General features: G+C 50.4%; 4 protein-coding genes across 6 annotated transcripts in view; 1 reads left to right on the top strand and 3 right to left on the bottom strand.

The window, feature by feature from the left end:
- Window positions 1-4,860, bottom strand: part of LOC134007613 (actin-related protein 3-like) — a 5,621-nt gene extending 761 nt beyond the window's left edge. The window contains exons 1-12 of the mRNA XM_062447196.1: window positions 4,639-4,860; window positions 4,097-4,152; window positions 3,767-3,891; window positions 3,541-3,651; window positions 2,625-2,720; window positions 2,370-2,477; window positions 2,022-2,165; window positions 1,751-1,924; window positions 1,501-1,593; window positions 1,279-1,404; window positions 1,013-1,096; window positions 1-864 (exon numbers count right to left, since the gene is read on the bottom strand). The exon at window positions 1-864 is cut by the window's left edge and continues 761 nt beyond it. Of these exons, the coding sequence (XP_062303180.1) occupies window positions 769-864; window positions 1,013-1,096; window positions 1,279-1,404; window positions 1,501-1,593; window positions 1,751-1,924; window positions 2,022-2,165; window positions 2,370-2,477; window positions 2,625-2,720; window positions 3,541-3,651; window positions 3,767-3,891; window positions 4,097-4,152; window positions 4,639-4,682 (1,257 nt within the window). The 5' untranslated portion in view covers window positions 4,683-4,860 and the 3' untranslated portion in view covers window positions 1-768. The remainder of the gene's footprint in view (window positions 865-1,012; window positions 1,097-1,278; window positions 1,405-1,500; window positions 1,594-1,750; window positions 1,925-2,021; window positions 2,166-2,369; window positions 2,478-2,624; window positions 2,721-3,540; window positions 3,652-3,766; window positions 3,892-4,096; window positions 4,153-4,638) is intronic.
- Window positions 4,861-13,995: 9,135 nt separating this feature from the next.
- LOC134007504 (ly6/PLAUR domain-containing protein 1-like) lies at window positions 13,996-21,588 on the bottom strand. 3 transcript variants are annotated; one of them, XM_062446992.1, is made up of 3 exons: window positions 21,327-21,588; window positions 15,932-16,075; window positions 13,996-14,534 (listed from the first exon to the last, which is right to left on the bottom strand). In XM_062446992.1, the coding sequence occupies exons 1-3, from the start codon at window positions 21,373-21,375 to the stop codon at window positions 14,305-14,307; spliced, it is 423 nt and encodes a 140-aa protein (XP_062302976.1). In that variant the 5' UTR covers window positions 21,376-21,588; the 3' UTR covers window positions 13,996-14,304. The 3 variants fall into 3 exon arrangements, with proteins under 3 accessions (XP_062302976.1, XP_062302977.1, XP_062302978.1); XM_062446993.1 differs by having other exon boundaries at window positions 15,941-16,075; window positions 21,327-21,583; XM_062446994.1 differs by lacking the exon at window positions 21,327-21,588 and adding an exon at window positions 21,118-21,299.
- Window positions 21,589-23,669: 2,081 nt separating this feature from the next.
- LOC134007357 (nck-associated protein 5-like) lies at window positions 23,670-116,563 on the bottom strand. The gene is made up of 21 exons (XM_062446772.1): window positions 115,923-116,563; window positions 115,658-115,787; window positions 101,196-101,263; window positions 80,662-80,725; window positions 73,849-73,982; window positions 71,154-71,231; window positions 62,061-62,151; window positions 58,501-58,647; window positions 55,441-55,509; window positions 52,520-52,558; window positions 52,228-52,347; window positions 46,437-46,535; window positions 45,440-45,616; window positions 41,360-44,493; window positions 40,634-40,742; window positions 37,684-37,771; window positions 33,278-33,559; window positions 29,967-30,070; window positions 29,532-29,637; window positions 29,283-29,419; window positions 23,670-23,767 (listed from the first exon to the last, which is right to left on the bottom strand). Coding segments are annotated over exons 1-20 (5,175 nt in total). The 5' UTR covers window positions 115,925-116,563; the 3' UTR covers window positions 23,670-23,767; window positions 29,283-29,285.
- A 15,376-nt stretch (window positions 116,564-131,939) lies between these two features.
- The window catches only part of ahctf1 (AT hook containing transcription factor 1), a 19,060-nt gene continuing 7,994 nt past the window's right edge, over window positions 131,940-143,005 (top strand). The window contains exons 1-26 of the mRNA XM_062446552.1: window positions 131,940-132,141; window positions 133,613-133,735; window positions 134,137-134,390; window positions 134,688-134,868; window positions 134,971-135,175; window positions 136,040-136,156; window positions 136,248-136,332; window positions 136,456-136,603; window positions 136,682-136,814; window positions 137,192-137,373; window positions 137,612-137,673; window positions 137,782-137,910; window positions 138,023-138,113; window positions 138,651-138,740; window positions 138,992-139,132; window positions 139,254-139,358; window positions 139,859-139,955; window positions 140,157-140,277; window positions 140,405-140,461; window positions 140,599-140,745; window positions 140,826-141,016; window positions 141,092-141,236; window positions 141,339-141,470; window positions 141,628-141,775; window positions 142,638-142,788; window positions 142,867-142,956. Coding sequence (XP_062302536.1) covers window positions 133,615-133,735; window positions 134,137-134,390; window positions 134,688-134,868; window positions 134,971-135,175; window positions 136,040-136,156; window positions 136,248-136,332; window positions 136,456-136,603; window positions 136,682-136,814; window positions 137,192-137,373; window positions 137,612-137,673; window positions 137,782-137,910; window positions 138,023-138,113; window positions 138,651-138,740; window positions 138,992-139,132; window positions 139,254-139,358; window positions 139,859-139,955; window positions 140,157-140,277; window positions 140,405-140,461; window positions 140,599-140,745; window positions 140,826-141,016; window positions 141,092-141,236; window positions 141,339-141,470; window positions 141,628-141,775; window positions 142,638-142,788; window positions 142,867-142,956 — 3,323 coding nt within the window. The 5' untranslated portion in view covers window positions 131,940-132,141; window positions 133,613-133,614. The remainder of the gene's footprint in view (window positions 132,142-133,612; window positions 133,736-134,136; window positions 134,391-134,687; window positions 134,869-134,970; window positions 135,176-136,039; window positions 136,157-136,247; window positions 136,333-136,455; window positions 136,604-136,681; window positions 136,815-137,191; window positions 137,374-137,611; window positions 137,674-137,781; window positions 137,911-138,022; window positions 138,114-138,650; window positions 138,741-138,991; window positions 139,133-139,253; window positions 139,359-139,858; window positions 139,956-140,156; window positions 140,278-140,404; window positions 140,462-140,598; window positions 140,746-140,825; window positions 141,017-141,091; window positions 141,237-141,338; window positions 141,471-141,627; window positions 141,776-142,637; window positions 142,789-142,866; window positions 142,957-143,005) is intronic.

The following is a 143,005-nucleotide window of genomic DNA, read 5'->3' as shown; positions in this document are numbered from 1 at the left end:
CGAGACACAACACTAACCAGCCAGCTACTAGACCTCATGAGCAAGCAAGCAACCGTTTCACAAATCATAGAAATGTCTGTCTGCCTTTAAGGCAATCAAGAGCACCGATTCAGTCCAGTCACTCCAGACAGCAGGCCAGGCATCCAAGATGAGGCATTTCACTTTCAAATATATTAATATTCCTGTTCAGGAAGATAGGAACAGGCGGTTTATGATTTCACTTTGACAAGTTTCAAGTTTAAACTGAGAACAGCTCGTCTGGTCCTGATGTTTGAGTCTGACAGGAGTGCAGCCTTGTGTCAGAAGAACCTCCCCAGTACTATGTCCTTCAATATGTATAAAAATGATAAGAAATAAAAGCTAGATCTATCCTTACGCACAGAGAAGTGCATCGGAACATGGTACGATTTCACCCGACATTCTAACCCTGTAATTGATACCACATATCATAATAATTGACAATCGTTATTGTTCAAGATAATTAATTAAAGTCCACAAGTGTTAATGTGAGGAAGTTTGTCAGAGCAGCTGGCCTGACGGCTGGTCCCAGCAGGCCTGGTCCAGTCAGGGGGCAGACCAGCAGGCCTGGTCCAATCAGGGGGCAGACCAGCAGGCCTGGTCCAGTCAGGGCGCAGAGTCTGGTCCAGTCCCACAGTGTAGGTCTGTTGGCCTCCAGGCAGGCCTTTGGTCTCCTCCACTGTTTCGTGTGTGTGCACGTGTGTGTGTGTGTGTGTGTGCGTGTGTGTGTGTGTGTGAGAGAGCACAGCCTCAGGACATGACCCCGAACACAGGGTTGTGACGACAGATGCTGGGCCCAACCTCCTCGTAGTCCTTCTTGGTGTGACACACCTGGTAGAACTCCGGCTGAGGACCAGAGAGGAGAGAGGTTAGGGTTAGTGAGAGAGGTTAGGGTTAGTGAGAGAGGAGGAGAGAGGTTAGTGTTAGTGTGTGTGTGTGTGAGAGTGAGTGAGTGAGAGAGACGGTCAGCTGTGTTAAGGGTGGGGATACGCACTGTGGAGGCCAGCATGGATCCTCCGAACCAGACAGCGTATCTCTGCATGTGGTGAGTGATGACCTGCACATCTATGGGCTTGGGCTGCCATGACAACACAGGAAACACAGTTAGTACATACCAGGGCTCCCTCCCTTCCCTCCTCTTCAGGTTGCAAGCCTTTCCTCCCTCTCCCCTCTCCTCCTCCCCCCCTCACCTTCAGCGTGCCCCCCCTCTCCTCCTCCCCCCCTCACCTTCAGCATGCCTCTCCTCCTCCCCCCCCTCACCTTCAGCGAGCCTCCGCTCAGCTCCTCACTGATCTTCAGTCTTCCGTCAACGCTCCTCTTCAGGTCCCTCTGCAAACGCCGGCCGAAGTCTCGAAACATGGTGGATCCTCCCGACAGGACCACGTTCTGAACACACAGCCCAACATGACCTGAGTGACCTCACTAAGACCTGCAGTCACATCCTCCAACCACTGAGCTCCCTCAGGTGCACAGGTGCGTTACCTTGTACAGGGGGCGCCGCACATCGATGGGGCAGTTCTGGATGACCTCGTCCACCACCTCAGAGATGGGCTGGGTGAAGTCGGGGTTGGCGAACTGTGGACAGGTTAAAGGTCACTGTAACAAACACACAGGCCAGGACATTGAGGATTAACCCTAACCACTACTTTAGGGAGGAGCGAGCACACACACCAGAGCAGTGTGATGTCTGGGAGGTGTGTGTGTGTGAGGTGTGTGGAGTGACTGATGGTACCTCAGGGTGGAAGAAGATCTCCGGTCCCAGGAAGCGCTCGTATCCCACGTCGATGGTGAACTCCTTCTTGCTGATGGCGTTGATGCCGGTGTACTGCTTGATCCACTTGGAGCCGTCCGTGTCGTACTTGCTGAACTCCTTCACCAGGTCCGGACACACGTAGCTGTACCGCTCCTGGAGACGACCACAACCACATCAAAACCTGTACCGACCCTAACACAACCACAATCTGTACTGGCCCTAACCCAAGTACACACCAGGCTCTCTCTACCTTGACAGCCTTGGCGGTCTCCAGGGACTGCTCCGGGGGGATTCCCACCTCACGCTCCCTCAGCAGCTGCTGGGTGAAGTAGGTGATGTCACGCCCGGCGATTGGGATGTGCTTTATACAGCTGCCAATCACGTAGCCCTCCGCCTAGCAACCAGACATGTGTTACATTCTCAATATCCACAAACACACGTCTGTGATGCAGTGTGCTAGCTAGGGAACGTGCTTCAAACACGTCTTGACTGCGTGACTCAGCCTAGCACAGGGATAACGTGTTTGTGTGTGTCTGTATGCATGTATATATGTGTGAGTATGTGAATGAGTGTGTTTGTGGGGGGGGATCCAGCCTACCACAGGGATGACGTGAGTGACTCCGTCCCCGCTGTCGATGACGGTGCCTGTCAGGGTCCTCTCCCCCACCTGTCTGGAGGTCCAGGAGGCAGCCAGCGCCAGCACTGCCTGCGGGGGGGGGGTTAGAGACCTCACAGAGAATACATACACACACACACACAACCTCACAGAGCTGGGACACACAGCCTTCAGATGCTAGTGTGTGAACAGCAGAGCATCCAGTGATGTAAGAAGCTCCTGTGTGTGCAGACTCACCTGCACAGCGATGTACAGCCCCGGCACGTTGAACGACTCAAACATGATCTCTGCTGTGTACTCTCGGTTCTCAGGGGTGTTTAACGGAGGCTCCGTCTGGGGAGGGAAACACACATCACCACCTAGTACACCCTGCCTTCCACATCACCACCTAGTACACCCTGCCTTCCACATCACCACCTAGTACACCCTGCCTTCCACATCACCACCTAGTACACCCTGCCTTCCACATCACCACCTAGTACACCCTGCCTTCCACATCACCACCTAGTACACCCTGCCTTCCACATCACCACCTAGTACACCCTGCCTTCCACATCACCACCTGGTACACCCTGCCTTCCACACACATCACCACCTAGTACACCCTGCCTTCCACATCACCACCTAGTACACCCTGCCTTCCACATCACCACCTAGTACACCCTGCCTTCCACATCACCACCTAGTACACCCTGCCTTCCACATCACCACCTAGTACACCCTGCCTTCCACATCACCACCTAGTACACCCTGCCTTCCACATCACCACCTAGTACACCCTGCCTTCCACATCACCACCTAGTACACCCTGCCTTCCACATCACCACCTAGTACACCCTGCCTTCCACATCACCACCTAGTACACCCTGCCTTCCACATCACCACCTAGTACACCCTGCCTTCCACATCACCACCTAGTACACCCTGCCTTCCACATCACCACCTAGTACACCCTGCCTTCCACATCACCACCTAGTACACCCTGCCTTCCACATCACCACCTAGTACACCCTGCCTTCCACATCACCCTTCCATCCATCTATTCTGCCATCCATCCATATTAACCATCCATCCACTACTCTTCCTGCAAGAACAAGCCTCATGCTTGTGTATTCAGCACATGCATGTGTGTGGTGGTTGTGCAGAGCCTCACCAGCAGGAAGTAGTGGTCTTCTGGCTCCGCCCTCAGGTACTTGAAGATGACTTGCTCCATGAACCTCTCCATCAGGTCCCAGTCCTCCACCATGCCGTGACGGATGGGCCACTGGTACACACACACACACAAGGTCCCAGGTTCAAATTCCCCCCTCTACGTCACAGGATAAAAGCTAAGTGAACATGAGTATTATGATGCTGATACCAGGTTACATCCTGAGCACCTTGGTGGCGTATGAAGGTTTGTCAACGGCCTCGTCTCCAATGAAGAAGTCGAGATCATCGACTCCCTTCATCATCCTGCGCTGTGCCTGGTCTCCCACCTTCGCTGACTCCTTGATGGCGATACCTGACATTCAGGAGCAAAGACAAGACATGGTCATATATGCTTACAGCCTGGTTCTCACTAACAAGAGACTGGTCCTACACTTCTACAATCAACTACTGCAGTAAACGCACCAGCAGCTCAGAGATCACTTTGATCAGGGTTATTGACAGTAGGTGTTTTTTGTGTTTGTGTTGCACATGGAGGGATCTAGACCAGGTTCACTTACATGAAGGCACAATGAACTGGGGCTCCGAGTTTCCTGCATAGCCAAGCTTCGTGTACCTACAGGAAACAAAAACATTTAGTGATTGTAATGATACCATCCCTCGTATATTGAATTAGCTAGGACTAGACAAATCCTCAAAGATTAAGTAGGACTTAAAAGATGAAATACTGTCCAAATGCTGAATAACTAGGATTATAACCATATTTTGCCTAAAAGCAAGTTACGATTTCCTGTCTTGTCGAGTTAGCTAGCCGTGTTCGTCTAATATTTTGTGCTACTGTGCTTCCTATAACTTGGTGACTGGATACATCAGCACACATTCCAACAGCTACCGTCTGAAAGCACCCAGATGAGTAGAGCTAGCTATGGAACGTAGATTAATGATGCTCAAGTTATAAGTAGCTAGCTAGTTAGCTAGAGGAGGAAGGGTGGCTAACGTAAGGTTAGCTACAGTAGCTTGCTCGCCACTTCTGCTGCCGAGCGGGCTGGACTACTGAAGTCTAAACGAGGAACACTGACGAAACGAGAAAATAGCTACTTACCCTGTACCGCAGTCAACCACACATGCCGGTAACCGCCCAGCCATGTTTAGTTTCCTTCACGGCAAAATAAACTGAAATTGTGTATTTATATATGGATATATATTGTATAAAATAGTTCCGTTTGTTTAAGGGTAAGGGCTTCCAGACTGTAACTCGCTAGATGCTGAAGGAATCCTGTCAGACAAGAGTTTCGCAATCATGGTTCAGGTTGCCAGGTTTGTGAACGCCCATCCCCCATTCGGGTGGCTTTTACAATAGGTGTTTGAATGACGTCACGTCATTGCAATTCTGTGGCGCAAAATAAGAAGGGCAGAAGGGATTTTCTACATAAGAAACACTATCACAAACTCAAAATGTCTATGTTATGCGTCGTTTATGGTTGCTCATGTCGATAAAACCGAGCAACCACAATGAGTTTTATCGTATACCAAAAGGTGTTCATAAACATGAAAATGCAAGAAATTGCCGATACGCCCAGAGAAAAGTGTTTGAATCTGATGCTATGTGTATGGCTTACCGACTTTCACAGCGGAGACACAAACCGATGATTGCAATAATAAAGAAAACCTTGAACGAAATGTCTCCTCGAATTCAGCGCCTGTACCACACTACCCTACTGTTCAAAGGATAAGCAGAATAAAGAGCTGAAGCAAAAGCAATAGTTGTTGAAGTGGAAACAGAAACGAAATTAGGATAAAGCAACAAAAAGCTTGAAACCACTGTCAAGATATGATGTGGTGCAGGGGCGTTTCTACACGGGGGCATACAGGGGCCAGTGCCCCTGTAAAAATGTCCCTGCCCCCCCTGTGGCCCCCCCTGAGCTGGCTGAATAATTATAAAAAACACTGTTTTTTTTACACGTTTTTCTTCTTCTAGTAGTCATCATGAAACGAGGAAGGGACATTGCAGCCTTTTTTGCCCCAGCAAATAAAAAACTTAGAGAAACATATCAAGGTATTGAGAGAGCTGAAGAGCTGGAAGAGGGAGAGCCAGAGGTGTTTGTATGATTTTAATGTAAAGCTAAATTAAAGTATTTAATGTTTAAATATCATTTGTTTCCGTTTTTTAATGTGCCCCTCTGATTAAACACTGGCCCCCCCTTGGCCCCCCCAGTAAAATCTGTCTACAACCGCCACTGATGTGGTGAGAATTGAAGATCCAAATGCATGGAACAGAAAAGCAACAGTCATACACAGTAAGGACTGAAGATGGACAAATCCTCAGAAGAAACCGCCACAGCCTTCTGAGAACTCAAGAAACATTGCAAGAAGATGAACATGAACAACCCGACGACAACCCGACCCTACAGCAGAATCTTCACCTCACAGAAGATTCTTCGTCATCAAACAAACAGACAGACTTACCTGTTTTAACAAGATCCTCACATACAATTAAAAAAACTTTAATTTAAAAGAATTTGGCAAAAATGTCATGCAAGTAAAATGTTACTTTGAGTTAAAAGTATTGAACATAAATGTAATTGATTTAACATGAATGCATTAAGTTGTGTTACTATTAGTCTCATTGTTAATTTAATAAGTTGTTTATACCTCAAAGAAAAAGGATAATGATATGCACGATTTTCTCCAACTCGTCCTCTGCTTTTCACCTGCCATCCATCTTAAATTTCGCGCCTCATCAGAATCACGTGACTGCAAACAAGCTACTAACAGAGAATGTCTAATATAAACAGGTTTGAACAGGCTCTGCTACTAACATAAATTCTCTGCATTAATGCGTCCAGAGAATGTCTGGTGCGTCTCTGAATATGTGTTTCCGGTCAGGTGGGCATTGGACCGTGCCGTGCTAGTGTGGCCATGACGACACGTGCAGCGCCTCAGTTTCTGCATTTTCCTGAACACATCAACAGAGGGCGGTGTTGGACTGAATATGCTTAATGATCGGGACAGGAAAAAACGGGTTTAATCGTCGTTGCTAGAGGTAACCAACGACATACACAGTTTAACATAGCCTACATTTTAGTCTCCACCGTTTAAATATAAACCACCATTTGTATTTATTTTTATTCGTTCATTTCTATCAGGGACTACATACAACTCTGAGACGAAGCTCACAGCTCAGACTTCATAATGACCTCAGAGTTTGTCATGAGAGGTATTTTGGCCATCCTATGATTCCTATTTAGCTAACATCCTTCCCTCAGGCCTGGTGCTTCACTGCACCCACTTGATTTGAGAGTCCCTGCCCGGAAGTGTCCATCAGTCAAGCCGAATGTGTCGTCCCTGTGGGGTGTTCCTGTCTCTGCAGGCATGCTCTGCCCAGAGATGATATCGTTGATTTAGCCGCGGTCAGGGGCTGGAGAGGCCAGGCCCGTGAGCGCATGGAGACCCCTGATAAAGAAGACGTATGATGCAGGGAGGTCTCCAATCACACAGCTTTATAGAACATTGCCTTTTTTCTCTCCAGGCAGCGCTATCACTCACGGTAGTGTTCCCTCCTTCTCTACTCCCCCCCCCCCCAGTCCCCTCCTACCCCCCAGTCCTCTCCCCCCCCCCCCCCCCAGTCCCCCCCCATACTATATTCAGTTTGTTGTCCTGGAGGGGAGTTCTGACTATGCTTTAGCCCACCAGATGTCAAGCTAACTTTTGGTGATTCACAAATATAATCTAGAAAAAAATACTTACTGATGAAACAAAAACTGTGAACCATGTGGTCCATGAGGAACACGTGAGGTCAAAGGCCATGGCATATTATTAAATTCCAGATATGATTTCTCGCTCTTATTTCTGTTTACAGCTGAGTCACTATCTGAGTCATTTTCCTGTGGATGAAAATAGAATATTATGGATTTATTTGGGGGAGTTGACAAGCAAGTTAGTTTCAACACAGTTAGACAAAACAACAGCAATACCCAAAGTCCAGTACATCACAAATCTAATGTGATCTTGTCTTTCTTTCTCAAATTCCACAGTATTTTAGACTCATGGCAGTTTGGGCTTACTGGACTGAGAGGGTAATGTAGCTCCTGGGAGCCCCAGCCCCCCAAACCCTTGTTTAGGGGCTCCACTCCATCCTTCAAAGACAAGACAGCAATAGACTGGAGCAGTAATTATGTTTCAGGACCTCAGTGTTGAGGTCCACGCCTGTGCCTAGGTGCAGGGTATTGTGTGTGACAGAGTCCTTGTGTGGACTAGTCTTTAGTACAGTTAGAACATGCTGTTTTGACAATGCCAGCACAGCTCTAGAGAGCCCCCAGGGGCTAGTTTACTCTCTGCTCTCTGCCTGGTCGCATCATTAGTCACTCTTTATCCAGCCACTCACTTTCATTCTAATTAGAACAATGTTGTAAAGAGCTTTCAGTGCCGTGCATCTCTCGCCAGGAGATAAACGACCAGGCAGGATATGAGGTTCACCACGAAGCCTACTGCTGCACTAACTCCTCCAACAAACCCTGTTATTGGTCGCTCTGTTTGGGTTTCTGTTTTAATCAGTATAAACCGACTGGACAGTGAGACATGCTCTCCTGCATCATTGTGATTAATATACCTCCTGCTTCTCCAGGGGGCTGGGGAGCTGGTGTGCGACGCACCCTCGTTAACGTCCTCGGCTCTCCGTCTTAATGCCACCATGTAAATCCCCTCCAGTCCAGCCCTCTTTATAGCAAGGTGAAGTCAATCAAAACTATCTTTTATTGATCTTCTCTTCCATATAAGCTTCCTGACCTTGGAAATAAACCAGAGACGCTTTTTAAAATGTCACAGGGCTAATCTAAGCATTTGTTCCTGCATTATGCCACCCAGTTTGTGTTCATGTTTCTAACTTGTCATCAAAATATACGTTTACCACAGCCTAGCGTCCAAATCTAAAATATTTCTGTTTCTTTTGTCTGTGGGGGATTTGAGGATTGTGCGTGTTGGTCAGGATTTTGGCAGTGTTCCTTATCGTAGGCTACTCACATGTTGACAAATGTGAATTAATCAGACATTCTACTTAATAAACATGTCAATTGAATGTGTTAGTGTTAGCAACTGCAACACTAACCCCTCCACACAGCAGACAGCCAGAAGGGTTGGTGTCTGGAAAGTAATTGACTCTTCATGCGTTCCAGACCCTCCTCTCGTCTCACAGTCCCTTAAGCCGCACCTGAAACTGTTTCCTTCAACAAATATTAATAATTTTGCCCTCACACACTTAGAAAGCAAACAAGATGTGTTGAGCTCCCTCGTCAGCTAGAGTGCATCTGCCAGCAAGTCCTGATATGACTTTGCTTGCAGACACACATCATTAGATGAGCAAGGGAGTTCTTATTATTTTTAATAATCTGCTCCTTTTTGCTGCTTCTTAAGCCCAGGAGATCTGCAGTCCGCATTTCCTCCCTGTGTTCCATCCCCTGCTTCTCCACCCAGACCCTCTGTGATGGTAGTTAATGTAGCTGTCGCCAGCACACTTTCTGCTGCCCCAGCCTCAGTTCTGTGATAATGATCCCTTGTTTTAAGGTGCAGCAGCACCCACCCACATGGTTGGCCTGTGTTGATCGCAGCTTCTCTAATCATCTCTGTTTACAGCACCTTCCACCCACTACCTCAGCACACAGCAGCCTGCTCCCTGGGTGATGGGATCTGCCCTGGCCGGAGAGGTTCAAGACTCTCGTCTGTGTACAATGTTTTCACAAGGTTGAGAGGGATTGTTATTTTTGAAGAATAGGGAAATCAAATGGTTAGAATGTAGTGCATTACTGAATCTATCTTGCAGCTTGTCCAGTCTAAAATAAAAAAACGAACATCAAAATACATGTTGGATAAACAGTTAAACCTTTTAGAAGAGCTCTGATCATTATTGCTCAACTGATGTTTCTTCTTCTTGTACTGTTAGTTAAGGCTTTGGCTTCTGACATGAGGGAAACCATAACGATCTACCACGTGTTGTTGGCATGTTGTGTTGACTTGGGGCTCATGTTGTTTATGTAGCAGTAGAAGAAGCTTTTACATGCTGGCTGTAACACCAGACATTCGCTCTGCGTTCTTGTAAAGATTGTAAGTCATCCCGCAGTGCTTCATGGGCTATTAACTCAGTGAATTTGCATTCAGTGAGAGACTTGAGCACTATGTCACTCTGACGTTTATTCCTGAGCAGTTTTCTGCTGCAGGATCATGTAGCGCGAACACGTTATTACAGACTCACTTATTCAGACTGTACGACAGACACAGACATTTACAGTGACATCACTCATGTCTGCAACAATTCTCTTCTGCACTTTCTCAGAGTGGGATGAAAGAAGGCTGTTGACAAACACAAAAACTAAAGGTTTGTAATAAATAAAATCTCATCTCTGTGGGTATCAAACTTTGTCTGTTTCAGCTCAGTAACAATCATCAATGATCCAAAACCTTTTTGTGAAACTTTTATCAAGAAAATAAATAAATCTACCTTTCAAAACGTTTGTTAATACTTTTTTTCCCAAAATATTATTTCAACCGTGCCAATTTCTTCACACACAATTGTTTTTTTTTTTACAAACATGTTAAATATGTTTTGGACACGTTTGGACAGTATGGTAGAACATACAGACCAGTATTACAGACCAGTATAGTAGAACAGTACAGACCAGTATTACAGACCAGTATGGTAGAACAGTACAGACCAGTATTACAGACCAGTATGGTAGAACAGTACACAGGGACTAATGGCTCCTGTTCTCCTTCAGCTGTGGTCCGGCCCTGACAAGCACACATTTCAAACCACATTTCACCATCTGTCATTCACATCAGTCATGGTTTGAAACTGAATTCCCAAGCTTAACAAAATGGTTACTGTTGTGTCTGGTGAATGCGACACGGTGGAGCCAAGCTAACCAGGAGGAGACTGTTGTAGGACGCTATTCACCTGGTGCTGACCACAGGGTCTCCTTCAGAGAGCTGCGAGATCTGAACCTGTACGGCTGACTGGCTGACTGGTTGGCTGTCTGGCTGACTGGTTGGCTGACTGGCTGACTAACAGGAACCCTCATTCAGCTGATTCATTCACAGTCAGAGCAGATCCAGGACCTGGTGTTTCTGATCTGCTCGCTTATTAAACACTGGGCCGCAGTTTTGGTGGTCACATCTCCAGATCTGGGTGTGTCCTGACCCCATCCTAATTGATCCCTGACTCCATCCTCTCTAATAGAGCAGCTGTTTGCCCTTCAGACTCTCCAAGGTCACAGGGCTACTTATCAGAGTAGGGAATTCAACCTGCCCAGAGTGAGGCTTGTCTATGCTCAGTGGTTTTGCTCAGAGGTGGAGGAGGAGAGGGAGGAGAGGATGTGTATAGCTCAGAGGTGGAGGAGGAGAGGGAGGAGAGGATGTGTATAGCTCAGAGGTGGAGGAGGAGAGGGAGGAGAGGATGTGTATAGCTCAGAGGTGGAGGAGGAGAGGGAGGAGAGGATGTGTATAGCTCAGAGGTGGAGGAGGAGAGGGAGGAGAGGATGTGTATAGCTCAGAGGTGGAGGAGGAGAGGGAGGAGAGGATGTGTATAGCTCAGAGGTGGAGGAGGAGAGGGAGGAGAGGATGTGTATAGCTCAGAGGTGGAGGAGGAGAGGGAGGAGAGGATGTGTATAGCTCAGAGGTGGAGGAGGAGAGGGGGTGGGGATGGTAGTTAGTGTTGGACTGCAGATAGGTTGTATAAAATACATTGTATAAAAACTGTATTCAAAATGAAAATCTTGAGAGGCCTATGTTCCTTTTTTTGCCACTTGTCTTTATTCAATATTCACATAAGCAGAAAACAAGCAATACTCTTCACGGAAGACCCATCTATGCAGCACCTCACGTGGCCTACTGCATCCATCTTCCTCCATCCAGTGTTTTATGTCACTCGTAAAAATTATAATAATCAGAAAAAATTATAATAATCAGAAAAAACATCCACTGAAATTAGACAAATAATTACCCCTGGTACCGTCAGTTGAACATTCAAGATGAAGCTTTTCAAGTTAACACCTGCATGTGATTAGTGTGTTCGCTCTGGCTGTGGCTGCATGTGATTGGTGTGTTCGCTCTGGCTGTGGCTGCATGTGATTAGTGTGTTCGCTCTGGCTGTGGCTGCATGTGATTGGTGTGTTCGCTCTGGCTGTGGCTGCATGTGATTGGTGTGTTCGCTCTGGCTGTGGCTGCATGTGATTGGTGTGTTCGCTCTGGCTGTGGCTGCATGTGATTGGTGTGTTCGCTCTGGCTGTGGCTGCATGTGATTGGTGTGTTCGCTCTGGCTGTGGCTGCATGTGATTGGTGTGTTCGCTCTGGCTGTGGCTGCATGTGATTGGTGTGTTCGCTCTGGCTGTGGCTGCATGTGATTGGTGTGTTCGCTCTGGCTGTGGCTGCATGTGATTGGTGTGTTCGCTCTGGCTGTGGCTGGATGGAGCGAGCTGCAAGAATTGTGGCTTGCAGTCGGAGGAGTTGAAAACAGAGCCGTCGAGTCGGACGTGGGTTAGGGTTAGCGCTTACCCTAACCCGGACGTGACCTGGTTCTCCAGGTGTGCTGCGTTGGCGTCAGTCATCATGGCCAATCAAGTACATGATGTCATCAGTGTGAATCATGAATCACCTTCTTTCTACCAATAGAGTATTTAGTTCACACCTTTAAAGTAAAATACTGAACGTAAAAAACGAAATCAATTGATATGCATTTTACACCTTGAAACAAGAATAGAGATGATACTAAACTCCAAACACACTGAAGAAAGAAACCACTATAAAATAAAGATCTATTTAGTCTTCTATATACATGTGTGTCCGGTCCTCTGCAGAGGGTGTGATGCAGTCCAGTCTTGGTGGCAGGTGTTACGTTGATGATCCAGGCTTGTGTTGATGGATATCTTCTGCACAATTTGCCAAATGTAGAATCCTAGAAGGATTACATTTTTATATATTTATCTAAACGAGTATTTGTAGTACGCAAGAGGCCCTATTATGTAAATATGTCCTTCTAAGATGCCCTAGCGTCCATATTTCTCAGTCTGTGCAAGGAGTCTCTCCCTAATAGATAGTAGTTTGACAGGTACTAGATAGTTGCTGTTTGAATGTCCAGGTGCTACAGCTCCTGTGGTGACAGTACATGCTGTTCTCAAACATCCCCCTGGAGATAACCAGTATTTATGACCCTAGAGGCGGTGCTGCCTCAGCTCCTACACAGCCCTGACCCTAGAGGCAGTGCTGCCTCAGCTCCTACACAGCCCTGACCCTAGAGGCAGTGCTGCCTCAGCTCCTACACAGCCCTGACCCTAGAGGCAGTGCTGCCTCAGCTCCTACACAGCCCTGACCCTAGAGGCAGTGCTGCCTCAGCTCCTACACAGCCCTGACCCTAGAGGCAGTGCTGCCTCAGCTCCTACACAGCCCTGACCCTAGAGGCAGTGCTGCCTCAGCTCCTACACAGCCCTGACCCTAGAGGCAGTGCTGCCTCAGCTCCTACACAGCCATGGCGCCCTCAGATCCACCGACCTACCAGGGTTCAATACCGGTCCGATAAAGAGGAACTGTTCTGAGTTCAACACCCATGGTTCCTAACTGCTAATCTATCTGTTCGGTCCTGATGACCGATCTGTGCAAAAGGCTCATTTTGTAATTATTTGTTGTTAAATCCCAGATATGGTGGATCCAATTGAATTACGTTTGAGATAGTATAGATAGTCCACATATTTAAATTTTAGGTATATGTTTATTGTATGCACCTTCCTGCCAAAGCAAATTCCTTGTCTGTGCAAACTTTCATGGCGAATAAATCCCATTCTGATTCTGATTCTGATTCTTTTTGAAGTAATCTGATGTATCACACAGGGAGGTTGTGTTTGAGGAAATCCCAAAAGGAATTTTCACGATAAATCTTCCACACACAACTTTTCGCCACAGTGTTTAGAATATGTGAAAGGGTGATTGGTTACTCTTTAAAACAGTCTCTTTTGGTTCCACGTGTATCACCAGGTTCCTCATCTGCTAAATAAATACATTAAAATGATATAATACATTAAAATGCCTAAAAATGGCACAGGTTAACAACTACATTCACTTCTAGCATTTCTCTGTTTCTATGACAACACAAACTATAATCTGTGAATGGCTAAGGTTCTATTCCTGTGTATCGTCTGGTTGGACCATCACATGTAAGGAAAAGTATTTATCAGTGACCATCAAAATGGCTGCAGTATTACCCAGAAACCCTAACCCTAACCCAGAAACCCTAACCCTAAAGCAAGAACAGATTGTTCACAGCTTTGTCAACTGAGATTATAAGAAAAAACATTGAATAAAGTTAATGCAAGATACATCAAAACAAGGAATACCATTTATGTCCCTAACAACCCTGTTTTATATGGAAACGTGTGTGATCGCTGTCTCACACGTCCGTGCGGGGTACCACAGAGCTAGTCCCCGTGCGGGGTACCACAGGGCTAGTCCCCCAGACAGATCTATACACGACCCAGCAGCATTACCCTGCTCACCTGCATGAACCCATCACACTGCTAATCATCATAGATCCCTGGAGCTGGGATCATTGATTTGAGTAAGCGGGTTCAGTGAGTGTGTGTAGGTGTGTGTGTGTTTAAGTGTGTGTGTGTGGGAGGGGGGGTTGACTGAAGAAGGCAACGTAAGCACTCATCCTTCAAAAACAATCTGTGCTGTAATGAGACCTTGTAATGTCCGCCACTTCAGTTGTGTGGGCGGGTGTGCGTAGGGTCTATGTCAGAGCGAGGAGGGGGGGCAGCAGCAGGGCCAGGAGGGGGGCCAGGAGGGGGGCGGGGGCGGCTGAGGGGTAGGGCCTCTTCTTCAGCCGGGGCCCGTTGCAGAGCGGGGTGCTGCAGCAGGTGATGCAGACCGAGTGAAGCTTCCCGGTGCAGAACTGCTGGTACCCCGATGACGAGATGAGGCAGGCAGCTGACGATGCACAAGATTGCCGGTAGTGGATACCTGGCATCATGGAGGACACACCGTCAACACAGCAACACGGCTGATCTACAGGTGTTCTAGAGTGTGGGTGTTCTACTGTGTTGTGTTCTAGAGAGTTGTGTTCTAGAGAGTTGTGTTCTACTGTGTTGTGTTCTAGAGAGTTGTGTTCTACAGTATTGTATTGTAGAGAGTTGGGTTCTACAGTATTGTATTGTAGAGAGTTGTGTTCTACAGTATTGTGTTGTAGAGAGTTGTGTTCTACAGTATTGTGTTCTAGAGAGTTGTGTTCTACAGTATTGTGTTCTAGAGAGTTGTGTTCTACAGTATTGTGTTCTAGAGAGTTGTGTTCTACAGTATTGTGTTCTAGAGAGTTGTGTTCTACAGTGTCGCACACAGTCAAGGACATCATCACTGTCCTTCTAGACAAAAGGCCTGTTTCCAGACCTCCTGCCTGCCTCTGATCATGTGTCTAGATGCAGGGCCGTGACTACATGAATTACCAGAGGTTCAGACCACGGTTAAAATATACTCAAAAACATTTATTTAAAATATTTCCCTGCTTCGAATATTAAAACCTTCCAGAGCTGTGAAAATGTGATTAGTCACACAGAGGAACACACTGGACACAAACACCATGAAGGTGATCTTGTACATATGTGTTGTTGGGGAGTCAGGTGGCTGAACGGTTAGGGAATCGGGCTAGTAATCAAGGGTTTCCAGTTCGATTCCCGGCTGTGCCAAATGACATTGTGTCCTTGGGCAAGGCACTTCACCTTACTTGCCTCGGGGGAATGTCCCTGTACTTACTGTAAGTCGCTCTGGATAAGTCTGCTAAATGACTAAATGTAAATGTAAATATGGCTAAGAAATGTTTGAGGCAAAAACAAAGTTAGATGCAGAGAAGAAAGAAATAGTAAACAGTTTGAAGACCTGCAGGTGCGAGTTTGAAGTTTAGAATATTTTAAACCCTAAATAAAGTCTTTATTTTGTTGCTGTCAGACAGGCAATTGGTAGGTGCGAATGTCTTGTCAAGTCGAGACAAGCCATCACATTGAGAGTATGGAGGCAATTACTCTGCTTGATTACCGCTATTACATTTGACAGAACTAACAATACATTTACTGATTAATCTATGCTCCTTTCTTGCCCGTCAAACACAGCAGTGCAGCTGTCCAATAACCAAACTGTCTCCAGAAGAAAAAACAAAATCAGTTAAAGGGAAACTTAATCACAGGAGCAAGTCTCGTTTGGTGCACATGCATGCACACACACACACACACTCACAGACACACACACACACACACAGTGTGGTTGTGGGAAGTTTAGGACATCTGGAGCCGAGTGCACCAGCTGGGCGTACGCCTGGGCATAACGCTACGTCCCACGTAGAATTGAATGAATGAATCCCTCTACTCAACATTGCCTACCATCCTCCCGGACCAGGATCTCCTTCTGGCAGGTGTCCTGGACGTTGACGGTGCAGTTGACGATGTATTCGGGCGTGGAGCAGTCGCTGAGCCTCACCTCCTCACACTGGTAGCACTGGATCTGCAGAGCTGAGCCTACCAGGAACAACACAGGGTCACACACACAGGCCTGACAACACACATCACACACACAGGCCTGACAACACACATCACACCACACAGGCCTGACAACACACATCACACCACACAGGCCTGACAACACACATCACACACACAGGCCTGACAACACACATCACACCACACAGGCCTGACAACACACATCACACCACACAGGCCTGACAACACACATCACACCACACAGGCCTGACAACACACATCACACCACACAGGCCTGACAACACACATCACACCACACAGGCCTGACAACACACATCACACCACACAGGCCTGACAACACACATCACACCACACAGGCCTGACAACACACATCACACCACACAGGCCTGACAACACACATCCCACCACACAGGCCTGACAACACACATCACACCACACAGGCCTGACAACACACATCACACCACACAGGCCTGACAACACACATCACACCACACAGGCCTGACAACACACATCCCACCACACAGGCCTGACAACACACATCACACCACACAGGCCTGACAACACACATCACACCACACAATCCAACACTGGAGAACACAGCACTCCAGGAACGGTCTGTATTACAGACACATTGAACAGTTTTGACATCTCAGCTACCAGGCAAGGTGCAACAATAATCATATCTAACAGCTCAACTACAATATTACAGCAAAGTACAGTGCAGCAAAAATAACATACAGAATCCTAAGTGCAACATCAAACAATGTTGTGGGTGCAGTCTGTTAAAAAGACAGTGGCAGAAAACATAAACTAGACTATCACCGGTCTCTTATCTATAGCAACCGACAAACAGGGTGTATTATAAAGAGTCTAACATCTTTCTGTAAAGGGTGAGGGTTGTTAGGGTACATCATCTTGGTAATCACAGGCACCACAATCAGAACCATCTTACCACAGTGATTTAAACAGATTACAGCAATCAAATCAATCTGTTCAAAGTCAGTTTCATAACTGTTCAGTGAGCAGCTCACGTAGAAGGAAAAGTATTGTTGTGACGGTGACCTGCGGTACGTTACTGGAACGTACCTGGAAGTCAAGAACACGTGTACATACACACATTGCCCTCCACAGCACACACACACCGCACACACACCGCACTCCACAGCACACACACACCACACACAAAACCACACACCACACACAGACGTACTTTCACAAATTTTAAATGTTTTAATCCAGGCTTGTTACTTAAGTTTTTATCTGTTCTATTTGGTGGCATGATCAATATTATTTCTTGTCATGTGCCTTTTTTCATTTCCTGGCAATCACCCTCTAAAAAACGTAATCTAGTCTACTAAACTACTGAGCAAGGCAGAAGGCAACAAGAAAAATTGCTAACGTTATGGATGTCGACATGACTGAGAATAGGTATCAACCCATGGCCATATATGAGGGAGATGTTCGAAATTGTCGGCTTCAAAAAGGATTCCTGGCGAATGTGCTGCGTGTCTATAGTGCCTTTTTGTATTAATGTATGAATATGATGTGAGGTCCAGTCACCAGCGTGACTGGACATTTTTATCTATATTGTCTGAGCCCATACTTCCATAGACTACTTTAAATTGAGTGAAAAATAGTAGTCAGTACTTCAACTTAAAACTTCTTTTAAGCCTATCTGTACTTCTACTTGAGTAAAGAATATGTGTACTTTTGCCCTCTCTGCTGTGGGCAACATATGGCCAGAGGGAATTAAATGCATTTTCTTAGATGTCCATGCTCCAAACAAAATTCTAATATTGGCATCAAAACTTTGCCCACAATGTCCATGCCGTCTCAGCCTTTTTATCATTGGTTCCCAATGGGGGTGATGGTGGCGACGTAGCGACGTAGTACGTGTGGGAACTTTGATAGCAGCGACGTTACCTTTGTAAACATTGCATTAGCGCATGTGACGTGTGACCCGTCTGCAAAGCTAACAATCACTGCCACCGCTACGCCATACATCTGCCATTATGTGGCATATGTGTATGTTAGCTATAACCGGTCTCAAGTTGGCAACCATAGCCTAAGCTAAGTGGTTGGCTAGCTATCAATGGGGGAAATAATGAAAGTTCAACAGTGTGGCTATTTCAGCTAGCTAGTGGGCTGTATTGGTAGAGACCTGAACAGCCAAACTTGTTTAGTCACTGACTGGTCATTGAAACAAGTCAGGAGTGGTTTCATTTAATATTGAAGAATTAAATTAATTATAATATCTGGGTTTGGGTATTGTGTTCCGAATGGGTCTTGATCTTGAAACTTATTGGTTAGTTGCAACTTTTAATTGACAATAGCCTATAACACGTGTTAAGAAACTTGACTTTAATCCAAGGATCGACCTCACTTTTCAATTTGAAGCGTTAAATTTTAACGCTATGGGTAGCCTAGCCTCCAGGGGCGTAGCCAGGACATTATTTCTGGGGGGGCCAGCTCTGGCCAGTCTTTTATTTGGGGTGGCACTTGATTGTCAAAAACTACTATTTTAAAACTCACACACTGCATCACTCAGAGCAGCAGTTTTCCAACGGTATCCAGTGGTTAGCTGCTAGTCTCCATTGAAGCGCTGTCAGAATGCAGGTACGTTGGTTTGCGTCTTGTGCTGTTGATGGGGGCGTGGCCCAACATGTTGCGAATATGGGGCTGGTAGCTTAAGTGACAAATGACAATATAAGACGACTTTATAAAAAAAATACTAATGCATTTTTTCAGCTTTATACCATTTCTGTTCAGGAGCGTAGCCACCACGTGGCTACGCCCCTGCTAGCCTCACTAGATGATAATACCGGCATGGCATAATGAGCTAGCTGCCTTATCTACCTAGCTATCCACATAATCAAATCTTCCCATTTCATGCTATGCTAGAATAATCACCATTCGCCAATCACCAGCTTCATGTTCTTAACTTTTCACCTATAGTCGGAGCATCTGATTGGTAGAGCGAAGTTAACATAACACTACTGTAAGAACATAGAAATACGTTACTGGTGCGCACCAGCTTTGAAGTTCAATAAGACCTTGGTATGAGGTAAATTAGTCTCAGTCAAGCGGTTGAAATTAGCAAGATTTTTAGGATAGGAGGCTTACGGATAAATGAACAATGGAATTTTGAATGGCACGTGTGTTATGCTTTGCGAGAGGTGCTAACTAAAGTTACGTTAGATAGCCTCATATCTATAGATAGATAGCTGCAATCGATTTCTCTGTGTAGGCCTACCAGAGGCATTGTTAGACATAAAACTGTACTGGGGCACAGGCCCCTATTCATATCCCTTTTTTTCTTTCAAGCTTGCTGCGCACAATGCACTACTAGGCTATAGAAACTCCCCTTGCTTAACCCAGTAACAGTTCAGGGACGCAAGTTTGATATCAGATTTGGCAGGGACATTAGAGCCCAAATACAGTTTTTTTGAGCTTCATGTAATATTGTTTTTATGTTTTAATCAAAATAAGATTATTGGTAGGCCTATCATTCAGAAACTATCTTTAATTTTGTAATGTTTTCTTAGCCTACCTCAATTCTGAGATGCGTGCCGATTCCGACATCTGGACTTCTGGTGTGCGTGTTGCAGTGGCTATTTAGCAAGCTCAGAAGAGTGTGCTGACATGGAATTCTGCGGGCATCGGTTTGTGTTTTCGGTTAATTGGGATATGGCGTTAATTTTTTTACGGGATTATCAATCTAAATGAATGCACTGACAAATAAAGTAAATTGTTAAAACTCAAACTTTAGATTTTACTGGGGCACAGCAGATTTATACTGGGGCACATGCCCCAGTAAAAAGAGTCTAACGACGCCCCTGCTGTGTAGGCTACCTTAGCAAAAGTAAAATGTTCTGTCATCTCATTTCAGCATAATGCCACCCCACAAACCATTTTAACCAGCCAATATGTCCCCCCAATGTCAAAGTCAATCCTACGCCCTTGTCACCCCCCAAAACCGTTCAGCCGTGACTGCCGGCGATCAAACCCGTGTCTGAGACAGTCCTGCCGTCACCCAGCACCCCATGGCTCACATCCACCTTACCAGCAGACCAAGAGGACAGAATCAACTAGAAGTAATAACAAGGGCAACTTTTTCACAGAAACAAGCTCGCAAACCACCACGCCTACCGAAACCCCAATATTTATTTGTTCGCAACTACCGGTTTCAGGTCATTTATTCACCGAGACAGGTATTACTGCTTTAATTATTGAAACGGCAGCAGTCATGAATCACGACCTCTGATAGCTCCATCGAGCACAAATTCAATTGAAATGGATCCTAGACAAAATCATGCTCTTATTAGGCTACTTAAAAGCGAGCGAATGATTTATCAAATCTCCTCAGCAGCGTGATCTCACATAATGTATACTGTCTAGTGAGCGGTGCGCTGGGAAATGCCTCAATAAGGACATCTGCTTTATAAAGAGAAGGTTCCGATAAGGTTATTGTTCGCATGCAGTTAAGACCCGTGTTTCGGTGCTAAACAAATCGTTTTATGCAGGCCTGGAGTTAGATATTTCACAAGGTTCAACTTTAATTTAATTATTCTATTAATTATCTGTAAATGGTTTATACATCTTTTATTGAATCTTTCCTAAAGAATAAAGCCACGTTAACCTATAGGCTATACTGTAGGTAACATTATTTAGGCAAGAAGCCCCCCCACCTGCGTGCGGCAGCTTCCCACGCTGTCAGCTGTTGATTCATCCTGTCCTCGACTAAAAAGATAATGTCTCATTTGGTAGACTATAGCACGAAATAAATCAGGTAGAGTAAATCGTTTAGTTTGTATGTGTATAGCCTACATCTGGCCATGAATAGCCTACAAGTAAAAAAAAAACAGGGGTGAAGTCCGAGTATGAAATCGTTCTTGATATAGTGGGCTACAGTTTGCGATGCACTAGGAAACACGTTCGTTAAATCGTTAAGATTTAGGCTACGTTAAAAGAAGAAATTTAGGAAATTGTTAACATAGTTAAAGCCTATATAACACGTTCACGTTAAATAATCCCACGAGAACCCCACGAATAAGACTTACGGCAGCAACTGTAAAGCGTTCCTTCTTCACCAACCATCACTTTTTTGTCGCTACCGGTCAAGCAGTTTAATGTCCAATTTGTTCAAATTAATTAATTGGTAAACAGCCTTCAGTTAATCTGGGATGCGCGCTCGAGCTCACATCCTCGGCAGAGCAGTTCGGCTAAGTGTACCTGTCTCAGGAAGCGCTGCCAAGGAAGTTTTTCATACCTGTCTGGAGATGAATTCCAAATAGAGTTGCGAAAATGAGAAGCCGCATCCTCTCCCAATTGATCCGTTGGAAAACATTAGACCAGGTGAACTTCAGTCGAGAGCGGGACCCGTGGAGGCATCGGTGGATGAGGTGCGGCGGTGAGCGTGGGTCCTGCAGAGGTACGACTTCTTCGTGCAGTTTGAGAAACTGAACGGGCACAAATGAAACGGCAGACACGTGACGACAAAATACTGGTCCCCACCGTCTAATCGCAACGCATTAACTCACAATATTACAATGATCGACGCTTAAGAGCGACGCTGACCCTACTATTAGCCTACCCTACAAAAAAAACGACAATAGGCCCACTCACAAATTCTCTCAGATTTGTGATTTGTTAAAATGTAGAATGAAAGGGATGGATAATGAGGACGTCAGTCTTAAGTGGTTTAATTAATTACTTCTAGTTATTACTCATTAAAGGACACATTTATATAAATCCAAAATGAAACCCCATTACCAACTCTGACCCACCGTTTCATAAATAGGAACAACATCCAAGAAAAGTCTATTTTTAATGGAAATACTTTCTCAAATTTATTTAAGAAATTATAACAGAATATAGCATTAAAGTCTAGAGTAACAGTAACAACCAACATTGCACATAATTACCAAAGTAACACCGCTGGAACAATTTCTCCTTATGAAGGAACAAAAACGAAACGAAAGACAGAGGTGAAACATGACATTACTATCCTGCGGGAGGTAGGCTACAAAGGCAAGGCATGAATACTCTACATTTAGAAAAATACACCAGGAGACTCTCTTCATACATATTAACAGTTTCATAGAAAAGTTTGAACTACCAAGCGAGCTCGTCAGCACCAGGGTTCAGATGAGAGGATTTCAGCTCAAACACGAAGATCAAGTGATGGAGGTGTTAGTATTTAGCTCTTAATAAACACCAAACAGAATTCCATGAGCATGAACATTTTCATAAACAAACACATTTAGCCGTTTTTAAACAGTAGACTCACAGACTTGATGGCAAATACATTATTTGTTTAGTAATATTTGCAGAAACCCATCAATAATGCCCCATCTGATATTAAATTAAACCATTTGTTTAAACACAACAAAATATACAAACTACTATAAAGGATAACCCAGAAGACTTCAGAACATCGGGTACATTTGCTACAAGATGATAAATATAAAAAATAAAATAAAAAAAATAATCATTAAGAAATACTACCGTTTACAAACTGCAGTTATGAAGAGACAGCTTTGTATTTGCATTTGTCAATATGCCCATTATGATTACTGACTATAAATATTACTGTTGTTTTTCCCTGAGTTGCTATTATGCACATTATTGATTTGTAAGTCTTGGGATCTTCATACGTGTCCTTTAGAGAAAAACCATTAAAACATGACTGAGTTACCATAACAACCACAGGAATTCAACAAAGATTTCCTGTCAGGTACCTACACTGGCACTGCCAGGCAGCAGTTATCATTCTGTTGTTAATTACCATCATCCCAAGTGTCATTGCTGTATGAAGTAATTTGACAGACTCTTAACAAAATAACATGGTACAATCGATCAGTTCATAATGTATATTTAGGTCATTTATACAAGAAGTAAAACTGTAAGAAGCAACATACGTAGCGTTCAAAGCAGTTTGAGCAGACGGTTTGAGATCATATGACAACATAAGAACGTGTTCCCATTTTGATTGAGGTAAATACAGTTGGGATAATCAGTACCATCATATTTCTATATATCGTATTGCTTCACAAACTAAAAGCAAAAGTAGTCAACTGCACCCGGTTCATCAAAAACATGATTAGATTTGGTAGTTCACTCTCTGCGTCTTCAGTCCCTTTGAGACATTGACCAGAGGATGAGTGTGTTCCCGGGATGCAGCCCCACGAGGCTGGAGGCTGGAGCCTGGAGGCTGGGGGCTCGACGTTGGAGGCTGTGGGCTGAGGGCTCGAGGTTGGAGGCTGAGGGCTCGAGGTTGGAGGCTGGGGGCTGGAGCCTGGGGGCTGGGGGCTCGACGTTGGAGGCTGGGGGCTGAGGGCTCGAGGTTGGAGGCTGAGGGCTCGAGGTTGGAGGCTGGAGGTTGGAGGCTGGAGGCTGAAGGCAGTCTACCCTGGTGGTTGTCTGTGACCTCACCAGGTCTGTAAGTGCTTAGAGAGAGCAGAGGAGGATACCTTGGTTCTGTTGTGTGTGTGTGTGTGTGTGTGTGTGTGTGTGTGTGTAGGTGTGTGTGTAGGTGTGTGTGTGTGTAGTTTCCACACAGTGTTCTCTCTGCGTCCTCTCTACACGCTGATGGAGGCCTGACTGCTGCTGCAGCCCCTCCTCTGACCCCCGCCCCACCAGAGCAGCCCCTCCCCTCCTCTGTTGCTCAGGCCTGGTTCAGCGAAATGTCCAGCAGCCTGGAGATCAGCACTGCTATGGAGGAGAGGTGGAGGAGGAGAGGTGGAGAGGAGAGGTGGAGGAGGAGAGGTGGAGAGGAGGTGGAGGAGGAGAGGTGGAGGAGGAGAGGTGGAGAGGAGAGGTGGAGGAGGAGAGGTGGAGAGGAGAGGTGGAGAGGAGAGGTGGAGGAGGAGAGGTGGAGAGGAGAGGTGGAGAGGAGAGGTGGAGAGGTGGAGGAGGAGAGGTGGAGAGGAGAGGTGGAGAGGAGGAGACTGTTTTACTTTTTTGGACCATATCTTATGAATGTAGCAAAAAGGAGGAGTAAAGCTCAGAGAGGATCTGAGGGTTCAGGCTCTAAGGATCTGAGGGTTCAGGCTCTAAGGATCTGAGGGTTCAGGCTCTAAGGATCTGAGGGTTCAGGCTCTAATCCCCCGGGGCGAAGCTTTGGATAAAACATCCATGAAACAAACAGTCCTGTCTTGCTGTGAGACTTTTATAGATATATTTCTACGAGAACAGACACTGATAAGCTGACTACATATTTGATTCCTCTCAGTATCACAAAATGATTTTCCTGGCTCTTGGGTACCAACTATTTCCAGAGCGATAATCGCTACACTAAGTGATTGGGCTACCCTTGTGCTTATGAACCAACAGAGAGCAGAACATCTCTACTGGAGCCATGAAAAACATACTGTACCAACACACACATACACACACATGCACACACCTCATACACATACATACACACACACACAAACACACGCACACACCTCCTGAGGAGCGGACTTGTCAGGAACATGGTGAGGTGTGATACACCCACGCCACCATGATGCACTGGCAGAGTCACTAGATCTCACGCCTCCACCCGCCTCCACCCGCCAAAGAGGAGAGCAGAGTTGAGGTGTGATGACTGATAAAGAGCTAAGCCACCTCCAGACTCCCCCAGGACTGACTTCCAGCTCCCCACATCCATGTGTGGCTGTCCAGCAAGGCCAGCACCAAGAGGCCAGCACCAAGAGGCCAGCACCAGGGAGGCCAGCACCAGGGAGGCCAGCACCAGGGAGGCCAGCACCAGGGAGGCCAGCACCAGGTAGGCCAGCACCAGGGAGGCCAGCACCAGGGAGGCCAGCACCAGGTAGGCCAGCACCAGGGAGGCCAGCACCAGGGAGGCCAGCACCAGGTAGGCCAGCACCAGGTAGGCCAGCACCAGGGAGGCCAGCACCAGGGAGGCCAGCACCAGGGAGGCCAGCACCAGGGAGGCCAGCACCAGGGAGGCCAGGGGCAGTAGCTGGTGTCAGGGCAGCATCATGTGTCAGTGTCCGGGGTGATAGTGATTACAGAGCAGCCCTCCACTCTGACAGTGAGCTGGAACAATCAGCACCTTCCTCACTCCTGCTGTCTCCCCCAACACTGCAGGAGACCATCTAATCTGGGATTAGCTCTGATTGGGTGAAACACAATTACCTGCGGCTGAATGACCCTGAGCCCACAGACGTGCTCCAGAAGCAGGCTGGTGCAGATGTTGGGCTGCGCTGGGGGCAGAAGAACCAGGAACACACTGAAACCACTCACTGACTCCACCCACCAGGACGCTGTTACAACTACGATTCTTGATTCTCTGCTGTCATTTCAATAACATCCCTCTGTATGTAGTATCCTCTGTATGTAGTATCCTCTGTATGTAGTATCCTCTGTGTGTAGTATCCTCTGTATGTAGTATCCTCTGTGTGTAGTATCCTCTGTGTGTAGTATCCTCTGTATGTAGTATCCTCTGTATGTAGTATCCTCTGTATGTAGTATCCTCTGTGTGTAGTATCCTCTGTGTGTAGTATCCTCTGTGTGTAGTATCCTCTGTATGTAGTATCCTCTGTATGTAGTATCCTCTGTATGTAGTATCCTCTGTATGTAGTATCCTCTGTATGTAGTATCCTCTGTGTGTAGTATCCTCTGTGTGTAGTATCCTCTGTATGTAGTATCCTCTGTATGTAGTATCCTCTGTGTGTAGTATCCTCTGTGTGTAGTATCCTCTGTGTGTAGTATCCTCTGTGTGTAGTATCCTCTGTGTGTAGTATCCTCTGTGTGTAGTATCCTCTGTGTGTAGTATCCTCTGTGTGTAGTATCCTCTGTGTGTAGTATCCTCTGTGTGTAGTATCCTCTGTATGTAGTATCCTCTGTATGTAGTATCCTCTGTATGTAGTATCCTCTGTGTGTAGTATCCTCTGTGTGTAGTATCCTCTGTGTGTAGTATCCTCTGTATGTAGTATCCTCTGTGTGTAGTATCCTCTGTATGTAGTATCCTCTGTGTGTAGTATCCTCTGTATGTAGTATCCTCTGTGTGTAGTATTGATATGATTTTATGTATTTAAATAAAGGTATTTGATAAGCTGGAATTCATGATTTAGGTCATGTGCTCGGCCAGTAATCAGATCGGTTGATTGAGATGTAATTTAGAATTTGTGGAAACCCAGATGGCACTAGTTACAGCCCATAACAACATGTCTAGATGTAGCAGAGTTGTAGCTGTGGAATACAACATATAGACAGCTCACTGTGTGACATAAACTACAGACCAGGATCACAACAGTCCACCTGGAGGTGTTTATTATTATATATATATATATATATATATATATATATGGGGAGTCAGGTGGCTGAGTGGTGAGGGAATCGGGCTAGTAATCCGAAGGTTGCCAGTTCAATTCCCGGTCATGCCAACTGACGTTGTGTCCTTGGGCAAGGCACTTCACCCTACTTGCCTCGGGGAGAATGTCTCTGTACTTACTGTAAGTCGCTCTGGATAAGAGCGTCTGCTAAATGACTAAATGTAATGTATATATATTTTATTTTATATTTAAATTGTTTTATTCTTAGATTGTTTAGTTCTCAGGAATAGTTAAACTTCTGTACCTTTACCTAATTTAAGATTCGTATATGTTTAGTGTTTGCACCTCCCTGCCACAGTAAATTCCGTGTTTGTATAACATACATGGCGAATAAACCGAATTCTGATTCTGATTCTGAGAAACCCATCATTTTCTGGGTAATTGAAACTGTATTTGATAGAGGGTGGCAGTAATGTCAGTGGCCCTATTTGAAGCAGCATGTCTACAAACATCTCTCCTAGCCGTGACATCACAGCTGCAGGTCACCAGGTCTACTAAGCAGTGCTGGGGAGAGCAGAGTGCTCGGATATCAGGAAGTTGTGGAACCAGGTTGGTGTGTCTTACCTCCCCTCCCCCTCCCCTCCCCCAGCCTCAGGTCTCAACACAGCGTGCAATGTTATTTTCTCCTGTCGGAAAGACCTACAGCAATCTCTTTTAACCATCAGAGAGGCCCCAGCAGTGTGGGAGGAGGGGAGAGAGGGAGGAAGGAAGGACAGATAGAGAGAATGAAAAATGGTTGGAGAGAGAATGTCAGAGAATGGAGGGTTTGACGTAAAGAAACAGAAGAGTGAAGAAAGAGAGAGAGGGAGAGAGACAGACAGAGAGAGGGAGAGAGACAGACAGACAGAGAGAGACAGAGAGAGAGACAGAGAGAGAGAAAGAGAGAGAGAAGAGACAGACAGAGAGAGAGGGAGAGAGACAGAGAGAGAGAGAGACAGACAGACAGACAGACAGACAGACAGAGAGAGAGAGACAGACAGAGAGAGACAGAGAGAGAGAGAGAGAGAGAGAGAGAGAGAGAGAGAGAGAGAGAGAGAGAGAGAGAGAGAGAGAGAGAGAGAGAGAGAGAGAGATATGAATAGAGGTACAGAATGAAAGCATGAGAGAGAGAAGTACAGAGTGAGGGACAGAGGGGGGGAGAGAGAGGGATGGAGGGGAGAGAGAGAGAGAGAGGGATGGAGGGGAGAGAGAGAGAGAGGTATGGAGAGAAAGCGAGGGTGTCAGAGGCATGCGGGCTGTCGAGCCGTGTCAGGATGATGAATGAGGGAGCCGGCCGGGCCAGAGGACTCTGATGGAAGCTGCTGAGGTTTACATCACTCTCCTGAGTGTTTGTGAAAGGTTATTAAAGCCACTTAAATCACCAGCGGCCCCCCGCCCCTCCCCGCCAGGTGATCAGAGCCTGGGGCTGGCGGCAGGGCCAGGGGCCAGGGGCCCGGGTCACCTACTGATGTGGGCTTCCTCAGGCTGGTATGAACAGGTGGATGGGTGGAGGTTGTAAAAGAAAAAACATCTGAACCAGTAACTGGGCTGTGTAGGTTAGGGTTAGTCATTCATCATGGGTTAGGGTTAGTCATTCATCATGGCAGTTGGTTCTTGTGTTTTAAACCAGACTCGGTGATGTGGGGTTGACAGGGACTCAGGTGACAGCCAGGCTGCTGCAGGACGTCCTCACACAGTTGGTGCTCATAACCTGTTTATAGCTCTTCTAGACCAGGGACACAAAAATGTGTGACCCGGTTGTCTTCGGATTGTATTTATGGATGTTATTTACTGAGTTTGTGGAGGTGTTTAACATCCCTGGCTCAGGTAAAGTGGATTCAATTTAACAGATTGCTCTAACCTCCCTGAAGAAGGAAATATTGTTAAACTACCTTGAAGAAATCTTTGTGACACAATACTTCTCTCTAGGCGTTTTTTAAGTACATTTATACTTCATACATGGGTAGACCTTTCAACATTTTCATAAAGTAGCAACGGTCAAGTTTTTTCAGACTATATTTTCTTTCTTCTCTCTTTCCTTCCCTCCTACTACCACCCCTCTCTTTCTTCTCTCTTTTCTCACTGTGGGGGTGTAGAGAGAGTTTTTCTACAGTGAGTGTGCACATGTGTATGTGTGTGCATGAGTGTGTGTCCTTGTGTGCATGCGTCTGAGTGTGTGTGTGTGCATGCGTGTGTGTGTGTGTATGTGTGCATGCATGCGTGCGTGCGTGTGTGTGTGTGTGGGGCACCGGGGAAAAGTGGGGGCTGGAGGTCGTTTCATGGTCTCTGATTCTCATTTGTCACCAAGCTCAGTTAAATACTAGTTTGCAAATCCCCTGAGACTGGACAGAGAGAGAGAGACAGGGCAGGACGATGGAAAGGCGTCTTTCTCTGAGGAAACACCAGCTGGGTGTGTGGAGCCCCCAGATGCCCAGAGAGGAGAGGCTGCACTTCCTCTGCAGTACACACAGGAGGACAACATATTCTGGGCCTAATTATTAATAACAATAATAATAATTAAAACAATTTTTTTTACCCACTTACATTTAGTCGACGCTCTTATCCAGAGCGACTTACAGTAAGTACAGGGACATTCCCCCCGAAGCAAGTAGGGTGAAGTGCCTTGCCCAAGGACACAACTTCATTTGGCACGGCTGGGAATCGAACTGGCAACCTTCAGATTACTAGCCCGACTCCCTCACCGCTCAGCCATCTGACTCCCACTTAGCAGATGATTTGATTCAAAGTGCCGTACAGAGGAGCATTAGAACCTACATCCTCTTGATCTGCAGTCTAACCACTGAGCTGAGCCTACTCAAATGCTCCATTGCTGAGCCGTCCACTCTTATAAAGGCAGATGTGACTGGGTGGATGTAGGGGCGGGGCTACTCCTGAACACTCACGTCTCACAGCAGGGGGGGGCTGGCCTCCTGGAGAGCCCGGCTGTACGGGGACACCCTGGCAGGGGTCTCCTCCAGGTGAGACAACAGCTCCAGGAGGGACAGACGCCTGCTCTCCCTGGCTGTCCCCTCGCTCCGCTCTGAGGATGACAAGGTGCTTTAGCTAGTTCTGGAGCTCAGGGCTGGACGCTGATTCATTAGATCATCAAAACTATTCAGAATTCAGCTGTGGAATTCTCAAAAGTTTTTTACCTGAGTTGCTGGTGTCTGATTGGCTGAGGAGGGTGTTGTGGGAGGAGTCCAGTGTGTCGTGGTCCTCGTTGCTGCTGCAGGACATACGCCCCCTCAGATCCCTGTCCTGCTCACCAGGAACACAACATCACCATCCTGCTGCCCCGCCCACACACACACCTGTCTAATCACATCACTTCTCTTCTCTGGCTGTTTGGAGACTTGATCCAATGTAGCCTCCTCAGACATACATTCATTTAGTTATTGATAAAAAAAAAAAATTGTGTGAGTGCCATTTTGCATTGCGATTAGTAATATATTTTTGGATGACGCAAAATGCAGTATTGTGTTAGAGATCCTTTGTTTAATTAGTCAGCCAGAAGAGGACTCATGGCCCAGCCTGCCATCAGCGAGGCTCAGTTCTGTTCTGCAGTCACACACCCCCTGTAGTCTCACCGTGGGCGAGGCTGGCCCCGCAGGGCCTTTGTTGGTGTGTGTGGCATGGGGGGGCAGAGACACGGCCGAGGCTGGATCTGTCTGACTCAGGGGATTCAGCACGTCTGTGATGAACACAAAATAAACAAGTTAAAGATGAGAGGAGAACAAGACAGTTGTGATTCATTCCGCCACACACACCTCACAAACCAGGCCACGCTGGGGCGACGTAGAGAGGGGGTGGACTGCCTCAGCACTAATCATCCTGAGAGAATACAACCACATTTATGACTAAGAGTTTAATGAACACTAATAACACATCTGTACTAGCCAACAGGTTGTGCTGTCATGCTTCTCCATGTGACCACCTGGTAGTTACAACTATTAATAGTCAAAAAGCATCATCCCCATGGACATTTCTGCAAAACAACTTGAGACAGCCCATAATAAACAGCTTGGAGCTGTCATCCGCCATGACTAAGTACCGGGTGATAGGCACAGCCTCTCGTGAATATTAAAAAGTATACATTCTGTTCCTGTTCTTTAAAAGCTTTCAACCCTAACGACAGTGTCATTACCAGAGACGAGCCAGCAGAGACAACATAACCTGTAAATCTACCTGTCTGTGGGCCTCTAATCTACCTGTCTGTGGGCCTCTAATCTATCTGTCTGTGGGCCTCTAATCTACCTGTCTGTGGGCCTCTAATCTACCTGTCTGTGGGCCTCTAATCTACCTGTTTGTGGGCCTCTAATCTATCTGTCTGTGGGCCTCTAATCTACCTGTCTGTGGGCCTCTAATATACATGTCTGTGGGCCTCTAATATACATGTCTGTGGGCCTCTAATCTACCTGTCTGTGGGCCTCTAATCTACCTGTCTGTGGGCCTCTAATCTACCTGTCTGTGGGCCTCTAATCTACCTGTCTGTGGGCCTCTAATATACCTGTCTGTGGGCCTCTAATATACATGTCTGTGGGCCTCTAATCTATCTGTCTGTGGGCCTCTAATATACCTGTCTGTGGGCCTTTAATATACCTGTCTGTGGGCCTCTAATCTAACTGTCTGTGGGCCTCTAATCTACTTGTCTGTGGGACTCTAATATACCTGTCTGTGGGCCTCTAATATACCTGTCTGTGGGCCTCTAATCTATCTGTCTGTGGGCCTCTAATATACCTGTCTGTGGGCCTTTAATATACCTGTCTGTGGGCCTCTAATCTAACTGTCTGTGGGCCTCTAATCTACTTGTCTGTGGGCCTCTAATCTACTTGTCTGTGGGACTCTAATCTACCTGTCTGTGGGCCTCCAATCTACCTGTCTGTTAGGCCTCTAATCTACCTGTCTACCACCAATAATCTATGTACCAGCAATTGATTTTTGCATTGTGCCTAGACAGGCCATTCCTTGACTACTGAAATACTGTAGAATTATACACGTATATTATGCACTATATATTGTTATATCTGAACGTCATTTTGCATAAAAGCATCTTCTAAAGTAATAAGTGAAACGCTAACCAGCTGCTAGCCTGACCCCTGACCCCTGACCCTGTGGTGTTCACACAGCAGCAGGCTGCTGACGGAAGTCATCTGTGACTCCCTGTGACTCTCTGTGACTCCCTGTGACTCTCTGTGACTCCCTGTGACTCTCTGTGACTCCCTGTGACTCTCTGTGACTCCCTGTGACTCCCTGTGACTCTCTGTGACTCCCTGTGACTCTCTGTGACTGCCTGTGACTCCCTGTGACTCCCTGTGACTCCCTGTGACTCCCTGTGACTCTCTGTGACTCTCTGTGACTCTCTGTGACTCTCTGTGACTCCCTGTGACTCCCTGTGACTCTATGTGACTCCCTGTGACTCCCTGTGACTCCCTGTGACTCTCTGTGACTCTCTGTGACTCCCTGTGACTCCCTGTGACTCTCTGTGACTCCCTGTGACTCTCTGTGACTCCCTGTGACTCCCTGTGACTGCCTGTGACTCCCTGTGACTCTCTGTGACTCTCTGTGACTCTCTGTGACTGCCTGTGACTCTCTGTGACTCTGGTCTAGCTATGTCAGCGTCTGGTGGGGCAGAGCTGATGAGCAGGTGTTCTGGAGACACCAGACGACTTGTGAATCAGAAACACGATTATCAATCAAGCTGCTTCCAGGCTGGTTTCCAGCCGGCCCTGACACTGCTGGGGAGCGGAGCAAATCTTCTCTAGATCTATAACACATGTACAATACACAATCTATATAATACAATCTATATAAACTATGGATTCTAATGTATACTAATATATATTCTGTACAGTTTATATAATCTATACATAACCTGAACCAGAGCAGCAATGACAGCATACAGCATGCTGTCAGCATTTATGTTTATCTATATTATATACAGCTCCGATAGCTCTAAAGCCTAGAGCAGGGGTACTCAATTAGAACCCAAAAGGTCCACTCACCAAATTTCCCTTCAGTCCAGGGTCTGGAACAGTGATGGTTTATTTTTCTGGCCCTTACCTCAGAGTTCTAGCGGTAATTTAGTTTAAAGTTTCTATGTTTTGTGTCGTTTCACATTACCACTTTTGACAAGGGCAACCGTCTCATTGCAGATTAAACACATCAGTTTTGTGCTCCCCACCGGCAACACAAATGCATACTTGTCAGCCCACTGAAATTTGCGATTTACGGAATCAACTTTTCGCTTTTTGTTGGGTTTTGTCACGCCATGATTTTCGCTAAGGAAGAAACAGGTACCAAATCGATTAGCCTGCGTTGTTGCGAATGAGACACACAACCTGCATGACCGACAGAGGTTGCAGCACAAACGTTGAGTGAGTGAGTGAGTGAGTGAGTTGTCATGGTGATTACAGTTATTACAGCTCCTGATTGGACCTTTGGATTGGACACGGAAGATAGAAACCACATCTAGTAGGAAAATAATATAGGCTATAGCACGAAATCACGCACCAATGAAAACTGATCATGACTAAATTAGTATGTTGATTTTGGCTTCGGTTCAAATTCTATTGAGTCTGGGTCCGCCCACAGGGGCCGCCCACAGGGGCCGCCCACAGGGGCCGCAGACAGGGTCCGCCCACAGGGGCCGCCCACAGGGTCCGCCCACAGGGGCCGCCCACAGGGGCCGCCCACAGGGGCCGCCCACAGGGTCCGCCCACAGGGGCCGTCCACAGGGTCCGCCCACAGGGGCCGTCCACAGGGGCCGTCCACAGGGTCCGCCCACAGGGGCCGCCCACAGGGTCCGCCCACAGGGTCCGCCGACAGGGTCCGCCCACAGGGGCCGCCCACAGGGGCCGCCCACAGGGGCCGCAGACAGGTTTTGTGCTGACAGACTTACCGGAGGAGGCCGGTTTGGGGAGGCGGCTCTGGGTGTCCATGGGGGGGCGGGGGGCCACCATGGGGGCAGACTGGAAGGGGCCCAGGGACACAGGGATTAGCGCAGGGTCAGGGAGGTCCTGGTCGGAGGCAGGGGCCGGGAGGGCCTGGTTAGGAGGGCCTGCCACCCTGCCTGGGCTGGATTCAGACCGGGGGATGTGGCGCCCGTTCAGGCGTGAGGCGGAGTCTGGCGGCGGGAAGGTTCCAATCCCACTGTCCAGAGTCCTCATCTGAGAGCTGGAGCCTGGGAGGAGGAGGAGAGGAGGAGGAGGAGGAGAGGTGGATAAGGAGAGGAGGAGGAGGAGGGGAGGAGGGGAGGAGGAGGAGAGGAGGAAAGGAGGAGGAGGAGAGGTGGATAAGGAGAGGAGGAGGGGAGGAGGAGGAGGGAAGAAGAGATGCGCGTGAGGAAGAGGAGAGGAACAGTGGAGGAACACTGGGAACAGAGGCCGTATCAGGACTCACATGCAGCGGAAGGGGTTGTGGGTAAAGAGGGCATCTGGGAGGATCAACACCAGGGGAGAGCAGAAAGATCATTCAGCATGTTGAGCACTTGGGGATTGTTTTGGGATTCTAGGAGCACTCAAGTACAAATGCAGGCTTAGAAGTCTGGTATTTTTTCCTCAAGAGTTCTGATGTCTTCTATTGTGTCATTCACACAATTTACACAAGTGGTTGACATGTCTTTGTTATCAGAGCTTTCAGACTTGACTACTCTAATAAAGGTGCTTTGGATGGCTTGAATAGGACCTAATGAGATGAATGGTTAAATATCACTGTCCTTACTTCCTTTGTATACCTAATCTAATTTGATCTAAATATCGATGTATTCACACAATGCCTATGCAACCTAGATCAACAGTTTGTTGCATTAAAGGGACAGTTAATAAATACATGTACTTTAGTGATATTTATCTATCTAGAGTGTTTTGGTGTCAGTGTTCGAGGTTTGGAGATATTGGCTGTAGAGATGTCTGCCTTCTCTCAAATATAATGGCTCTCAACTTGTGGTGCTCAAAGCCTAACCCTCCTCTCATCCTCCTCCTCCCCTCTCCTCTCCTCCCCTCTCCTCTCCTCTCGTCCTCCTCTCCCCTCTCCTCTCCTCCCCTCCCCTCTCCTCTCATCCTCCTCTCCCCTCTCCTCTCCTCTCATCCTCCTCCTCCCCTCTCCTCTCCTCTCATCCTCCTCCTCCCCTCTCCTCTCCTCTCATCCTCCTCCTCCCCTCTCCTCTCCTCCCCTCTCCTCTCCTCTCCTCTCATCCTCCTCCTCCCCTCTCCTCTCCTCTCCTCTCCTCTCATCCTCCTCCTCCCCTCTCCTCTCCTCTCCTCCCCTCTCCTCTCATCCTCCTCTCCCCTCATGGGCAGCATGTGAGGCTGCCAGTCTGAGCAGGGAGAGAAACAGATGGAGAGTTGGGTTAGGGTTAGTGAGAGTTGCTCACACACAACCGTGAACGTTGTTTGCCAAATACTCTGTGCTACTTACGTAATTACACAATTAAAAAACAAAACAAGTGTTATATTGATGTGGATTAAAAGCTCAATTTATAACCTAAACTAAGAATGTGTGTACACCATCTCAAACTGCTACAGGTCATCTTAAAAGTTAATATCCATTAACATTAATATCCAGTATCTTGTTGCAACTACACTGCAGGAATGTAGCCTTTAGGAGGCAGGAGTTAGAGACAGCTAGTCTGGACACAGTTACCCTTGGAAATGATGGATCCTTTTCAGCCTCTAGATATTCTGGAAGACCATTGTTCTCCTCCCGTAACAACATGTGGTAGTTATGATCTCCCTTCACTTTCATGGACAACACAGGGACCATCTTTCGTTAGAGATGCTTCCATTTCAACAAACACCGGCCTTCACATCTTCAACCTCCAGTCCAGCCTCCTAACAAATCATGGATAACAGACTATCTCCTGGCATTAGCCTCCAGAAATCTCTCCACTTCAAACCTCAGCAGATATCAGCAGGAGCGCTAATAACGCTACATTTGCGAATGTACGTACATGAGGCCAACAGTGTCAGAGAGGTCAGTCTCCACATGGAGACACACAGTGTCAGAGAGGTCAGTCTCCACATGGAGACACAGTGTCAGAGAGGTCAGTCTCCACATGGAGACACACAGTGTCAGAGAGGTCAGTCTCCACATGGAGACGCAGTGTCAGAGAGGTCAGTCTCCACATGGAGACACACAGTGTCAGAGAGGTCAGTCTCCACATGGAGACGCAGTGTCAGAGAGGTCAGTCTCCACATGGAGACACACAGTGTCAGAGAGGTCAGTCTCCACATGGAGACACACAGTGTCAGAGAGGTCAGTCTCCACATGGAGACACACAGTGTCAGAGAGGTCAGTCTCCACATGCAGTGGTAGTGATCTGACACACTGCAGTGGTAGTGATCTGACACACAGCAGTGGTAGTGATCTGACACACAGCAGTGGTAGTGATCTGACACACAGCAGTGGTAGTGATCTGACACACAGCAGTGGTAGTGATCTGACACACAGCAGTGGTAGTGATCTGACACACAGCAGTGGTAGTGATCTGACACACTGCAGTGGTAGTGATCTGACACACAGCAGTGGTAGTGATCTGACACACTGCAGTGGTAGTGATCTGACACACAGCAGTGGTAGTGATCTGACACACAGCAGTGGTAGTGATCTGACACACAGCAGTGGTAGTGATCTGACACACAGCAGTGGTAGTGATCTGTCACACTGCAGTGGTAGTGATCTGACACACAGCAGTGGTAGTGATCTGACACACAGCAGTGGTAGTGATCTGACACACAGCAGTGGTAGTGATCTGACACACAGCAGTGGTAGTGATCTGACACACAGCAGTGGTAGTGATCTGACACACTGCAGTGGTAGTGATCTGACACACAGCAGTGGTAGTGATCTGACACACTGCAGTGGTAGTGATCTGACACACAGCAGTGGTAGTGATCTGACACACAGCAGTGGTAGTGATCTGACACACTGCAGTGGTAGTGATCTGACACACAGCAGTGGTAGTGATCTGACACACTGCAGTGGTAGTGATCTGACACACAGCAGTGGTAGTGATCTGACACACAGCAGTGGTAGTGATCTGACACACAGCAGTGGTAGTGATCTGACACACAGCAGTGGTAGTGATCTGTCACACTGCAGTGGTAGTGATCTGACACACAGCAGTGGTAGTGATCTGACACACAGCAGTGGTAGTGATCTGACACACAGCAGTGGTAGTGATCTGACACACAGCAGTGGTAGTGATCTGACACACTGCAGTGGTAGTGATCTGACACACAGCAGTGGTAGTGATCTGACACACAGCAGTGGTAGTGATCTGACACACTGCAGTGGTAGTGATCTGACACACAGCAGTGGTAGTGATCTGACACACAGCAGTGGTAGTGATCTGACACACTGCAGTGGTAGTGATCTGACACACAGCAGTGGTAGTGATCTGACACACAGCAGTGGTAATGATCTGACACACAGCAGTGGTAGTGATCTGACACACAGCAGTGGTAGTGATCTGACACACAGCAGTGGTAGTGATCTGACGCACTGCAGTGGTAGTGATCTGACACACAGCAGTGGTAGTGATCTGACACACAGCAGTGGTAGTGATCTGACACACAGCAGTGGTAGTGATCTGACACACAGCAGTGGTAGTGATCTGACACACAGCAGTGGTAGTGATCTGACACACTGCAGTGGTAGTGATCTGACACACAGCAGTGGTAGTGATCTGACACACTGCAGTGGTAGTGATCTGTCACACTGCAGTGGTAGTGATCTGACACACAGCAGTGGTAGTGATCTGACACACAGCAGTGGTAGTGATCTGACACACAGCAGTGGTAGTGATCTGACACACAGCAGTGGTAGTGATCTGACACACAGCAGTGGTAGTGATCTGACACACAGCAGTGGTAGTGATCTGACACACAGCAGTGGTAGTGATCTGACACACTGCAGTGGTAGTGATCTCCAGGTGGTATCTGCAGCTGAATGCTCATTTAGTATTCCGAGGGTCTTCCACACCCTCATCTCTGTGTTCTGGAGTTTTGGAGATTTGTTCATGTCCCAGACAGATACACTGTTGTTTGTTACAGGAAACACATTTGTGAGGCTTGGGGGGTATTCCAGAAAGCAGGTTATGTGACAAACCCGGGTAAGTTAACTCCTCATATGACAGCCAGCGTTGTAGCAACATTGCCAGTAAATTGCTGCAACATTGTGTGTCAGCTGGAGAGTTAACTTACCCGGTTATGTCGCAAACCAGCTTTCTGGAATACCCCCTTGGTCTCTTAAAGTAGAGCGCAACATTACAGCACAATAACAACACATTCAATCAGAGGAACCTACCGATCATGTGATCTTGACAAGTGGCTTCTGGGATAGAATCCTCCTGGTTGTTCCCTCTTAGATTAATCTTCTGTTTCACTATGATCGCCTGTAATACAACATACACTGTCACCATGGTAACCTTTAACACAACATACACTGTCACCTTGGTAACCTGTAACACAACATACACTGTCACCATGGTAACCTGTAACACAACATACACTGTCACCATGGTAACCTGTAACATAACATACACCGTCACCATGGTAATCTGTAACATAACATACACTGTCACCATGGTAACCTGTAACACAACATACAGTGTCACCATGGTAACCTGTAACATAACATACACTGTCACCATGGTAACCTGTAACACAACATACACTGTCACCATGGTAACCTGTAACGTAACATACACCGTCACCATGGTAATCTGTAACATAACATACACTGTCACCATGGTAACCTGTAACACAACATACACTGTCATTAGGAAAAGAAAGGAGTAGTTTAGGCTCGATGAACAAGTCTATTCCTTACATAAGTAAAGACTAAGCTGCAATAAGTAAACCGTGTGTGAGAAACACAATTAACCTTCAACTGAGAACTGAAGTGGCTGGCACACACACCACCCCGGCCCTGCCACACACACCACCCCGGCCCTGCCACACACACCATCCCGGCCCTGCCGCACACACCACCCCGACCCTGCCGCACACACTACCCCGACCCTGCCGCACACACTACCCCGGCCCTGCCGCACACACCACCCCGGCCCTGCCGCACACACCACCCCGACCCTGCCACACACACTACCCCGGCCCTGCCGCACACACCACCCCGGCCCTGCCGCACACACCACCCCGACCCTGCCACACACACTACCCCGGCCCTGCCGCACACACCACCCCGACCCTGCCACACACACTACCCCGGCCCTGCCGCACACACCACCCCGGCCCTGCCACACACACCACCCCGGCCCTGCCACACACACCACCCCGGCCCTTCCGCACACACCACCCCGGCCCTGCCACACACACCACCCCGGCCCTGCCACACACACCACCCCGGCCCTGCCACACACACACCCCTTTCCCAGCATTCCCTTCACAGCACAAAACACAACTGAGTATTTAGTTCATCCACAGGCTTTTTTCCCAAGCCGCTGTGTGGAGGTGTTGTGGGCAGGAGTTAGCGGGGGTCAGAAACCCACTCCTCTCTCCCAGTGTTTCTGTGTTGGCAGGAAGCAGAGAGAGGCTTCAGAGAGAGTATTAAATGAGCCTTTGTTCAATTGAGTGTCTCTGATAAGAAGTTCCTCCACGTTATCAATAGTCCCCATCAGATGGATTGAATTTCCTGCATACTGCAGTCAGACTATCTCTCCCTCTCCCTCTCCCTCTCCCTCTCCCTCTCCCTCTCCCCCTCTCTCTCTCCCTCTCCCTCTCCCTCTCCCTCTCTCTCTCTCTCTCTCTCTCTCTGGGCCCGATCTTGCACCCAGCGCAATTGACTTTGTCAACGACGCAAGTATCATTCCTAGTTTACACTCGACGCAAAGCAGACTTTTCCCTCCACAGACGCACGTCGAAATGACCTTGCGCTCCCGTGGGCGGTTCAGCGAAAAAGGAGGCGTGTTCCGGCGCAAACGTTCCCTGGTGCTATTTTGCAGTTTCCGAAAAACAATTCCGCCACTGACCAGGAAAAACGTGGTCTAAAGTCAATGGCGCATTATTCAGATGCTATTTTAAGGGCGCAAGCTTGGTCCTTGCACACTGCTGGCGAGGCCAGGGTCTTCTTTCTGCAAAGCTACGTTACATTGTTTTGATTTATGGCGTGTTACATTTCTTCAAAGATTATAAAAAGATTTTCATGAGAAATCTCTATGTATGTGAACATGATTTGTAACAATTGTGGCAATTTTCTCCCACGCCTGTTTAACCGAAGCTAATTTGGGTGGGTTTCTTCTCCCATCTCCATCAGAATCAGAATTTGGTTTATTCGCCATGTAGCCATGTTACACAAACACGGAATTTACTGTGGCAGGAAGGTGCAAACAATAAACATATACGGGTCTTAAATTAAGTAAAAAAGTACAATAGTTAAACTAATTCCAAGAACTAAACAATTTAAAAAATAAAATATAGGGTAGGCTATATAAAAATAAGAATAAGAATTTGAATGAGCAGCATGAGCGGGCAATTTCGTGCAATGAGAAAACTGCTCTGCCTTTCCCATACAATGTCACTTATCTATCTGTTACGGCCCTGACTAGAACGTCGGTCTCCTTGGCTGTGAACCGGACCTACCCATTTTAGATTTGCGCCAGGCGCAAAGTCATTTATCCCGCCGGCAAAATAGCAACCGAGCCGGAGTCCCGCCCACAAAGTTACTTGCGCTTTGCGTTTTGATACTTGCGTTTCAGATCGTCAAAATAGGGGGGTCTGTCTCTCTCTCTGTCTCTCTCTCTCTGTCTCACTCTCTCTCTCTCTGTCTCTCTGTCTCTCTCTCTCTGTCTCTCTCTCTCTGTCTCACACTCTCCTCTCTCCTTTCTCCCTCTCTACCCTTCACCTCCACCCTCCTCTAACTCTGTTAGAGGAGGGTGGAGGTGACACAGCATGACACAGCACACCTCTTCAACACCCAGCATTTACAGTACGTTCTACAGAACAGTCACACTATGCTTCATTGATTCAAAATACATGTTTGGGCAACTTCATGATTGGGGGGTGGGATACGACAGAGTGACAGAGGTATAAGGTCTGAGAGAAAGTGCAAAAGAAAGCGAGCGATTGAAAGAGACAGAGGTAGAGACAGAGGTAGAGAGGAAATAATGCAGAGAGAGTCAGATAGAGAAAGAGATTTAGCAAGGAAGAGCAAGCGAGCGAGAGATAGATGTAATATCCTGGAACATAACAAATGGATCCTGAAGGGTGCATCGTTTTATTAAAGGGGCGATCTCACTCACGGTGCTATCTGTGCAGATCTCCACATCTCTCATTTCCCTGCAGTGTTTCTTGGGAATGGAGATGCCAGGCGGAGATATGGTCTGAGAGTCGCCCTTCACCCCCACACTCCTGCAAGAAAGAAACCCCATGTGATTGGTGCTCTCGCTCATCTGAACTCCTCCACCAGAGAGGCCGTTGTGCAGGTGGATTGTGATCCAACAGATAAATTGCACCGGCCTCCATCAACACCTCCATCACCACCAACACCCACATCCCCTGCACCGCTCTGGAGGCACCTCAGACTCTCTCTCTTTCTGTCTGACTGCAGACTCACTGAGTGATAAATGTTTGCAGCCGCTCTTGATAAAATCTGTCAGTTGCGATTTGAGCAAGTGTATCATATTAGTGGTAGATGTGGAGCGTGACTGTTGTTTTCCAGATGACAGCTCCAGGGTGACGGAGGGTCTGGCTTCTGGGACTGGAGTGGGGAACGCTCTCAGGGTGAAACATTACGCAGACAGACTGGATTCTGTTTATTGTGCTTTTCTCAGAACACGCATCTCTGTGTACTTTCCACTTGTGGGGTTTAAACTTGAGCGTTCGAATCCAGACTAATTTTATTTGAAGAGCTACTTTAAGTAGTTTATTATTACTCAAATATAATATAACATAATAGTTTAATGATGAAACCACACATCAATAATTTAATTGATGAATCGATAAAATGAGATTGTTGTCATACCAACCTTCCCAGAAGATCCTTCATGAACTGATCTTTTCCGATGTACACGGTCGAACACTGGATCTGATTGGCTATCTGTCCCATCTGGAGGTTACAGTGATCCATTATTGAGCTGAGCTTGTTGCTGTTCTCACACAGCATCTGATCTTGACTGTCCTTGCATGGGCCGTCTGCCTTCCTCCTCTTGTCCTTCTTGTGGGTCTTGATCTGCCTGCCTGCCAGCACAGCTCCCTTCTTCACTTCCTTCCTGCCGTCAGACGTGGCGTCGGGGGCCGGCGGCTTGGCCCTGCGGAGGCCGAACCAGTTGGCCAGGGAGGGGCCGGTCTTCTGCCGGGGTTCGGAGGGCAGGGTCTTCTCCTGACCTTGTCCCTTCTGCACGTTCTCCTGGATGCCCAGCATCACCTTCTCCTCGATGGTGCAGCTGGGGGGGCTTCCCTGCTCCTCCGGCCGGCTTGGGGGGCTGGCCTGGGCCGGGCCGGGCGGCTCGCTCCTGGCTCTGCTGGCCGGGGCCTCTGAGGGGCGGGGGGGGCAGGGCTGGGAAGCCTCTCCGGCTGGCCTCCTGGAGCCCTGCAGACCCATCTGATCCACCGGGGCCAAACAACGGCCCTCCTTGGAGCCGCTCTCACCTGGGGAACAGAACTTGAGAAGGTCCTCTGTTTCCTGGTGGCTGGTTAACACGCCCCCATGATGACTCAGCCGTTTCCCTGGGCAGCTGGGCGCCCCCTCCCCCGAGGCCCTCCCTGGCAGGCCGTCCACTAACAAGCTCTGTCTCGTTAGCGAGTTCCCCCTCTCGCCAGAGTTGGTGATGATCTGTGTTCGGGTGGTGCTCACGCTGGTCCTCTCCATGCAGCTGGTGCTGAAACTCTGGCTGCGAGCCTTGGCACCAGTCATCCCCAGAGCCGGCTTCAGATGGGGCTTAGTGGTGACGGAGGTGGATCTCTTAAAGATGTCTCGTACCGCCTTGTGACCTCCCCCCGCCTGTACCAGGGGAATCCCGGGAGGGGCGGTGCTGCAGGGGGGCGGAGGGTCACATTGAGTGGAGGCGTTCGACGTCTCTCTGGAGACGGCATTGATGTGGTCCTTCTCCTGCTTGCCTGGGAGCGAGGGGCCGGTCCTGTGAGAGGGGGGCGACCTCACGAAGGCTTTAAACCCAGAGGGGATGCGTGTTTTGGAGTTCTTCTCATGGAGGTTGGGAGGTCCTGTCCTGGTGGGGCTCGCCCCTGCCTGGGGACATGGGGACACAGCGTCCTGACGCTCTGAGTGGCACGGAGGGTGGCTGCTGGACACCTTGTAACAAGGAGGACAAGCCATTTCATTGGCGGACACCTTCTTAAAGGTGCCGTGCAGCGGGGAATCTGCTGGGACGCTGGAAGGGTTTTTGGGGCTTCTAGAGTTGGTGTTGGTGTCAGGACGGTCTGGCACGCCCCCTAAGGCCGGGGAGGGGAGCTGGAGCTTGGAGGGGGTGCGTTTAGAAGTGCCTTTACATCTTCCCACGTGATGTTCAGTTCCAGCCCTCATCACAGGGGACTGCTGGCTGGCTTTACCAGACAACCTCTGAGGTGCGACTGCTGTCCCGTACCCCGCGTCCAGGTCCACACTGTCCTGGGGCTTGCAGGGGGACATGTGTTGCAGATTTGGTACAGGTGGGGGGTGGTAGCTGGGGGGCGGCCCCCTCACAGGGGTGAGTGTGGGGGGTTGGGCACCATCGTTCGGTCGGATGAGCAAGGAAGAAGTGCGACCGGGGGGAGGGGGTGGCGAGGGAGACCTGAGGTCAGCTTGGCTGTCTCTGGTGGGGGGCTCCCTGTGGTCCAGCAGCCTGCAGGGGGGGTGGGGGGAGCTGGGGGACACGCAGGGAGCCCTGCTGGGGAGTTTGGAGCTCACTGCCCTGGGGCTCTGAGAGCAGGAGGCCTTGATGAAGCGGGACATCTTCACTGGAGGAGACGAGGGGGACGTCTGAGACGGGGGCCCCGAGGGGGGATCCGTGGAGGAGCCCCTGGACACCTTCAGAGGAGACGGCGTCCCCCGGCTGGGGATCTTAGAGCTGCTGGCCATGCAGCCAGAGCCCTGGGTCATGGGAGGCACAGAGAGACCCTTGTTGGACCGAGAGCTCTGGGGCTGTAGGAGTCTCCTCTCTGCACCTTCCCCCCTGGTACTGCTGCCTCTGCTGGGCTGGCTCTGATCCTCGGACGGCCTCTCTGGAGCCTCCATTAGGTTGTAATTCCTGGAGCCTCCTCCTGCTTGCTTGGGGGCCAGGTACCCAGCCACAGCCCTCCCAGGAGCTCCGCCCCCACACCCGGCCCCATGCTGAGCACTCAGCTCGATGAATCTCCCGTCCGTGTCGAACATGGCCAGGAGACTCTCTTCTGACTGGGCGCTCTTGGGCACCTGGTAGTCCTTGCTGAGGCTGAAGGGCCGGGGCCTGCTGTCCGCAGACTGAGCCCTGCCCTGTTCCCTCCTCAGGCAAGGGGCTCCCAGAAGCCGGGCTCCCCTGTACCCCCTGGGGGTCGGCCGGTAGTCGCCGTCTTCCGGCGGCAGGTCCTCAAGGTCGGTGTCCGAGAGGTGGAGGGAGAGGTCGGGGTTGATGGGGCAGACCTCCAGCAGGGCAGGGCTGAGCAGGGCGGAGGTGCGGCCGCCAGACAGGAAGCTGTTGATGAAGCTCATGAGCTCCTGGGGGTGTTCCCTGGAGCTGTAGGGAGGCGGAGGCTCGTCGCTGCTCCGCCCTGCTGCCTCGGCGTCCAGCAGGCCTTCCCAGCTACACAGGCTGTCCAACACGCTGTGGGAGAGCCCCCTGCAGTCCCTCCGGCCCTCCTCCCCCGCTCCCCCGCCCACGCGAGGCGACTCGTCGTCCGCGTCGTCGGAGTCGTAAGAAAACTTCCTGACCCCCAGAGAGGCCAGCCTAGACACCCCCCTGCCCCCGCCTTTCACCCCCAGAGAGTAGATGCCCTCGTTGGAGTTCATGCAGTCCTTGTCGCCCGACATGGAGGCCTTGCAGGAGGGGGAGGGTCTCTGTAGCTGCCTCAGGCCATCCAGGATGCATCTCTCCTTCCTGCCAGAGGGGAGCAGCTCTCCCAGGGGAGGCCCCACGCTGCCGGGGGCCGACGAGCACACACTCAGCCTCTTCTCCCAGTCGAGAGAATACTGCAGGAGACAGGGAACACACACACACCTTAATGAAGCTGAGCTGAAGGAGTGTGGGAGAGACACACTTTTCTTCGGCTGAGAGAGATGGGAGGAAACTGAAAAGCTGTTGCAGCCTGTCACGTAATTAGGCTACAGGGGGTTTGTGTGAAAATGCTTGATGGAGACAGGTAAACGCTGCAAGACCCAATATTGATTATTTGATTGTATATTGTATTCTCAAATCTTTGAGCAATTCCATCTGAATGTGTCTAATTCAGGACTTGTTTTGCTCCAGACCACCGATACAGGCCAATCACAACCTGTCATTTAAACAAGTCTGTGAGTCCTGATGAGCACCCAGATACAGACCAACCCTCTTCTGCTGGTCCTTCTACATGCACTACTTGGTATGTTTGATTGTAATGAAAAAAATTATTTGAAGTGTAAGAGCGAGTTAGAGCTGTTGGCAGTGGCACCACCAAGGGGGCACAATCACTGCCTTCCCCTCTCCCCCCGCAGCCACCTCTATGAAGCATGTCTGTGGGTGGCCTCCCCCCTCTATGAAGCATGTGTGCGTGTGCTGTGTGCTGGCTGTGTGCTGGCTGTGTGCTGGCTGTGTGCTGGCTGTGTGCTGGCTGTGTGCTGGCTGTGTGCTGGCTGTGTGCTGGCTGTGTGATGGCTGTGTGCTGGCTGTGTGCTGGCTGTGTGCTGGCTGTGTGCTGGCTGTGTGCTGGCTGTGTGCTGGCTGTGTGCTGGCTGTGTGATGGCTGTGTGCTGGCTGTGTGCTGGCTGTGTGCTGGCTGTGTGCTGGCTGTGTGCTGGCTGTGTGCTGGCTGTGTGCTGGCTGTGTGCTGGCTGTGTGATGGCTGTGTGCTGGCTGTGTGCTGGCTGTGTGCTGGCTGTGTGCTGGTTGTGTGCTGGCTGTGTGCTGGCTGTGTGCTGGCTGTGTGCTGGCTGTGCGTACCAGTCTGTCTGAGGCGCGTGGGGCGGTCGACGTGTAGGAGGTGCTGGAGTATTCGCTGCAGGTGCTGGAGAGAGACAACTCGCTGCTGCTGCAGCTTCGAGGGGAACATGCCGACACACTCAGCTGGCTCGCACGCGTACACACAGGAAGTCCCGCCTTCGCGCCCTGCTGCACTTCCTGTCACAAGGACAGAGGAGATGGATTAGACTGGGAACATACAGGGCAGGTCCCAGTTTGGGACTTGTGTGATATTAAGCAGAGCTGCACATGCGTGTCCATATCACAGACAAGTACTCTGTGCTCAGCTGGTGTTACTAATACAGTATTCCTGAAACGTAGCAGAAAGGCTTCAGATGTAAGCCTGATATTGGACCATAGCTTTGTGAGCAATCTCACCAACAGATGTTTTCATGCATCCAGACACACCACAATAATTAGTCAGAACCAATAGGATACATGCAGCATTCAAATATATTGTTTTCCTTCTATGTTTGAGCATTACCTTGCAACAAAGCTGTAACTAAATAAATTAATTTTTGTTTCTGCTTCATCTAAACACATTATATTGCCTGGAAGCTCCAAATATGAAAAGACAGACAGAACGTCCATCTCGTTCTGCTTTTTACGGTAACCTTCGTGGAACGCATGAACAGTTATCCACTCTGGCCCTTGTGCTGTAAAAGGCTAAAGAATGGCTTTCATTTTTCAGACCTTTATGCATAATATATAAGATGACTAATGTACTACACTGTCATATGGACTCATTTTTACTGGGAACGAGTTTCAATCGATGGTTTCTGGTAATATGACAGGGATTTATTTCTCTTAGGGCCAAGTGATACTGCCAGCTCCTCTTGCCTAGTGCAGCAGGTCAAATCTCCAAATAGTTGGTGGGTATTTTAATCCCCTATAATGATTTCTCTGGGGCCTCCATGTCAGTGGCAGTACCTGAACAGTTGGTACAGAGGGAGGATGATAACAGTGTTCCTGCTCTTACGTGCGTCGCAGGCTCAGACTTCCTGGAAAACAGGAAGGTTGGGCTTTTCTCCGGCTCCAGCTTCAGGTCGGACGCCGACACGATCCCAGAGTGGAGTTTCTGAAAGCACAACAAAGACAATCTGTGAATTGACACACGTGAAGGTCTCTGCAGCATGGGGAACTAGGATGACCAGGGGAGAGATACTAAACTAGACGGAGACAGTCTGGGTAGAGACAGTCTGGATAGAGACCGTCTGGATAGAGACAGTCTGGGTAGAGACAGTCTGGATAGAGACAGTCTGGATAGAGACAGTCTGGGTAGAGACAGTCTGGATAGAGACGGTCTGGGTAGAGACGGTCTGGGTAGAGACGGTCTGGATAGAGACAGTCTGGATAGAGACAGTCTGGGTAGAGACAGTGTGGGTAGAGACAGTCTGGGTAGAGACAGTCTGGGTAGAGACAGTCTGGGTAGAGACCGTCTGGATAGAGACAGTCTGGATAGAGACAGTCTGGATAGAGACAGTCTGGGTAGAGACAGTCTGGGTAGAGACAGTCTGGATAGAGACAGTCTGGGTAGAGACAGTCTGGATAGAGACAGTCTGGGTAGAGACAGTCTGGGTAGAGACAGTCTGGATAGAGACAGTCTGGATAGAGACCGTCTGGATAGAGACAGTCTGGATAGAGAGAGTCTGGGTAGAGACAGTCTGGATAGACAGCAGCACAGGATTTCATGTTGCAGTGTGGCTATAATGTGAGTCAGTCTGCTCTTTTACACTGCAATTTAAACCACAATCAAAGTCGTCACTATATTTAAAAAAATATATTATTAATGAAAAACTATAAAAACTTAAAGATGACCTATAAAGAACTTAAAACAAGCAGAACACCAGAAACTGTAGTGAGTGAAAGCCACAAATCCACCAGTGTCCTGTTCTCTTTTAGAGTTAGAACATGCCCTGTTCTATTCTACAGTTAGAACATGCCCTGTTCTATTCTAGAGTTAGAACATGCCCTGTTCTATTCTAGAGTTAGAACATGCCCTGTTCTATTCTAGAGTTAGAACATGCCCTGTTCTATTCTAGAGTTAGAACATGCCCTGTTCTATTCTAGAGTTAGAACATGCCCTGTTCTATTCTAGAGTTAGAACATGCCCTGTTCTATTCTAGAGTTGCCCCCGTGCTTCCCTCCCCTGATCCAGCTCGGACAGTCTTCAACAGTCTTAACTCACAGTCATTAATGTCATCTGTTAGAAGTAATGAATGTGATGGGAAATAATTGCATCAGGGAACGAGGGAGTCCTTTGATTTCTTATTCATTCTCAAACAGTATTTTGCGATCCATTCTTTTCTTTACTACTTGTGCACTGGGGAAGGATGCAAAACCAAATACATTTCCACATATTAATCTCCAACCTAATTACAGATCTTTTCCCAGACGTCCGATGTGTTTAACTGCAGATGTGCTGCGACAGAGCTCTTCATATAAGCCACATCCCCTATGAAGGACAGAAACTTTAAAGCTCATTTAACTATTATTAGTATTTGACGCACTTGTTCCGGGAGTACAACGGTACTTAGGAATGGTTCGCTTGACCCGATGTTAGTTTCCTCAAGGATCACAATGACTCTTGCTTAGAGACTTGTTGCTCTTGTGGTTAGTGGTAACTGACTTAAATTTTTGTACTCGCTGTGATATATTGTTTTATTATTGTTGCTTGCTTTTTTTCCACAGGTACACTTGCACTTATAGCAGCTCATGTTGTTTAATTGTAACTTGTTTAACTACACGCTCTTATGGTTCTTCCCTTTGGCACTTATTTTGGTTGTTCACAATGTGTGCTTCATGTTTTGGCTACTCGCAATGTTTTGTGGCTATCTCGTTGTTATGATCAGTGACCTATGCACTTTGTAAAGCTCTCTCTTGGAAGTCGCTTTGGATAAAAGCGTCTGCTAAATGAATACATGTAAATGTAGTATAGTATTATTAGTATATTATTAGTAGTATACTTCCGTATTCTATTTCTGTTCCTCTATTCGTCTGATTATCTGCCTTCATGACAGAGCTTGTCTTTGCTGCTCACTCTGTTTCCTGCTGGAAATTAACCTTCACATTTATTTATTTATTTAAAGAAAATCACGAACAACACTTAAATAAATAACTAAATCAGTCACTTTCAGACTGAAAACATGATTCAGCCTAATTCTTTCAGTTTTTGTTTCTCTCATCTTGCTGCTTACAAAAGTCCTTCAACAGCGAGGTCTTCTCCTGCTCTGCTGCCACCCTGCCTCTACCAGCCCTGCCTCTACCAGCCCTGCCTCTACCAGCCCTGCCTCTACCAGCCCTGGCTCTACCAGCCCTGCCTCTACCAGCTCTGCCTCTACCAGCCCTGCCTCTACCAGCTCTGCCTCTACCAGCCCTGCCTCTACCAGCCCTGCCTCTACCAGCCCTGGCTCTACCAGCCCTGTCTCTACCAGCCCTGCCTCTACCAGCCCAAGGACAAGCCTCACATCTCTGCCATTAGGACAGCCGTCCCTACAGATACCAGCTGATGGGTCATCTCTGAAAGCACAGTTGTGTTTCCTGTTTGTTGTTGATTGACAGGAGTAACGAGGTGACCTTCTAAACAGCCTGTGAGGAGAACAAGCTAACAAGCTAAAAGACAGGGAGAGAAGCTTCAGGCTAAACTCAGTGGGAAGTCTCTAGAAGTAGATGCCATACTTCAAATAATTCCTCCCCTTTGTATGTCTCACATGCTCAGGAAAACTGTTCCTTTGTTGCCTGGATGCTGGTGCCGTGGAAACATATTGATGTGAGTAATAGTTTTCTAATAGAGGATTAATAATGTACTTAGTTCTTTTAATTAAAAGAGATGCGTTTAAAGCCGTTTCTTAATCATAGCTTTGGGAAATGTTCATCGGTGTTACATGAATCATCTTTATTCTTAAGTTCTTTGAAGATGCCGTTCAGCATTATACACTCATTATTCAAATACAGATGCTGAAAACGTCAGCCAGCCAGCCAGCCATGATAATGCAGACTACAGCTCAGACACCATTTTATTATTTGTGGAAATGAGCCTTAGAGGTCATGGAGCTGGAGTCCTGTGGTGCCGTTGACGCGGTCCGGAGCAGCTGAGATCGATGCTGATGTGCAATATCGTGCTTTTCTATTCTGTGAACTTTGTGAATGACAGGAACATCGAATCTGTAAGCTTTCAGACAGAAGTCTGAAACATGTCTAAGAAAACATGTTCAAAAGTAATCCTGTCCTATCATCTCCTCCACGCAGTAAAGAACAACAAAAGATGAAGATGACAGGAGCAAACAAACACGAAGAACACAGTTCCCTTGAAGAAACATGTTGCAGTTATGAAACAGACCCCCAACACAGGAAGTATACCCCAACACAGGAAGTAGACCCCCAACAACCCCTAACCCTCTACCAGCCCTGCCTCTACCAGCCCTGCCTCTACCAGCTCTGCCTCTAACAGCCTTGCCTTTACCAGCTCTGGGGTTGGGGGTCTACACAGGAAGTAGACCCCCAACACAGGAAGTAGACACTAAGCACAAGGTGTGTAGCCTCCAGGGCAGTAAAAACGACATCACTGATCCAGGTAGCTAGCTTATTAGAGTTTGAACTGCAGAAGGTTTTCTATCCTGCTATGAAGTCATCACAGCAGGCCATGTGGTGCAGTGCCGTCGTGGTCCCAGAGCCCCGGGCTGCTGCCCTGGAGGAAGATCTTATCTGGGGTGCAGGATTTCACCTCCTCAGCACGCCTCATCAAGCATTCAGTCAATAGAGTCACAGGGGCCTGTCTGGGGGGCGGGGCTGGGGGCGGGGCTGGACGATGAAAGGGCACACTGCCTCACTGTACCTGACAGGGTCACATAGACCAAGGGCAAAGACACTCTCTCACACACACACATGCTCATGCACACACGCACACACACACACACACGCATGTGCACAGTTACTATGGGAGCAGGGCTTGGACTGACTAAACCAAAGTGATCCCAGGGAGCAGGGCTTGGACTGACTAAACCAAAGTGATCCCATGCTAAATCAAGTGTTGCAGTAGGGTCTGTTAGAATGGAATTACCCACACACCTCACACTTTATGAGTACATCAAAATAACAATAACTGGTCGTTTATAGCAACTGATTATAATTTCATGGACGTTTTTGGTTGAGAAGGATCTACAGAAATGGTGAATGAGAGAACACGCTCCAGTGGATGAGAAAAGCTAGCGCTAATCATAAAGCTAATGCTAATCATAAAGCTAGCGCTAATCATAAAGCTAGCGCTAATCATAAAGCTAGCGCTAATCATAAAGCTAGCGCTAATCATAAAGCTAGTGCTAATCATTTTCAAACAATTCTGCACAATAGTTGAAAAAACGTTGAAGCTCATTAATTCCTAACATACTTTTCAATTACCCAGATCGATCCCCCCTCTCCCTTCCTCCCCTCCCCCCTCTTCTCCTCAGTATAGAACTCTTCTGTGACTGGAATATTATCCTCTTTTTACTTTCTCAGAGTAAGCCTGCGATAGAAACACACTTTGTATCTTATTGACTAAACCCGTAACCGTGACAACAGCAGCCCTCGCTACATTAATGCCTTGTGAGGGAGTACTCAGAAGTCGACCACCGTGAGCCCCCCTCATCACCGCACATACTATTTAAACACGCTTCGATAATTTTCACCCTTGATTTCGCACGTGGTTCTAACACAAAGCGCTTCATACTTCTAGTTAAAAACTTGTCTTTTACGCCTCCTCACAGCTCCTCGCTCCCCGGCTGCACCCTGGAGGAGCACCAGGTCTTGCTGCTGCTGTGTAGATGCTCCAGTCCTCCAGCCCTCCTGTCCTGCAGCCCTCCTGTCCTCCAGCCCTCCTGTCCTCCAGCCCTCCAGTCCTCCAGCCCTCCTGTCCTCCAGCCCTCCTGTCCTCCAGCCCTCCAGTCCTCCAGCCCTCCTGTCCTCCAGCCCTCCTGTCCTCCAGCCCTCCAGTCCTCCAGCCCTCCAGTCCTCCAGCCCTCCTGTCCTCCAGCCCTCCAGTCCTCCAGCCCTCCTGTCCTCCAGCCCTCCTGTCCTCCAGCCCTCCTGTCCTCCAGCCCTCCTGTCCTCCAGCCCTCCTGTCCTCCTGTCCTCCAGCCCTCCAGCCCTCCAGTCCTCCTGTCCTCCAGCCCTCCTGTCCTGCAGCCCTCCAGCCCCTCCAGTCCTCCAGCCCTCCTGTCCTCCAGCCCTCCTGCCCTCCTGTCCTCCAGCCCTCCAGTCCTCCAGTCCTCCAGCCCTCCAGCCCTCCTGTCCTCCAGCCCTCCTGTCCTCCAGCCCTCCAGTCCTCCAGCCCTCCTGTCCACCAGCCCTCCTGTCCTCCAGTCCTCCAGTCCTCCAGCCCTCCTGTCCTCCAGCCCTCCAGCCCTCCTGTCCTCCAGCCCTCCTATCCTCCAGCCCTCCAGCCCTCCTATCCTCCAGCCCTCCAGCCCTCCTATCCTCCAGCCCTCCTGTCCTCCAGCCCACATTCTGCATTCACATACTTAACACACTTCTCTTTGCTAGAACAAGCAAGAGCACATTGTTTTCTAAAATATATATTGTGAAGGAGGATTCAAATGAGATGCATCGGGATTTCCTATCATGTCGATAACATGGTTTATTCAGGGACATGGGGATATGGAGTGTGTGTGTGTGAGAGTGAGTGTGTGTGTGAGAGAGTGTGTGAGTGAGAGTGTGTGTGTATGTGTGTGTGAGTGTGTGAAAGTGTGAGTGAGTGTGTGTGTGTGAGAGTGTGTGAGTGTGTGTGTGTGTACCTGCAGCAGCAGCTCTGAGCTGGGTCTGGCTCGGTGCTGGAACAGGACGCTCACACTGTGGTTGTGCTGCTCCAGGTCAAACACTCTGGTCCTCAGCCTGATACACTCCTCTCGCAGGTCCTGCAGGACACACACACACCCCAAACACACAAACACAAGCATATTAGGTCGAGGCAACAACAGCAAATTGAGGCAGGCGTTCAGAGATGCTCTAAGAGCAGGAAGACTCTCTCTAAATGGGGTCTATTTTAGAAGAGCTGCTAAACTGGTTGCTATAGAAATAAAGACAAACCTTCTGAGTGAGGAGTGCTTGGACGACCTGATTGGCAACCTGAAAGAGAGGGAGAGAAGGGGAGAGAAAGAGAGAGGGAGATATAACCATGAGATATAGTGAGGTATTGAAGGAGATATAACCATGAGATATAGTGAGGTATTGAAGGAGATATAACCATGAGATATAGTGAGGTATTGAGCGAGTTCAGTTGCTCTGGGTCATAGAGCAGAGGGCCCAGTTTGACCCGGCCCAAACAGCCCGGCCCTGCACCCTCAACCCTGCTGACGAGACACTTTCTAACTTCCTCCACATCTGTGATGATTACAGGCTTTAGTGAACACCACGGATGTAAGCACGGTTACGATACAGCTGAGACGCTCTGCCTTCAGAGGAGAGAATCCTAATAGACCCAGAGGCAGGGGAGGCAGGGTAAAGGGAGGGGGCAGGGGAGGCAGGGGAGGCAAGGTAAAGGGAGGAGGAGAGGAGGCAGGGTAAAGGGAGGAGGAGAGGAGGCAGGGGAGGCAGGGTAAAAGGAGGAGGAGAGGAGGCAGGGGAGGCAGGGGCGGCAGGGTAAAAGGAGGAGAGGAAGCAGGGGAGGCAGGGGAGGCAGGGTAAAAGGAGGAGGAGAGGAGGCAGGGTAAAGGGAGGAGGAGAGGAGGCAGGGGAGGCAGGGTAAAAGGAGGAGGAGAGGAGGCAGGGGAGGCAGGGGCTGTCGCAGCAGACAGATCAAACCACACGGATATACGGGGTGTTACATTGTCTCAGAGAGAGGAGGAGAGAGGAGAGAGGAGATGAGGAGGAGGAGAGAAGGGAAGATAGGAGAGGAGGAGCAGAAGAGGAGGAGAGGAGAGGAGAGAGGAGGAGGAAAGGAGAGGAGAGGAGAAGAGGAGGAGGAAAGGAGAGGAGAGGAGAAGAGGAGGAGGAAAGGAGAGGAGAGGAGAAGAGGAGGCAGGGTAAAGCTTTGTTGTGATTGGGCTCTGGCCTCAGAGCGCTTCACACCAGCAGAGTTTAGACCACAGAATCCATCGACAGGAGACTCCGATTACAGCCCATTGATTGCTCATTACACAGTGTGAAGCCACAGCAGTTGGCCAGTGTATTGAATGATGGGAGATGTTGATGATGATACACACTGACATTCCATGTTACTGATCTGCCCCTGTGAAACCCTGGGCTCATTATTCAAACCCAACCAAGGAGCATTAAGATAGAAGTTTAGGTTGAGCTGTCCTGTCAACTCCACCAGTAGAGACAGATGTCAGATGTGCTCATCATGGGAAACACCAGTTTAAAGCAGAACATGGTTAACCAGCAGAACATGGTTAACCAGCAGAACATGGTTAACTAACCCTAACCTGGTTAACCAGCAGAAGATGTACACTAGCATCCCAACTGTTACAAACAGCTCTGCTGTTTCTACCAAATGCCTAAACACCCTCTAGCTACTGCGTTTATCCAGCAGGATAGAACACACACGCCCCCACGCACACACACACAGGATAGAACATACACGCCCCCACGCACACACACACAGGATAGAACACACACGCCCCCACGCACACACACACAGGATAGAACACACACGCCCCCACGCACACACACACAGGATAGAACACACACGCCCCCACACACACACACACACAGCAATACCATATATATATACACACACACAGAGCAATACCACACACACACACAGCAATACCACACACACAGTTCATCAGAACATGATCATTAGAGAGCATTCTTCTGGTCCACAGAGAGCAGCAGAACACAAAGCCGGCTGTGTGTTTGTGAGGGCAGGAGAGAGGAACAGGGATCTGGGGGCCCCAGGCACTAACAACCCAGCCAGACTGTCCTGTACTAGTACTGCTGTTTAGCCCCATGCTCTCTCTCTCTCTCTCTCTCTCTCTCTCTCTCTCTCTCTCTCTCTCTCTCTCTCTCTCTCTCTCTCTCTCTCTCTCTCTCTCTCTCTCTCTCTCTCTCTCTCTCTCTCTCTCTCTCTCTCTCTCTCTCTCTCTCTCTACCTTCCCCTCTCTCTCTCCCTCTTCTCTCTCTCATTTTCTCTCTGCTTCTCCTTTTCTCTCAACATTCCTTTCCTCTATCTCCCTCTCCAGCCTCCCAGCCTCCCCCCCCTCCACCCCCACCACTCCTGGGAGCTCGTTAATCACATCAGTCCCCCTCTGCTCTCATTTTCTTCTCCTCCTCCTCCCCTCCCTCCCTCCCTCCCTCCCTCCCTCTTCTAGAGACCTGGGGTCCTCCTGCCCTGGGCGTTCCTTCTCCCCAGGTCTGCAGGTGAACCCTGCTGCAGGTCTGCAGGTGAAGCCTGCTGCAGGTCTGCAGGTGAAGCCAGCTGCAGGTCTGCAGGTGAAGCCTGCTGCAGGTCTGCAGGTGAACCCTGCTGCAGGTCTGCAGGTGAAGCCTGCTGCAGGTCTGCAGATGAAGCCAGCTGCAGGTCTGCAGGTGAAGCCTGCTGCAGGTCTGCAGGTGAAGCCTGCTGCAGGTCTGCAGGTGAACCCTGCTGCAGGTCTGCAGGTGAAGCCTGCTGCAGGTCTGCAAGTGAACCCTGCTGCAGGTCTGCAGGTGAAGCCTGCTGCAGGTCTGCAGGTGAAGCCTGCTGCAGGTGAGACCTGCTGAGCTAAACACCCACACCGCCTGAGAGCTTGGAAGAGTCACTCTCTGGAAGACGTTTTGTTGCAGAAGACACGAGTGGGGTCGCTGTGTGAAGGCTGTCTGTTTAGAGGCTTCTGGTGGCTCACAGGAAGGATTCTAACCTGGCAGATTTACATTTGTATTCATTTTTCAGACGCTTTTATCCAAAGAGATGTGCATATAGAAAGTGTACTATAGAAGAGCACTATCCTCCACATGCTGGTGGCCAAAGGGAGGAGGGATGAGGAGTGAAGAGATGGATGAGATAAGGGATGAAGTGTAGCTCTCACCTCATCCAGACAGCTTTCATACTGCTCTCTCTGCTTCTCGTTCTCCAAAGCTAGGGCTGAATTCTCCTTCTGTGGAACACACACACATACATTCAGTCATCATTGAAAACAACCTTGCTGCATTCAAAAATGATGAGACTGTCCAATTGAACTCTGAAAAAGAGTGAAAAAGAGAGAGAATTGGTTAGAAATGCTACTTGTAGTTTGACAGCCAGCTGATGTTGGAGAACTCACTCATGCACCCTGGTGGAGGGTTCCAAAACCAGAGAACAAGCACCGAGATGCAGGGCTGGAGGAGGGCAGAGACCACCGAGGAGATGGTCTGTGGTCTGGATCTCCAGAAGAGGACTGGGGAATGTTCACTCAGTACCAGCAGTCCTCCTGTTTCACCTTGAAGGGTGAACAGCCTATTGATTTCCACTGTTTCTAATTTGTCAAAAGCAGCCAAGGGATTTCAGAGGCTGTCAGCTCCACTGTCAATGACAGGACTCTCACCCCTGCCCTTTAGCAGGCACAGCCAGTGCCCTGACAGGCTTCTCACCCCTGCCCTTTAGCAGGCACAGCCAGTGCCCTGACAGGCCTCTCACCCCTGCCCTTTAGCAGGCACAGCCAGTGCCCCTCTCTGGACTCTCTGGCTAGCTCACTGCTGGGGTTGTCAAACCCTTGTTTCCACTGTACATTCTACCAGCCCCCATGATGAATATATATCAAAAAAGCATATATTTATTATCGATGCTGGAATTTCACCTCCACTAAAAGCTTTGTTGGAGCTGTAAAACATTCTGTATTATGTCATGTATAATGAATGTACCAAAACAGACTACATGAATCAGTGTCAATCATATTTAACTTATAAAAGAACATTGTAAAAGTCTGGTTGAGTAATGAAGAGGGCTTTTAAAAGGTTGTTGAAATGGGGCTGCTTCTAAAGATTCACCTGACCTGCTGCAGGCTGCTCTATCACCCTAACCCTGCAGGCTGCTCTATCACCTTAACCCTGCAGGCTGCTCTATCACCCTAACCCTGCAGGCTGCTCTATCACCATAACCCTGCAGGCTGCTCTATCACCATAACCCTGCAGGCTGCTCTATCACCCTAACCCTGCAGGCTGCTCTATCACCCTAACCCTGCAGGCTGCTCTATCACCCTAACCCTGCAGGCTGCTCTATCACCCTAACCCTGCAGGCTGCTCTATCACCCTAACCCTGCAGGCTGCTCTATCACCCTAACCTTGCAGGCTGCTCTATCACCATAACCCTGCAGGCTGCTCTATCACCCTAACCCTGCAGGCTGCTCTATCACCCTAACCCTGCAGGCTGCTCTATCACCCTAACCCTGCAGGCTGCTCTATCACCATAACCCTGCAGGCTGCTCTATCACCCTAACCCTGCAGGCTGCTCTATCACCATAACCCTGCAGGCTGCTCTATCACCATAACCCTGCAGGCTGCTCTATCACCCTAACCCTGCAGGCTGCTCTATCACCATAACCCTGCAGGCTGCTCTATCACCATAACCCTGCAGGCTGCTCTATCACCATAACCCTGCAGGCTGCTCTATCACCATAACCCTGCAGGCTGCTCTATCACCATAACCCTGCAGGCTGCTAGGAGGAGGATGAAGGGAGGGATGAGGGAGGAGGGAGGAGGAGGGATGAGGGAGGATGAAGGGATGGATGAGGGAGGAGGGAGGAGGATGAAGGAGGAGGAGGGATGAGAAACACCAGAAGTGCCTCCAGCACAGACTGTATGTACGTCCAGTATCTGTAAAAACAAACACACCTTTAAAAAAGAAAACTAAAGCGCCTCAAGAACGATTCAATCTGCTAGCGTGCGCTAGCCGTGCGCCCCATGCTAATGCAGGGAGCCGTCACAGCGAGGAAGCGTCTCAGAGCGGGCGCCCTAACTTAGCACGGCGCTGCGGCGGCGGGCGGGTGATGTATGGCCTCTTCTCTGCTCCGCCTGCCTCTCCTGCAGGGGCATCCATCACCCAGGCGGGACGGAATAAAATGGCAGATAACTTTCGATAAAGCCATTTAAAATGTAACGTTTGGGGTAATGCACTCCTGGAATGGATCATGAGACAGGCCAGCATCCCTACAGGCCTTCTTCCTGGTAAGACAACTCGTACCAGAAGACTCATGAAGCTACAAGAAATTAGCAGCACTCTGTCCTAATAAGACTGTGTCTCTATCACTGCTGCTGTGAAGCCAGCATCAGGCTGATGATGTCAGAGAGAGGGAGAGAGAGAGAGAGGGAGGGAGGGAGGGAGGGAGGGAGGGAGGGAGGGAGGGAGGGAGGGAGGGAGGGAGGGAGGGAGGAAGCGAGAGCGAGAGTGAGACAGCAAGTGAGCGGTGGGGAGGGAACATCCCTGGTCGTTTCTCACCACAACACCAGCCACAAGGGCCACTCTGGTAATAAGTAGCTGGGGTCTCCAGGCATAATGTGATTAACTCCTAATAGACTTAGTGAGATAACTGCAGAGGATATATGAGAGGGGCTATCTACATTTTACATTTAGTCATTTAGCAGACGCTCTTATCCAGAGCGACTTACAGTAAGTACAGGGACATTCCCCCGAGGCAAGTAGGGTGAAGTGCCTTGCCCAAGGACACAACGTCAGTTGGCATGACCGGGAATCGAACTGGCAACCTTCGGATTACTAGCCCGATTCCCTCACCGCTCAGCCACCTGACTCCCCTATCTGCCTGGTTCAGCTGGGGCCAGTCCTCTGGCTGCCTGGTTCTGCTGCGGCTGGAGTCTCAGGAGCAGGGCTGAGGAAGTTAACACCAGGCTCAGGCCCAAACCCAGGCCCAGGCCCAGGTCCAAACCCAGGCCCAGGCCCAAACCCAAACCCAGGCCCAAACACAGGCCCAGGCCCAAACCCAGGCCCAGGCCAGGCCCAGGAGCAGGCCCCAGCCAGGAGAACCAGGCCTGGATGTAGAGCAGAAGACTTGGAGGAGAGGAGAGGAGGAGGACGAGATCCAAGGAGAGGAGAGAATAGGAGGGCAGAGGAAAAGGGAAGGGGAGGAGGAGGAAGAGGGGTATGAGGGTATCCGTACCTCCAGGGACCGCAGTCTCTCCAGGAGGAGTCGTGTGTCGTCCTGGACCTGTCCTCCCTCGCTGGCGAGGAGCGCTCGCTCTGTCCTGTCAGCCAGGCTCTCCTCCAGACCAGCTCTCTGCTTCAGCACCTCCTCAGACAGCTTCTCCTGTCACCACACAGGGGGGGAGGGGAGTGATGGGGGAGGAAAGAGAGGAGGGGGGGAGAGAGAGGAGGGGGAGAGAGGAGGGGGAGAGAGGAGGGGGGAGAGAGGAAGGGGGAGAGAGGAAGGGGGAGAGAGACGAGGGGGGAGAGAGGAGGGGGGGAGAGACAAACAGAAAACAAGAGACAAATAGACGGATCAGTGACAGAGAAGAAAAAAACAACTGATCCAACCAGACAGGCCAGACATCCCATAAGCCCTCGTCACGTTTCTCCCGTCTTGTGCTGACGGGCGCTGACCTTGAGGGTCCTTCTCTTGTTTTCTGCTAGGGATTCTAACTTTCTCTCCTCCCCCCAATTCTCTCACCCTTCCCTCGCTCTCATCCCTCTCTCTCCCCCCCTTCACCTTGCTCCCTCTGGTTTCCTCCCCCCGCTCTCCATCCCTTTCTCCCTCTCTCTCCTCCCTCTCCCCCTCCCTCTCCCTCTACCTCTCCCCCTCCCTCTCTCTCCTCCCCCTCCTTCTCCCCCTCTCTCTCTAACACAGAGGGGGAAGGACGGCTGTGAAGTGCTGGTGTCCCTGCAGGCCTGTCCCCGCAGCCCTGTCCCCGCAGCCCTGTCCCCGCAGCCCTGACCCCGCAGCCCTGTCCCCGCAGCCCTGACCCCGCAGCCCTGTCCCCGCAGCCCTGTCCCCGCAGCCCTGTCCCCGCAGCCCTGTCCCCGCAGCCCTGTCCCCGTAGCCCTGTCCCTGTGCCCTGTCCCCGCAGCCCTGTCCCCGCAGCCCTGCCCCCGCAGCCCTGCCCCCGCAGCCCTGTCCCTGTGCCCTGCCCCCGCAGCCCTGCCCCCGCAGCCCTGTCCCTGTGCCCCACAGGAGGAGTCATCCTGATGCTGACAGCACTAATTACGTCCCGTTTATGCAAAACCGCATACAACACAATCACATGATCATTAGATCCTGTCAAACTTCCTCATGCGTTCCTGGAAATCCTCATAAACTACTTTGTGATTCACATTGCAGCTGCAGGCTTCTCCGAGGTAGCTAACATTCTCGTTATTGTAAGAGAGCAGAAACAACCCAGGTATGTTAGACTTGCTTTGCTCAGGCCCATAAGGCTGATAGAACATAGCAATTACTAATGATTTCTGAACCACACTAACACTATATCTACCTCTTAATCCACTGAATATGTATGATAAAAGGCAGTAACCTTCCCTGGGGTGATAAGGTATTCATATCCTAGCTCCTCTTGTCCTACTAGCATCCCTGCAGCTCCGCCATGCTTAAGTCCAGCTGACTAAGGTCACGCCCTTTAATTTGCCAACTCTTCTTCCCAACAAACACTCTTATCTCAGTCCCAGAATGCATCTGATCCATTGGAAATGAGAGCAGGCGTCAGGGCTGCTTCCTCTCTGACAAGCTGCAGGCGCTCCATGAGCTCAGAATAACAGAACGGGGGTTTCCATGGTCACAGCTGCATGGTTTTGGGGTGATGTATGGCCCGGCTACAGGGCTGCATCTGTCACCCGCTCCCCTGTCCTGACAGCTAATTGTCAGGGCTGGTGGTGGCCGTGCTGAGACTGCGGTGGCTGGCTGCAGTGATGGATGAAGGAAGCCCACACTGACGTAACCAAATGCACCTAACCGGCAGGCTCAGAACAGCTTGGCTTCCTGACAGCAGGCTCAGAAAAGCCTGGCTTCCTGACAGCAGGCTCAGGACAGCCTGGCTTCCTGACAGCAGGCTCAGAAAAGCCTGGCTTCCTGACAGCAGGCTTAGAACAGCCTGGCTTCCTGACAGCAGGCTCAGAACAGCCTGGCTTACTGACAGCAGGCTCAGGACAGCCTGGCTTCCTGACAGCAGGCCCAGAAGAGCCTGGCTTTCTGACAGCAGGCTCAGAACAGCTTGGCTTCCTGACAGCAGGCTCAAAAAGAGCCTGGCTTCCTGACAGCAGGCTCAGAAGAGCCTGGCTTCCTGACAACAGGCTCAGAACAGCCTGGCTTCCTGACAGCAGGCTCAGAAGAGCCTGGCTTCCTGACAGCAGGCTCAGAACAGCTTGGCTTCCTGACAGCAGGCTCAGAAGAGCCTGGCTTCCTGACAGCAGGCTCAGAAGAGCCTGGCTTCCTGACAACAGGCTCAGAACAGCCTGGCTTCCTGACAGCAGGCTCAGAAGAGCCTGGCTTCCTGACAACAGGCTCAAAACAGCCTGGCTTCCTGACAGCAGGAGGAAAGATGCTGCTCCCCTCGTCCAGCCTGGAGCGAACCCACCACACACTGCTTTTCTGCATCACCTGGCTGTTCTGAACAGACCTGTCGTGATGAGAACCAGCAGCTGTGTGCTGCTGACCCCTGACCCCTGACCCCAGCACTGTTCCTCAGGCGTGTATGTGAGTGTGTCCTCTCCTGTTCTATTATAACATTCATATTTCACCCTGTCCACTTTCTCCTAATTTCATCATGTATGGACTGTGTTTTTTTATCTACATTTACATTTATTCATTTAGCAGACGCTTTTATCCAAAGCGACTTCCAAGAGAGAGCTTTACAAAGTGCATAGGTCACTGATCATAACAACAAGATAGCCACAAAACATTGCGAGTAGCCAAAACATGAAGCACACATTGTGAACAACCAAAGTAAGTGCCAAAGGGAAGAACCATAAGAGCATGTAGTTAAACAAGTTACAATTCAACAACATGAACTGCTATAAGTGCAAGTGTACCTGTGGAAAAAACAAGCAACAATAATAAAAACAATATATCACAGCGAGTACAAAAAATTTAAATCAGTTACCACTAACCACAAGAGCAACAAGTCTCTGAGCAAGAGTCATTGTGATCCTTGAGGAAACTAACATTGGGTCAAGCGAACCATTCCTAAGTACCATCTCCTGGAAATGTCATTTTAGTGATATCGTAAGGATGATATATGATGATATCTGCATCAGAGGATCCAAGGTGAGGTGAGTAAAAAGTCATTTGGACTGTTTGGAAATGTTAATGCCATACCTTTGGTGAAGATTAAAGACATAATTTTTCATATCATAAAGCTATCTATTACTAATGAACAGTACTCTGAACAATCTTATTAAATCTTATTAATAACCTTAATCATGTATTCCTGAGTCATTAAATCAGGATTGTATTCTACACTCCTCACAGTGCTAATGACATAACGACTCCTACAACTAGATGGTAGAAACAGCCCACTGCTGGAACAGGACTGGAGTGCTGGGCTGAAAACCCCAACCTTTCCAGAGTCAGGTTAGCATCAACAAAATGTTCAAGGATGGAGGGTGGGGTAGCGTAGCGGGGTGGGGCAGTGGGGTGGGGCAGCGGGGTGGGCAGCGGGGTGGGGCAGCGGGGTGGGGCAGCGGGGTTGGGTAGCAGGGTTGTTACATTGCAGGGTGGGGTAGCGGGGTTGTTACCTTGCAAGCCTTCATGATGTCCACCGTGTCGACAGCCGTCTGCTCCAACACCCCCTGATTCTGCAGCAACGTCCGAACTGTCTCTTCCATCCTGCACACACACACGCGTGCGCCCACGCACGCACACGCACGCACACACACGCACACACACACACACACAGGGACAAGGGAGGGAAAAAACATTGGGTCAGAGTCCTGAGACAGAAGGTGGAGGGTTAGGGTTAGGAGAAGGTGGAGGGTTAGGGTTAGGAGAAGGTGGAGGGTTAGGGTTAGGAGAAGGTGGAGGGTTAGGGTTAGGAGAAGGTGGAGGGTTAGGGTTTGGAGAAGGTGGAGGGTTAGGGTTTGGAGAAGGTGGAGGGTTAGGGTTTGGAGAAGGTGGAGGGTTAGGGTTAGGAGAAGGTGGAGGGTTAGGGTTTGGAGAAGGTGGAGGGTTAGGGTTAGTAGAAGGTGGAGGGTTAGGGTTTGGAGAAGGTGGAGGGTTAGGGTTAGGAAAGGTGGAGGGTTAGGGTTAGGAGAAGGTGGAGGGTTAGGGTTTGGAGAAGGTGGAGGGTTAGGGTTTGGAGAAGGTGGAGGGTTAGGGTTAGGGTTTGGGTTAGGAGAAGGTGGAGGGTTTGGGTTAGGTGGAGGGTTAGGAGAAGGTGGAAGGTTTGGGTTTGGAGAAGGTGGAGGGTTAGGGTTAGGTGGAGGGTTTGGGTTAGGAGAAGGTGGAAGGTTTGGGTTAGGTGGAGGGTTTGGGTTAGGAAAAGGTGGAAGGTTTGGATGCTGCATGGATGCGGTGATGCACTGCTGGTCTCCACACACACGCAATATAAACCAGTACATGAAAGCATGGAGCTGCAATCTCTATTTCGATATGATTCACGAGACGATAGCTAGCTCTATGGGTGGCTGTGACCTGATGTCAACACACTCCACATCTCCTTTCAGCTCTGGTGTTCCAGCGATAGACACAGAGAAACACTGTGACATTCAGGAAAAAAACACTATCATACGACGGAGCAATGCAAGGATGGCTAAGCTTTGACAGCGGAGTGCTTTCATCACAGACACTGTTGAGATGATAGAGGAATGTCAATGGAACTGTATCAAATTGCCTGGTAGTTTTTCCGGCTCGTGCTTCAGATGCTCTCCTGAGAGAGGGGTGTCTGGAGCCCTTGCTGGAGAAAGCTGCTTTGAGGACCCGGATGTTTACAATGAAACTTTCTACTTTGTTCCAATTGAAGCTTAATAAATGACAGGGTAATATTAAACTCCTCATACCATCTGGTTACGCTAATGCTGGTTGTATTAATTATTCCCTGTGTGTGTTTCACAGGCTGGTGGGACCACTTCTCAGTTTACATTTACATTTAGTCATTTAGCAGACGCTCTTATCCAGAGCGACTTACAGTAAGTACAGGGACATTCCCCCCGAGGCAAGTAGGGTGAAGTGCCTTCCCCAAGGACACAACGTTGTTTTGCACAACCGGGAATCAAACCGGTAACCTTCAGATTACTAGCCCGACACCCTAACCGCTCAGCCACCTGACTCCCAGTTGAGAGGTGGTTTGCTGCCGTCAGATGTGTGTCGGTGGCTAGCATAGCAGTGTGGCTAGGTGGCTTCAGCTGGGTGTCTGCTATGGCTAGCAAAGGAGAGTAGCTAGGTGGCTAGCTGGCTTTAGCGGTGTGTGGTTAAAGCGATGCTCTCCTGCTAGTGGACCATCTGTCCGACTGAGCTGGTGCTGTAATCAGGGCTAGCTAGCGGCTCAGCGGCCAGGCCTGAGGCAGCAGATTGCCAGGCCTTTATGTGACACACTGGCCTTAATCTTCCTGCTGAGGGACATGGGACAGCAGAGAGGACAGACCAGCAACAAGGTCAAGGACGCTCTCACTGATAGCTGGGATCTGCATAGCAACAGACCTAGCTAGCTCCAAGCGACTGTGGTACTACTGGAAAAGGACAAGAGTTGAGGTCAAACACACAGAAAAGGAACTGTTCCAACTTCTTTTAAGATGATCGGTGCATTTATATCTACAATAAATGTGAAAATGCAGAGTTCCAAAACTACAAAATCATAAACACATTTGGACAGCAGACCGTGGCAGGCCAGTTAGCAGACAGGAAGTCACAGAGAAGATAACCCCTGCTGACCTCCACATGCCTGTATGACCCCTGCTGACGTCCACATGCCTGTATGACCCCTTCTGACCTCCACATGGCTAAATGGCAGGATGGTGACAGTCCTTTGATGACACCCCCCCTCCAACTCCCCCTAAGCCAGTCGAGGCAGGCGAGGCAGACTCAGTTGAGGCAGTCGAGGCAGCCTCAGTCGAGGCTCAGCGGCACAGAACAACCTCCAAACTGGACTCAAAGTCATCAGAAATGGCAACTAACTGTTATACTGCAGAGGACCAGTATACTGACAGATGTGCATCCACTGCTTCACTGGAAACATGTTTATATAGGGTTAGGGTTACACCTTGAAGCAGCTGTTTATATAGCTGGAATTGAAAGGTATAAATCTGGCTACTGAAACACTTTTCATATCTAGTTGAACTTTCTCTCCAAATTGATAAGAAATATATGTTTAATGAAAGGTGTTTCAGTTTCAGTAACTCAGCTCAAGTTAATACTGTATAAATCATGGTGTATAAATCATGGTGTATAAATCACGGTGTATGAATCATGGTGTATAAATCATGGTGTAAGAATCATGGTGTAAGAATCATGGTGCATGAATCATGATGTATGAATCATGGTGTATGAATCATGGTGCATGAATCTCCCGGTAAACAGCAGAGAGAGCAGGCTGTGTTCTTCCAGTCCCGTTAAAAGGCCAGACTCAGCATTTGCCATCTATTAATTCTCTCCACATTCTCCCTCGTGTGAAGGAACACTGCAAATAGGAATGTCAGGGACAATTAACCCCCAATGAGCACATCTGATGGGCTCTGATTACACGTTCCAGCAAGCACCTTCAAGTAATTTACCTCAAAGTAGGAAGGAGTGAAGAGCCAGTGGTATTTGAAGCATCCATGTTTTCTTTTGGAGCGTGATAACTAATTAAATAACGTATTCAAAACAAAGATAAAAAGGAAGTACAGAGTTACTTAAAGAGTAAATTCTAAACTCTCCCCCCTGAAAAGCTTCCTGAGAACTCCTACCCTACACCTAAACATATATTTCTAATACTGACAGAACTAGGGGAAAAAGTAAGAACTGTCTAAGATAATTTTTAAATGCATTCTGTAGCAAGATTGACACATTTTGCAATGCCATCAATGTAAACATGGTTCCAATCAAAGAGGATGTGATTGACCTCCTATGAGGAAGCTCATTTCAGGACGGGGGAGGTGGGGGAGGGAGGGGGAGGCGCCAGGCTTGCTGGACCCTCCGACTGCAAACGCTGAATCTTAAACAGCTTGACAAGCACTCAGAAAGCACAAGGCCTAATCAATGTTTCACCACAGGTGAGATTAACAAACAGCTTAGAGAGGGGGGGCAACATCAGGGGGAGGTGTGTTTCATCACCACATTGGGCTGGCTGCAGGTCACCTGACTACATTGGGCTGGCTGCAGGTCACCTGACTACATTGGGCTGGCTGCAGGTCACCTGACTACATTGGGCTGGCTGCAGGTCACCTGACTACACTGGGCTGGCTGCAGGTCACCTGACTACATTGGAGACATCTCAAGTCCGCCCACTTCCTCCTGGTGAGATCTGCTTCCTGTCACTAAGCACTTCCTCCTGGAGAGATCTGCTTCCTGTCACTAAGCACTTCTTCCTGGAGAGATCTGCTTCCTGTCACTAAGCATTACCTCCTGGAGAGATCTGCCTCCTGTCACTAAGCACTTCCTCCTGGAGAGATCTGCTTCCTGTCACTAAGCACTTCCTCCCGGAGAGATCTGCTTCCTGTCACTAAGCACTTCCTCCTGGAGAGATCTGCTTCCTGTCACTAAGCACTTCCTCCCGGAGAGATCTGCTTCCTGTCACTAAGCACTACCTCCTGGAGAGATCTGCTTCCTGTTACTAAGCACTTCCTCCTGGAGAGATCTGCTTCCCGGCACTAAGCACTCAGAAACATCCGGCATGCTCCAGACTCCCAGTGAAAGTTTTAAAGACCTGCTAATGAAAACATACTTTATGACGTTTCTGACCAACACTCACCTCAAGTTAAGACTGCAGTAAATTCTGGCACATTCACTCACACACACGCACACACACACACACAAACACACACACACACACACAGTAAAATGGGGGAGAGGGGGATAGACATGCAGGGGGAGAGACAGACAGTTAGACAGAGAGAAGAGAGGAGTGGAGAGAGAGAGAGAAATACTAGAATGGTCTCCATTGTTCCTAACAAATCAGAACTCACCCCATGTTGGTTTTGTGTGCGCTCTTAACAAAGTAGTTTTTTCGGAAAAACGCTACAAACACTGTGCACAGATCCATGAGTTCCATGTGGACAGACAGGCAGGCAGAGCAGCTATTACCCAGACACTGGACTGTATGTGGGTCTGTGAGCTAAAATAGGCCAGTCAAGAATAATACAAGCCTGAGTGGCTCTCTCTCATGGACAGACAGCAGCTTTAGTCTCTGGCTGGTGTGGATCACTCCAACCCCCTCTCATCCCCTCCATCACTCCCCATGGATCTCATCCCCTCTATGCTTTGGCCTTCGTCCGGTCTCTTCTGCAAGGCGTCTTCCTGACTCAGTCTGAAAGGTGGTGGGTGGGGGGGGGGGGCAGGAGGAGAAAGACCCTCCACATATGTCCCCCGTTAAGCTGCTCTAAACCAGGAGAGGGTTTACTGCTGGGGACCGGACCAGAGAGGAGAGGAGGAATTTCCCTGTCTGACCTGGCATGGCCTGGTATTGGCTTGCCTGGTCATGTGTGAGGTGTTGAAGTCATGCAGAGAGTCATATTGACTCCCAGGGATTAGGAGGCTTTAAGTGCTGCTAACACTTTCCATGCTAGGACAGATAACCATGCTAGGACAGATAACCATGCTAGGACAGATAACCATGCTAGGACAGATAACCATGCTAGGACAGATAACCATGCTAGGACAGATAACCATGCTAGGACAGATAACCATGCTAGGACAGATAACCATGTGAGGGGGGTTAAATATTGGCTAAACAACCAAAACGAATTCCCCTATGGTTTAAAGGAAGATGGGAAACTGAGCAGTGTATTAGCATGAACCAAATAATGGCAATACAAATGGAAATTATAGTTATTTGACTCATTTGGGTTAAATCAGAGCAAGAATGGTCAAAGTACGGTTAAATGAAATACGCATTGAATAACATTGCAAATGAATGAAATCAATTACAAGGCAAACATGTTACAATATGAAAGCTTTAAATCTTACCTACTCTACCATGATCATTGTAAATCAGAGAGAAAGCAAGAGGTGAGCAAGGACTAGGACAGTAGGACAAGAGCAGACATCCCAAGTCTCCCGGAAGGTCCCGGAGTCTCCCGCATTTCAATAGCGGCTCCCTGACGCCCGCAAATGCTCTCCAATCTCCCGGAAATCGGGGATTTTGTATTTCGAGCAAGCGAGAGACTGCAAGAGAGAACTGAGGAGAAGGTCTCAGGAGATGAATCCACAGAACAATGCAATACAATTCCCTTTATACACAAGGACAAACAATCATCCCAAATCTTGAATGGGGTGTGAGAGCCATCAAGTTGAGACCGTCCAGAAACTCCAGACTTTAGCATATGAGTGGTGGGGGCAGGTTTGACACCCAGCCTTACACATGCTAGGACACTTATCCATGCTACGACAGCTATCCATGCTAGGACAGATATCCATGCTAGGACAGCCAACCATGTCAGGACAGATAACCATGTCAGGACAGATATCCATGTTAGGACAGATAACCATGTCAGGACAGATAACCATGCTAGGACAGATATCCATGCTAGGACAGCTATCCAATCCTGCCAGCCTCCCAGCCTCTCAGCCTCTCAGCCCTCATTAATCAGTTCTGACAAAAGTACAATTAGAAAAGTCTTAAACTATGACAAAGAGAGAGAGGCTGGGGAGTAGAGAACACTTGTGTGTGTGTGTGTGTGTGTGTGTTCGGGGTCAGGAGAGCTCTCGTGTGACTGTCAGTTGACGGCTAAATATTATTCCATTATCCTGCTGCGCCTGCTGACTCAGCCAGAAGCATAGTTATTATTCTACCTCTCACCCTCTTCTCATTTCCCTCCAAACCTGGAGAGTTAGAACTCTGGGTAATTGTGCTATAGGCTGATGGGAGTGACTATGGAGGCAGGAGAAGATCGTCTCTCTGGTGACTGTTGTCTTCAATGCTTCTTTGAGATCCCTGCTGGAGGGGGGGGGGGGTCTTTCATGCACGTATATAATGGGCTAGCATTACAATGACCTTTGACCTTAAAACCACTAGCGTGCACCGGTGACCTCTAACTCTCTGGATGAAACACGTGACAGAGGGCAGGAAATGGGTCCCTGCACGTTTCTACTGGGCTAGCATTACAATGTTGTTCTCCAACCAGTCTGGACATGATTGATGTCTGCAGCCATCTAGTCAGGGATCATCCACTAAGTGCTGCTGTAACTGAGTGTCCTGGCTCAGACGGCCACAGGGGCAGGCAGGGGGCAGGCAGGGGGCAGGCAGGCGGCAGCAGCAGTCTCCGGTTGCCGGGCAGACTGGCGACAAACAGGAAACCCTCCACCATGTGTGAGCGGATGCTCTACTTTCACACCAGCTGTAATATGACCTCCTTTACTACGCCTATAAAACCCCACAACAAGCATGTTTAATCCCAGGTGGAAGTTAAAACAGCCACAACTCAACTAAACTCCCTCGAGCTCAACGCCTCAATCATCCCAGCCCCTCCATCACTCGTGTTCCAGTCAACCTCCTCCTTGAGGTCATTGATGCTCAAGAAAGGCAGGACCGTAAAGTTTGGAATCTTATAAATGACACAAACCTGTTACAGGCCAATATGATGTAGCGTGAGCTGCAGAGAGACAACAGGGACGGCAGGGAGAGAGAGTGGAGAGAGGGAGCTCAGCGGTTAGAGCATTAGACAGATGATCAAGAGGTAGCAGTGTTATATGTCTCTGGATAAAAGCGTCTGCTAAATGACTCCATTACATTATTATGATCAGAGAGAGGGGCGCCCAAACAGCTCTGCTCCTGAACACTGTAGATCAGAATCAGAATGGGTTTTATTCGCCATGAAAGTTTGCACAGACAAGGAATTTGCTTTGGCAGGAAGGTGCAAACATTAAACATATAGGAATCTAAAATTTAAATATGAGGACTAACTATACTAAGGGTACATAACTAGCAATACTAAGTGGAATTAGAATTAAAATAAACTATACAATAAAATATAAAATAAAATATAAGTTGCAGTAATGCACAATATAAAAATACAAAAAGACAGCAGAGTGTGTTAACACACAGCGGAGTGTGTGTTAACACACAGCAGAGTGTTTGTTAACACACAGCAGTGTGTGTTAACAAACAGCAGAGTGTGTTAACAAACAGCAGAGTGTGTTAACACACAGCAGAGTGTGTTAACAAACAGCAGAGTGTGTTAACAAACAGCAGAGTGTGTTAACACACAGCAGAGTGTTAACACACAGCAGAGTGTGTTAACAAACAGCAGAGCGTGTTAACAAACAGCAGTGTGTTAACAAACAGCAGAGTGTGTTAACAAACAGCAGTCCTTCATTCCTGCTCTGCAGCTGCTACCAGAGGCCTCCTTTGATTTTCTCAAAATTAAAACTATTTGGGCTGAGTGAGAGAGAGGGAGGAGGATGGAGGGGGAGGGTGTGAGGCAGGGAAGGGGAGGGAGGTGGGAGATGGATGGTGGAGGGTGTGTGATTAGCCCCAGGGCACTGATTTCCAAACACAGATGCATCCAGCCAGCTTGTTCCTGAGTACATTAGCAGCTGTGCAACTGTGCAGAGCTGAGAGAGCAGTGGCACTGAAAAGCTGAACACATGACCTGGGGGCTAGGGTAGCCGCCCAGCACTAGTCCCCTGGATGCTAACCCTGCTAGCCAAACACTAACCCTTCTAGACAAACTCTAACCCAGCTAGCTCACCAACCCTGCTAGCCAAACGCTAACCAGCTAACCTGGCACTAACCCAGTCAACCTGGCGCTAACATGGTGCTAACCAGCTAACCTGACGCTAGCCCAGCTAACCTGGCGCTAACCTGAGCATCTGGCCCTGAGCAAGACACTGAAAACAACCAACCACCCTCCTCACATGCAGACAGCAGACCCAGCTGAGCTGTAAATCTTCAACACGCTCATCATCTGCTGCTGCTGTTAGCACAGCCAAACATCTCCCACGTCCTGCCATAACAACAGCCTCGGACAGCCGTGTTTCAGGACTAACTCAGAGCTCACGGAGCAGGGCTCTCATGATCTCATCCTGCTAAACTGAGGAACCGTGTCCAACACAGGACTGCTGCTGCTCCCTGAAAAGGACAAACACTCCCAGCCTCTCAGGAGAAACACTCTCAGGAGAAACACTCCCAGCCTCTCAGAAGAAACACTCTCAGGAGAAACATTCCCAGCCTCACAGGAGAAACACTCGCAGCCTCTCAGGAGAAACACTGCCAGCCTCTCAGGAGAAACACTCCCAGCCTCTCAGGAGAAACACTCCCAGCCTCTCAGGAGAAACACTCTCAGGAGAAACACTCCCAGCCTCTCAGAAGAAACACTCTCAGGAGAAACACTCCCAGCCTCTCAGGAGAAACACTCCCAGCCTCTCAGGAGGAAACACTGCCAGCCTCTCAGGAGAAACACACCCAGCCTCTCAGGAGAAACACTCCAAGCCTCACAGGAGAAACACACCCAGCCTCTCAGGAGAAACACTCCCAGCCTCATGGGAGAAACACTCCCAGCCTCACAAGAAGAGAAACACTCCCAGCCTCTCAGGAGAAACACTGCCAGCCTCTCAGGAGAAACACTCCCAGCCTCTCAGGAGAAACACTCCCAGCCACTCAGGAGCAACATTCCCAGCCTCACAGATCTGAGGACAGACACAGAAAGGTGTCTAAGTAAAACACATCAGCAGAGAAGTTGGTTAGTTAGTTGTACTACCTGAACACAGCCTTCCTCATCTTCAGCCCTACATCTTGTCCTCTGAAGGGGTTCCCCAGGGCCTCCCAGGACCCCATCCTGAGGGGGAGGAGGAGGTCAGGAGGTCAGGGCTAGCTTTCTGAGTCTCTGTCCAGGGTAGAAGTGAGACTTCACCTCTCCCTTCTCTCCTCCACCCCTAACTCTCTACTGTTCACTTTATCTGTCTGACTGATCTGCCCAGAGACACAACTCTGAGGTCTGTCTTCCTGCCTCAATCTCTCCTCCTCTCTCACTCTCTCGCCAACTCACCCACTCTCTCTCTTCTTCTCTCACTCTTTCCTCCTTTCCCCGTCTCTCTCCTACTTTCTCCCCTTCTCTCTTCCTCTCCACTTCTCTCTCTTCCTCTCCCCTTCTCTCTCTTCCTCAGTCTCTCTCTCTCTCTCTCTCTCTCTCTCCGTCTGTCTCCTGTAGTTATGTCTCTCCGGTGTGTCTGTGCAGACTGAGGGATTGGCAGGGTGGGTTGAGGAGGGGAGGGCTAATCCCTGAGGGCCGTCCCCAGCAGCCAGCCCAGCCCTGGGGGCCAGACCCAGTCAGGGGCTGGCCATGTGACCCAGGGTCTCCTCCCCCACACAGCAAAGAGGGAGGGTCTGTGAGTGTTTGTCCATGTGTGTGTGTGTGTGTGTGTGTGTGTGTGTGTGTGTGAGTGAGTGTGTGTGAGTGACCAGCTCCCCCTGGAATGCAGGCAGACCTGCGGATCTGAAGACTGACGTGTAAAAGAGGAGAGGAGTGGAGAGGAAAGGGTGAAAGATGTCTTTCTGAGGAGACAGGAATCAGGAAAAAGCCAGACAGCTCCACTTTGGTCAGCTTCAAACCCACATTCACCTTACACTATCGAGTAAACATAAACACACACACACTCTCTCACACACACTCACCAGACTCGAGTGTTTGTACACACGCTCCAGGATTTCCCTGAAGTGTGTCTGCCTCCCCACTGAGGTGGCCTTCCTCTGGTCCTCCAGCCAAGAGGCAGCGAGGCAGAGAGGCAGCGAGGCAGAAAGGCAGCGAGGCAACAAGGTGCTCTAACTAGCAGCTCATTAGCTGCACCTCTGTTCACCTGGAGATCATCAGGGCCAACATCAAACGCTAAGTTAGGACGCTATGATCTCCCACCCCGCCACCGCCCCCCCCACACACACACACTGCCAACGCCAGCCTGCTAGAGGGGAGTTGTTTATCTAGATCGTATGATGTGTGCCACTGTAGCATTCTGAAAACAGTCTCACTTAATTAGCCACAAAAATCCATTGTTGCCTGGGGTCAGAAAGACTTCAGTGTGTTTAAAAGATTGAATGCCCACCGACATTTTGCAGGGCATCTTCAACGGCGACTCAGAGAAAAGCTCATTTACTAATGCAAGACAAATTATGACCAGCACTAACTAAATTGCCACAAATCCATGGAAGTGAAATCCATGGATATTTGACGGATTACCTTCGTCAAAGGACATGATCGGTATACTGCTCAACGTGTGTTCTCGGATTGATCTATGAGTGTGCATGTGTATGGTATACCATACACATACATGTGCAGTAAGTGAATGTGTGTGTAAGTGTGTGTGTGAGAGAGAGTGTGTGTGTGAGCGTGTGTATGCTGGGCTGAGGACAGCAGAACTAGAAGTAGGGTAAAGGTTCCCAGTGAGAGCAGTTGGCCGGTGTGTGTGTTAGCTTGTTGTCTTTAAGCTCTTTATTAAATAGTCACACTGATGTCCCATCTGCCTCTGAGCTGGTCTCATTACTGAATCCTAGGGACATGGTAATCCACTGAGGAACAGGTATGTTACACATACACACACACACATGCACACACACAAACACAATCACTCACACCCACACACACACACTCATATGCAAGTACACACAGTACATTTGCACACACTCTCAATCAAGCAAAAACAGATTAACAATCCAAAGGAGACAGAGAGTCTGAGAGCTGGCCATCTTGTTTATGCACAGCCTGAGTGAAGCCTGTCTTTAATCAGCTTCTGTTCAGAGGCATTGAGAGCGTTTCTCCTGTAGTCTGCTGGCTCCAACAGACCACATCCCCCACCACGTCACCAGCAGGACCAGGGGACACAACACACCAGCAGGACCAGGGGACACGACACACCAGCAGGACCAGGGGACCAGAAACACCAGCAGGACCAGGGGACCAGAAACACCAGCAGGACCAGGGGACTAGAAACACCAGCAGGACCAGGGGACACGACACACCAGCAGGACCAGGGGACTAGAAACACCAGCAGGACCAGGGGACTAGAAACACCAGCAGGACCAGGGGACACGACACACCAGCAGGACCAGGGGACCAGACACACCAGCAGGACCAGACACCAGCAGGACCAGGGGACCAGACACAGATCATTTAGAAGGTACTGTGGGAATAACTGAGTGCAACATCACAAAATAAATAATAATGTATCGATCCACTTAAGAGGTGGGTTTATCCCAAGCAACATTACAGGGGATTTGGACCTAACATAGAGCTGTTCCCATTCAGCCAGACCACAGTCCAGCTCAGCGCAAACAAGTGGAACCAAAGAGGATTAGCATGAACCAAACGTCTCTCTTATAACCTTTCCTCAACAACCAGCTATGCTCGTTGGTGTTACTATCGACCGGTGTCGTGGATGCGATAACCATGGCGAGGGGGTTACCTGGAGACGTGCTGCTGTAAGGAGACCATCTGAGCGCGCTCCAGCTGGGAGTCCTCCATCGCCTCCCCCAGATGTCTCTCGCTGCCCCCCCTGCGGTGCCGCTCCTCCTCCAGGGCGCTCAGAAGCTTCTCTCGCTGCCGGGACAACAGAACACAGGAAGTAGCTCTTCAGAGGCTGCACATCCAACAGGAAGTTTGCTTCCTGCATGGTCATGATCCGACTTGGGTGCTGAAGGTTGAACCATCGTGAAGGTGGACGAGGGGTGGGTCTGCAGGAGCTGCCATGTTTGGACTACTCTGACTTAGAGCTCAGAGACTCATCTTGCCACTACACACGTTCACACACGCACAACAGCACCCACACAACACCACCAGCATACAAGCCAACACACACTCAGGTCAGCAGTCTGCTCTCACCGAGAACCTTCCCTCCAGCTCTGCAGTGCTCAGGGCCTGAGCACTGCCCCAGTATACACACACGTTCCTTTACTGTACACATCCACACACACTCTCATACACCAACATTTACTGTACACATCCACACACACTCTCATACACCAACATTTACTGTAAACATCCACACACACTCTCATACACCAACATTTACTGTACACATCCACACACACTCTCATACACCAACATTTACTGTAAACATCCGCACACACTCTCATAAACCACCATTTACTCTGAAAAGCCACACACAATCTCATACACCAACATTTACTGTACACATCCACACACACACTCATACACCAACATTTACTGTACACATCCACACACTCTCATACACCAACATTTACTGTACACATCCACACACACTCATACACCAACATTTACTGTACACATCCACACACTCTCATACACCAACATTTACTGTACACATCCACATCTACACACTGATAGTTCTGACAGTGTTTCGGCGGTCAAAGTCATATTAAAGGTTGAGGTGAATCATGATTGGATGCGTCTATGAGCTACGTGTTCTATTCCTAGCCACCCCTGTCTGGTCAATCTCTGTCAATAACAATGTGTTGTTCCACCAGGCTGGTCTTAATGACAGGGAGGTTAGGGATTGGCTGGTCTTAGTGACAGGGAGGTTAGGGATTGGCTGGTCTTAGTGACAGGAAGGTTAGGGATTGGCTGGTCTTAGTGACAGGGAGGTTAGGGATTGGACACAGCCAACTGTCTGGCTGGGCGGTTGGCTGGCTAGATGACTGGCTGGCTGGCTGATTAATTAGCTGTCTGACTGACTGACTGATTAGCTGGCTGACTGTTTGGCTAGCTAGTTAGCTGACTGACTGACTGATTGTCTGACTGGCTAGATGTATTGACTTTGCAAAGCAAGAGTCTTGCCTATTGTAAGTCTATAATTATGACCACCAAGATGCTTCAAGGTCTGAATTGAAGCATTAGTTGCATGGTGCTTAATGACATATAATTATCACTCAGTCACATTTAATGATCAGACAGACATTGTTGAAGTCTGGAAGTCATGACACTTGACATCAAGTTGTGTTGCTTCAGAAACCTGCTTCTGTTTCCTTCTCCTACCTCAGAGTGGCATTAGCTCAACTTGCTAATGGTTAAAAATATTAAAAACAAATTCTAATTGAGAAATTAAAACCTTTCTTTTCTTTCTAAATTTGACATGACAACAGCCCTACAGCGCCATCCAGTGGCTGCCTGGACACAAGATTGTCCAGTGCTACAAGCAGGCAATGCTGTGTGACTAAATCCCACACACATTAAACTGTCTATACCAGCATCGCTGTAAAGATAAATTGTTCCAGCGCTGTGCTGGAACTGTGCAGGAAATCAAGTCAAACAGGCGAAACAAGGAATACAACTGCATCCACCAAATCACTCCACCAGACGAACACTAAACACAAACACTAAACATGTTAACGACGAGGTAGTGCAGAGTAACACTGTTTCTCTCCTGAACCAATACACCTGGACTACACCAGGACTTGGACTAGACATAGACCTGCATCTGGACTAGACATAGACCTGGTCTAGATCTGGACTAGACCAGGAGTAGACTGAACCAGGACCTGGACTAGACAAAGACCTGGACCAGACCTAGATCTGGACTAGAGGTCTGCCAACACCTGAGCTCATCACCCTACAGGCCTGGGGACACGGTGTTCAGACCTCGTTTAGACAAACAGCTGATCTTCAGAACAAATTCAGAACAGACTTAACAAATTAACAGAACAAATTAAATCTTGTTGTACGGAATATTATCATGCAGGTGTCACAAACACTGACGATGCAAAGGTCCCGAAATACAACACCATTTCACAGCTGGTAAATTCTGATATTATTTTGCCAGTTTGTTGCGAGCAGTCATATTCCCTGATTAAACACCTCTGGAACAGAACTATAAAGCGTCCAGATGTCTCCCCTAGCCTGGAAGCAGAGGTGTAAGTGATACTGTTCAGTGATTTGGTGTTTTGACAGAAGGGCAGTAATGTTGTTTAACAGGTCTCCCTCCCACACACATCAGACACAGCCAAGAGCTGTTATACCACCACCCTCCTTTACAACAAACGTTACAAGGAAAGCAGTATGGCTTTTGTTCCATTTGTTAATTTTTGTGTTTAACTCAAGTCTCAGGGCAGCTCAATCCAGCTCAACCCAGCGTCTCCTGAACAGGGCCAGACCTCCCCAGACATCACAGCTCAGGGATTTACTGTTCTAACACTTTACATTCAGGAAAATAAGGCTTGCGGGTGATAGCCAGCATATTAACGTCCACAAGCTCTCGTGTTTGTGGGGGGTCAGATGGCTGAGTGGTTAGGGAGTCGGGCTATTAATCAGAAGGTTGTTGGTTCGATTCCCGGCCATGCCAAATGACATTGTGTCCTTGGGCAAGGCACTTCACCCTACTTGCCTCGGGGAGAATGTCCCTGTACTTACTGTAAGTCACTCTGGATAAGAGCGTCTGCTAAATGACTAAATGTAAATGTAAATGTGGTAAATACATCACTAGCCTCTGTTTTCACACAAGCAGCGACGGGGTAAGAATCCATCATTTTAAAATGAAAACTGCTGAAAGCTGAAGAAACATTCACTCCTTTCTCTGAGCAGGGATGCATTGTGAATCCTAGCAGGGTTGCATTGTGAATCCTAGCAGGGATGCATTGTGAATCCTAGCAGGGTTGCATTGTGAATCCTAGCAGGGATGCATTGTGAATCCTAGCAGGGTTGCATTGTGAATCCTAGCAGGGTTGCATTGTGAATCCTAGCAGGGATGCATTGTGAATCCTAGCAGGGATGCATTGTGAATCCTAGCAGGGATGCATTGTGAATCCTAGCAGGGATGCATTGTGAATCCTAGCAGGGATGCATTGTGAATCCTAGCAGGGTTGCATTGTGAATCCTAGCAGGGATGCATTGTGAATCCTAGCAGGGATGCATTGTGAATCCTAGCAGGGATGCATTGTGAATCCTAGCAGGGATGCATTGTGAATCCTAGCAGGGATGCATTGTGAATCCTAGCAGGGATGCATTGTGAATCCTAGCAGGGATGCATTGTGAATCCTAGCAGGGATGCATTGTGAATCCTAGCAGGGATGCATTGTGAATCCTAGCAGGGATGCATTGTGAATCCTAGCAGGGATGCATTGTGAATCCTAGCAGGGTTGCATTGTGAATCCTAGCAGGGTTGCATTGTGAATCCTAGCAGGGATGCATTGTGAATCCTAGCAGGGATGCATTGTGAATCCTAGCAGGGATGCATTGTGAATCCTAGCAGGGATGCATTGTGAATCCTAGCAGGGATGCATTGTGAATCCTAGCAGGGATGCATTGTGAATCCTAGCAGGGATGCATTGTGAATCCTAGCAGGGATGCATTGTGAATCCTAGCAGGGATGCATTGTGAATCCTAGCAGGGATGCATTGTGAATCCTAGCAGGGATGCATTGTGAATCCTAGCAGGGATGCATTGTGAATCCTAGCAGGGTTGCATGGCGTTGGGAATCTGCACTTCCGTCTTCCTCCTATAGATGTCCATCTCCCCCTAAACAAGACCGTCCCTACAGCTCCACCAGCAGATACCTCTGCCAATTGACATGTCAGGTCAAACCTTCACACAATCTGTTCTGTTTAATACCCTCTAAACACTCTGCTTGATTGATTTGCATGACCTTGAGCCGCCCTGTTCCCATAGTCAGGAAGCCGTGTGTGTGGCTGCTACCAGTTTGAAGCAGAAGTGTGTTGATCACAGCAGGACAGAGACCCAGTAGTAGGCCTACTGATGGTACAAATACTGCTTATAGAAAGTACAGCATAAGACCAAGGATCAGAAGCACTTTACCAGACACAGTGCACAGTAACCACATCTCAGCTACCAGACACAGTGTAAAGTGTGTGTGCTAGTGTGTCTGGCTGTGTGTGTGTGAGCTAACTCGATAATCTCTTCATTAGACAGTAAAACCTCAGTAGGAGCTCTTGGAGAATCAAAGGCTGGGAGAGTCTCTCTGGTCCTCTTTACACGCACACACACACGCACGCACACACACACACACAGACATACAGACGCACAGACATACAGACGCACACACCAGGGACTGTATGCACAGTGCAAGTCCCACATTCATAAATTAAACATAGAGATGTCTGTACTGAAGAAGGTTTAGACACATAGGTTTTTAAATATTTTTAAATTTAGGTATGATAAAGCGTTTACAAACTCACTCGAGAGGACCTGCTCTACTGTTCATGTTGAATCCTGCTAGATAAATGCTAGAAGCCCCGAAGCATGGTCTAGCTCCGCTCCTCAGCCTCTCTGAAGTGTGGTCTAGGGTTAGGCTTAGATCTAGTCCTGAAGTCTAGGGTTAGGGTTAGAGCTAGTCCTGAGGGTTAGGGTTAGAGCTAGTCCTGAGGTCTAGGGTTAGGGTTAGAGCTAGTCCTGAGGGTTAGGGTTAGAGCTAGTCCTGAGGGTTAGGGTTAGGGCTAGTCCTGAGGGTTAGGGTTAGAGCTAGTCCTGAGGGTTAGGGTTAGGGCTAGTCCTGAGGGTTAGGGTTAGAGCTAGTCCTGAGGGTTAGGGTTAGAGCTAGTCCTGAGGGTTAGGGTTAGAGCTAGTCCTGAGGGTTAGGGTTAGAGCTAGTCCTGAGGTCTAGGGTTAGGGCTAGTCCTGAGTGCTAGCTCCGCCCCTCAGCCTCTCCTGCAGGATCTCCCAGATACGGAGCCCAAAGGCAATGTCCCCCTGCATCCCCCTGCTTCCTGGGGTCCCCCTCAGCTCAGCCCCCCCAGCCCCCTCACAGCCCCCCCACAGCCCCCTCACAGCCCCCACAGCCCCCTCACAGCCCCCCCAGCCCCCTCACAGCTCCCACAATCCCCCCACGGCCCCCTCACAGCCCCCCCACAGCTTTCATACAAACTGAGTTTATTTTTCCATGTTGTTTAGACAGCTGTCCCCACAGGTCGTAATCTCACCCACCGTTTTAAATGGTCAGTCAGCTAGCCAGGAGAGGAGAAACTCTAATTCAGACAATGAGGACAGGCTTCCACTCGTGTGATTCTGAGGGCTGAAAGCTTCTGGTAGACTGGTCTCACGACCCAGCCAGCCAGTCAGCACGTGTGTGTGTGTCGTGCAGTAACATGTGTGTGTCGTGTGAGAGTGCAGTAACGTGTGTGTGTTGTCTGAGAGTGCAGTGTGTAGTTCTGAGGCGCCAGGGTGACCTTGGGGTGCTGCCTACATTCCTAGGAGACACTGTGGAAATCAATATCACACAAGCTCCTCTCTCTCCCTCTCACACACACACACACACACACACCAGGCTGGGAAACGAAGCAGAAGACAAGGTGGACACTCAGGGTGGTGGAGTACGGGCCTGATTCAAACCATATTCAAGTCATTCTGTGTTCCGTGTTAGGCACACCTGTGATGCTGATAGTTATGGATCAAACATCTTGTTCTGTTCCAGCTCTCCTCAACAGAGCAGCTGTGATGAAGGCAGGAGAGTAACTCCTCACCTCGTCTCTCTCCCACCACACTGATCTCTCTTTGTCAGTTGGTCAGCTGGTCTCTCTTCTCTCTCGGCCACTCCACAACAGAACTACTGCCCTCTGCCTGCCTGTCCAGACCCCTCCTCTCCTGAGTTACACAACCAGACTAACATAAGACCTGGACCCTGCCCTTCAGCCTGCAGTCACCAGGCAGCACCTCTGGGTGACCCACCCAGGTACCAGCTAGATACCAGCCCAGGTACCAGCTAGATACCAGCCCAGGTACCAGCTAGATACCAACCCAAGTACCAGCTAGATACCAGCCCAGGTACCAGCTAGATACCAACCAAAGTACCAGCTAGATACCAGCCCAGGTACCAGCTAGATACCAACCCAAGTATCAGCTAGATACCAGCCCAGGTACCAGCTAGATACCAGCCCAGGTACCAGCTAGATACCAGCCCAAGTACCAGCTAGATACCAGCCCATGTACCAGCTAGATACCAGCCCAAGTACCAGCTAGATACCAGCCAAAGTACCAGCTAGATACCAGCCCAAGTACCATCTAGATACCAGCCCAGGTACCAGCTAGATACCAGGTTGGACAGCCACGTGAGAACTCTTAAACTGAGCTGTAGGTTTATGGCAGAACACACAGATACACAAACAAACACATACACACACAAAAAAAACAACACTCTTAGGAATGGCTTGTGTGTGTTAATAGACCATGGGTTAGTGTGTGTGTGTGTGTGTGTGTGTGTGTGTGTGTGTGTGTGTGTGTGTGTGTGTGTGTGTGTGTGTGTGTGTGTGTGTGTGTAAGAGACAGAACAGTACAACATAGAATTCAACTGTACCATTGTTCCTTCACTTTTGCTCCGTGCAACTTCCCTCTGCAAGCGAGCCACTGCCAGCTTCTCTCTGGACAAAAGAAGAGAGGGGGGAGTGGGGGAGAGAGAGAGAGACAGAGAGAGGAGTAGAGAGAGAGAGAGAGAGTGGGAGGGTGAGAGAGAGGAGGAGAGAGAGGGGGGAGAGAGAGACATAGAAAGGGAGAGAGAGAACAATAACAAAGAGTGAATAGCTGATATTGGGTCACAGTCAATTCAAGACTGTCCCTGTTGAAGAAACCTTAAGGTTTACATTCGCTTTAACTACACACACACACACACTTACTGGTCCAGCAACACACTCACTTTAACTACACACACACACTCACTAGTCCAGTGACACGTTCACCCAGAGTGAGGGCATCAGAGTGAGGGCATCAGAGTGAGGGCATCAGAGTGAGGGCATCAGAGTGAGGGCATCAGAGTGAGGGCATCAGAGTGAGGGCATCAGAGTGAGGGCATCAGAGTGAGGGCATCAGAGTGAGGGCATCAGAGTGAGGGCATCAGAGTGAGGGCATCAGAGTGAGGGCATCAGAGTGAGGGCATCTCCCTGCTGATGAGAGGCCACTTAGTACACATCACACATCCTCCTCTATAGATGCTCCCACACTGACAACACTACCTGTCTCTTTGACAGAACTTGTCTGTCTGACAACTCATCTACAGATACCTGTCTGTCTGACAGAACCACACCAGGTGAACCCAGACCAGGAGATCTCAGACCAGGAGATCCCAGACCAGGAGATCTCAGACCAGGAGATCCCAGACCAAGAGACAGACAGCTCAACACAGTCTGCCCACCATCAAGAATCCCAGCCAGCTCCCTGCTCCGCTGAGGGAACCTAACCTTCACAGTGTCTCATCACGGAGTACACCTCAAACCAATATATTCTTCCCAATCTAACCTGGAGAAACTCATTTCTCTGTAGCTACACAGTACAGTAGCTGCAGTACAGCTTGCTACAGTACAGCTAGCTACAATACAACTAGCTACAGTACAGCCAGCTACAGTACAGAAGCTAGCACTGTTAGCCACAGTGACTAAAGTTGTGAGAGATGTGGTATGTGTGTGTGTGCTTTAGTAACAAACTGGTGAGTGGCGTCACATGAACTTGTAGCTCAACTAAGCCAGTGACTTCTGGCTCACTTTTTGTTTTGCTAAGCAAGGCTGGTCTAGATGTGTTGCTAAGCAAGGCTGGTCTAGATGTTTTGAAGTCTTTGTTATTGTTCAGTCAGACGTGTAAGAGGTTAAGTTTCAGATCATTTCTGTACAGATATATAAGAGGTTAAGTTTCAGACCACTTCTGTACAGACATGTTACAACGCCGGGGAAACATGAGCCAGCCCCAGAAAATTGTTGCCAAAAATAGAAGCAATTTGACATTCTGTGTAAAACATAATTATAGTAATTGGTACATATTTAACCGGCAGTCAAAACAGTGAAGTCGTGAACGGCAGCGTTTGTGTCCAGGTTCAGATTCTCTGGCAGGACGTGAGAAGGGTTCAGGTTCAGATCCTCTGGCAGGACGTGAGAAGGGTTCAGGTTCAGATCCTCTGGCAGGACGTGAGAAGGGTTCAGATCCTCTGGCAGGACGTGAGAAGGGTTCAGGTTCAGATCCTTTGGCAGGACCTGAGAAGGGTTCAGGTTCAGATCCTCTGGCAGGACGTGAGAAGGGTTCAGGTTCAGATCCTCTGGCAGGACGTGAGAAGGGTTCAGATCCTCTGGCAGGACGTGAGAAGGGTTCAGATCTTCTGGCAGGACGTGAGAAGGATTCAGATCTTCTGGCAGGACGTGAGAAGGGTTCAGATCCTCTGGCAGGACATGAGAAGGGTTCAGGTTCAGATCCTCTGGCAGGACGTGAGAAAGTTCAGATCCTCTGGCAGGACGTGAGAAGAGTTCAGATCTTCTGGCAGGACGTGAGAAGGATTCAGATCCTCTGGCAGAACGTGAGAAGGTTTCAGGTTCAGATCCTCTGGCAAGCGTGAAAAGGATTCAGATCCTCTGGCAGGACGTGAGAAGGGTTCAGATCCTCTGGCAGGACGTGAGAAGGTTCAGATCCTCTGGCAGGACGTGAGAAGGTTCAGATCCTCTGGCAGGAAGTGAGATGGTTCAGATCCTCTGGCAGGAAGTGAGATGGTTCAGATCCTCTGGCAGGACGTGAGAAGGGTTCAGATCCTCTGGCAGGACGTGAGAAGGGTTCAGATCCTCTGGCAGGACGTGAGAAGGGTTCAGATCCTCTGGCAGGACGTGAGAAGGTTCAGATCCTCTGGCAGGAAGTGAGAAGGTTCAGATCCTCTGGCAGGAAGTGAGATGGTTCAGATCCTCTGGCAGGACGTGAGAAGGTTCAGATCCTCTGGCAGGACGTGAGAAGGTTTCAGGTTTTCACACAAGTGGAGTTCAGGAGGGGCTTCAGCGTGAAGTCATGGGACATTTGCATTTCAATCACGGACCACTTTAAACATTTTGCCGATCGGTTCGGTACTAACCAGTTGCAGCTGTGTAAACCTGCCTGGCATCTTGACAGAGTTCAAATCGCTCATGTCTTGAACACAACCAGATACACATTCTCACTAACACATTCACACACTGGGCAGTATTGGGTATGTAGTTTAGTTTTTTTCTCTTGTATTTTCCTATTTAGTATTGGTGACTTGTTTTAGATTATTATTTGTTCATTCCTAGATAGTTAAGTGCCTACTACTACTACATACATACACAACCAGACACACAAACACAGACACACACAACCAGACACACAAACACAGACACACACAACCAGACACACAAACACCCAGACACACACACAACCAGACACACACACCGACACACACAACCAGACACACACACAACCAGACACACACACAACCAGACACACACACAACCAGACACACACACAACCAGACACACACACAACCAGACACCTCCCTACACCTCAACATCACATGGTTCCCACACCACACACAAGCTGCTGCAGAGACAGTCAGAAAAAAATTACAGAGACTTCAGATCCAAATAACACAAACATCCTCTCTCTGCCTCTCTCTCTCTGCCTCTCTCTCTATTTCTCTCTCTCTGCCTCTCTCTCTCTGTGATCTTCCTCTAGTCATGTGGAGCCACGTCAAAGTGTTCCAGCAAAGACAGGATCTGAAGGGGGGTCAATCCCTCTGAGAGACAATATGCTGTGTGTGTGTGTGTGTGTGTGTGTGTGTGTGGGCAGGAGCGAGACAACCTGAGCTGACAGGCCTGGCCTGGCCTTACAGGAGCGAGTGTTTGAACTGCATGCTGGGAAGCTGCTCTGTTGTTGTTTGTTCAAACATGACGCTGGTGAGTGGATGGGAGTAAAACAGAGAGAAAGAGAAAGAGGGAGGGAGAGAGGAGAGAGGGAGAAAGTGAGTGTGAGAGAGAGGAGAGAGGGAGAAAGTGAGTGTGAGAGAGAGGAGAGAGGGAGAAAGTGAGTGTGAGAGAGAGGAGAGAGGGAGAAAGTGAGTGTGAGAGAGAGGAGAGAGGGAGAAAGTGAGTGTGAGAGAGAGGAGAGAGGGAGAAAGTGAGTGTGAGAGAGAGTATAGGGGGTGCACTGTGGAGGAATAATGAGTGCTACCTCAGCACAGCCATCAATAATAGACAGGTGTAACGTGATGAGGTTTTCTCTGGAATAATCACAAAGGACATGTGACTGCAGGCACAAAGGACTTCTCAAGCTCTGCCATGTCACCAACCAGTCACCACCTGCTGCCCCCACACACCACCAGAACACAGGAACACCACCTGCTGCCCCCACACACCACCAGAACACAGGAACACCACCTGCTGCCCCCACACACCACCAGAACACAGGAACAACAGCTTTTAAACCGTAACAATAAAAAGCTCAAAAGGCACATTCCTCATCTTCTGACACCACTAACCAGTTTCTGACTGGGCATGGAATGTGCTGCTATGGAGGGTGGTGTGTGTGTGCGGTGTGTGTGTGGAGGGTGGTGTGTGTGTGTGTGGAGGGTGGTGTGTGACAGCAGGCCTTCCTGGGACAGGAAGGCAGAGGTCACAGGCTAGAGAACACACTAACCCCTGACCCTTGGACCAACACACGAGAAATACACACACACACACATTATCACCCATACACACACATACTATCACATACACACACATACATGCCAAAACTAACGCTCACTCCCAGAAGAGATGTTTTTATTGAGGTGCTCTCACTGCTACACATCCACACCAGGAAGGTGTCATCATCTGCACATTCTGTCCATACAGACGGTGTGTGTGAGTGTGTGTGTATGTGAGAGAGTGTGTGTGTGAGTGAGTGAGAGTGTGTGTGTGTGTGTGTATGTGAGTGTGTTTTTAGAGAACACTACTGTACACAAGACAGTCAACAAATGGAATCGGGCTTAATCAAAAGGTTGCCGGTTTGATTCCGGCCGTGCTAAATGACGTGTCCTTGGGCAAGACATTTCACCCTACTTGCCTCGGGGGAATGTCCCTGTACTTACTGTAAGTCGCTCTGGATAAGAGTGTCTGCTAAATGACTAAATGTAAATGCAAATGCTTTTCATTTACTCACAGGCTAAACTTTGTCCGTCTGTCTGTCTGCACATCCCAGCCCTTTGTAGTTCTCTGTTGTGCTGACTCATGGCCCACTGGGTGATGCCACGCCCCTCTGGCCGTTTGACTCTCATTGTCAACGCGGCATTTCAGAGGTGTGCAAACACCACGCTTTCAGCCCCACTCACATAAGCCAGGCCTCACAAACGGCAAACACTGGCTTTCAGGGGTCAACAGTCTGTCTGTCTGTCTGTCTGTCGAAGAAAGAATGTCTCACAACAGACCGAGAGGAGAGAGAGAGGAAGAGAAACAGAGAGAGAGAGGAAGAGAAACAGAGAGCAAGACAGAACCAAAACAGAGAGCAACAAAGCAACAAAGAGAAAGACAAAGAAATAGAGAGGAAGAGAGAGAGAGAGAGAGAGACAGAGAGAGAGAGAGAGAGAGAGAGAGAGAGAGAGAGAGAGAGAGAGAGAGAGGTGATCTTCCACAGAACTCGGTCCAGTGCAGCTCTGAGCCAGAGCTCTCTGAGAGGAAGATCCCTGCCTGTAATCACCCACAGATTTACGACGCAGGGAGGGGGAGCTGAAGTCTGTTGACATTCCCAACCCCAGCAGACCTCAATATAAAACCTCACTCCTTCCAAAAATCATAAATGTTTTTTGCTAAGAGTCTGTGAACTGTGTTTGCTGTTTTTAGATCAGCGAGATGCTATTCAGGAGAGATAGATTCAAGCTGAATCTAATTTCATGCATTTTTCCCCTGTGAAACTGTCCTCTCTCTATCTGCTAAGCTCTAAGTGGACGACGCAGCATGGAACAGCACAGCCTCAGTAACACAGCCTCAGTGACACAGCCTCAGTAACACAGCCTCAGTAACACAGCCTCAGTGACACAGCCTCAGTAACACATCCTCAGTAACACAGCCTCAGTAACACAGCCTCAGTGACACAGCCTCAGTGACACAGCCTCAGTGACACAGCCTCAGTGACACAGCCTCAGTAACACAGCCTCAGTAACACAGCCTCAGTAACACAGCCTCAGTAACACAGCCTCAGTAACACAGCCTCAGTGACACAGCCTCAGTGACACAGCCTCAGTGACACAGCCTCAGTAACACAGCCTCAGTAACACAGCCTCAGTAACACAGCCTCAGTAACACAGCCTCAGTGACACAGCCTCAGTGACACAGCCTCAGTGACACAGCCTCAGTAACACAGCCTCAGTAACACAGCCTCAGTAACACAGCCTCAGTAACACAGCCTCAGTGACACAGCCTCAGTAACACAGCCTCAGTAACACAGCCTCAGTAACACAGCCTCAGTGACACAGCCTCAGTAACACAGCCTCAGTAACACAGCCTCAGTAACACAGCCTCAGTGACACAGCCTCAGTAACACAGCCTCAGTAACACAGCCTCAGTAACACAGCCTCAGTGACACAGCCTCAGTAACACAGCCTCAGTAACACAGCCTCAGTAACACATCCTCAGTAACACAGCCTCAGTGACACAGCCTCAGTAACACAGCCTCAGTAACACAGCCTCAGTAACACAGCCTCAGTGACACAGCCTCAGTGACACAGCCTCAGTAACACAGCCTCAGTAACACAGCCTCAGTAACACAGCCTCAGTGACACAGCCTCAGTAACACAGCCTCAGTGACACAGCCTCAGTAACACAGCCTCAGTGACACAGCCTCAGTGACACAGCCTCAGTAACACAGCCTCAGTGACACAGCCTCAGTAACACAGCCTCAGTGACACAGCCTCAGTAACACAGCCTCAGTGACACAGCCTCAGTAACACAGCCTCAGTGACACAGCCTCAGTAACACAGCCTCAGTGACACAGCCTCAGTAACACAGCCTCAGTGACACAGCCTCAGTAACACAGCCTCAGTGACACAGCCTCAGTAACACAGCCTCAGTGACACAGCCTCAGTAACACAGCCTCAGTAACACAGCCTCAGTAACACAGCCTCAGTAACACAGCCTCAGTGACACAGCCTCAGTAACACAGCCTCAGTAACACAGCCTCAGTGACACAGCCTCAGTGACACAGCCTCAGTGACACAGCCTCAGTAACACAGCCTCAGTAACACAGCCTCAGTAACACAGCCTCAGTAACACAGCCTCAGTGACACAGCCTCAGTAACACAGCCTCAGTAACACAGCCTCAGTGACACAGCCTCAGTGACACAGCCTCAGTGACACAGCCTCAGTAACACAGCCTCAGTAACACAGCCTCAGTGACACAGCCTCAGTGACACAGCCTCAGTGACACAGCCTCAGTAACACAGCCTCAGTGACACAGCCTCAGTAACACAGCCTCAGTAACACAGCCTCAGTGACACAGCCTCAGTGACACAGCCTCAGTGCAACAGTCTCAGTAACACAACCTAAACCATCTGACAAGGAGCAAAACGGCCATCACAAACCCAAGGAATGCTGCTGGAGAAAGAACACTCCTGTGGGGACAGGCTGTCTCCACACTCAGCAGGAAGCTGGATACAGCAGGCAGGCACATCTGCCTCTTCCTACTGTTTGTAAGTGGTGTCAGTGCGTCAACTCTTACTATCTTGAGAGAGACGACCCATTCCACAGGAAAGACGCCAAGAAGGTAAACATGCTATGGTAAAAACCAGGAGGCTGGGGATGACACAGTGAGCATGCTGCCATCTGGATCGAACAGGAGACCAAGACCCTTCCTCTAAACAAGCTCAGTAAAATCACCTCGGGTGCAAGGCCGGCCCACCACAACCAGGGTGGCAGGAGGAGGAGAGGAGTCCTCTGTGAGACAGGAGGAGGAGAGGAGTTCCTCTGTGAGACAGGAGGAGGAGAGGAGTTCCTCTGTGAGACAGGAGGAGGAGAGGAGTCCTCTGTGAGACAGGAGGATGAGAGGAGTTCCTCTGTGAGACAGGAGGAGGAGAGGAGTTCCTCTGTGAGACAGGAGGAGGAGAGGAGTTCTTCTGTGAGACAGGAGGAGGAGAGGAGTCCTCTGTGAGACAGGAGGATGAGAGGAGTTCCTCTGTGAGACAGGAGGAGGAGAGGAGTTCCTCTGTGAGACAGGAGGAGGAGAGGAGTCCTCTGTGAGACAGGAGGAGGAGAGGAGTCCTCTGTGAGACAGGAGGAGGAGAGGAGTTCTTCTGTGAGACAGGAGGAGGAGAGGAGTCCTCTGTGAGACAGGAGGAGGAGAGGAGTTCTTCTGTGAGACAAGAGGAGGAGAGGAGTTCCTCTGTGAGACAGGAGGAGGAGAGGAGTTCTTCTGTGAGACAGGAGGAGGAGAGGAGTTCTTCTGTGAGACAGGAGGAGGAGAGGAGTCCTCTGAGACCTCTGGCGGTTTTTAAGAGCTCCCACGTGCTGCTTCCTCAAAGAGACATGCCTCGCAAGCCTGGAGAGGAATGCATTCAGAGCACTACTGGGGTGAATGGCCAGCAAGCTGAAAACAGCTTAAACATTAGAAACAGCAGAGAGAGCCGAGGCAGCAGAGGCAGCAGAGGCAGCCAAGGCAGCAGAGGCAGCAGAGGCAGCAGAGGCAGGGTTGTGTCTAACCCCAGTCTGTTGTATGTAGAGATGGAAGAATCTGCTCCACCACATTTGGATAAAAGTATCTGCTAAAGAAACACATGACTACCTTCTGCTATCAGAGGGAGAAGAGGCCCCACAGAGGCTGTGGAGGCCGGAGAGGACCGGGGTCCCCCTCCAGATTGGAGGCCGGAGAGGACCGGGGTCCCCCTCCAGATTGGAGGCCGGAGAGGACCGGGGTCCCCCTCCAGATTGGAGGCCGGAAAGGACCGGGGTCCCCCTCCAGATTGGAGGCCGGAGAGGACCGGGGTCCCCCTCCAGATTGGAGGCCGGAGAGGACCGGGGTCCCCCTCCAGATTAAAGGCCGGAGAGGACCGGGGTCCCCCTCCAGATTGGAGGCCGGAGAGGACCGGGGTCCCCCTCCAAATGAAACTGAGCGGAGGGGAGCGCTCCCTGCTGAGACAAGAACATTCCTCAGTGTTTCAGTCTGACCTGAGAGCACACAGCAGCATCACACACAGGGACAGGGAGGCCCAGCGGAAGCAGAGAGGAGGGGGAGAGGGACAGAGGGGGGGAGAAAGGGAAAGAGAGAGATAGAGTGAGGTGGGGATGGAGAGAAGGAGAGGAAGAGAGAGATAAAGAGTGATGGAGCAGAGGAGAGATTTGGAGACTAAAATAAAGAATGACAACAAACACACTATCATGAAACCCCCTAACCATCCCTCTCTAAACACAGTTAGCCCTAACCCCATCATGAAACCCCCTAACCCTAACCCACTCTTAACACAGCTAACCCCCACCCTCTCCAAACACAGCTAACCCTCTCCCTCTCCAACTGAGAGGTTGTTTGGATCTCAGATGGATGCCCTCTGTTTGCTTCCCAGCCATGTGGACGAGGCTTAGTGGGGACTGAGTGAGGACCGCCTGGCAGGTTGTTAACTCCAGCATCTGACTGCACTGTCCATTACTGATCCCATCACTGCTGGCTTACCAACACACCAACTTCTGACATCACTCTGTCCAGCGCTAAGAGGATTACTACAGAGTTCGGGCCATGTTGGAGATTCATATGCACGTAGCATTTATATCCCAAAGTATCCTCAATATATGTTCTCTCATGAAAAAACTGAAAACTGATTACTGGCCGCATGGGAACCCAGAATTACAGTTGTAATTCCCTCAGCTCTAATCCCCCTCCAGTAGTTCTGTGTTTAATCCCCCAGGTAGTTCAGGAGCTGGCCAGCAACATCACATCAAACCAGTGAACATTTATTTTATCAGCAGCTAGCTGCTAGCAATACTGTATTAGCAGTACACAAAGTCAGAGCCCATCACTGTAAATAAGAATTTGTTCTTAATGATCTTGCCTGGGTAAATAAAGGTTAAATAAATAAAAAATTACTGTAAAAGTACTGTAGTAGCAGTGCTGTATTAGCAGTGCTGTAGTAGCAGTGCTGTAGTAGCAGTGCTGTAGTAGCAGTACTGTAGTAGCAGTGCTGTATTAGCAGTACTGTAGTAGCAGTGCTGTAGTATCAGTACTGTAGTAGCAGTACTGTAGTAGCAGTGCTGTAGTAGCAGTACTGTAGTAGCAGTACTGTAGTAGCAGTGCTGAAGTAGCAGTGCTGTAGTAGCAGTGCTGTATTAGCAGTACTGTAGTAGCAGTGCTGAAGTAGCAGTGCTGTATTAGCAGTGCTGTAGTAGCAGTGCTGTATTAGCAGTACTGTAGTAGCAGTGCTGTAGTAGCAGTGCTGTAGTAGCAGTGCTGTAGTAGCAGTGCTGTAGTAGCAGTGCTGTAGTAGCAGTGCTGTAGTAGCAGTACTGTAGTAGCAGTGCTGTAGTAGCAGTGCTGTAGTAGCAGTGCTGTAGTAGCAGTGCTGTAGTAGCAGTGCTGTAGTAGCAGTGCTGTAGTAGCAGTACTGTAGTAGCAGTGCTGTAGTAGCAGTGCTGTAGTAGCAGTGCTGTAGTAGCAGTGCTGTAGTAGCAGTGCTGTAGTAGCAGTACTGTAGTAGCAGTGCTGTAGTAGCAGTGCTGTAGTAGCAGTGCTGTAGTAGCAGTACTGTAGTAGCAGTAGCAGTGCTGGAACAGCTAGCTAATGACAGTACAGAGAAAATAGTCATCTTAATCTGACCCAGGGAAGGGGAGTTGGGGGCAGGGGGGTTCCAGCACACACTCATCTCTGTTAGTGACCCAGGGAAGGGGAGTTGGGGGCAGGGGGGTTATGCTACATCCCAGCACACACTCATCTCTGTTAGTGGTCCTGCCTCTCTCAGAACCACTGGGCCCCAAGTCTCCATGTTATCAAATCCCAACCAGCGTCCCAATTAAAGACGCTGGTTTGAGACCGGTACCGTTGCCACTAGCAACAGCCCTGCGCCGTCAAGCATTTTGTCACTGAGCAACACCGTCAATGAAGAAGCACTGTGCTCAGATCATCACCCGTCCCTGACAGCAGAAGCGGTTCTGGGGTAAACATGAAAAGGGTTCTCTGGTTCTGGGGTAAACATGAGAAGGGTTCTCTGGTTCTGGGGTAAACATGAGAAGGGTTCTCTGGTTCTGGGGTAAACAAGAGAAGGGTTCTCTGGTTCTGGGGTAAACATGAGAAGGGTTCTCTGGTTCTGGGGTAAACATGAGAAGGGTTCTCTGGTAGAACTAATTGCAGGGTTCCCTCCACTAGAGAACGTCCAGCTGGTCTCAGGGCCCATGCCTCAGCAGGTCAGAGAAGGAGAACCTGATGAGGACGATCAGACGAACATCTAACAACTTTACCATGCTTCAGATACACCAACATACTACACACACCTGACTGAACTAGTCACAACACTAACATACTACACGCACACACACACTCCCGGCTGAGCGACGTAGTCCCACTAGCAGCGGCTGTGTGCCTAGCTGACGGAGGTAGTGTGGTGTTCTTACCCAGCCTGGGGTGGAGCATTCTGGGGCTGTTCACACAGAGTGCATGGTAATCCTGCTCCGTCTCTCTCTTTCTCTTCCGCTCCCTCTGTCCCTCTCTCCTTCTCTCCCTCTCTCTCTCCCGCCTGATAAAGTTTACATTCACAAGGCAGCCCAGCACTCTCCTTCTCTCCCTCTCTCTCCTTCCTTCCCCTTTCTGGCGTTCTGTCTCTAGTCTGTTGCTCGCTATAGCTCTAAATGCAATCCATGTCTCTCTGTTTCTCTCTCTCTGTCTCTGTTTCTCTCTCTCTCTGTTTCTATCTGTGTTTCTCTCTCTTTTTCTCTCTCTGTGTCTCCAGCTGTAGTCTTGCCTGCACCGTCCTCCTCTCATCACATACACGTTCCCTCTGCGCTGTGTTTCAGCCTGCCCCGCTCTCTCTCTCCCCGCTCTCTCTCTCTCTATCGCCCTCCCCTCTCCCTCTCTCTCTCTTCCTCTCTCTCTCTCTATCGCCCTCCCCTCTCCCTCTCTCTCTCTCTCTCTATCGCCCTCCCCTCTCCTTCAGCTCTCCCTCTCTCTCTCTCCCTCTCTCTCTGTCCTGGCTGCGGGAGGGTGAACATGTGTTCAGGAGAGCTACTGTCTCTGGAGGAGCAGCTCTCTGGGGTGGAGCCTGTCAGAGGGGGAGGGGTGCCGGGATGTTGGTGTTGCTGTGTGTGTGTTCATGTGTGTGTGTGTGTGTGTGTGTGTGTGTTGGGGGTCAACTCCACTGTGAGGACGTGAGCTGGCAAGCGGCACTCAGCTTGTGATGATTCTCTGACTGAAGCTCTTTTCATGGTGGAGAGAAAGAGAGAGAGAGAGAGAGACAAAGAGAGAGTGAAAAAAAAGAGAGAGAGAGAGACAGAGAGAGAGAGAGAGAGAGAGAGAGAGAGAGAGAGGAGAGAGAGAGAAAGAAAGAAAGAGAGAGAGGAAAGAGAAAAGAAAGAAAGGAGAAAGAGAGAGAGGAGAGAGAGAAAGAAAGGAGAAACAGAGAGAGAGAGAGAGAGAGAGAGAGAGAGAGAGAGAGAGAGAGAGAGAGAGAGAAAGGGGAGAGAGAGAGAGAGAGAGAGAGAGAGAGAGAGAGAGAGAGAGAGAGAGAGAGAGAGAGAGACAGAGAAAGAGACAGAACATTTATTTTTTCTACCGATTATTTGGCAACATTAATAATATACCAACTTGAACAATAATAACATGGATACAAGTTGTACACCTGTGTGGTGTAATTACACTTATGTATATGTTTAACTACCGTGTGTGTCTCTCTGTATGTGAGTGTATGAAATATAAGTATATATAAGGCCATGATTTATATTGATTAATATTTCTGTAATTCTACTGTTGCTTTGGCAATATGAACAATTGTTGTTTTCATGTTAGAGAGAGAGAGACAGAAAGACACAGAGAGAAAGGAAAGAGAGAAAGAGAGAGAGAGAGAGAGAAAGAGAGAGAGAGAGAGAGAGAGAGAGAGAGATGAGAGAGAGAGAGAGAGAGAGAGAGAGAGAGAGAGAGAGAGGAGAAAGGACCCCCGCTCCGGCCCCCCCCCCCCCTCCCGGCCCATCTGCTGTGATCACCATCAGTCTCAGCTGAACGGCTGTGACAAACGCAGCTCTGAGCAGGGGGAGAGAGAGGGGAGAAAGGGGGGAGAGAGAGGGGAGAAAGGGGGGTTCCTTCTATTGTCTCCTCCCTAACAGGACGTGTCAGTAAAAGCGGGGGCGGGTCCTGGGGGTGTGAGGGGAATTAAAGGGGTCTTGAAGACTAAGCCTTCAGCTGAGAGGACGAAGAGAGCCGGGAACCAATCAGAAGCCCTCTGCCCCACATTCACCGTACTAAATGAACAATTACGCTAATCACACAAGCCATTTGTAGCTCACACACACAACAGGGGACAGAGCTGACACCTCTTGCTTCTTTTAGAGCAGAGTGGAGGTTAGATGTACTGTAAACACACACGTGCACACACACACGTGCACACAGCACGCACGTGCACGCAGCACACACGTGCACAAACGTGCACGCAGCACACACATCTACTTTTTGCCACGTCAGCTCATGTTTGTATTATTGGATTGTCTTGTATTACCACAGAGAACAACATTCATCACAATAAACACTCAGGAAGTCTCCTTGATTGTGATTAGGTTGACTGGGACAGAAACATCATGCGTCCAGATAATGAGGTTTATTAGAAGAGCAGCCGTCTGATCTGCATACGGGCAGAGAGCATCTGGCCAATCAGCTCACAGGGTCCCTCACGACACAAAAGATGAATGGAGTCAGCCGTAACTAGGGCACATGTAGCATAATCATGAAATATTAAAGAAAGCTCTTTCCTAATTGAATAAACAGAAGCAGGGAGACACTGAGTGCTGAATCCCTGACATGGAGGACTGGGACTCCAGAAGCTCCTCCCTCACTGTGTCTCTCCCTCGCTCTGTCTCCCCCTCTCTCTAGTACACATGGCTAGAAGTAAAGAAGCTGACATTACAGCACATTCATGACCAGTTCATTCTGCCAGCGTCTAGGTGTGTGTTCTTAGAATGTTGCTGATAACACACACACACACACCTAGGGCCTCCGAGACGATGAGCTGATTCACCCTCAACTCTTCCTCACCCTAACCCTCACCTCACCCTAACCCTCACCTCACCCTAACCTCGTCCCTCACCCTCACTCTAACCTCACCCTAACCCTCACCTCACCCTAACCCTTACCTAACCCTAACCCTAACCCTCACCTCATCCTAACCCTATCCCTCACCCTAACCCTCACCTCGTCCCTCACCCTCACCTCACCCTAACCCTCACCTCACCCTAACCTAACCCTAACCCCATCCCTCACCCTAACCCTCACCTCGTCCCTCACCCTCACCTCACCCTAACCTCACCCTAACCCTCACCTCGTCCCTCACCTCACCCTAACCCTCACCTCGTCCCTCACCTCACCCCTAACCTCACCCTAACCCTAACCCTCACCTCGTCCCTCACCCTAACCCTCACCTCGTCCCTCACCCTAACCCTCACCTCGTCCCTCACCCTAACCTCGTCCCTCACCCTAACCCTCACCTCGTCCCTCACCCTAACCCTCACCTCGTCCCTCACCCTAACCCTCACCTCGTCCCTCACCTCGTCCCTCACCCTAACCCTCACCTCGTCCCTAACCCTAACCCTCACCTCGTCCCTCACCCTAACCCTCACCTCGTCCCTCACCCTAACCCTCACCTGCTACCACCTGTGGAATGAGGTGGTAGCCACAGGCGCAAATGAAGGTGGTCATTAGCAGTTATACAACCCCAACCCTAACACCACGCTGAAACTCTCTAAGCTTACAGAAGATCATTAGCTAGACAAGAACAGAGTAAGAGTCTCTGAAGATGGAGACTCTTACCTCCCTCACCAGCTTTAAGCGCCAACTGTCAGAGCAGCTCTCAGATCACTGCACTTGTACATAGCCCACCCATAAACAGCCCATCTATCTACCTTATCTCAATATTGTATTTATTAGGGTTATGGTTATTAATTAATAATTATTTATTTATCTTGCTCCTTTGCACCCCAGTATCTCTACATGCACTTGTATCCTCTGTGTTTAATTGTTATATTGTAATTACTGTAACTTTTATGTTTTGCTTATTCCATGTGTAACTCTGTGTTGTATGTGTCGAATTGCTATGCTGTATCTTGGTCAGGTCGCAGCTGCAAATGAGAACTTGTTCTCAACTAACCTACCTGGCTAAATAAAGGTGAAATAATTTTTTTTTTTAAACACACAGGGCAGAAATACCTCCACAGCCCCTGACCTGTATTACACTTTTACATTCAAATTATTTTATCAAATGCTTTAATCCAAAGCAACGTACAGAACGTTCAGCAGACCCAGGATCAGAAGTGTGTAGTTCTAACAGTGTTTCAGTGGTCAGAGTGGAGGGAAGGTCTGTAACAGTGTTTCAGTGGTCAGTCTGTGTGTGTGTGTGTGTGTGTGTGTGGGGGGGGGGGGGGGGGGGGGGGGGGAAGGTCTGTATTCATGATCACGTTAACTTCAGTTAGCATTAATTTTGGGAAGAAAGAAATGTGTACTGTTCCCTCCAACTGTTCCCTCCAACTGTTTTGAGGAAAAAAACAACTTTTTATTTGAAAATGTCGGCTGCTCCAATTAGAATGGTAAAATACGATCCAAAAAATGCTTGCCTCAGACCGGACCTCTCTCCTCAGAATCCAGGCTGTGATTGTATGACTGATCTGCATGTTTGTATGTTTGACTGCAGCTTCACTACGTCTGGAAGAGCAGAGAAAGAGAGGAAAGAAAGATAGAGGAGGAGAGAGAGGAGAGAGATAGAGGGAGGAGAGAGAGAGAGACAGGCAGACAGACAGGAGAGAGGGAGAGGAGAGGAGAGAGAGAGATCCATCTCAGGTGCTTGGAGATGTAGAGGATTCTGACACATGGAGATGTGCTGGAGCAGAGCTGCCCTGTAAAGGAGGGATCAGTCTCTGCTCTAGGAGACCACACAGACCCCAGAAGAACAGGAGGTCTCAGGGAAGCTTAGCTTTATCACATTATAGCATTAGGACTGGTCAACTTATCCTATTAAACTTGTAAGTTCCCTGGCCTTGGCCTGAGTAGAGAGGCAGAGAATCAACTTTCTTGGTTGGTGAGGGGGGCAGGGTTGGTGAGGGGGCAGGGTTGGTGAAGGGGGTTGGTGAAGGGGGCAGGGTTGGCAAGGGGGCAGGGTTGGTGAGGGGGGTTGGCGAGGGGGCAGGGTTGGTGAGGGGGGTTGGCGAGGGGGCAGGGTTGGTGAGGGCGGTTGGTGAGGGGGGCAGGGTTGGTGAGGGGGCAGGGTTGGCGAGGGGGCAGGGTTGGTGAGGGGGGTTGGTGAGGGGGGCAGGGTTGGTGAGGGGGCAGGGTTGGCGAGGGGGGCAGGGTTGGTGAAGGGGGTTGGTGAGGGGGGCAGGTTGGTGAGGGGGCAGGGTTGGCGAGGGGGCAGGGTTGGTGAAGGGGGTTGGTGAGGGGGGCAGGGTTGGTGAGGGGGTTGGCGAGGGGGCAGGGTGGTGAGGGGGGTTGGCGAGGGGGGTTGGTGAGGGGGGCAGGGTTGGTGAGAGTCAACCCTTCTGGTCCACCTGATGTTGACACTGAGATGAAAATCTGCTGTTTGTTTTTGTCAGGAAAGTGCTTCTTGTTGATGGAGGAGAGGCGGGCTAGGAGGGATATGAGAAGAAATCGAAGCAGATAGTAGATGCTTCTAAGAGAATAGCCCAGAGAAAGTAAAACTGTAATTTTAAGTGTTGTTCTATCAAATCTAAATAAAACATGTTTTGGTTTTAAATCATAACATTAAATACAATTGTGTTTTCGGGATTTAACAATGGTACATGTAAAGTTCCAAGTTCCATGACAATCACTCCCTCAAACGTGTGTTAATATGACAACAGTGAAACAGTAAATAATAAATTCCAGGAATAAACAGGAGAACAGGAAAAGGTCATAAAACAAGGAAGTCCAAGATGAGTGGAATGTAAGTGTCTCTCCTTCCTCCCTCTGGAGGATTGATGGCCTCCATATTCAGAAGGTTAGAGGGTGGGAGGGCGTGATTTCTCTACAATGCAGTGATGAGACACCGTCTAATGAGGGGAGGAGGCCTCCACAGCACAGCTTTCTGCTCCAGATGAACAAAAGACTTTATGGTGTCATCCATCACTGTCACCGTCCTGGCCTGCCAACATCCCAGGGAAAACAGGAACCAAACCACAGCCAAGTCATCCATCTGCAAAAGTCTCCATCACAAAGACGTGTCTATTTATACCGATCCTTGTCTTCCCTCCATGGAAACGTGCACTGGCTGTCCTGACTCCACAGGGGGGATCTGACACTGTCGTATAAGAGGGAGATCTCCTCTGTGTGTGTGTCTATGTGTGTGTGTGTGGCAAGTAGTTAGGGGCGTCAGGAAGGACAATCCCCTGTATTACATCACTTCCTAGGTGAGGGACCCTGGGTGAGGGACCCTGGGTGAGGGACCTGGGTGAGGGACCCTGGGTGAGGGACCCTGGGCTGGTAAACACTGGGTGAGGGACCCTGGGTGAGGGACCCTGGGTGAGGGACCCTGGGCTGGTAAACACTGGGTGAGGGACCCTGGGTGAGGGACCCTGGGCTGGTAAACACTGGGTGAGGGACCCTGGGTGAGGGACCCTGGGCTGGTAAACACTGGGTGAGGGACCCTGGGCTGGTAAACACTGGGTGAGGGACCCTGGGTGAGGGACCCTGGGTGAGGGACCCTGGGCTGGTAAACACTGGGTGAGGGACCCTGGGCTGGTAAACACTGGGTGAGGGACCCTGGGTGAGGGACCCTGGGCTGGTAAACACTGGGTGAGGGACCCTGGGCTGGTAAACACTGGGTGAGGGACCCTGGGCTGGTAAACACTGGGTGAGGGACACTGGGTGAGGGACCCTGGGCTGGTAAACACTGGGTGAGGGACCCTGGGCTGGTAAACACTGGGTGAGGGACCCTGGGTGAGGGACCCTGGGCTGGTAAACACTGGGTGAGGGACCCTGGGCTGGTAAACACTGGGTGAGGGACCCTGGGCTGGTAAACACTGGGTGAGGGACCCTGGGCTGGTAAACACTGGGTGAGGGACACTGGGTGAGGGACCCTGGGCTGGTAAACACTGGGTGAGGGACCCTGGGCTGGTAAACACTGGGTGAGGGACCCTGGGTGAGGGACCCTGGGCTGGTAAACACTGGGTGAGGGACCCTGGGCTGGTAAACACTGGGTGAGGGACCCTGGGCTGGTAAACACTGGGTGAGGGACCCTGGGCTGGTAAACACTGGGTGAGGGACCCTGGGCTGGTAAACACTGGGTGAGGGACCCTGGGCTGGTAAACACTGGGTGAGGGACCCTGGGCTGGTAAACACTGGGTGAGGGACCCTGGGCTGGTAAACACTGGGTGAGGGACCCTGGGCTGGTAAACACTGGGTGAGGGACCCTGGGCTGGTAAACACTGGGTGAGGGACCCTGGGCTGGTAAACACTGGGTGAGGGACCCTGGGCTGGTAAACACTGGGTGAGGGACCCTGGGCTGGTAAACACTGGGTGAGGGACCCTGGGCTGGTAAACACTGGGTGAGGGACCCTGGGCTGGTAAACACTGGGGGGTCAGAAGCGCCTCATTCCCCTGTACCCCCTGCACCTCCCACCTAGGGACCCCTACGCAACCCCTCACACACACACACACAGACCCCCAACTGCCCACTCAGGGGGGAAATAACCCCACAGAAGGGGGGCCACCAACACCACTGAGATGGAAAGAAGCAGCACAATGGAGGGGTGAAGTTTAAGAAATGGTCTCTCTTCTCTTGTGGACGTTGTGTCACTGTGAGGACTGAGATGGAGTGCCAAGGTCATTAGATGATGTGATAAATGCCCCAGGCCAGCCAAACACTGGGCTAAAAACTACTCTTTTGTCACGTTTAGTGGGTTTGACCCAAAGCGCATTTCTCAAGTCTACACACAAAGCTTGTCTCCTAAAACATTGTTTCAGATGCCGCAGCGGTGGAATGGAGAATCTACCAACACAACACACATCTGTCAAACAAATCTCCCTACCACCTCACTCCTCTCCTTACCTCCTCACCCCTCTCCTTACCACCTCACCCCTCTCCTTACCACCTCACCCCTCTCTTTAGCTCCTCACCCCTCTCCTTACCACCTCACCCCTCACCCTTACCCTCCACCCCTCCAACCACCCCCTCACCCCTCACCTCACCACCTCACCCCTACCAACCCACACCCCCTCACCTACCACCTCACCCCTCACCTAACCTCACCACCACCCACCCACACCCCTCCCACCCCTCTCCTTACCACCTCACCCCACTCCTAACCACCTCACCCCTCACCATACCTCCTCACCCCTCTCCTTACCACCTCACCCCACTCCATACCACCTCACCCCTCTCCTTACCACCTCACCCCTCTCCAACCCACCCACCCACCCCTCACCAACCCCACACCCCACACCTACCCACCTCACCCCTCTCCTTACCTCCTCACCCCTCTCCTTACCACCTCACCCCTCACCTTACCACCTCACCCCTCTCCTTACCTCCTCACCCCTCTCCTTACCACTCACCCCTCTCCTTACCTCCTCACCCCTCTCCTTACCACCACACCCCTCTCCTTACCTCCCACACCCCTCTCCCTACCACCTCACCCCTCTCCTTACCTCCTCACCCCTCTCCTTACCACCTCACCCCTCTCCTTACCACCTCACCCCTCTCCTTACCTCCTCACCCCTCTCCCTACCACCTCACCCCTCTCCTTACCTCCTCACCCCTCTCCTTACCACCTCACCCCCTCTCCTTACCTCCTCACCCCTCTCTCTACCTCCTCACCCCTCTCCCTACCACCCCTCTCCTTACACCTCACCCCTCTCCTTACCACCTCACCCCTCTCCTTACCACCTCACCCCTCTCCTTACCACCTCACCCCTCTCCTTACCTCCTCACCCCCTCTCCCTACCACCTCACCCCTCTCCTTACCTCCTCACCCCTCTCCTTACCACCTCACCCCTCTCCTTACCACCTCACCCCTCTCCCTACCACCTCACCCTCTCCTTACCACCTCACCCCTCTCCTTACCTCCTCACCCCTCTCCCTACCACCTCACCCCTCTCCTTACCACCTCACCCCTCTCCTTACCACCTCACCCCTCTCCTTACCTCCTCACCCCTCTCCTTACCACCTCACCCCTCTCCCTACCACCTCACCCCTCTCCTTACCTCCTCACCCTCTCCCTACCACCTCACCCCTCTCCTTACCACCTCACCCCTCTCCTTACCTCCTCACCCCTCTCCTTACCAACCTCACCCCTCTCCTTACCACCTCACCCCTCTCCTTACCACCTCACCCCTCTCCTTACCCTCCTCACCCCTCTCCCTACCACCTCACCCCTCTCCTTACCACCTCACCCCTCTCCTTACCTCCTCACCCCTCTCCCTACCACCTCACCCCTCTCCCTACCACCTCACCCCTCTCCTTACCACCTCACCCCTCTCCTTACCTCCTCACCCCTCTCCCTACCACCTCACCCCTCTCCTTACCTCCTCACCCCTCTCCTTACCTCCTCACCCCTCTCCTTACCTCCTCACCCCTCTCCCTACCACCTCACCCCTCTCCCTACCACCTCACCCCTCTCCTTACCTTCCTCACCCCTCTCCCTACCACCTCACCCCTCTCCTTACCTCCTCACCCCTCTCCCTACCACCTCATCCCTCTCCTTACCACCTCACCCCCTCTCCTTACCTCCTCACCCCTCTCCCTACCACCTCACCCCTCTCCCTACCACCTCACCCCTCTCCTTACCACCTCACCCCTCTCCTTACCTCCTCACCCCTCTCCCTACCACCTCACCCCTCTCCTTACCTCCTCACCCCTCTCCTTACCTCCTCACCCCTCTCCCTACCACCTCACCCCTCTCCTTACCCTCCTCACCCCTCTCCGCTCCTCCTCACCCCTCTCCTTACCTCCTCACCCCTCTCCGCTCCTCCTCCAGCTGGTGAAGAAGCTCCTCGATGTATCTGTTGGAGTCCTCCTGTGAATAACAACACAGGACAAACCTGGTCAGCACGGAAACAGGAATAAAACAAACCAAAACACTTAAACCAGACCCCAGACCTCCACCCCTCCAGACCTCCACCCCTCCAGACCCCAGACCTCCACCCTCCAGACCTCCACCCCTCCAGACCTCCACCCCTCCAGACCTCCACCCCTCCAGACCTCCACCCCTCCAGACCCTAACCCCTCCAGACCTCCACCCCTCCAGACCTCCACCCCTCCAGACCTCCACCCCTCCAGACCTCCACCCCTCCAGACCCTAACCCTCCAGACAGAGAGAGAGAGGAAAGGGTAACTCCAGAAGCTCCTCATGGTAAGTCCTTGAGGCCATGCAGCCCACCAGCTGTGTCATGTCAAGAGGGAATCGCCACACTCAACTAAACGTGTGCTACTGAATTACAGCTTGGACCCAATGAGCTGAGACCAGGATGGAAAAACAGATGTTCAGCTTATTTGGCTTGTCCTAATGATTTGCTTCTCTAAGACCTGACTGTATAAAACAGAAGAGGGGAGGGGGAGGGGTGTAAGAAATAGGCCACAAAAGCGTAGTATTCCACATGTGAGCTGAGCAGAGAGCAGTGGTGAGAGTGACTGTGATTGCTAATGAATAACCAGATAGCGTTTTGGCGGCTAGCGCGGCTCTCATGACCGATACTAATGAACTTGATGTAATCTCTCCAGCTCCTGACAAATCTCGGAGCCAGACCACTATCTCAGCAGGACAGATGCCCGGCATTGATTTCCTAGACTTCAGTCATGTGCTCTCAGGGTGTAATTTAATTAAATGACAGGGATTTCCTCAGGGACATGAACAAGCAGTGTCCAAGACTCCCTTCATGGATGCTGTAAACAGAATCAATGTCCTGTTAGCTATAGCCTGTTCTGACCCTGTGAAAGTACAGGTCAAAATTGATCAAAACAACGTATAAATATTAATGGTGGGTATAGATTAATTTTTTTAATCTAGATTAATCTCACTGTAATCTAGGTGTTAATCTAGATTAATCTAGATTAAAATGGCTCATTTGAATTCCGCCGAAGGCATTCAGAATATGTGTGCTACCCAAATAATGACTAAAAGTAAGTCTTTGAGAACGAGTTTCTCAAGCCAGGTGGCGCATTAGACCAGGAGCTCATCTCCTGTTTCCAAAATACATCACAAACTGCTTGAGAAAGCTGTTCTTCTATGATAATTGGTGATGAAAATAAATTATGTTCAATAAGATGTACTTGTGTTTATTTACTGTTTCTTAGATAGCTTGGCTGATAGAGCTGTGCTGACGGGCTTGCCTCGGTTGCACTCAAACGTAGTTTGACGACGACTCTTCCCCTGCGCTACATCAGTGCTTGGCCCGGCATTTTCCGCATTAGCTAAGGGATGCTTTGCGTTTAGGTGGTATTTGAAACTGAAGAACTCCTACAGTAAACTAATTCCGCATAGCACAAGGTGCAAACAACCTTAGTCTTGTCGAGGTTTCCATTCTGAAGCTTCTTAAAAATACATTTTCCCTGAAGCAAACCAGGCGGCTTCATAGCTGCATCCATGTTAGCACGTCACGTTTGATGTGATAATTTCATACACAAGGCATACACACAGGTTCGAAGACTCGTTCTCGCCCCCTACAGTGCAATTCGGCTAGGTATACATCCGCGCTAAAATATCAAGGTGAAAGTCATCATAGCTTGCGTAGTACAGACCCAGCTCCCAACCCAACTTTGAGAATAGATCAACGGCGATATTTTTTTTATCGCCGATAAGAGTCACAGCGCGTTAACGCGCGTTAACGCCGATAACGGCCCACCACTAATAAATATATATATAATCTGACCGCTGCATTGCTATTCAGTAATATGACAGATGCAGTACAGCTGTTCGAATGTTGCAGTAGCAGCAGCGTGCTTGGTGGTGTGTGTGACGTGTGTGTGTGACAGAAAGTGAAGTCATGGTTTCTGAGCAGAGTCGTCTGCAGTGTTGGCAGAGCATGGCAGTGATGTCTGAGTAAATCCTGTCTGGGGGTGGTGTGTGTGTGTGTGTGTGTGTGTGTGTGTGTGTGTGTGTGTGTGTGTGTGATTGGGTTGGCAGGTTATTGGTCATGTGAAGACAGTCTCTCCCTGCCTCCCTCATCAGGGTTGAGGTCCAGCTCTGGTCCTCTCCCTCATCAGACAACCAGTCCATGCTGAAATCCCTCAGATAACCTTAGAGGGGCGCCAGGGGCAACCACTCCCGTTTCCGGGGGAAGGGTTGCTATGGCGAGCGTAGTGGGGTCTGCGGACACCAGCCTGCCTCCTCAGACAAACATGAGCCCCTCACAGCTGTCCATAAAGGGACAATGCACGTTTTTATCATGGCTTTCTGGTAGAAGGGTGGAGCCAGCGCTGGGGAGGAGCCAGCGCGGGGGAGGAGCCAGCGCGGGGGAGGAGCCAGCGCGGTGGAGGCTCTCTGGGGGAGGAGCCAGCGTGGGGGAGGAGCCAGCGTGGGGGAGGAGCCAGCGCGGGGGAGGAGCCAGCGTGGGGGAGGAGCCAGCGCGGGGGAGGAGCCAGCGCGGTGGAGGCTCTCTGGGGGAGGAGCCAGCGTGGGGGAGGAGCCAGCGTGGGGGAGGAGCCAGCGCGGGGGAGGAGCCAGCGCGGTGGAGGCTCTCTGGGGGAGGAGCCAGCGTGGGGGAGGAGCCAGCGTGGGGGAGGAGCCAGCGCGGGGGAGGAGCCAGCGCGGTGGAGGCTCTCTGGGGGAGGGTTCCACACTTGCATACCTGTCCAGAGCGCTGAGGAGTGGGATTACCTGTCTGGACAAAGACAGCCTGTACCTCCTGCAGGGGCTTCCTGCTGCTTATCAGATGTTCCCTGGTCTCTCAAGCCCACACACACACACACAGTCTCCACTCCCAGGTTTCTCTCTCCCCACATCAACACCGAGCCACAGACAGGAATCCAAATCCTGCAGATTATCTTTCCAAACACGAAGATAAGTCCCAGCCTCACCAGGCCTCTCTCCCCTCTTGTTCATACAGGGGCGTTCATGCCTGCTGCTGAACACTGACAAACTGTTCACCATGCAAATCACCCCGCAGAGAAAACACACTCTCCCTGCAGTCCGGCACTGCTACAGAGCTACCTGTGTCAAGACCAAGCACACGCTAGCAACACGCCTGTTGCAGCAGAACTGACCCTCCCTCCAGAGGGGAAACTCTAACTAGGGAGGAGCTCCAAAGGAATGTGTGTCAGAAAAATAAACACAGTGGTATTCACACCAGGGTCCATGTTTCCAACCATAACAGGAATGTGGAGGGCGTGTCTGGGACTGTCTGTCAGTGACCAGCAGCCTTACGATCGTCTGGGGACTCATCCACGACCAGGTGTGTTTAGACCGGGAGGGGGGATGACGGAAATTAAAAGGAAACCTGGCAACCCAGAATAATGCCCCCTTAGAGAGAGAGAGAGAGAGAGAGAGAGAGAGAGAGAGAGAGAGAGAGAGAGAGAGAGAGAGGGGGGAGGGAGGGAGGGAGGGAGGGAGGGGGATGGATAGGAAGACAGTGAGCTAGATGGACTGACAGAGAGAGACAGAGACAGAGAGACCAGAGGAGATCTGACAGAGGATAGGGGATCAGGTAACAGGGCTGGTGTTGAACAGATGTCTCTTCAGCAGGGATCCTGGGCTTCTGTTTGCCCCAGCCATGACCAGGGGAAGCTGTTGTCCATCTCTACTAGAACAGGCGTGACTCAGTTCAGGGTCTAAGAGTCTTAAATAAGCAGCTGATGGAAGAGAGAGAGAACATCCACCTGAACAAGAGAGAAAGGAAGTGAACCCTAACCCTCACAGAGTCTCTCTGAGGCAAACATCCATAGTGACCAGACACAACACACAACATCCATAGTGACCAGACACAACACACAACATTCATAGTGACCAGACACAACACACAACATTCATAGTGACCAGACACAACACACAACATTCATAGTGACCAGACACAACACACAACATTCATAGTGACCAGACACAACACACAACATCCATAGTGACTAGACACAACCCACAACATTCATTCATCCAGCTAGCAGGTGTTCAATGACTACTGAATGACTAAGGGCAGCTAGTGTCAGGTTTATGACAGACTGTTTCATCCCCAGTCTGTCTCCCTGGGCAGTCTGTCTCCCTGGGCAGTCTGTCTCCCTGGGCAGTCTGTCTCCCTGGGCAGTCTGTCTCCCTGGGCAGTCTGTCTCCGAGTCCAGGCATGTGCTGGGCAGATGTGGAGGTGAGACACATTCCTGGGGAAAGCACTCGAGCCCCAGTCAGCAATATTTACAACCATTTAAGCTAAATCTATCTAAGGACCATTGTGGAAGAATCAGACAATGTGTTGTTTGTGCTAGCACCATCGATGTTTCCCGGGGAAACAGATCTGTGGGTTATGTTTCAACCTGATTGTCTGTGTTCTCCAGGAATGTGTTCAGGAGGTTTCTGGTAGTAAGGGGGGGGGGGGGGGGGGGGATAATGGGGGTGTATGCTAATGTGACACCAGGACTGTGTTTGTTGTGGCTCCTGTCATCTCTCCATGCCTCTCATGCTCATCACACCCATGTCTCCTGCCTTCAGTGACAGTGACGGACAACTGAAAAGTAACATCACGGGCTACTGGTTTCACAGGTTGTGTGAGTGTGTGTGCAAGCGTTGAGGCCAGAAAGGTCATCTTGGATGAGGAATGGGAAATGCAGGAAATGATTATTGTCCTGAACTTTGACCTCTGAGAGGACTCTGTGAGGTCATGAATACTGCACCTGTCTGAAAGGTGCAGTGTGACTGACAGCTAACAGACTCTCTGGAGCAGCCTCTCCCCTCCAGCCTCTCCCCTCCAACCTCTCCCCTCCAGCCTCTGAGGATGTTACACAACTGTGGTAGAGGTACGTAAATTGTCAAATAACATTAACATTTTTACACTATATTAATTTACACTATATTAAGTTGCCACAGACACACACACACATAGTGCATATCAGAAGTCCAGCAGTAGATTAAGGTTCAGACGTGAGTGTTTTTAACAGTGTTTCAGTGGTCAGAGCTGAGGTTCTAACAGTGTTTCAGTGGTCAGAGTTGAGGTTCTAACAGTGTTTCAGTGGTCGGAGTTGAGGAGCTGCCACAGCAGAACAGCACAGCTGCTTCACACATTTTTTCACTTGAAATAAACGAGGACAAACTTCCCTCAACCTCTCCGTCAGGAATGTGAAGATATCCCGTCTGCTATGTACCCCCACACTAATGACCGCTGTCATCTACTCAAGTGGAGGTCTATTTTTAGCGGCCATGTTTGTTTGATTGATTCCAGATAGGCCGTGGGGGGGTGGGGAGACAGAGCTGCTGGTTCTGCTGCTTTAGAGAGGATGACTTCAGCAGGCCTCAATACTGGCCTGGCTGTTCCAGGGTGAAGATGCCCGGCTGTTCCAGGGTGAAGCAGCCCGGCTGTTTCTGGGTCTAAGAAGTCTGTGAGTTGTGACTGGAGTGCTGACGCCTGCTGTGAGATCTCATCTACAGGACGTCTGTCTCCCCCACGACAACAACACCGCTGCACGGTCAGTATTTGTTTACCTAGCGAAGCCTTTTCATCTGGGTCATTCATGTGGTGGATTTAATCCCTGCTGGAACACGTGGAAAGAGAGAGAGAGAGAGAGAGAGAGAGAGAGAGAGAGAGAGAGAGAGAGAGGGAGAAGAGAGAGAGATGTGTCTTGAGACCAAAGGAATGCTTCTCTGTTCTGTCAGACCCACTGAAGTCACGACATGAGACAGGAAGTAGGTCAGAGGAGCTGCAGAATGATTCAGCCAGGAGCCCCTCACCCCTCTAACTCTCATTATGCTGATGCTGGCTATCAGGGAGGCAGGGAGGCAGGGGTGAGGGAGGGAGGCAGAGAGAGGCAGAGAGAGGGAGGGACTGACTTCTGACCCCGGGTCCCAACCCCTCCCCCCCTTCCCCCCTCCCTCCCTCCCTCCATCCCTGAGGCTGCTCACCTGAGGCCCACCTCGCTGCACACACACACCACACACACACCACACACACTCACACACACAGCAGTAAGAGTCATTCCAGACCACCAACTGCCTCACCTGGAAGGTGTGTGTGTTTAAGTACCTAGGGACGGAAGCGTTTACTGAGTGTGTTCTAGGAGGTTCCATCAGCGGGTCCAGACACCAGCACCTCTGATCACCTGCTGATCACTGAGAAACCTGTCATCAAACACATACTTTACAGTTCATCCAGGCTTTCATCAGCTGTTTGCAGCTCAGGTCCTGGCCTAACCCTAACCCTGACTGAAGTGTATGTGTTCTTAAACCTGACTGAGGTGTGTGTGTTCCTAACCCTAACCCTGACTGAGGTGTGTGTGTTCCTAACCCTAACCCTGACTGAAGTTTATGTGTTCTTAAACCTGACTGAGGTGTGTGTGTTCCTAACCCTGACTGAAGTGTGTGTGTTCCTAACCCTAACCCTGACTGAGGTGTGTGTGTTTGTTCCTAACCCTGACTGAGGTGTGTGTGTTCCTAACCCTGACTGAGCTGTGTGTGTACCTAACCCTGACTGAGGTGTGTGTGATCCTAACCCTAACCCTGACTGAGGTGTGTGTGTTTGTTCCTAACCCTGACTGAGGTGTGTGTGTTCCTAACCCTGACTGAGGCTGAAAGGCAGAGCAGCTGATACAAACATCACACAGAAAGTCAGACACGCCAATCTCCAAACACACAACCACACAAACACACACTCTGACTGAACTCCAGCTTCCAGTGCTGCATGAATAATATATACCTTCATTGGGGGAAAGTAGGGGAATGCAGAGCTCAAATTCAGCTGTTTAAAGGTAATAAGGCAAGCTCAAACGAGGGAAAAGTTAATTAATCATCCATGACTTCCTATTCAAGGCTGGGTGACGACTGCAGCTGCAGGGTGTTAGCATATGCTACGTAGAGCAGCCAGCCAGCCTCCACACACACACACACACACACACACACACACACACACACACACACAGTCAGTCAGCCAGCCAGCCTCCACACACACACACACACACACAGTCAGCCAGCCAGCCTCCACACACACACACACACACACACAGTCAGCCAGCCAGCCAGCCTCCACACACACACAGCCAGCCAGCCAGCCTCCACACACACACACACAGCCAGCCAGCCAGCCTCCACACACACACACACAGCCAGCCAGCCAGCCAGCCTCCACACACACACAGCCAGCCAGCCAGCCAGCCTCCACACACACACAGCCAGCCAGCCAGCCAGCCAGCCTCCACACACACACACACACACACACACAGTCAGCCAGCCTCCACACACACACACACACACACACAGTCAGCCAGCCAGCCTCCACACACAGGAATGTTTAGACCGTTAAAAACAAACGTGTCAAGTTAGCACAGGGCGGGTGGTAGCGGGGGGGGGGGGGGGGGGGGTCTCAGAGTAGCAGGGTGAAACATGCATCCCAGCCTCTCCACCTCTTGGTCACAGAGGACCCTAACCCTCCCAGAGCATCCTCACCCTAACCCTCACAGAGCATCCTCACCCTAACCCTCACAGAGCATCCTCAACCTAACCCTCACAGAGCATCCTCACCCTAACCCTCCCAGAGGATCCTCACCCTAACCCTCACAGAGCATCCTCACCCTAACCCTCACAGAGCATCCTAACCCTAACCCTCCCAGAGCATCCTCACCCTAACCCTCCCAGAGCATCCTCACCCTAACCCTCCCAGAGCATCCTCACCCTAACCCTCACAGAGCATCCTCACCCTAACCCTCCCAGAGCATCGTCACCCTAACCCTCACAGAGCATCCTCACCCTAACCCTCCCAGAGGATCCTCACCCTAACCCTCACAGAGCATCCTCACCCTAACCCTCCCAGAGCATCCTCACCCTAATCCTCCCAGAGGATCCTCACCCTAACCCTCACAGAGCATCCTCACCCTAACCCTCACAGAGCATCCTCACCCTAACCCTCACAGAGCATCCTCACCCTAACCCTCCCAGAGCATCCTCACCCTAACCCTCACAGAGCATCCTCACCCTAACCCTCACAGAGGATTCCATTTTAGACACTTTAGGGGGAAAAACCTCAGAAGCTCATGTTTTCACAGAAACACAAATCACCTCTCAATCCTTCCACAGAAGATGGGGGGGATTTCCTCTCTCCAGATAGAAGTCAAAGGGGAGTCAGGTGGCTGAGCGGTTAGGGAATCGGGCTAGTAATCAGAAGGTTGCCAGTTCGATTCCTGGCTGTTCCAAATGATGTTGTGTCCTTGGGAAAGGCACTTCACCCTACTTGCCTCGGGGGAATGTCCCTGTACTTACTGTAAAAGTCGCTCTGGATAACAGCGTCTGCTAAATGACTAAATGTAATTGTATATGTAAAGCCTTGTCTCATCTGAAACCCATTCCTACTCTCCTCCTCCTCTCCTCTCCTCCATCCCAGGACACACTACCCAACACAGCTAGACACTATTAAGAAGGAGGAAGAGAGAAGGATGAGGAGAAAGATGAGGAGAAGAGGATGGAGGATGAGGAGAGAAGTAAGAGGAGATAAGAGGATGATGATGAAGTACTCACCAGAAGCAGCTCCAGAACAGGAATGTTGGAAACGTTCCTGCATATCGATACCATGGCAGCATGGTCCATTCTAGACCCTCTCTCTTTCCCTCTCACTCTCACAGTCTATGTCTACTTATGCCTACAGAATTGTTTCTCTTTCTCTCTCCTCCTCACCCTCTTTTTCAGGCGGTGTGTGTGTGTGTAGGGAGTAGCAGGTGTGTTGTGTGTTAATGTGAGCATGGTCATCAAACATTAACAAAGTTACCCCTGAATCTCTGACCTGTTTCCTGCCCCTGCCTCGTCCCTGCTCCCCAAGTCTGCCTCTGTGCATGCGTGCATGCGTTAATGCCTGCGTGTGATTGAGCAGTGCAATGGGAACTGACAGCCAGACTCAGTGAATGAACTGACATTTGCCTCTGGAATACTCTCCTCAGAAAGATAGAGGAACACTCGACAGAGAGAGACAGATAGAGAGGAAGAGGGGGGAGAGAGAGAGAGAGAGAGAGAGAGAGAGAGAGAGAGAGAGAGAGAGAGAGAGAGAGAGAGAGAGAGAGAGAGAATGACACAGTGAAATGGAACGGTTAAATAGTCATTTGAAATAATCAAGTCTCCTCAATGAATTCTCTCGCACAGAATTTTCCTCTGGATATTGAATGAGAAAGTATTGGTAGTCCTCCCATGCCTGATGCAACATGTAGCCCCAACATTCCTACATAAACTCAGCCTATACAGCTCATTTTCTGTAAGATGAGTGTTAAGAAAGGCGCCCCCCATATAAGCTGTATTATTATTGTTATAATGAAGGAGGTGACTGTGTGCTCGTGTCTGAGAGGGATGAGGTCTTCAGAGGGATGAGGTCTTCACAGGGATGAGGTCTTCAGAGGGATGAGGTCTTCAGAGGGATGAGGTCTTCACAGGGATGAGGTCTTCAGAGGGATAAGGTCGTCAGAGGGATGAGGTCTTCACAGGGATGAGGTCTTCACAGGGATGAGGTCTTCAGAGGGATGAGGTCTTCAGAGGGATGAGGTCTTCAGAGGGATAAGGTCGTCAGAGGGATGAGGTCTTCACAGGGATGAGGTCTTCAGAGGGATGAGTGCTACAGAGGGATGAGGTTTTCAGAGGGATGAGGTCTTCAGAGGGATGAGGTCTTCAGAGGGATGAGGTCTTCAGAGGGATGAGGTCTTCAGAGGGATGTGAAGACATCTTCAGAGGGATGAGGTCTTCAGAGGGATGAGGTCTTCAGAGGGATGAGTGCTACAGACTCCGGCTGCATTCCAGCCCTCAGATCATCCTCAGCATGTCTCAGCACACGCCCCACCAAGCCCCACCAAGCCCCACCAAGCCCCACCAAGCCCCACCAAGCCCCACCAAGCCTCGCCCAGGAATGTCTGTCGGCAGGCCCTGCCTTGCACAACACCACTGAGCTGTGTGTGTTTTTGTTTCTAGGTCATTTTAAATCAAAGCATCATACCGATGCCATCCAGAGCTGACTTAATTGTTTTCCATAAAGCGGTGACTCATATCCTAACAAATGACATGTCATTGTGTCATTTGCTCTTGTTTAAGCCTTCCTACAGCTGGACAGGTGTCCAGGTGTAGGAAGCTGCCTTCAACACCTGTGATCACTGGGAACCAATGATGTTCTCAGATCCCAGACCAACATGATGAGGATGTGATCACAGTGTGTGTGTGTGTGTGTGTGTGTGTGTGTGTGTGTGTGTGTGTGTGTGTGTGTGTGTGTGTGTGGAGGAGATGAACCCGGGATGGGCTTAACCCCACCACACCCTCTATCTCCTCTTTCACACACCCACCTCCTCCTCGCTCTCCCCCCTCTCTCTTCCTCTCTGTCTTTCCCAGCTGCAGGGTGGAGGATGAGGAAGAGGTGGGGGATGAAGAAGAGGGGAGGATGAGGTGGAGAAGGATGAGGAGGACTTCCTCACTGACAGATGCTGAGCTCTTCCCCTCTTCTAACAAATCCTGCTAGCTGCCCTTTGCCAGCCTCCTTCATAACCTCCCAGAGCTAGCTAACGCTAGCGTACTATATCTCCACACACAGAGCTAACGCTAGTGTACTATATCTCCACACACAGAGCTAACGCTAGCATACTATATCTCCACACACAGAGCTAACGCTAGCATACTATATCTCCACTAACACAGAGCTAACGCTAGCATACTATATCTCCACTAACACAGAGCTAACGCTAGCATACTATATCTCCACACACAGAGCTAACGCTAGCATACTATATCTCCACACACAGAGCTAACGCTAGCATACTATATTTCCACACACACAGTGCTAACGCTAGCATACTATATCTCCACACACACAGTGCTAACGCTAGCATACTATATCTCCACACACAGTGCTAACGCTAGCATACTATATCTCCACACACACAGTGCTAACGCTAGCATACTATATCTCCACACACACAGTGCTAACGCTAGCATACTATATCTCCACATACACAGTGCTAACGCTAGCGTACTATACCTCCACACACAGAGCTAACGCTAGTGTACTATATCTCCACACACAGAGCTAACGCTAGCATACTATATCTCCACACACAGAGCTAACGCTAGCATACTATATCTCCACACACAGTGCTAACGCTAGCATACTATATCTCCACACACAGAGCTAATGCTAGCATACTATATCTCCACACACAGTGCTAACGCTAGCATACTATATCTCCACACACAGAGCTAACGCTAGTGTACTATATCTCCACACACAGAGCTAACGCTAGCATACTATATCTCCACACACAGAGCTAACGCTAGCATACTATATCTCCACACACAGTGCTAACGCTAGCATACTATATCTCCACACACAGAGCTAATGCTAGCATACTATATCTCCACACACAGTGCTAACGCTAGCATACTATATCTCCACACACAGAGCTAACGCTAGCGTACTATATCTCCACACACAGAGCTAACGCTAGTGTACTATATCTCCACACACAGAGCTAACGCTAGCATACTATATCTCCACATACACAGTGCTAACGCTAGCATACTATATCTCCACATACACAGTGCTAACGCTAGCATACTATATCTCCACATACACAGTGCTAACGCTAGCATACTATATCTCCACATACACAGTGCTAACGCTAGATGTCATCAAGGGGGGTTTGAAGAATGTGAAACAAGCTAATAAGCAGAAGGACAGCGATGTCAGCCTGTAAGTGCATGCTGCCGTGAAGGAGCTTGTTAGCTGTCCTGCCAAGGAACACTCACTGCTCCAATGTACTGGATGGATTTACAGTAGGATCTTAAGGGGTCATGTTATTGTGTTGTTGTATTTACCTGAAAGCAGATGGGGTCAGTGGCTTCCTTGATTATCACGTTCTATTGAATGTCATGATACCATATGCACCTTCCTGCCACAGAAAATTAGGATCACATAGAACAAATAGATTCACAGCTATTCACAACCACGCAGCAAGCGTTTAATCAGTTATGTGTAACACTTGATTATTAACCCCCCTCTGCATGGAGGGATCTCAATTTGTTTGTATTTTCTATTAATTATGTCTGAGTGTGATTGCATGGCTGAACACACAGGAAACACTTCTGGCAGGAAGGAGAGTTTGGTTGATGGAAAACAGCTTTTCAAAGCTTGTAAGAATCTGGGTTAGGCAGCCCTCCGACAGCAATGCTAAACCTCCTATGAAATAAAACTTAGAATAGAGCTTTGAATCTCAACGTAGTAATAATACACATCAACCTCACACAGCCTGCATGGGCTACTCTGCTGTTACACCTGCCCCAGCAATGCTGTTACACCTGCCCCAGCGCTGCTGTTACACCTGCCCCAGACCTGCTGTTGTTACACCTGCCCCAGCGCTGTTGTTACATCTGCCCCAGACCTGCTGTTACACCTGCCCCAGCACTGCCCCAGACCTGCTGTTACACCTGCCCCAGCACTGCCCCAGACCTGCTGTTACACCTGCCCCAGCACTGCCCCAGACCTGCTGTTACACCTGCCCCAGCACTGCTGTTACACCTTGTTCATGCATCGGTAGAGTTATGGTTGTGGTGATCATTTGAATTTCATTTCACAAAACAAAAGTCAGCCCATGGCTCATGTTTGTTTTCATGTTGTGTGGGGGGTGGGGCTGGTCTACACATGGTGGAACTGTAGGAAGAGACATAGCCTAAATACTTAACCACCATTTCATAAGAGACAGGCTGTTTTGTCTTTGGAAGGTGTGGGGAGATTAGCTTCACACAGCAGGTGTGCGTGAATGTGTCAGAGACATGTACTGACGTTGAGGTTTCGAGGGATTTCTCACTTTGCAGCTAAAGACTGAGGTAAAGGCATTCCAGTGGCACATTGGAATGCCTTGCCTTGTTTGGGTCACATTGACAAAATGTGACCCAAACAGACATGAAAGAACAATGCCAAAAATACTTATCTGAACAGGTTTGAACGAGAATTAGCTGGAGGGTAACATGCTTTAGAAATATACAAATACAAACGTGAAATGACATAAGTGTTTGACAGACCCGGCCCGTTTACAGGACGAGAACTGGAACATGAGACAGGCCTGTAGCCAGACGGAATGGGAGAAATGTCTGTCTTGTTTTTGTAGATCTGAGGGTCACATCCTCCCAGGAAAAGGAGTGTTTAAAGGTCTGGAAGCTTATCTGTGCCAGGGACCATGCTGGGACCATGCCCATTACACAGACCCACACCCAGGGTCACAAGGGCTGGGACCATGCCCATGTCTCAGCACCAGACCCAGGCCACAGACCCAGACCCAGGCCACAGACCCAGACCCAGGCCACAGACCCAGGCCACAGACCCAGGCCACAGAACCAGGCCACATAAGATACAGAACCTAGGCGATCGTCTAACATAAACTAGAACCTGTTCATAGGGCCCAATGCCAGTCCAACACACACACCAGATCAGAACTGGCCCTCTAGCAGTACTGTATGGCCCACTCCTACACTCATAATGAGGGAGAGGGCGAGAGAGGGAGAGAGAGAGAGACAGAGAGAGGGAGAGAGAGAGAGACAGAGGGAGGGAGAGAGAGAGAGAGAGAGAGAGAGAGGGAGAGGGAGAGGGAGAGAGAGAGGGAGAGGGAAGGAGGTAATACATACATGAGCAGATGAACAGACAGCGTGCTGTTAAATTATAAAGCATATCTCAATACCATCCCCACTCAGCACAGTTAATCAGGTCAGAGGACTGGGACTGATCTGAGCCGTGAGAGTCCAATCTCACCATGTTGTTGCTGTCGGTGATAAAACAGGAGTCATATAAATGAAACTGAATGACCATGAACAGGCACACACAGTTCTGTAATGACAACATCGATAGTTTTGGTTTCCACAGCTCCTGACATGTTTGCATTGTGAATCAGGAGACAAATGCTTTCATCCATCACCCCGTTTATGAGACATCGTCTACATCAGACCAATGATGGGAGCAGTGATGGAACACAATGAGGTGGGAAGGCCAATATGCACCCAAACACATGCGCACGCACACACACAATCTCTCTCAACACTGCCTACTAGAAAAGCAGTGCAGTCCTGTATTTACCCTAGCTGGCCTCGTTCACTGAGTTAACCCACAAACACACACCCGTGCACACAACACATGCACACACACATTGCGCACACACAAGTTTCCACTTGTGTGTTGAACAGCAGAACACCGAGAGTAGGCCGTCAATCACACAATGATGTTTAAAAGAGAGGAAAAATAACCTGCTTTCTCTCCACTGCCTGACAGAGGAGAGGAGAGCTTACCCCCAGGGTGTTCTGCAGGGACAGTCTCTTCAGCGTGTCCCTCCTGTGCTGTAGTCTGCTCACAGATGTCCTCTCCCTCTGCATCCTGCCCGGGCGACCCCTGGCGACCCCTGGCGACCCCTGGCGACCCCTGGCGACCCCTGGCGACCCCTGCCCCTGGAGAAGGCCAGGAGAGGAACAGGTGAACAACAAGGACAAAGTCACACTTGAGGCTTGTTCCATGTGGTTCCTGTAGAAAGGCGCCACAGGAATGAGTCAGCAGGACATTCACCTCAGCAGAGGTCAGAGTCCATGCCTCCCTCCCTGACTCCACACTCCTTCATGACTGAACACCTCCTCTCTCTCCCCCTCGCTCGGTTTATTATTGTGCTCTGCACTGGCCAGATAGTGAGCGGAAGGGTTGCAGGGGTCAGAAGCAGAGATCATCTCTGAGTGGTTACGACGTGAGCCCCCCCCTGACTGACTGTTGTTGCACCCTCTCCAAACAGAGCTGGGAACAGGCCTGACCTGGCCAATCAGAGCCCAAGGCAGAAGATAAACACTTCACTTCACGCATACTACTCCTTTACAGAGAGCAGGCTCTCTCTGCTCAGCGTAAACACACAACTTCCTCCTGCTGAAGCAGCTAACCCTGAGGTCAGAGGTCAGGATGTTGAAGGGTCACAGCCTGTCTGACATAGTGAGGTAGGGACCTAGAAACTCAGAAAATACACATTAAGCTGTCGATATGCTGCCTATAACAGACCTAACTGAAGACACATTTGCTTCTAATGTAAATAAGTATGTTGTCAGCAGCTAAATTCATTTGAGTGAATTATTCAAGTTTAAGCTACTTATCTTTCAGTTTTAGTAAGGTGGTACCTCCAACCAGCGGACTCAAGGTCAGGGTAGCCACATTTGGACATTTGTGATGAATAAATGTCCTTCTCAGGTATATCAAGGGCATATTCCTTGATATACCTGCACGAGATGGTTAATAGTTTTAACTAGCCTCACACAGCTAGTTAAAACAGTTGTATTCAAACAATGCTGTCTGCTAACTGAAAATATACCCCAAATGTATTTTGGGAAAACTGGCTAATATAACAAGTTTGTTGGAAATTCGGTTTGTATAATTACCAAGCCTACTGAACTATTGTCAACTCAACTTTTAAGCTTGGAACTACCTATTTTTATAACATTGAAAGCAGAACGTACTTACTTAAAGATCCTGTAAAGTGGAATTGAAAATTAGTTTTAAGTTCATCACACCACAGAAGAATGTGTTGTTAACTACCCATCCAAATTCGAATGAAAAAAAAAACAGACAAGTAGCCTATGTTAAATTAGGCTTTGAAATCGTGAGAAAATCAGCAGCCTTCTCTGCTTGAGACTGGGGGGGCGTGTCACCTGAAGGAGCAGTAGCTCCGCCCCCTCGAATTTATTGAATTTAGCAACAACAGCAACACTAGCTAAATAAATTGCAGATATCAGAACAGACCTACCTGCAGTCTCTAAGTGTTTTATGTATTAATTACTTTGTCTTTGCATCATACCAGCTGAGTAACAGAATGCAACCGTCTGTGATCTGACGTAGTTAGGTCGCTGTGACGTAGATTGGTTGGGTTTTGGCTCCGCCTATACAAAACCTGAGCTGAAAACGGAAGAGAAACTGTCCACATTTCAGTGCGACAAAGTTTTCGCACTTTGCACATGCTTTCAGGAACTCATTTCACACGTATATAATGTACTGAGAAGCAAATCATGGAATTTGCTTTACAGGATCTTTAACAGCAAACGTTAACTGTATTACTTAAGGCCTCAATGAGCTTTCCTTAAGACGTGCCATTTCTGTGTCTGTAGATTTAAATGCTATGAGGAGGAGAGAGGCGGGGCTATGAGGAGGAGAGAGGCGGGGCTATGAGGAGGAGAGAGGCGGGGCTATGAGGAGGAGAGAGGCGGGGCTATGAGGAGGAGAGAGGCGGGGCTAACTGCCATGCTTCGGCCATGATGTCTCTCGAGGAAAAACCAATATTGCGCTCGCACGGTCAGAGCTCATTTTGTCATTGGCGGGACAGATTCTCTGGGCGGGCAAAGCAGAGAAAGGGGAGGTAACCTTTCCTCTTATGACGACGTAAGAGGAACATGTGCTGGTAGGTGAATAATTGATTTTATGCAGACTACTAGGCCTAAATATTTCTAGTGTAAAATGAGGTGATTGGGTACAAAATGCAACAACCCAATGTTGAATTTATTTCATGTAGATAGCAGGGACGCAAACTCATCAGGGGTGAGGAAGTGATGTAACCAAACACAAACCTGATAACAGGAGGACCAAGATAAGAAAGACACAATGACCGGAATACTGGACAAACAGTAGTCCTGTTCTTGAAAACAGCCTACATGCTTGGAAAAGCCTACAAAATCTCTACTTTTTATCGCTGGTGACATTCGTTGTTTGGGGTAGTTGGTAGGACTAATGTTTAGGACTGGACTTCAGCTCAGTGAGTTAACACAGACTAGTAGCAGAGATGCAGTGCAAGTTCTTTAATATACTGTTTCATTAAGAGAAAAAAACTAATTGAATACAGGCTTACAGGCAGCAGACTTGGAGACGAGGAAACGTACTGTGAATAGGAACACACTCATAACCCCGCAGGGGACTCCCTATTGATGCCCCCCCCTCCCCCCTGGTGGTTGATCCCCCCAATTATTATGCATAAGCAGTCTTCTGTTGGCCAACAGAAAGACAGGGATCAACCACCATTCCACACTGCCCCAAGCCAACCAGCCTGTCAGCCAGCTGTTTAACCAGTCAGTCAACCAGCCTGTCAGCCAACTGTTTAACCAGTCAGTCAAACAGCCAACCAGCTTCCTAACTAGTCAACCAGCCAATCAGGCAGCTTCCCAACCAGTCAGCCAGTTTTCCAGCCAGCCGGTGGAGGGTTCAGCAGGACTGGACCACCCTGACATCTGGGGGTCTTTGTGCAGGTTTCTAATTATATACCAGGAAGCAGGCGAATCAGGGCCAATCAGAAGGCTGGAGGAGGTGGGGGGGAGGTCTTTCTTTTTAACATCTGCTCCAACAGGGACGGGGTGGGGGGGAGGGGTTGCAGAGGTCACCCAGGGAAGCAGGCCAGTCCTGGGGGAACCTCCAGCTGCGGCCTGGGTGAGGATAATGACTTAATGATAGAATTCTATAATACCCGCAACAATGGGGGACTTTTATTTTGAATGCACCAGTCAATTAATAGATGAATGGTTTAGTAAATGATTAACCTTGTTTGGTTATGATTGTGGCTCATTCACTGTTTGATCTTCAGTGAATATCAGTGAGTGATGTGATACCTTAGAGTCTGTTGCGTGTAGATGTACAGGCCCAGGACCTATTTACAGCCAAGGTGAACACTGTTGCTTATTGTAGAGAAATTCTAGTAAAAACAATCAGTTTCCTAGTGCTCACCCAGCCATGCCCCTGCTCCAGGGTTACTACTTGTTAGCGTGTGTAAGGGAGGCTTTGTATTGACAATACTGCCCTTTGGACCCAATACAGTCCAGCATTCACCACTCACAGTCTCATTCCTCAGCTAAGCAAAGAACCAGCAGCCATAAGCTGTTAATGAAGGAAGTTTAAACAGTATGTGATCCGCTGGGCTGCGACCTGTGAAGTGTTTCCACTTTCAAACAAAACCCGCTCAGAGGGACTTTCTCTGAGCGTTTTAGTTTAGATGATGAAATACAGCTCACAGAAGAGACGTAACCAGAGAGAACAGAGCACAGAAGAGACGTAACCAGAGAGAGCAGAGCACAGAAGAGACGTAACCAGAGAGAGCAGAGCACAGAAGAGACATAGAGGGAGAGAGAAACAGAAGAAAGAGAACAGGACGACTCCCAGAAGCGCAGAGCAGCAGTTGAACGCAGACCTAACCCTAACCTCCTGGCAGAGACTCAGTCATTCATGATCAATACCGCCCACCCCTCCCCACCTCTCCCCTCGCCCACCCCACCCCTCCCCTTCCCCACCCCTCCCCCACCCCCACCCCACCCCTCCCCTTCCCCACCTCTCCCCTCGCCCACCCCACCCCTCCCCTTCCCCACCCCTCCCCTTCCCCACCTCTCCCCTCGCCCACCCCTAGGCTGCATCTCTTCTTGTGCCCAGTAGTTTCCATCAAGAGTTGATAGCAGGGATCAGAATGTGCACTGAGCTGGGGTGTGTGTGTGTGTGTGTGCGCATGTGTGTGATTCCATCTGTACAGCTTAGCCAGCTGGGGTGTCATCAGCTGTATGAGTACCTCTGCTGGCTATCCCTGCTCTAATCTACCCCCCCCCACACACACACACACACCCACACACCCCCCCACACACACATGCACACACACACCACAGCCAGGCACGGCATGACAGCTGGCATGCTGTCAACTCCCTCAGAATCTTACGTAATTTCAGTTCCTGAAACTATTAACGTTGCTGCTCTGCTGAGCTGAACCCAACCCGGAGGGTTAGACAGGACTCCTCCCCTCCAGCTGTCCTGTGTGGTGGTCTATCCTGGGTAAGTCAGTCTGTGTGGTGGTCTATCCTGGGTGAGTCAGCCTGTGTGGTGGTCTATACTGGGTGAGTCAGTCTGTGTGGTGGTCTATCCTGGGTGAGTCAGCCTGTGTGGTGGTCTATCCTGGGTAAGTCAGTCTGTGTGGTGGTCTATCCTGGGTGAGTCAGTCTGTGTGGTGATCTATCCTGGGTGAGTCAGCCTGTGTGGTGGTCTATCCTGGGTGAGTCAGCCTGTGTGGTGGTCTATCCTGGGTGAGTCAGTCTGTGTGGTGGTCTATCCTGGGTAAGTCAGTCTGTGTGGTGGTCTATCCTGGGTGAGTCAGCCTGTGTGGTGGTCTATCCTGGGTGAGTCAGTCTGTGTGGTGGTCTATCCTGGGTGAGTCAGTCTGTGTGGTGGTCTATCCTGGGTGAGTCAGTCTGTGTGGTGGTCTATCCTGGGTGAGTCAGCCTTCTGGGGCACAGAAGTGATAACTGAAGGCTCTGTTTCCAGCATGTCAGGTATATGTGTGTCAGTACGACAATAGATCTTAATTGAGAATCACACATGAGTGCAAAACAAGACAACCTGCAAAGAAACCCCTTTAACTTCACATTCGGTTTTGGTAGTTAGTTGGTGTCAGTTGGTGTTTGTTTAGAATCACTTGCTTGAAATAGTTTCCGGTTATTTCTCACAAGGGTGATGGATGAGTGTTTGTGCTAAAGGTTGACACGGGTCAATGCCACCCCAGGCCTCTAATTACATCCACAGGTGTGTTACATCCACAGTGTGTGTAAAAAGACACATGACAGAGAAGTATGGAACACCTCAGACTGTGCAAAGTGTCATGTGTGTATTTAAGTCTGTGTGTCTTTATTGCATCCGTGCACACAAGTTTACTTTTTGCAAACTTGTTTGTATTCATGTGTGTGTGTGTGTGTGTATGTGTATGTAACTGCACACACACTTTGTGCAAAAGTGTGTATGTGTGTGTATCCGTGTGCTACTGGACCCAAAGCCAGACCAAACAGCCCAGGCAGAGCCAATGAGAATGTTCCCAGTGGAGGAGCAGAGCCAATGAGATTATCTGAAAGTGAACTGAAGGCCTTTTGGTGTGGGGGGGGGGGAGTGGGGGAGAGGGGGGGTGTGGGGGGGGGGGGGGGAGTGGGGGAGAGGGGGGGCTTAGTGTCCCCTCGTCGGAATGTTCTGGGAGCAGTTTGCTCTTTAGCAGCTAGCGGTGTTTCTCCTGGGATGGTACCAAGACCACGGACAGCCTGAGAAACTGTCTTCAGCCCCCACTGCCCCTACTCAAACACACCAAACACACCATCTCCTCCCCTTCCAGAGAGACACACACCAAACACACCACCTCCTCCCTTCCAGAGAGACACACACCAAACACACCACCTCCTCCCCTTCCAGAGAGACACACACCAAACACACCACCTCCTCCCCTTACAGAGAGACACACACCAAACACACCACCTCCTCCCCTTCCAGAGAGACACACACCAAACACACCACCTCCTCCCTTCCAGAGAGACACACACCAAACACACCACCTCCTCCCTTCCAGAGAGACACACACCAAACACACCACCTCCTCCCCTTACAGAGAGACACACACCAAACACACCACCTCCTCCCTTCCAGAGAGACACACACCAAACACACCACCTCCTCCCTTCCAAAGAGACACACACCAAACACACCACCTCCTCCCCTTCCAGAGAGACACACACCAAACACACCACCTCCTCCCTTCCAGGGAGACACACACCAAACACACCACCTCCTCCCCTTACAGAGAGACACACACCAAACACACCACCTCCTCCCTTCCAGAGAGACACACACCAAACACACCACCTCCTCCCCTTCCAGAGAGACACACACCAAACACACCACCTCCTCCCCTTCCAGAGAGACACACACCAAACACACCACCTCCTCCCTTCCAGAGAGACACACACCAAACACACCACCTCCTCCCCTTCCAGAGAGACACACACCAAACACACCACCTCCTCCCTTCCAGAGAGACACACACCAAACACACCACCTCCTCCCCTTCCAGAGAGACACACACCAAACACACCACCTCCTCCCCTTCCAGAGAGACACACACCAAACACACCACCTCCTCCCCTTCCAGAGAGACACACACCAAACACACCACCTCCTCCCCTTCCAGAGAGACACACACCAAACACACCACCTCCTCCCCTTCCAGAGAGACACACACCAAACACACCACCTCCTCCCCTTCCAGAGAGACACACCAAACACACCACCTCCTCCCTTCCAGAGAGACACACACCAAACACACCACCTCCTCCCTTCCAGAGAGACACACCAAACACACCACCTCCTCCCTTCCAGAGAGACACACACCAAACACACCACCTCCTCCCCTTCCAGAGAGACACACCAAACACACCACCTCCTCCCCTTCCAGAGAGACACACACCAAACACACCACCTCCTCCCTTCCAGAGAGACACACCAAACACACCACCTCCTCCCCTTCCAGAGAGACACACACCAAACACACCACCTCCTCCCCTTCCAGAGAGACACACACCAAACACACCACCTCCTCCCCTTCCAGAGAGACACACCAAACACACCACCTCCTCCCTTCCAGAGAGACACACACCAAACACACCACCTCCTCCCCTTCCAGAGAGACACACACCAAACACACCACCTCCTCCCCTTCCAGAGAGACACACACCAAACACACCACCTCTTCCCCTTCCAGAGAGACACACACCAAACACACCACCTCCTCCCCTTCCAGAGAGACACACACCAAACACACCACCTCCTCCCCTTCCAGAGAGACACACACCAAACACACCACCTCCTCCCTTCCAGAGAGACACACACCAAACACACCACCTCCTCCCCTTCCAGAGAGACACACACCAAACACACCACCTCCTCCCCTTCCAGAGAGACACACACCAAACACACCACCTCCTCCCCTTCCAGAGAGACACACACCAAACACACCACCTCCTCCCCTTCCAGAGAGACACACACCAAACACACCACCTCCTCCCCTTCCAGAGAGACACACACCAAACACACCACCTCCTCCCTTCCAGAGAGACACACACCAAACACACCACCTCCTCCCCTTCCACAGAGACACACACCAAACACACCACCTCCTCCCCTTCCAGAGAGACACACACCAAACACACCACCTCCTCCCCTTCCACAGAGACACACACCAAACACACCACCTCCTCCCTTCCAGAGACACACACCAAACACACCACCTCCTCCCCTCCCAGAGAGACACACACCAAACACACCACCTCCTCCCCTTCCAGAGAGACACACACCAAACACACCACCTCCTCCCCTTCCAGAGAGACACACACCAAACACACCACCTCCTCCCTTCCAGGGAGACACACACCAAACACACCACCTCCTCCCCTTCCAGAGAGACACACACCAAACACACCACCTCCTCCCCTTCCACAGAGACACACACCAAACACACCACCTCCTCCCCTTCCAGAGAGACACACACCAAACACACCACCTCCTCCCCTCCCAGAGAGACACACACCAAACACACCACCTCCTCCCTTCCAGAGAGACACACACCAAACACACCACCTCCTCCCCTTCCAGAGAGACACACACCAAACACACCACCTCCTCCCCTTCCAGAGAGACACACACCAAACACACCACCTCCTCCCTTCCAGAGAGACACACACCAAACACACCACCTCCTCCCCTTCCAGAGAGACACACACCAAACACACCACCTCCTCCCTTCCAGAGACACACACCAAACACACCACCTCCTCCCCTCCCAGAGAGACACACACCAAACACACCACCTCCTCCCTTCCAGAGAGACACACACCAAACACACCACCTCCTCCCTTCCAGAGAGACACACACCAAACACACCACCTCCTCCCCTTCCAGAGAGACACACACCAAACACACCACCTCCTCCCTTCCAGAGAGACACACACCAAACACACCACCTCCTCCCTTCCAGAGAGACACACACCAAACACACCACCTCCTCCCTTCCAGAGAGACACACACCAAACACACCACCTCCTCCCCTTCCAGAGACACACACCAAACACACCACATCCTCCCCTTCCAGAGAGACACACACCAAACACACCACCTCCTCCCCTTCCAGAGACACACACCAAACACACCACCTCCTCCCTTCCAGAGAGACACACACCAAACACACCACCTCCTCCCTTCCAGAGAGACACACACCAAACACACCACCTCCTCCCCTTCCAGAGAGACACACACCAAACACACCACCTCCTCCCCTTCCAGAGAGACACACACCAAACACACCACCTCCTCCCTTCCAGAGAGACACACACCAAACACACCACCTCCTCCCTTCCAGAGAGACACACACCAAACACACCACCTCCTCCCCTTCCAGAGAGACACACACCAAACACACCACCTCCTCCCTTCCAGGGAGACACACACCAAACACACCACCTCCTCCCTTCCAGGGAGACACACACCAAACACACCACATCCTCCCTTCCAGGGAGACACACACCAAACACACCACCTCCTCCCTTCCAGGGAGACACACACCAAACACACCACCTCCTCCCTTCCAGGGAGACACACACCAAACACACCACCTCCTCCCTTCCAGGGAGACACACACCAAACACACCACCTCCTCCCTTCCAGGGAGACACACACCAAACACACCACCTCCTCCCTTCCAGGGAGACACACACCAAACACACCACCTCCTCCCCTTCCAGAGAGACACACACCAAACACACCACCTCCTCCCCTTCCAGAGAGACACACACCAAACACACCACCTCCTCCCCTTCCAGAGAGACACACACCAAACACACCACCTCCTCCCTTCCAGAGAGACACACACCAAACCAGTCAAGCACAGAGACAAGGATCACTTCAGAACTTACTGTCTTCCGAGGGAGGTGTCTGTCAGGCCTGCAGCAGGAGGAGGATCTTCAGACGGGTTCTCACAAGGTAACAAGGAATGTCCTCTAAAGGCAGCTGGACGCTGTCGTAGGAGCTGAGGATAATACTACTGGGCTTGCGTTCTCTCCTCTCCCTCTCTCTCTTCTCCCTCTCTCTCCTCCCTCTCTCTTTCTCTTTCTCTCTTCTCTCCCCCCTCTCTCCCTCTCTCTCTCCTCCCTCTGTCTCCTCCCTCTCTCTCTCCTCCCCCCTCTCTCCCCCACTCTCTCCTCTCCCCCTCTCTCTCCTCCTTCTCTCTCTCCTCCCTCTCTCCTCCCTCTCTCTCCTCTCCCCCTCTCTCTCCTTCCTCTCTCTCCTCTCCCCCTCTCTCTCCTCCCTCCTTCTCCCTGTCTTGTTTTCCCCTTCTCCCTCTTTCTCCTTCTCTTGCTCTCTCTACCTCCCTCTCTCTCTCTCTTACCCTCTCTCCCTCTGACTGGACTGTCACAGTAATGCTCTCTCAGCAACACTCTGCTACTTGTAAATACACAAGCTGGAGGGGAGGGGAGGGGTTAGGGGAGGGGTTAGGGGAGGGGTTAGGGGAGGGGTTAGGGGAGGGGAGGGGTTAGGGGAGGGGTTAGGGGAGGGGAGGGGTTAGGGGAGGGGTTAGGGGAGGATGTTGGCTGAGGAGAAGATCCACATGACTTCAGAAGCAGCTGGTGACAGGCTGTTTATTAGCTAGCTGTCAAAGCCCTGGGTCCATTCTCTAATGGATTCACAGCCTACTTAATACACACACGTACACATACACACACAGTCACACACACACACTAACAACAAGAACGTTTTTAGACATTCACAAACACTTTCAACACACATTACTTTTCTGACACAGATTTGGTATGTGACACTGGACCAAGAAACAAGCCCATTGTGGACTTGAGGAAAAGTGAAAACTCTGAAAAACACTTTGCACATCAACGCACGCTTGCTCTGGAAAACAAACAAACGTAATAATCTTGCTATGCGTGGAATCTCAGGAAACAGGCCAAGTTGGATGAGCCCAGAGAACCCTGAAGACATTCAAGATTACTTCTGTTGTGTTAACACTGCCTGCCTGCTTGCCTGCCTGCCTGCCTGCCTGTCTGTCTGTCTGTCTGTCTGTCTGTCTGTCTGCCTGTCTGCCTGTCTGCCTGTCTGTATTCTTGTCTGCCTGTCTGAACAGAGACTGCTGAGCCAGCAGTAACCATGACAGCATTACTAAAAGAGAAAAGTGCAGCATTGCTTAAGTGTCTGGTCTTGGCCATGTCCCCAGTCACACAGAGAAGTTACAGTTTTCTTTCATTCCACTCTCTCTCTCCTTCCCTCTCCTTCCCCTTGTCTCTTGCTCTGTCTCTTCTCTCCCCTCTGTCCTCACCCCTCTCCCTCCCCTCCTCCTCCCCCTCTCTTTCTCCCGCCCCCCGCCCCCCTCTCTCCTCACCCCTCTCCCTCCCTCCCCTCCTCCTCCCCCTCTCCCTCTCCCCCCCCCCTCTCTCTCCCTTCAGCAGTGCCAGTGGGGTGCCTCAGCAGGCGTCTCTTCAACACTGCATTCCTGACCAGGAATGGTGAGTACCAGAGCTGCACCAGAGACAGAGCTGCACCAGAGCAGCACCAGAGCTGTACCAGAGACAGAGCTGCACCAGAGCAGCACCAGAGCTGCACCAGAGACAGAGCTGCACCAGAGCTGCACCAGAGCAGCACCAGAGACAGAGCTGCACCAGAGACAGAGCTGCACCAGAGCTGCACCAGAGCTGCACCAAAGACAAGGCAGCACCAGAGCTGCACCAGAGACAGAGCTGCACCAGAGCAGCACCAGAGCTGCACCAGAGACAGAGCAGCACCAGAGCAGCACCAGAGACAGAGCTGCACCAGAGACAGAGCAGCACCAGAGCAGCACCAGAGCAGCACCAGAGACAGAGCTGCATCAGAGCAGCACCAGAGCTGCACCAGAGACAGAGCTGCACCAGAGACAGAGCAGCACCAGAGCAGCACCAGAGCAGCACCAGAGACAAGAGCAAGAGGCTAACCACCATTGTTTGTGAGCTCAAGCCGCAGCAGCTCTGTGTGTTGCATTCTTCTGTGGTCACAAACACATTCCAGAGGCAGCAGGCGCCCTGGGAGGACGGAGAGGATCTCTCTCTCCTCCTCTCCTTCTCTCCTCCTCTCCTTCTCTCTGTCCTTCTCTCTCTCTCCTCCTCTCCTCCTCTCCTTCTCTCCTTCTCTCTCTCCTCCTCTCCTTCTCTCTCTCTCTCTCCTCTCCTCCTCTCCTTCTCTCTGTCCTTCTCTCTCTCTCCTCCTCTCCTTCTCTCCTTCTCTCTGTCCTTCTCTCTCTCTCTCCTCCTCTCCTCCTCTCCTTCTCTCTGTCCTTCTCTCTCTCTCTTTTTCTCCTTCTCTCCTTCTCTCCTCTCTCTCTCTCCTTCTCCAAGTAGTTTAAAGCAGAGCAGAATACAGTAGAATATAGTACAGTCCTCATCAAGTTCTCAACCTTGATGCCAACTGTCAACCATTCACAAAATGTTTGGAACTTTTTTTTCACACTTAACACCAAAACATATTTCCTTCTAAACGATTTTCTCTAAACCTTTTTTTCAAACCTTTTTTTCAAAAACCTTTTTTGTACCTTTCGAAACCTTTTTGTAATAACTTGTATTCACCCAACAAAAAAAAACTAACCCTAAACAGACAGTAGATTAAAGCAGAGAAGTGTACAATAGAGTACAGTACCTGTCTTTGTGACAAATGGAAAATAAACTTGAAACTAGATGCTGCAGCTGTTGGGTTTTGACAGCTCTGAGACGGTCGATCCTGTAGAATTTGAACCTGACTCTGAATGATGTCAGCGATGTCCAGAATGGATTGTCACAGTGTAACTGTAACGTACAAAACCCTGATGTAGCATGGAACTGTAAGTAATGCAAAAAACAGGTGTGTTTGCACACTTGTGTGTGTGTGTGTGTGTTTACATGTGCAGACCCTCATTCCGCTACACGTGTGATGATGATGGGTCACCTGGGGAGGTTAGACAGCTGACCACTGGAGCCTGAAGCAATGTTGTTGTACATGGTCTGGAATGGGTTACCCAGCCTCACCCTCTCTCCTCCAGGGATCTCCCTCCTCCAGGGATCTCTCTCCTCCAGGGATCTCCCTCCTCCAGGGATCTCTCTCCTCCAGGGATCTCCCTCCTCCAGGGATCTCTCTCCTCCAGGGATCTCCCTCCTCCAGGGATCTCCCTCCTCCAGGGATCTCCCTCCTCCAGGGATCTCTCTCCTCCAGGGATCTCCCTCCTCCAGGGATCTCTCTCCTCCAGGGATCTCTCCCCACACCTGCAATTATTGTACCCGCAATTAACAGATTGTTTTCACATCTGACTTCCTCTCCCCTCTCCCCTCCACCCCTCTCCTCCTCTCCCCTCCTCCCCCTCCTCCTCTCCCATGTTTGTTCAGAGGGACAGGAAGCAGGCTCACGCTGCACTGACACGTTGGAATGTCGTCTCTTCCTGATGGACGGCTCCTCTGGGAGGGGAGACATGCCTCTTCTTCCCCAGCGTCAGCAGCAGATCTACGGCCCTCAGCACGCCGGCCTCACAGCAGGGGCCCTCAGCATGCCGCACGCTGGCCTCACAACAGGGGCCCTCAGACAGCCAGATGCTGGATGGAAGGAACACGTAATAACTCCAATGTTAGTTTACAGACCTGAACAGCTACGATAAGATTGCTTTTACCTGACTTGAGCGCATTCAGATCCGAACAATGAAACTAATAATCAGAGCGATAGTTTTCCATTTAGGAGACACTAGGCCTCCTATTGGCTGGATGGAGAGAGATGAAGGCCTCCTATTGGCTGGATGGAGAGAGAGAGATGAAGGCCTCCTATTGGCTGGATGGAGAGATAAAGCATCTCAGGTAGTTTGTTATTTTGTCCCTACAGTGTGTGTGTGAGGGGGAGAGAGAAAGAGGGAGAGAGAGAGATGAGAGAGTAAGAGGGAGACGAGAGAGAGAGAGAGATAGAGAGAGCTAAAGGGTGGGTCTCTGCAGCATGGTCAGCCACTCTGCCAAGCCTGCCCTCCTCTTTCCCGAACGTCAAATGGTACCCTAACCCCAAGACAAAGCCCCACCCCCACCCTACACACACCACTCCCCCCTTCTGCACTTTATTTCTTTTGATTCCATTTCCACAGAGAAGCACGGTGGGCAACACAAAGGAGGCAGGGGCGGGTGATGGCCTGGCACATCCCTCTGGAAGAGGGTCAGGGAGATGAAGGAACTGAGAGCTAGGTGAGGGACTTGTCATTTAGGACGACACCCAGGGCCCTGTGCTTCTGTGGGCCGTGCTGTGCTCTCAGAGTCTCTGTGTGTTTTCATGCGTTCACTCTTCAGCTGAGGTGAAGGTTGGGAGGGTTAGGGAGGGTTAGGGAGGGTTAGGGAGACTGAGACAGTGTGTGTGGAGACTGAGGCAGTGTGTGTGGAGACTGAGGCAGTGTGTGTGGAGGCTGAGGCAGTGTGTGTGGAGGCTGAGGCAGTGTGTGTGGAGACTGAGGCAGTGTGTGTGGAGACTGAGGCAGTGTGTGTGGAGACTGAGGCAGTGTGTGTGGAGACTGAGGCAGTGTGTGTGGGTAATTGGGACTGGAGGCCATGGCCACACCCACCCCAGGGAGACACAGAAACAAAACAAACCTGCCGCTGGGGGGCAGAGGGAGGTATCTGTAGGTGTATGTATGTGTGTGTGTGTGTATGTGAGGTGTGTGAGTGTGTGTGTGTATGTAAGGTGTGTGTGAGTGTGTGTGTGTATGTGAGGTGTGTGAGTGTGTGTGTGTATGTGAGGTGTGTGAGTGTGTGTGTGTATGTAAGGTGTGTGTGAGTGTGTGTGTGTATGTGAGGTGTGTGTGAGTGTGTGTGTGTATGTAAGGTGTGTGTGTGTGTGTGTGTGTATGTGAGGTGTGTGTGAGTGTGTGTGTATGTAAGGTGTGTGTGAGTGTGTGTGTGTATGTGAGGTGTGTGAGTGTGTGTGTGTATGTGAGGTGTGTGAGTGTGTGTGTGTATGTAAGGTGTGTGTGAGTGTGTGTGTGTATGTGAGGTGTGTGTGAGTGTGTGTGTGTATGTAAGGTGTGTGTGTGTGTGTGTGTGTATGTGAGGTGTGTGTGAGTGTGTGTGTGTATGTAAGGTGTGTGTGTGTGTGTGTGTGTGTGTGTGTGTATGTAAGGTGTGTGTGTGTGTGTATGTGAGGTGTGTGTGAGTGTGTGTGTGTATGTGAGGTGTGTGTGAGTGTGTGTGTGTATGTGAGGTGTGTGAGTGTGTGTGTGTATGTGAGGTGTCTGAGTGTGTGTGTGTATGTAAGGTGTGTGTGAGTGTGTGTGAGTGTGGAAGGTGTGTGTGAGTGTGTGTGTGTACCTGCTCCCAGTGGAGGGCATGACAGCTTCAGCCTTTAACAGAGTGGACGCAGTCATCTGGCCTCGATGGTTAGGGTTAGCCTAACCCACAGAAGAGAAGTGTGTGTGGATGTGGGGCTGTGGGGATTAAGCCCTCTTTCAAGCCAGTTTGGAGGTGGGCTTCTCTGTGATCCAGGATCTGGACTACATCAACACCTCACCAATGCCTGTTCATCTGGAGGTTATGGGGGCCGGACTAGTGGGAGAGCCCAGGAGGGAGCCTCTCTCCTGGGGTAGAGTGTCTGGACACTCCCTTGGGAAAAGGTGGTCCTAGGGAGCACCCCACCCCTTCTGCCCCCCAGCCCCTCACTGTCCCCATGCCACCAGCCCCCTTTGATGTCTTGGGAGCAGAGAGTCATGTCAGGGAGAGGATGTGGGGAGGGAGGGCAACATCATCAAGGCCTTCTCTGATGTAATTATCAAAGGCCTCTCCTGTCTGCAGACACCACCTCTCTCTCTCTCTCTCTCTCTCTCCTGTCTGCAGACACCACCTCTCTCTCTCTCTCTCTCTCTCTCTCTCTCTCCTGTCTGCAGACACCACCTCTCTCTCTCTCTCTCTCTCCTGTCTGCAGACACCACCTCTCTCTCTCTCTCTCTCCTGTCTGCAGACACCACCTCTCTCTCTCTCTCTCTCTCTCTCCTGTCTGCAGACACCACCTCTCTCTCTCTCTCTCTCTCCTGTCTGCAGACACCACCTCTCTCTCTCTCTCTCTCTCCTGTCTGCAGACACCACCTCTCTCTCTCTCCTGTCTGCAGACACCATCTCTCTCTCTCTCTCTCTCTCCTGTCTGCAGACACCACCTCTCTCTCTCTCTCTCCTGTCTGCAGACACCACCTCTCTCTCTCTCTCTCTCTCCTGTCTGCAGACACCACCCACACTGGGAGGGAGGGAAGGAGACCTGTATGACTTCTGCTGTGAAAGACCAGCGATCTTAAACATGCATGGAATGGATTAAATATTCAGAATTTCTAAAATACATAATCTAGTTGCATGTTTCATAATTGCATTGATACTTAGGCACAATAAACAATGTGCAACAATTGTCAGAACAAAACCTAATTGGATGTGTTGTTCAGCAGGCGCGGTGCCAGATGGTTGAAAGAACAGCTCTGACCCCTGGTGGTGGAGGAAAGATATTGCAGGAGCGGTCTCTGAGTGGGAGACTGGTCAGGATCACGTGGTTCTGCAGACAGGTTATTATTCGTGTTTTATATCTGTGCATTTGAAAATGTGAAGGTACATGTTCAAGACAAATAATTTTCTCAATGTAAAAAATTATAATTACATAATTGTATATTAGATAACTACTCGCGGGTCATTTTGGACTACAAAATTACGAAAGACCTCGGCTCTGATTGGCTAGATGAGGCGGATCTTCAACGAGCCTTGTCCCAGAGCTGAGAAAAATGCCTCTGGCTTGTCCGTTTAGAATCTGACCGGAAGGACCAGATGTTTGACGCTGAATTAGGATCAAGTTGTGACAGAGAGGAGGCATCGCAACACACATGAAGATCTGAGATCGAATACCAACCAGTAGTACGGCTGTCAACAGACTGGTACGTAGCTAGCTCGGGTAGCTAAACTACACTGAGTTGACTAGCTCCAATATCTTGCACCTGGAACTCGCTAAAAGAGCAACGTTGCTGACCGTTGGTAGCTGCCTAGGTAGCTAGCTACTAACTGTATGTAGACTGTCAGATTAAGCTAACTACTATCAACTTTATTTAACATTCACTTGTCTTACTGCTACAGTACATGCCACCAACCTGGCAACTTTACTCACAACGGGGCAGCTGGAAGACAGCTAGCTTGGCGCCTACAAAACGATTGCAACACAGCTAACTGTCTAGCCAGGCCCACGCGTGCACATTTTAAACTTAGCAAGCAAACTGGCTAGCTAGCTTGTTGTTGGTTTCATTCATCCCACATGTGTCAACAGTAACAGACGCAAGCTAGTAAGGTAGTCATGTATGCATATGTTCTGCTAAATAACCGTAGCAATGTAAGGATATACTAGATTCAGTTCAGCCAAGAGTCTTGACTAGCTAACTCCACTTGCCAGTCAGAAGTTGCGTGTGTAGCTAGGCAGCTAGCTGCTATCTAACGTTAGTAGCGTTATCCCTAGCTACTTCTAACAGCACTAACATGATCTATTCATGCATTTTTGGGTAAACTAGCTTGATTTTAGTTTTGACGTTTCGTATGTAAGTCGCTACTATGTTCACCATCGGCAACTGCAGGCTGACTATTGTTGCTACTTGTACTTGAAAACGTGGTTTGTAACTAGCCGCTCTGGCTAAGTCGCGCGGGAGTTCATTCAGATAGGCTGCAGCCTGCATGGCTAGCTGGTTAGCTACCTGGACAGCTAGCTGCTGCTGTTCACTTGGCTGTAAAGTTCTTGTAGCACTGTTACAGGGAAACGTTGACATGTCTCAAAACAAACCAGCCATGATATGTTATTCCTTTTTTATGTTAAGGAGGCAGGATTGGACGGCTAACTTGAATAGATCACATATTTACCCGACAGACGAAGTTGGCTGATGACGAAAAACGTGTGGTTGCTAGTTTATCTTTGAATGTGCCCCGAGCTCCCATAGACTACATTTCGATTGGACCTCTTGGCGGCAACTGTCATTATGCATAGCAATGGTGGAGAGCGAAATCCTCCTTAAGTCGCTGATTTGATAGGGGGAAGAACTGTTTTTGTAGTTAATTTGTACTTAAGTTATGCCTGTGTACAGTTATTTACAGCTGCGGGCTGTAACCACCATAACAGACCGGCCTCCCGTGTTGGTCCACTGGCAGCAGAGTTTCACATACCAAGCCTGCACTGATGAAAGCTTTCCAGTTGTCTGCACTTGCTTGATTGTGTGTGTGTCAGAGACAAAGAGAGATTGAGAGAGTGTCAGAGACAAAAAGAGATGCACTCTTGATGCATGAACATGATCTGTGTTGTTGAACATGTGTGTTGCGGTGCTGTGTACATGTGATGCAGTATGAGTGTGTGACCCTGTGTTGTGGTGTTAGTGATGGGGGATCTGGCTGCCCAGACCACCAGTGGCCTGAAGCCGTTTCCCAGGGTGACGGTGGAGGTGCTGGGAGAGGATGAGATCACCCTGGACTCTGTGCTACGTGGGAAGTTCACTGTTGGTAAGGCCTACATCTTTTCTCCCCACATCCCCTTTTTAGCTTAGTAATCACACCCCTGATAGTCACTTGTAAACTAGCATGACTGGGCATCCTACCTCCTTCACAAACATCTGATCCAAACCCAGCAGACACCATCATCTCTTCTAGAAAACCTGCAAGCACCAATAACTGATAAACATTATAATCACCTATAATAACATTGCACAGGAACCTACTGACTGCTTAAAACTGACTTCCAAGTCCCCACCCTAATCAATCCTCCCAGCCCCCACCCTCCTCCCCCCAGCCCCCACCCTCCTCCCCCCAGCCCCCACCCTCCTCCCCCCAGCCCCCACCCTCCTCCCCCCAGCCCCCACCCTCCTCCACTCACTCCACCTTGCTGCTCGTCCTCTGTCCCGCAGGTCGCAGTGGGCTGGCCTGGCTGGCCTGTGGCCCCCACCTGGAGGTGGTCCACGCCGTAACGGGGGAGCGGCGGTCAGCCTACTGCTTCAGTGGGGGTGGGGAGCACCCCCCCTCTGTGCTGGCTGCCAGGGACTTCAGCTGGCTGAAGAGGTCGGGTCTCCTGGTGGGGCTGGCGGTCGCGGAGGGAAGCCTGCTGTGCCTCTACGACTTGGGCATTGCACGCGTGGTGAAGGCTGTGGTTGTACCAGGCAGGGTGAGTCAGACATAATGTGGCTGCCTTGTTGCCATTTCACACACACACGCACACACACACACACCAGCCTGTCTTGGGTACACACACACACACACACCAGCCTGTCTTGGGTACACACACACACACACACCAGCCTGTCTTGGGTACACACAGGACAAAATAATTGTTAATACATGTATTTGAGTGAGTTTCTTAGGTTCTAAGTTTACTTTCACTCATTTCCTCACACACTCAGTCTCTGCCTGCTGTAGTGGGTGCTATGTGAGTGCTGTGTTTACAGAGCACTCTCCTCCCCAGATCACAGCCATCGAGCCCCTGGTGAGCTACGGGGGTGCAGGTGCAGGCACGCAGCACCTGCACCAGAGCCTGCGCTGGTTCTTTGGCGTGGTTGCCGTGGTTACAGACCTGGGCCACATCCTATTGGTCGACCTGTGTCTGGACGACCTGTCCTGTAGTCAGAGTGAGCTGGAGGCTTCAGGTGTGTTCTATCGTCATGTCTTCAGGACATCTGTCTCTAACCCTCCTTCTGGCTCCTGTTTTTCTTCTTCTATAATCATGTCGCCCCCTCTCCTCCCTCCAGACCTGGAGGTGGTGACCCTGTCCCCCTCTGAGGTCCCCCGGCTGAGGGAGGTGGAGGCCAGGCAGGGGAGGCACCTGTGTGTGCAGCTCAGCTCATCGGGGCCCGGGGCCTCGGCCCTGCAGTACCTCCCCCGCACCAACCAGCTGGCTGTGGGCTCCACCGATGGAACCCTGCAGCTCTGGAACATGAAGACCCTCAAGAGGGAGTGGGTACCCCCCACACACCCTCACCTCTACCCCCTCCACATCCCGCCCTGACCCCTCCACATCCCGCCCTGACCCCTCCACATCCCGCCCTGGCACCTCCACATCCCGCCCTGACCCCTCCACACCCCGCCCTGGCACCTCCACACCCCGCCCTGACCCCTCCACACCCCGCCCTGGCACCTCCACACCCCGCCCTGGCACCTCCACACCCCGCCCTGACCCCTCCACACCCCGCCCTGACCCCTCCACACCCCGCCCTGGCACCTCCACACCCCGCCCTGACCCCTCCACACCCCGCCCTGGCACCTCCACACCCCGCCCTGACCCCTCCACACCCCGCCCTGGCACCTCCACACCCCGCCCTGACCCCTCCACACCCCGCCCTGGCACCTCCACACCCCGCCCTGGCACCTCCACACCCCGCCCTGACCCCTCCACACCCCGCCCTGACCCCTCCACACCCCGCCCTGACCCCTCCACACCCCGCCCTGGCACCTCCACACCCCGCCCTGACCCCTCCACACCCCGCCCTGGCACCTCCACACCCCGCCCTGGCACCTCCACACCCCGCCCTGACCCCTCCACACCCCGCCCTGACCCCTCCACACCCCGCCCTGGCACCCTCCTTGCCCCTGGCACCCTCCACCAGGGGATCACCTGTTGTAACCTTTGTGTGTTCTCAGGTACCTGTTGTAACCTTTGTGTGTTCTCAGGTACCTGTTGTAACCTTTGTGTGTTCTCAGGTACCTGTTGTAACCTTTGTGTGTTCTCAGGTACCTGTTGTAACCTTTGTGTGTTCTCAGGTACCTGTTGTAACCTTTGTGTGTTCTCAGGTACCTGTTGTAACCTTTGTGTGTTCTCAGGTACCATTCCCAGCTGGAGGGGGGCAGGGTGCCTGTTCATGCCTTCACCTTCCAAGAGCCTGAAAACGACCCCAGGAACTGCTGCTACCTGTGGGCTGTCCAGTCATCCCAGGAGCAGTGAGTCACCTTGGACCCTCTCTCTCTCCTCCACCCTCTCACACTTTGTTACTGTCTCTTACTATCTGCCCCTCCCCCCTCTCTCCTCCAGTGAGGGAGATGTGTTGAGCCTCCACCTGCTCCAGCTGGCCTTCAGTGACAGGAAGTGTCTGTCATCCGGCAGGATACTGTATGAGGTCAGCACCAGATCCTCTGGAGCACAGCAAACTCTACTGTCCATCTACCAGTAACGGGACTTCTGGGACAGTCTGTTTCCAGCAGGTTCTCTAACTGTAAGGTGCCCACCCTCTCCTCCTCAGGGGCTGGAGTACTGTGAGGAGCGCTACAGCCAGGCCCTGGCCGGGGCCCCCTGGCCTGGCAGGGGCAGCAGCTATCGCCTGCTCAGCTGCCAGACCATCGAGAAGGTTCACCACCCCAACCCAGACAGGGACGACAGCGTCAACGAAGGTACCTCCCAACACGCACACCTCACACACACACACACACACACACACATGCTCCTCTCAATGTGTCATGTCCCCACAGTGACGTCTCCAGACACCAGCGTGTCGGTGTTCAGCTGGCAGGTGAAGCCCTTTGGACAGGGAAACCCTTCCACCTACATCTGTGTGTTCGACATCAACCGCTGGTACCACGCCCAGATGCCTGACTCTCTCAGGTGAGGGTGGGTGAGGGAGGCTGGGAGTGACCCAGAGTAACAACTCTGGGGAGATTAGAACCCTGATCTCTCACGTTGTCACAAACACACAGACCCTGTAAGTGTTCACCAGGGATCTTCTGATGAAACTCCAAAACACTGTCTCTCCCTGTGTGTGTCTCTCCCTGTGTGTGTCTCTCCCTGTGTGTCTCTCCCTGTGTGTGTGTGTCTCTCCCTGTGTGTGTGTGTCTCTCCCTGTGTGTGTGTGTGTCTCTCCCTGTGTGTGTCTCTCCCTGTGTGTGTCTCTCCCTGTGTGTGTCTCTCCCTGTGTGTGTCTCTCCCTGTGTGTGTCTCTCCATGTGTGTGTCTCTCCATGTGTGTGTCTCCATGTGCTGCAGAGTGGGGGAGTCCCTGCGGAGCTGTGCGTACCAGGCGGTGTGGTGTGTGGAGGGTGTGGGGGAGGCCTGGTGGTCCTGCCCCCTGCTGGACGTGCAGGTGAATGAGCGCTCCCTCAGCAGAGGCCTGCCCCCCTCCTGCCCCGCCCCCGACGCCCTCTTCTGCCCCACCGCATACAACTTCGGCAAGTGCACGCACGCTTATACACATACTGCTTACACACACGTACTGACTGCACACACACACACTTTGATTTACATTTAGTCATTTTCATTACTGTGTCAAATTATGACTTGATGCATTCACATCCACACACAACGTATAAACTCATCCAACACACACTACTTAAAAATAAAAATAAAAACGATCTGAATGTGCTTGAATGGTGTTCATGGTGTTTTATGCTTGGTGTGTGAGAACAGAGGCCAGCTGTCTTCTCAGCGTCGGCTTGGTCCACCTCAGCTGCTCCGGGTACCAGAAGGAGGTGAGGATCTACAGCAGCTCATCTTCTGTCAGCTACACTACATCCCTCTCACCTGGCTGCCTCTCTGTGTGTGTGTGTGTGTGTGTGTGTGTGTGTGTGTGTGTGCAGACCCTGAGCTTCCTGAAGAAGGTGTCTCTGGTGTCCAGTGAGGTGATATCTTCCTGCTACTCTCGCTGCCTCTTGTCTGGTCTAGTGTCCTCACGCCTGGCAGCCCTCCAGCCCTCCAGCCTGTCTCAGGTACACACACACACACCCTCCAGCCTGTCTCAGGTACACACACACACACACACCCTCCAGCCTGTCTCAGGTACACACACACACCCTCCAGCCTGTCTCTGTGTGTGTGCAGGAGGAGCAGTTAGACGCGGTGCTGAGCACAGCGGTGGAGACCAGCTCTCTCAGCCTCATCACAGGCTGCATCAGGCAGTGGACCACCGAGGGTGAGCACACATACACACACACAGCCTGACAGCACACACACACAGGCATACTGATACCCCCCCACCGTGGTGTGCGTGTAGTAAGAGCTGTGTGTGTAGTAAGAGCTGTGTGTGTAGTAAGAGCTGTGTGTGTAGTAAGAGCTGTGTGTGTGTGTGTGTGTGTATGTGTAGTAAGAGCTGTGTGCTCTGTGTAGTAAGAGCTGTGTGTGTAGTAAGAGCTGTGTGTGTGTGTGTAGTAAGAGCTGTGTGTGTGTGTAGTAAGAGCTGTGTGTGTGTAGTAAGAGCTGTGTGTGTGTGTGTGTGTAGTAAGAGCTGTGTGTGTGCATGTAGTAAGAGCTGTGTGTGTGTGTAGTAAGAGCTGTGTGTGTGCATGTAGTAAGAGCTGTGTGTGTGTGTGTGTAGTAAGAGCTGTGTGTGTGTGTAGTAAGAGCTGTGTGTGTGTAGTAAGAGCTGTGTGTGTGTGCATGTAGTAAGAGCTGTGTGTGTGTGTAGTAAGAGCTGTGTGTGTGCATGTAGTAAGAGCTGTGTGTTCTGCAGATGCTCCAGGCTGTGTTGTGTCTCTACGCTACATCCTGGAGTGGACTTGGAACAAGGTGGTCCACACCAAGCAGGACCTGGACACCTCCTGTAGGTCTCTTTACCCTCCTGTAGGTCTCTCTGACCCTCCTGTAGGTCTCTGACCCTCCTGTAGGTCTCTGACCCTCCTGTAGGTCTCTGACCCTCCTGTAGGTCTCTCTGACCCTCCTGTAGGTCTCTCTGACCCTCCTGTAGGTCTCTCTGACCCTAACCCTATTGTGGGTCTCTCTTGCTCTATGCATTGTTACAAGTGGAGGAACCCTTTCCAGACAGTTTAATGTATTTTGTGTGTGTGTGTCCAGGTGCTCCTCTTTTCGACAGCTCCTCCAACTTCACAGACCCCCAGATCCTGCAGCATCTCCAGCACAGCCAGAGGTTGCTGGGCAACCTCAGCATCATCCTCCGCTGCCTGCTGAAGGAGGCCCAGACGCTCACACACACAGGTACACATACACACACACACACAGGTACGCACACAGGCACATGTACACACACACAGGTACATACAATTTTGCATCCATATCTCATTCCCTCCATATGTGTTCCTGTCCTGCGTGTGTGCAGGGCGGCAGGGCCTGCTGAATAAGAGCATGGTGTCTGCTCTCATCTCCCAGTACGCCAAGGTGCTGCTCTGGTTCTGCAGGACCGGACTCCTGCCCGAGGGCTCCGGTACGGAACACACCTCCTGCACCTCCTCCTGCCCTCTGCACCTCCTCCTACACCTCATCCTGCCCTCTGCACCTCATCCTGCCCTCTGCACCTCCTCCTACACCTCATCCTGCCCTCTGCACCTCCTCCTGCCCTCTGCACCTCCTCCTGCCCTCTGCACCTCCTCCTACACCTCATCCTGCCCTCTGCACCTCCTCCTGCCCTCTGCACCTCCTCCTGCCCTCTGCACCTCATCCTACACCTCCTCCTGCCCTCTGCACCTCCTCCTGTACCTCCTCCTGCCCTCTGCACTTCCTCCTGCCCTCTGCACCTTCTCCTCCACCTGTCTGCTGTCTGAGCGGCTGTGCTCCTCCACCTGTCTGCTGTCTGAGCGGCTGTGCTTCTCCTCCACCTGTCTGCTGTCTGAGCGGCTGTGCTCCTCCACCTGTCTGCTGTCTGAGCGGCTGTGCTTCTCCTCCACCTGTCTGCTGTCTGAGCGGCTGTGCTCCTCCTCCCTCCAGATGAGGACTCTGTTCCGATCTCCAGGCCCCTCTACAGGTACTCTGCAATCAGGGGCTACTACACCCTCCGCAGGGAGGAGCTCCAGGGCCTCCGCAGGTCAGTCAGCTCCACACTTCTACTGTAGTTACAGCGCTGTAGTTACAACAGCTTTTATCCAAAATTATAGAAGTGAGCCTGTAGCCAGTACAGGAAGGAAATCAAAGATCACAAATGTGTAGCTCATTCTTGAGTGTGTGGTGCTGGGATGGTCGCTATGACGGTGTTGCCTGTTCACTGTTGTCATGGTTGGTCCTGCAGGGGGAAAGGCTCTGACGGCCTGATGATTGACGGGCTGGTGGGCCAGTGTGGCGAGCGCGTGGCCGACCTGTGGAGGCGGGACAAGGGCGGGACTGGACTGTACCCGCCCCCAACCCTGCATGTGAGCTTTAGAACCAACAGCTGGGAGGGAAACATGGGGTCATGAGAAACCCCACGCTGATCCTCTGTCTCTCTCTGTCTCTCTCTCTGTCTCTCTCTCTGTCTCTCTCCCCGTCTCTGGTTGCCAGGCGCTGCTGGACGTGTACCTGCTGGAGGATGTTGAGGAGACGGCTAAACATGCCCTGGTATCCTTCCTGTAGCTCAGCCCTGCTGATCCTAGTAATGATCCTTCATAATGCCGCTGGGGATGGACACACTGGGAACATACGTACACATGACCACTAGACCCTCCAGCCTGTGTATGTTCCATAACAGTCCCCAGGTCATCTACCTGCTGCTGGATGTCATGTACACTTTCCCCAGTAAGAGTGCAGCGTGTGTGGAGTCCTTCCCCACCGCCTTCTCCCTCCCTGTCAGACTGGTGAAGCTGGTGCAGGGCCTCTGGCTGCTGGACCACCACGACTACCAGGTACACACACGCCAGGTACACACTCACACACCTGGTGCGCACACACACAGACCCCTAACCCGTGCTCTTGGCCCCGTCAGAACTCCCTGGAGCTGCTCCTCCACCCGTCCTCCCTGCCGGCCCCGTGGGACTGGCACCACGGCTGTGTGCTGCAGGCCCTGCTCAGCCAGGGCCAGGCGGTGCTGGCTCTGCGCTACCTGCAAGCCACACGCCCCCTGCTGGCCGCGCCACAGCACGCCCCCCTCTGCATCGCCGTGCTGCTGCACAACAGGTAGGGAGGGGAGGTGTGTGTGTGTGTGTGTGTGTGTGTGTGTGTGTGTGTGTCATTAATGTGTCCCTTCCCCAGGTGTGTGGTGGAGGCGCTGGCCCTGGTGAGGCAGCAGGGTGTGTGTGAGAGGGTGGAGGAGCTGCTGTGTGCTGTGTTCCTGGGCTGTCAGGACCTGGGTCTAATGACCCTGCTACTACGCCTGCCGCTACGCCTCCGGGAGCAGGTAGGGGGCGTTGCCCTGGATACACACTGTAACCATGGATACACACTGTAACCCTGGCTACACACTAACATCACTTGGGGCGACTGTTTATGTGTGTGTCAGGAATGTCTGGAGACCTTCCTGCAGAGTGGGGGGGGGATCCAGAACAGAGAGCTGCTCCTGGTTCACTACCTCCAGCAGTCCAACTATACTGCTGCTCTACAGCTCAACCACAGCCTCAGGACCAACATGGTGGTAAGCTCTCTCTGTCTCTCTCTCTCCCTCTCTCTGTGTCTCTCTCTCTCCCTCTCTCTGTGTCTGTCTCTCTGTCTCTAACACACACCCAAACACACACCCACACACTCCCCCAGAGTGTCCTAGTGAGGGTGTGAGCTGCTGTTGTTCTGTCCAGAGCGAGAGGGATTCCAGAGTGAAGGAGCGCTCCAGCACCAGGAATTCCATCCTGGATATGTACGGCAAGGTCCTGCCCCGGGCCCAGCGCAGGCTGGCCATGGAGAGAAGCAGGCCCTACCAGCACCCCTCCACACTCCTCACACATGGTGGGTGTGGGGGAGAGAGACTGTGTGTCTGTGGGGGGGGGTGAAGGTGTGTGTGGGGGGGGGGGGGGTGAAGGTGTGTGTCTGTGTGGGGGGGGGTGAAGGTGTGTGTCTGTGTGGGGGGGGGTGAAGGTGTGTGTCTGTGTGGGGGGGGGTGAAGGTGTGTGTCTGTGTGGGGGGGGGTGAAGGTGTGTGTCTGTGTGGGGGGGGGTGAAGGTGTGTGTCTGTGTGGGGGGGGGTGAAGGTGTGTGTCTGTGTGGGGGGGGGTGAAGGTGTGTGTCTGTGTGGGGGGGGGTGAAGGTGTGTGTCTGTGTGGGGGGGGGTGAAGGTGTGTGTCTGTGTGGGGGGGGGGGGGTGAAGGTGTGTGTCTGTGTGGGGGGGGGTGAAGGTGTGTGTCTGTGGGGGGGGGGGTGAAGGTGTGTGTCTGTGTGGGGGGGGGTGAAGGTGTGTGTCTGTGGGGGGGGGGGTGAAGGTGTGTGTCTGTGGGGGGGGGGGAGGTGTGTCTGTGGGGGAGGGTGAAAGTGTGTGGGAGTATGTCAGTACTTCTCTACTGTGTATAGGGCCCTGGTGTAGTCAGCACTTGTAAAGAGCTCTGGATGATGATACTGGTTAACAAGACGTTATAATGAGACTGAATGTAACTGTCTATCTACCCATCCCTCTCTCTCCTCTTCCTCCCTCTCACCTCCTCACCCTGCTCCTCTCCTCCTCAACCTGCTCCTCTCCTCCTCACCCTGCTCCTCTCCTCCTCACCCTGCTCCTCTCCTCCTCACCCTGCTCCTCTCCTCCTCACCCTGCTCCTCTCCTCCTCACCCTGCTCCTCTCCTCCTCACCCTGCTCCTCTCCTCCTCACCCTGCTCCTCAGTCTCTCGACCACAGCCTCTCTCCAGTGTCCCCAGGCGCTTGGCCAGTGAGAAGGTTCTGACGAGGGCAGGGTTCATCAGTGACGTGCTGACCAAGATCGGAGAGGTGTGGGTGGGCAAGGAGCCCCTCCCCCCCACCTCCCCCCTCAGAAGGTGAGACCCCCCCAGCTCCTCCCCCTCACACAGTCGTGTGTGTGTGTGTGTGTATTAAACCCTTGTCCTGCTCCCTAGCCCAAAGTCTCCCTCTCCCCTGCTGCCCCCTGACCGCCCAGACCCCTTCCTGGGCACCCCCATCACCATGGCAGCAAGGAGGAAGTCCAGGTGAGGTTAACACTTGTCTGTGTTACAGCACAGCTTTTGAATGTGTCCC

The sequence above is a fragment of the Osmerus eperlanus genome, chromosome 21, assembly GCF_963692335.1.
Source record: "Osmerus eperlanus chromosome 21, fOsmEpe2.1, whole genome shotgun sequence".
Classification (NCBI taxonomy): Eukaryota; Metazoa; Chordata; class Actinopteri; order Osmeriformes; family Osmeridae; genus Osmerus; species Osmerus eperlanus.
This window is presented reverse-complemented; position numbering and strand designations above follow the sequence as displayed.

Bases quoted from the DNA above. Each gene is read 5' to 3' on its own strand.
- LOC134007504 (XM_062446992.1), bottom strand. From the start codon at position 21,375: ATGCGGCTTCTCATTTTCGCAACTCTATTTGGAATTCATCTCCAGACA. The intron at 16,076-21,326 runs GTATGAAAAACT...TGTTCCTGGTAG, and splicing joins TGGAATTCATCTCCAGACAG to GCTCAGCTCTGCAGATCCAG. The intron at 14,535-15,931 runs GTTGAGTAGAGG...CCATGATGCCAG, and splicing joins CCGGGAGGATGGTAGGCAAT to GTATCCACTACCGGCAATCT.
- LOC134007357 (XM_062446772.1), bottom strand. The intron at 71,232-73,848 runs GTAACCCCCTCG...CCTCCCCCTCAG, and splicing joins TTACAGCAGCACGTCTCCAG to GATGGGGTCCTGGGAGGCCC. The intron at 37,772-40,633 runs GTGAGTGAGATC...GTTGTATTACAG, and splicing joins AGATCTGCACAGATAGCACC to GCGATCATAGTGAAACAGAA.